At 38.1% G+C, this 144,179-nt stretch overlaps 3 protein-coding genes across 3 annotated transcripts; all 3 read right to left on the bottom strand.

The window, feature by feature from the left end:
- Window positions 1-33,346: 33,346 nt before the first annotated feature.
- Window positions 33,347-43,246, bottom strand: LOC133846911 (sodium- and chloride-dependent GABA transporter 1). Its single transcript, XM_062281624.1, is given in 13 exon segments — window positions 33,347-34,041; window positions 34,354-34,521; window positions 34,599-34,802; window positions 35,605-35,771; window positions 35,774-35,848; window positions 36,950-37,074; window positions 37,138-37,241; window positions 37,296-37,563; window positions 38,199-38,379; window positions 38,440-38,541; window positions 39,518-39,781; window positions 40,410-40,622; window positions 43,127-43,246. Coding segments are annotated over 11 exon segments (1,572 nt in total). The 5' UTR covers window positions 39,600-39,781; window positions 40,410-40,622; window positions 43,127-43,246; the 3' UTR covers window positions 33,347-33,945.
- Window positions 43,247-46,044: 2,798 nt separating this feature from the next.
- Window positions 46,045-115,620, bottom strand: LOC133846915 (glutamate receptor ionotropic, kainate 2). Its single transcript, XM_062281630.1, is given in 15 exon segments — window positions 46,045-46,523; window positions 46,599-46,787; window positions 64,807-64,986; window positions 64,989-65,007; window positions 68,320-68,474; window positions 68,477-68,774; window positions 69,135-69,239; window positions 77,335-77,538; window positions 105,519-105,722; window positions 105,812-105,958; window positions 106,016-106,252; window positions 107,412-107,578; window positions 107,660-107,899; window positions 112,445-112,612; window positions 115,458-115,620. Coding segments are annotated over 15 exon segments (2,694 nt in total). The 5' UTR covers window positions 115,534-115,620; the 3' UTR covers window positions 46,045-46,218.
- Window positions 115,621-120,000: 4,380 nt separating this feature from the next.
- LOC133846883 (protein Gawky) lies at window positions 120,001-130,461 on the bottom strand (the record flags this gene model as incomplete). The annotated part of the gene is given in 13 exon segments (XM_062281593.1): window positions 120,001-121,565; window positions 121,567-122,255; window positions 122,890-123,184; window positions 123,241-123,440; window positions 123,501-123,645; window positions 123,703-123,884; window positions 124,810-125,082; window positions 125,154-125,540; window positions 127,624-127,947; window positions 127,950-128,899; window positions 128,940-129,086; window positions 129,895-130,276; window positions 130,279-130,461. Coding segments are annotated over 13 exon segments (4,212 nt in total), but the record flags the coding sequence as incomplete, so codon positions are not given.
- Between the last annotated feature and the right edge of the window lie 13,718 nt (window positions 130,462-144,179).

Consider the following 144,179-nt stretch of genomic DNA (forward strand, 5'->3'; position numbering starts at 1 on the left):
AACTATGCAAAGTGCTGTTTTTATACAGAGACTAATTAATGGTGAAATAGACTATTTGGAGCTGTTAAGTCAAATTAGTTTTGCAGTTCCGGTCAGGATCACTAGGAATTTTCTTCCTCTTCTCATTTCACGTAGAACTATTAACTTTGCTTGCCATAATCCCTTTCGTATTCTGTGTGTGAATTATAATAATCTCAAAAACGTAGTTTTCTATATTAAATCTATTCCTCTGCTTAAAACCTTATTATTAGCATATTTATCGAGTATTTAATTGATTTTTTTTATCTTCTTATACATATATCCTAACATATTTTTAATTTAATTTAATTAGCTGTCCAGCGTCTTTTAATATATATTCGCGGTTTTCGATTAATGCATGCTGTTCACAAATTTATTTATTTGTCTGCGCGTCAACAAGCCTGTGCTTGGTATCGCTGGGCCACTTGATGGTACTGCCGTTAGTACGTCAACGTCCAAATAACATATATAGGTTCTGCTTATAAAGTGCTAGATATGATCAATTGAAACCATCTTAATATGAAATGCACCGAGTACAATGAACGTACTCGAACGACCTGAAGAAGGTTATTCCTTTATCCAAAAGGTCTTTATGGCGAGCATTCTGCTTAGGTCTGAATACCCTAAAAGTCACCTTCAGGCTGAGAAAGATACTGTTCAAGTAGGCTTCTAGTCCTAGTCTGCTTAAGACAAGCGAGGCAGCGTGGACCGAGAGCAGAGCTGAAACTCTTGAGGCGCTGCTCAAATCTCATTTCGCGGGATATTGATGAGAATGATGACTAGCAGCGGTTTCCACGTCTTCCAGTTATGACACCATTCTTTAAGACGTTCAGTTTGGTGATGGTTTTTTCTAAAGTAGGCATTGAGATGTCTAGCGTGTTTTCCATGCTGACAATGACCGGTTTGCCATGAGGCAACTGCCACCGCTCTGTCGAAGCCGGGGAGTTTCTGCAATCGTTACTATCGGATTCTGTTTTCGTTTATTCGTCATCGGTAGTAGATGGAGATTTGTTTTTTCTTGGGAATTAAAGTTCATTTTTTATAATTGAAAACAACACGTTACAACGCAGGGTGTGTGAAATGATCTTCTCTGATATACATACATATACATAACTATACCATAAAATACTATATTCCAAAATATATATTGTTTTGTTTATCTGAATTAGTGTCAAATTTTTCAGCATTACCCTGATATGTACTGTGATAAAAATGTTTTAAATTCGTAGCCAAGGAAAATAGTTGCAGCACGTCAGTGCTGATCTGTTGTCAAACTGTGAATGTTCTTTTATTCAAATAATTTGGTTGGCTTAGCCTAAGTACATAATAGTGAAATGCCACTGCGTAGAAGAGCAGCTACATATATATATCTTATATACTATGTTCTGGAGAGAGAGTTTTATGGGCATATACATATATATATTGTAAGTGGTCAGCATGGGGATGCTGACATAGCTTGAATGCTGTCTTAGAGTGCAGCAGAAGTAGGTGATCGTATTTCGCGTCCACTTGAGTTTGTTTGTTTATTTATGCAATACAACTCAGTGTTGCTGCTTAGCTATTGGTACAGTGTACCCTCGATATATGCACATACTACAGTACGCACGCCATTACCTTGCTCTCTATAGTCGCTTTTCATCTCCTAACTCTAAAATTGTGCTTGTTTTAATGGCAAAGTTGTGCGAGAAAGTATCTTTGACACAACAGTCGGCCTAATATGGTCGTTCGTAGTACTGAATTTCATCATCTAGATATACACAAGGCATCTAGGCTGTATTATGATCGTCTGGCTCGAAATAAGATGGATTATGTTGTAATTGATTGAAAGCATGCATCTAGCATTCTTGACATACAATCGTGTCGTGGTCTAACCATCGACTTTGATTACTATATTGTTGCATCTAAGGATCGCACACGGCTAAGTGTGTTGAAGAATTCACGTCGATGTATGCTGAGAAAGCTGGAAATCATAAAACTGCAATCACAACAGCCAAAGAGTACACCCACTAAACTCTCGGGCTCCCTTAGAGCTTCTGCTGAAGAAATGATTGTATTTCACCCGTAAGGAATTCATGGTTTGATCAGGAGTACCGTAAAGCTCTTCCAAGCTGGTGCTACACGAGCTACTGTTAAAGTTTACAAGGCAAGGAAGAAAGAAGAAAAACGTCTCTATAGACGCAAGAATCGAGAGCAAGAAAGGCGGGAGTGTGAAAGCGTGGAAAACAGCAGATGCAGGATTGGCGCTCGCAACTTCTAAGCGTTAAGCGTCTGACCCTACGTTTTAAAACTAGTACAGATGCATGAAGAGTGATGACGGAAACCTGGTCAAAGAGCAGAAATTGCATTTGAGTGCAGAGACTTAAAACAATAAAGAAAGTGGTGCGGATGACCTATCGGATTAATTGTTCAGGGCTGGCTGCGATGAGTTGTTAGGGAGCATGCACCAAGGGCGATGCAACTGTGTGTACTAATTATCATGGCTTAAGCCTGACTCCTGTCGCATATAAGGTTATTACGAGCGTATTAGGGGATAGACTGAAACCACACGCTGAGGCACTTTTGATATACAACTTGCCATTATACGTTCTAGTTCCCCATACTTAAAAACACGTGAAACTTTAAAAATTCTAAAAATTTTAGAGAACTGTAAGGACTATATGAATGAAATTTGGTCAGTAGGTAGATATTTTCATTGCGAAACTTTTGATATACAACTTGCCATTATACGCGCAAATCTCTAGTTTTCCATACCTGAAGAACACGTGGAAATTTGAAAATTCCAAAAACATTTTTTCGATTACCGATTACATCGCATTCTTGTATACTTTTCAGTATGCAGAGCATAATGAATGTGAAGGTGGTGTCAAATAAATAAATAAAAACACTGTTTTTTATATAAAACTTCATTTTTAATGCACTTTATTGTCGCACTTGAAAATATACTTGTCATGCGGTTTAAAAAGTTGAACAGCGCAGGATGCTCAGAGCCTTGTTCTGATCAGGGATATGAGGGACGTTGGGAACGCCCCTCGTGCAAATTTGAGTCATTTCGATGGTGGAAAGGCGAGCGAGAGTGGTTACGTGATCATGCCTGGATAGGGGTCCGAGCTGGGTCCGCCTGTTCGTTGCGTCCTCGATCAGCACTGAGGCAAGTGCTGCGTGCATCTTTGAAATGCGATGGTCCTTATGACACACCCTGCAACTTCCTGGGCTGTAGCAGGATTGCTCAGAGTGCTGGTGGGCTAGACAATTGGAGCAGTACTTATCAAGCTGACAGCTGAGAAATCGCTGGCACTTCCTCAGCGGGTGGATCCCTCGGCACATGCTATGTTGGGCTGCGGCTGCGTTGGATGGCATACTATATAGAAGGAAAATAACGGAAACCAAACAATGATTATTATAGTAGCCTCTTTGTAATTACCAATGAACATGGATGTTAGTACAATAAAACAAAACGAAATAGAAACTTATTCGTTTATCAGTCTTTCTGACGGAGAGGGGTCAGTTTTGCGGTCCTCCATTGGGAGTAGAATCAGCTTGGCGACGTTTCGGCGGATAGTACCCCGCGCCGTGAGCACATCTGCGACCTCGACTTTTGTCTCGGTTCTTGGGCACGTCGTTTAGGGATAGTTATTTTGTCCGTTAATGCAGCTGCTTCAGGTACTCATCCTTCCAACAGAAACAGAATTGTTGGTGAAGAGTCTTTAGTCGCTGCCATCGATATAGGATGGAGGTGGCCGGTTGGTTAATTTTCAGTTCCAGCACCGAAATAAGCGGCCACCTATTAGAAAATGGCTAGTAGGTACGTAGGGTCTTCGGACATCTGGGAGATGTCAGGCTTCAATCTTGCAGAGTAGAGTGGATAATTCTTCGAACGTATATTTGTTCGTGAAGGTCGCCTTGTAAAAGAGTACTCTTTACGCCGGATGACTTTCATTGCAGCAGCTAGACACCCTCAGACGCCCATATAATCCCGTTGCCATCAAGGAATGGATTCAAGTTTCGGATGGATCTTGAAGGAGAAGCCTGTTGTTTTACTGCAAATAGTGGTATTCCTTCGGAAAGGTTTGGCGTTGAGATATGATGATCAATCGCTCTTGGTGACAATTCATCAGCGTGGACCACGGTAGAGCATAGTATTAATAAAACGGAAAATGTAGGCGACAGTGCGAAGTGCTCTAGTAAAGTCAGAGAACCTGCTCAGGAAATAAAGTAGGATGTAACTTGGCGATGTTACACATCTAATGCGCTGCTCCAGCAGAGTCTCTGGAATAGGACTTGAAGAGGGTGGCCATTTATCATGTTGGAGGTTGGTCCATGCCACCACAAAGGGTTATGAATAAGCTCTTAAGCAGGACACCTCGGCTTGAGAGATCCACAGGATTGTGCTCGGATCGCACATCCGACCAACTTTTGGAGAGGACTATTTTTGTCACTCGATTGGCCACAACAGCTGTTCACTTGCACGGCGGCTTGTTCAGCCAAGCCAGAACTATTGTTGAATCAGTCCAAAAAGTCTGGAAACTCTCGGCCGGAAGTTTCAGGAGGAGGGCCGAAGATAGCTCATCCAACACGACTGCGCCACACAGTTCCAGACGCGGCACTGATAGGGACTTGACTGGAGCCACTCTTGTCTTCGCAGTACGGAGATGCGTGGTCACTCTGTTTTCTGTCTCAACGCGGACGTAGATAGCCGCTCCATACGATCTTTCTGAAGCATCACAGAACCCGTGGTACTGGAGTTTGGATCTTACTCAGAGCAGGATAGCTGACGAGATACTCCGTTCAATGGAGCAAAAGATCCGCGGGTAGGGGTTTGTCCTATTCGACAAAAATTTGCTTCCCGTCCTCAATAGCCTCGAGTGTACGATAACGCTCGTTGAGGAACGTGCTTATGTCTTGCCATGCGGGAATCTTGAACATGTCCACCAAAGATTGCTCCCATAATAAGAGTATAATCTTGGGGAGCTTGGAGGAGCAAAGAAACACCAGGATGCAGTCTGCGAATCGACTAGAAACGGAAATGTCTGAGTGCTCAAGAGCGGTCAAGCACCGCTGAATCGTGCTCTGCAGCTCCTTAATCGCTGCCCCCGACTCTTGTGAAACCGTGGACACGTTGAAGAGCATTTTGAGTTGGCTCGTAATCGATAAGCGTTTGTTTTCAAAGCGCTCACAGAAAATACTCCAAGCAAACTCAAAACCATCGTTCGTGAGCGGAAACTTGACAATGATTTTGTTGGCCTCATCTACAGTTTTAGAATCAAGATGGAACAATTTCTGGAGGGAGTCGGCAGCCACTGGAGTACACAGGAGGAGCGGATGCTTCACTCCTGGTTGACCCGGAAACTTGGGCCTTGACATTGTCCAAGAGGACTTGCAGCTGGTCACGACGGATCTCGTACGTATGAATGTACGTTGTCGTCCTCTGCTTGTAGTGTATCAAAACCTTATGAGGCCTTAAAAGGCACTGATTGTCCGTGATCGAGCTTGGTAGGTTGCATATTCTTGCTATGCGCGGTTCTAGCTCGTCGGATTGGTCGGGGTCCTTCTTCACTCGAACACTTGCGGCTACGCTAACACATCCAAATAGTAATACGCAAACGGAATGTACAATAATATACACAAAAAGCTTTATAGAAAATAAAAATGAAGAATTAAAAGAGATTCCGCGCCGACACACGCTTCAGTGGAGTTTCCTTCTAAGAAATTACCTAGTAGAGGAATCTAGATTTTTATTCCTCGTCTCTACCCTCCCGACCATGGTAACTGTCGATTTTTTATGAGTTACCTCTACTTTAGTTCATATTTAATTCTTTTTATATATTCGACATCTTTTCGTTTACTCGACAAACCATACTAAGAAAATTTAGCAAAACATTAATTCATTCAATACTTCTTGTGATTTGTTTAATTATAAAAAGAATTCAAGATACTGCAATTGATACATATTTATAATTAGATATGATTATATATCTATAAGAATATTTATAAAATGACTTAGGGTCTGAGGCGTACTCGGGACAAATTCATTTAACACATTGGAACATTTAAATAATCACTTGTATCATAAAAGATACCATTTGTAACTTGTAGTTTTATACCCGCTACCCATAGGGTAGAAGGGTATTATAACTTTGTGCCGGCAGGAAATGTATGTAACAGGTAGAAGGAGGCATCTCCGACCCTATAAAGTATATACATATGTTCTTGAGAGACTATAAGAGATAGGCTATAATTTTTTCGACATCATTTGCTGTTTGAACGCAGATCAAGTTTGTTTCAAATTTTTGCCACGCCCACTTCCGCCCCCGCAAATCAAAAAATCGAATAACAAGCGTAATTTTAAAGCTATAGTTGCGAATTTTGGTATATACAATAATTACTATGGTAGTTAGGATTCCTGAAAATTTGAGATCAGATAGAAATTGTCGAAGTTATTAAAGAAATACTTTTGTATGGGCAAGAACGCCTATTACTAGGGGTCTTAGTTGCTTTGGCTGACAATCTCGTATATTGTACCGTTTATGGTATTTTGAATGTGGTACTATATCGATATACCACATATACCATTTGGTATATTTTTAGTATTTTTCAGTATATTTGGTATATTTTGAGAATAATACCGCAAAATATATTGCTTTTATTCAAAATGGGTAGCGGGTATCTCTTACTTGTTTTAAGTTAACTTACTCAGATGTTGTTCTTCCGGTCATGGTACCATGACGAAGATGAGTGACGAATGAATGAATTTTGTTAGTGATGATAATGTACTATATCGAAAAATATACAGATGATTAATATAAATGTACCAAAATCAGAATTTTTTTCTTGTAGTATCCACGAGTATGCCCCAACAATTTCAATTAGAATTATTAATTTCTATTTACTTATTTAATACAAAATAACTAGAAGATACCGACGATGAAATTCGTGTCGTCGGCATTTTGCCTCTCAGTATCGATCTACGTTTGTTCAAAGCGGTCACCCCCAATAACCTCCTCTCTGTGCGTTTTTGTAACTAACAACCCGACAAGTTTCAAATATATGTATAAAATAGAAAATTCGAGTGTTTTATTTAATTTCGGGAAAGGGAAATTTGGAACTATCTACGCCACCACAACATTTGGTCCTGCGAGCCGGATATGCTCATCACTGTTTCTCCAGCATTCCACAGATAAGTACCACAAAGGTTTTTCCTTTTCATATCACTTCTTCCACGGTCGTTCGCCCCTTGGTTTTCCGCCATATTGTGCAAAAATTTCAATATCTTTTGTCGAGTTCCTTCCTTTTTGCTTCAGACGACCTTTTCTGTGCTATATACATATATATATAATAATATCAAATACAAATGTAATAATATATTATTATATTTGTTTTTCCGCCAATGGCGTTCGCATGTATGCATGTGTGTTTTTGTAGAGTATATATATACTACAAAGTATATATATTCTACACATATATCAACATACATAATAATTCAAATTCAAGCTGTGTGTACCAGCAGCTGCGCTTGCTCTCCCTCTCTTTTACTTACACACATACGTGCACTTCGCCTGCTCAGTAGTGCTGCAAAAACATCGGCACACTATCGATACTATCGATGTTTTTATTTTTAAAGAAAACATCGATGTTTTTTGCGCTATCGATGTTTTGTTTGAATGGATTACCATCACAAAATTTACTAAAAGCGCGCGAAGCAGGTTTGGGATTTTCAGCAAAGCTGGAATTATAATTTCAAATAAAAGGGCATCCCTTAAGCCCTCAAATGTGGATAAAATAGTGTTTCTTAGCAAAAATCAATGGATAAACGAATAATTATTATAACTATTAACATTTATTATAAGTCCAACGATCTCAACAGATCTCAAAGCAGAGCTTTTGGCCTTGAAGGCTGTTATTATTATTTTGTTTATTTGTTATTTTTGATTTGCTTACTATTCGTTGAATTAAATTTATTATTTGTTTTGGTTTAGAAAAAAAAACTCGCTTTTATTTAAGATTTTAAACTTGTATATCAAATAATTACAAAAAAATTGTTCTAAACATCGATACAATCGATGTTTTTTTTTTAAAACATCGGAAACCTCGATGGTGCCAAACCTCGATGTTTTTGCAGCACTACTGCTCAGACGTTTGCATGGTCTGGTATGGTCCAGCCGACCACTTTTCTTGATGGAAAACCAATTTTTGAAAGTTAACAGAAGTCCGCGATTTTGGCGTCGATGGATCAAAAAAAGAATAGATTTTAATTCGCTCGCTCTCGCAGTCGCAGACGGACGTGTTTTTTTTTCTTCCCTCTTAAACTTTGTGATTTTTCATTGAATTTCATATTTATTTACAATTAATATAACATTAATTTTACTCTCTCACTTGTGTTTAACTATAGATCGTTAAATCGCTGTGTGCTTTCTTGTATTTATTATATTATTATCATTTTTCTGAAAATATTATATAATATATATATTATATAACAACAAATTGTGTGGTCAAACTTTGCTTTGCTTTGTTGGCAAAACAATTTCTGTTTTCGTTGCCGCTGCACTTTGTTTTTGTATTTTTGTTTACTTTCGCGCTCTTCTTTTTTCACTTGCTATTCTTTGCGCTCAACGCTTTTACAATAGTTAACTCTCCCTCTCTTGGTGTTGTTGTTGGCTATTGTCTATCTTGCGTTATAGTGAGCGAAAAATATATTGTAATAAAAGAAGTTCCAAATTTCCCAACTTTTTTTTTGGTATTCTAATTACCCGGAAATACCCTAACTTAGTCGTCTCACTATCTGCATTTGCTTATCACTGTCCATGATACAATAATTGTATCATGTCACTGTCTTCGCAAAGCTCTTGCAAAAGCTCGGCTTACCATGCGGTGCAGTGGAGTACAGTCGAAGACCAGCGAGCTTAACAGAAGAGAAGAAGCAATTAGACAAAGCAGACTTACTATTTATTGTCTCGACAACCGAATTTTATAATCACACGTGATTCTGCAAATTATATAATCTGGCAGAGGAAAATACCAGATCAACCCCAAGCGAGAATATATGTGAAGATAGACGTGTATATACAAATATATATATACATACATAGTGCAGTGCAAAATTCGTTAATTAATACAGGTATGAAGTGGAAATAATTGTGAGTGTAGTTTATAACCATACATATCTCTCAGTACAGGCGTAGAATCCCCAGAAATTCGGCTCATCGAGCTCGGCACTGGCGGATGGTAGCCTCTGTGGGCCACTAATGGTTCATTTAACCTCTATTACAACTATAGAGCGCCGTGTGACCCTAGTGAACAACTATATATTGGGTGCACAAATTTGGTCTGAGATCACAACAAGGTTGGCTGCTCACCGGAGCACCAAAAATTCTGATTCTGACCGTCCACGATACACCCATACCTATACACCCAAGATCACGGTTAGTTGACTTTGAATATTAACGGAGCACATACGTATGTGACTGTATGTGCTCCGTTAATATTCAAAGTCAAAGTGGGCCTGAAGACCAAGAATACACTGGATGAGTAGTGCATAGTGCGACACAAGTACCAAATCCACAATGCAACAACAATAAGTTCATTTATATTGTATCAATCATTCCTCATTGCTGCTTTGATTTGCTGAGATGTGACACGAATTACATCGTCTGTGTCTTCTAGTTATTTGTATTAAACTTGTAAATACGTCTCAGACTTGAATTAATTTTGTAAATATTGATAATCATATCACATATGTATGTAACAAACGGAGTATCGTGAATTCTTTTATAATTAAAAATTCACATGAAGTGATTAATGAAATAATGTTTTGCTAATTTTGCTTAATATGGTCTGTCGAGTAAACGAAGGGAAGATGTCGAATATATAGAAAACTTAAATACGAATTAAAGTAGGGGTAACTTAAAAAAATCGAAAGTTACCATGGTCGGGAGGGTAGAGATGAGGAACTTAACACCTAGATTCCTCTACTAGGTAATTCTTAGAAGGAAACTCCACTGAAGCGTGTGTCGGCGCGAAATCTCTTTTGTTCTGCATTTTATTTTCTATTAAGCTTCTTTTTGTGTATATTATTGTACATTCCGTTTGCGTATTAACTATTTGCATGTGTTAGCGTAGCCGCAAGTGAGTGAGGAAGAACCCCGACCAATCCGACGAGCTAGAACCGAGCATAGCAAGAATACACAACCTACCAAGCTCGATCACGGACAATCAGTGCCTTCTAAAGCCTGATAAGGTTTTGGTACACTACACATAGTAAAATTGGCGCCCAAGCGTGGGATCCGAGCAAGAAAAACATAGATATCCCACATTCACTCGTCTATTCCATCCAATATTTCAAATAGCTTAATTATAATAGGACTGGATTTTTGCGGTTCATATGGAAGTGTTTTAGAATCTACTCAGTAATTTATCGACCAAAACAGTTCTAGAGACTTCTGGAGCACATTCTTTAATCTTTCCCTATTATAAAGCTTTGCGTTCACTCATGATAGTATATTCTTGAATGATATTTCAATAGTAGTAATCACACTTTGATTCAACGATGGCACTTAGTTCTTCGGGGTGCACGACCAAGACGATCTAGTGGCGAACTTACTGATTTGGATTTCAAGAAAGACTATAATGTATTTAAATAAAAACGATCGACATGATAAGGATTACATAACTCAGTTTATATCTGATTATGTCCATCAAGATTAATTATATCACAAACTTAAAATAGCCTTTAGATACAATAAGGGATTTCCTTCTTAACGAATTACGCCTAGTTAATTATATTCGTACAGATTCCATTACGTTGAAAGACAGACCTAATGTTTATATGATTTTGATGAATTTGTATTCAAAATGCCACTCGAACGCAGCACCGATAATGTTCAAGCGACTTTGCGAGATCAAAGCCCATTTTGTGGTATTTGCAATGAGGTTTTAGTAGATACAGAACTTGTAGCTAAGACTCCTTGTAATCATAAGTTTCATGCAAATTGTATTCGTGAAGCCATAAGAGAAAAACGGCTTGTCCAACTTGTAGTACAAATTGTACTCTCACTGTTTTGAGTGATTCAAATAACAACTTATCAGTAGAACTAAATGCAGCAGCTTCGTTACCAGCAAGTGCGAGCGAATCTGAAGTAGCTAATGATAGCTTGCAAAGGCAATCTAAGGCTAAGAATTATAGAGGTAGAGGCCGAGCAACTACTACTTATTCAGGTATGACTACCAGATCATCTACGAGACGGTTGATATAGCCAATGTCTCAAGTAGAAATAGCCAACTATATCCAAGCAAGTATGGCAGTTCAACAGGCGCAAATGATGGAAGAATTGACATCTTTTATATCCAAAAACTTGAAGTTAATGAACATTTATCTTCAGCTCAGTCCAGTATACCACCGCAACAAGACTCTTACTCTAGTCAAGTCAGAAACAATAGTCCAGCAGTCAATACAAATCAGGGTAGAAATAGCGTACCCAGATCTGAATCTGAGTTCGATCTCTTACAGATCAAAATCTTAATAGAGATTATAAAGTTTTGTGTGATCATCTACATTTATTGTTTAATGGCAAGGCAAGTGACTGGTATTGGAAGTTCCATCGTAGTATGACAACTTCACTTGGGAAACCTTTTGTAAAGAGTTTCGTGAAATATTCGACGAAGGTGAAACAGATTTAGATTTGATGGATAAGATTAGAAAAATAGATCAAGGGGTAAATGAACCTTTGACGACTTTTAATTTGCAATTGAGGATCTAGCAGATAGACTACAAAGGAGTTTGTCCGAAGACAAGATTGTCGATATATTGATCCGCAATTCTCAAGCCAGTCTACACCATGAGCTATTGCATTTAAAAATTTCTAAGAGATCTCAGTTACGCGAGGCCGTGCGAAAGCATGAACTATTCTATTCTGATGTTCTGTGTTCGTACGTAAATGAGATAGCTTATAATGATGAAAGTGAGTTACAGAGACTCTGAAATATTAGGAGAAGAAATATTAGCATTTCAGAAGAAATCTTCTGCACCAATTTGTTGGAATTGTGACAAATCTGGTCACAGGTTCGACGATTGTTTAGAGCAGCGTAACATATTCTGTTATGGATGTGGTGCTAAAGAGACTTTTAAGCCACGTTGCCAGAAATGTAATCCATCGGGAAACCGAACTGCGGACGTGTCCAAGAATCCCAAGTAAGCACGTCCGATATTGAGAATAAACTTGAATCGGAATCAACACAAGCGAAAAGAAACATTGATTCAAATGACATTACTGTCTCAACTAAAAAAATATTTAGTAATAATTCTTTTGTTCCCTACCATGTAAGATTAGAGAATTATAAGAAAACTCGTGGAAGAATATTCGCAAGCTTAGATTTTATTAAGCTTAATCATAAACCTAAATGGTCAACTAAACGTTTAAGATTATATTGGAAAACCATTCAAGCTAATCGTAAGAAAATAATTTCTTCCATTATTTTGAGTTCGGATGAACGATTATTCTGAAGTAACCATTGAAGGTAAACCATATTTAGCTTTACTAGATTCCGGAGCGACAATAAGTTGCGTAGGTGGAACAGCAGCAACAGAATTAGAATTAGCAAATAACAAATTTAAAAGTGTTCAGGAGCCATTCTAACGGCTAATGGAACTAAAAGTAATGTGGTTGGAAAACTTATAACTGAAGTGAGATATCGTGAGAAATCTGATAGTTTGGAATTGTTTATCATTCCTGATTTAAAACAGAATGTTTATCTGGGAATAGATTTCTGGAAGATATTTGGATTGATTGATAAAATAAGAGCTCCAACTGAGATATGTGAACTTGATGTTGGGTCGTCTGATGCTCAAGATGAACAACCAAAATTTCATAAATTATCAGTAGAAGAAGAAAAACGTCTTAAGGCCATGATTGAAATGTTTCCGTCATTTACAAAAGAGGGTCTGGGGCGCACTAGTCTAATTAAACACTCAATAGAGGTAGAAGGAACTAGGCCCATCAAGCAACGGCATTGGCCGGTCTCACCAGCTGTTGAAAAATTAATGTTTGCAGAAGTTGATAACATGCTAGCTTTAGATGTTATAGAAGTCTCCAACAGTCCGTGGAGCAGTAACTGTGTGTTAGTAAAGACAGGAGAGAAGTGTAGACTATGTATTGATTCGCGGGAGATAAATAAGGTAACAAGGCGAGATGCTTATCCACTACCACATATCGACGGTATACTAAGTAGATTGCCGCCAGCCAGTTTTATTACGGATTGATATGAAGCATGCTTACTGGCAAATTCCACTCGATGAGCCGTCACGGCAATACACCGCCTTTACCATTCCAAATCGTCCTCTCTATCAATATAAAATGATGCCATTCGGGTTGTGTAATGCAGCTCAAACACTCTGTCGACTTATGGATCAAGTTATACCTTCACATCTCCGAACTAGAGTTTTTGTATATCTAGATGACTTACTTATCTTATCGGATGATTTTGATTCGCATCTTATTCTACTACAAGAAATAGCGTTATGTTTACGTAAAGCTAATCTAACTATCAATGTGGGTAAATCAAAATTTTGTATGCGCGAAATTAAGTATCTTGGGTTTATCATAGGACAAGGCCGGATAATGACAGATCCAGATAAAATTAATTCTATCACCGATTTTCCCATTCCATCCTCTATAAAACAGTTGCGTCGATTTTGGGTCTAACTGGATGGTATCGACGATTTGTCGAAAATTATGCCACCATTAGTTTTCCACTGACTGAGTTGTTGAAAGGGAAGAAAACGATTAGTTGGAATAAAGATGACAACAAAGCTTTTATTGCACTCAAGAATTGTCTAACAGGAGCACCAATATTAATAACGCCTGATTTTTCAAAAAGTTTATTTTGTTGTGTGACGCTAGTTCATACGGAATTGGTTGTGTTTTAGCACAAGAACGAGATGGGATTGAACTACCAATAGCATTCATGTCCGTAAAACTATCAAAACCCAGCGTAACTATTCCGTAACCGAACTGGAATGTCTTGCCGTTTTGAAAGGAATAAAGAAGTTTCGTTCTTATATTGAGGGACAAGATTTTCTTGTAATCACAGACCATGCATCTTTGCAGTGTCTGATGAAGCAGAAGGATTTATCCGGAAGACTGGCTCGTTGGTCAATGAAGTTACAAGCTTTTTCTTTCTCCATTATACACAGACGAGGTTCTGAGAACGTGGTTGCCGACGCTCTGTGACGTCGAAATGAACCAGCTGTAGAGGAATTCGATATCGTTAATCCAATAGTCAATTTACAGGCAGATCAGTTTAAATCTGTTGAATACTTGAACTTGATTTAAATATAAATTTATAGACGGATATGTGTATAAACGAACAGATTTTAACAAAGGCAGTGAGTATAAAAACGACATTGTATGGAAATTAAGGGTTCCCGCAGGACTTGTTCAGGAAGTTTTATAAGCACATTGTGGCATGGCAAAGACAGTAGAGAAATTAAAACGATATTTATTTTGGCCACGAATGGTTAGCCAAATACAAAATTATATATCAAATTGTAATGTGTGTCACAGCACAAAAGCTCCTAATATAGTGCTAAAATCGCCTATGGGGAAACCTATGACATCGGACCGGCCATTCCAGAAATTATATCTTGATTTGTTAGGTCCATATCCCCGAACAAAGTCCGGAAACATAGGATTGTTAGACCTAGTAGACCACCACACCAAATTTCATTTTCTTTCTCCACTTAAGAAATTTACGGCTCCTAGAATTTGTAGTTACCTTGAGAATAATATATTTTACACATTTGAGTTCCAGAAGTCATCTTAACAGATAACGGGTCACAATATAAGTCCAGTTTATTCGAAGCATTCCTAACCAAGTTTGGCATAACACATCGTTGTACAGCCATCTATTCGTCTCAGGCTAACGCAAGCGAGCGATTGAATCGGTCAGTTTTAGCAGCCATACGTGCTTATATTGGCAATGATCATACTAATTGGGATGCAAATCTAAGTGCCATTAGCGGGGCGCTAAGAGCAACTATCATCGAAGCACTGGTTACTCACTCAATAAAATAAGTCAAGTTCACGAAGAGAATGCCAATAGATACAACTTAAGAAGCAGAAATGTTCAACTAAATACTGGTGACGAAGTTTTGCCAGAATTTCACTCAAAGTAATGCTGGAAAAGATTTAGTTCCAAGTTGGCACCTTTATTTATTCAGGCAAAAGTTATCAAGAAACGTAGTTCTTATTATTATGAGTTAGCAGACCTAAATGGAAAAAAACTTGGTACATTTAATTTAAAAGATATAAGAAATAAGAAATCACAATAGTAAGCCAATTTCGATAATGTCTCTTCGGATATACCCTGTGCCATTATCTGGGGTGGGGGTGTGTAGTGAGCGAAAAATATATTGTAATAAAAGAAGTTCCAAATTTCCCAACTTTTTTGGTATTCTAAATATTGACGCACCCTAACTTAGTCATCTCACTATCTGCATTTGCTTATCACTGTCTTCGCAAAGCTCTTGCAAAAGCTCGGCTTACCATGCGGTGCAGTGGAGTACAGTCGAAGTGAAGCGAGCTTAACAGAAGAGAAAAGCAATTAGACAAAGCAGACGTACTATTTATTGTCTCGACAACCGAATTTTATAATCACACGTGATTCTGCAAATTATATAATCTGGCAGAGGAAAATACCAGAAAATACCAAGCGAGAATATATGTGAGGATAGATAATATATATATACATATATAGTGCAGTGCAAAATTTGTTAATTAATACAGGTATGAAGTGGAAATAATTGTGAGTGTAGTTTATAACCATACATATCTCTCCAATACAGGCGTAGAATCCCCAGAAATTCGGCTCATCGAGCTCGGCACTGGCGGATGGTAGCCTCTGTGGGCCACTAATGGTTCATTTAACCTCTATTAGAACTATAGAGCGCCGTGTGACCCTAGTGAACAACTATATATTGGGTGCACAAATTTGGTCTGAGATCACAACAAGGTTGGCTGCTCACCGGAGCACCAAAAATTCTGATTCTGACCGTCCACGATACACCCATACCTATACACCCAAGATCACGGCCAGCTTGACTTTGAATATTAACGGAGCACATACAGGCACATACGCCTGAAGACCAAGAATACACTGGATGAGTAGTGCATAGTGCGACACAAGTACCAAATCCACAATGCAACAACAATAAGTTCATTTATATTGTATCAATCATTCCTCATTGCTGCTTTGATTTGCTGAGATGTGACACGAATTACATCGTCTGTGTCTTCTAGTTATTTGTATTAAACTTGTAAACATAATATTAATAATTCTGATGGAAAATTGTTGAGGCATACTCGTGGATACAACAAAAATGAAATAATTCTAATTTTGGTACATTTATATTAATTATCTGTATATTTTCTCATATAGTACATTATCATCACAATATTCTCATCATCACTCATCTTCGTCATGGTACCACGACTGTAAGAAAACGACATCTGAGTAAGTTAACTTAAACAAAGTAGAAGTTACAAAAGGTAACCTTAATGATACAAATGATTTTATAAATGTGCCTAATTGTTAATCGAATGAAATTATCCCGAGTACGTCTCAGACTTGAATTAATTTTGTAAATATTGATAATCATATCACATACGTAGCATAGAAAGAATACGCAACCTACCAAGCTCGATCACGGACAATCAGTGCCTTCTAAAGCCTGATAAGGTTTTGGTACACTACAGCGTCTCGTTCGACCCGCGCTTTACTCTCAGTCACTGTTGCCATTCCAAAAAAATTTGTTGTACCAAAATTTTTAAAAAATGTACCAACTTTAGCAAAAATGTACCACAAATTTTTTCACGAAAGATCTTTTGTATTTCACAAATTGTGATTCACAATATATAACTGTTTACGTAGTGATAGACCTTAGATTGGCGCATACATATTTTCTCAATTGACAATATTTTCCAAAGTTAGTCATGGTTCAATTTCTAATTGATACAAAATTTATGTCTGGTGGAACAGAGCCATTTGTTAAAATAATATGTGTGAACATAAAAGGCAGGCATATTGAAAATGTACCAACATGAAAAAAAGTGATCCAATGTACCAACGCATAAAAAACCAAAAGTGGCAACCGTGCTCTCAGTGCTTGTGCTTTGTGCTCTCAACGCTCTTTAGAATAGTAACTCTCCCTCTCTTGGTGCTGTAGTTGGCTATCGTTCTATGTTGCGTCTCGCTCGACCAGTGCATACTCTCTGTGTTTTGTGCTCTTCGTAAGTACAGATCATATTAGTTTGCAATTAATTTATCTATTTTGATTTATTTCTTTTTTTTTAATTTTTTAATTGGTTTAATAATCTTTGTTTTATCAATATGTTAGTCTGCTATAACAAGAAATGCCGGGTGCCAGTTGGTGCCAAAATGGGTTTTGTTTGTTGCTGGTTATGCGACAACGTTGCACATGAAAAATGTGCTGGCTTTAACGGCCGTATTGTAGATTTGATTTCGGCCAAGTCAGGATTGAAATGGACTTGTGTAGGGACTTTGAACGCGATATTGCTGGGTTTATACGGCAGACGCGTACTGGCTTTAAAGATATATTGGCGGGCTTTAAAACTCTTCGATAGCTTTTCTGCCTTGGATTCTGGGTTTAAGAGTATGAAGCTCTTGACCGAGTCTCCGAAGCGTAAAAAGGCCAATACGCGTCTGTCATTACCCCAATAGAGCTTTCTGTCCCAGTTGATGTTCGAAGTTTATCTATACCACCTGCTGGGGAATTAATGTCATTTAGTTCTCCGTTCCTCAACCTTCGGTAGCTCTGGATGTTCCAGATCATGACATTACGTCATTAAAATTGGAGTGTCCTGCTGAAGAAATTCAACCATCACCATCCTCTGTTGAGATTGTTAGTGCTGTAACGATAGAAGACTCGCCTCCAGCTCCTACCTCAGTTGTCCGCAACACTTTAGTTGCAGTGCCACCTCTTAAGCAGATTTTCGTTTCCCTGATACGACATCTGATGATTTTCGGGCTTATATTAAGTCCAAATCTCAAGCCAGGGTTAACGTAGATAAATTTAATTTCTCGTATGAACGGGAGATTTCGTCTTTTAAAATAAGTGTTCCGGTTGAACAATTTAGCATGATGTGCAGTAAAGAGTTTTGGCCGGAACACCTATTAGTTAAAGAATTTGTTGCGAAAAAGAAAAATCGGTCTCCGGTTTCTCTTCCTAGTAGTGGCAAGAATTCGATTTCAAAGCCCTCTTCTATGTCTGTCAGTTCAAAAAACTAACATCCTCTTTACTTCTTGGCTATCAGAATGTAAGAGGTATTTGTAGTAAACTTACTGACTTATATTTAAATAGTGTATCTTTCCCTTTTAATGTCATTGCCTTTACTGAAACATGGTTAAAAATGACATCCTTGATACGGAAATCTTTTCTAGTAGATTTTCCGTATACAGACGTGACCGCAAGGTATGTCGCGGTGGTGGGGTTTTAATTGCAGTAGATGCTCAATTAAATTCTGAATTGATTGATCACACTTCTGATATTGAGCTAGTGGCTGTTAGATTATCCTTTGGTAGTTTAAACATTTTTATTTCTTGCTCATATATCCCCCTGCTTCAGATGATGCTTTATATTTAGCTCATTTTTCTATTATTAATAACATTTCTAATATGCTTTCTAATCGTGATCACTTTATAGTCCTTGGTGATTTCAATATTGCTGGTGTGTCATGGCATTCCGCCAAGAATCTAAATGGACTTTCCCACTCTGTATCCCATGTTTTTATTGATAGTCTCTTCGGGGTATCATTGTCTCAGATTAATGGTATTCCAAATTGCTTAAACAGGTCTCTAGACCTTATTTTTGTTTTAGACCCAGATTCATGTTCTCTATCGAGAATATCTCCAATATCTTCCCTGAAGACCCTACCATCCCACTTTGGAAATTATGTTGGAGCTTCCATTTATTGCATCACAGTCGAGTGTACGTTGTGGTGAGCTTTCTCGTTGTTTTCGGAAAACCGATTTTGAGAAACTTGCTCTGCTTATATCTCAAACTGACTGGTCCCAACTTTCTTTGTCTACGAACTTGGATATAGCGGTTGAATTTTTTATTCTACTTTGAACTCGCTATTTGATGCTTGTGTTCCATCAAGTATTCCACATTTGTCTGATAAACCCTTATGGTTTACTAAGAAATTATCAAATTTAAAAATCGTAAGTCGAGACTTTACAAAAATTCAAGGGAACTGGCTCTTGTGTCTTTGGAGAATATGACAATATGCCGATTTATTTGCGGACTTTTTCCAAACGACATATTCTGTCCCAAGTTCTCAAAATTCCTTTTCTTATCCTTATCAGTTAAATTCATCTAATTGTATTTTTGGTCCTTTAATTACTGAAAGCTCTATTTTAACGGAACTATTGGCTATAAAACCTGTTTTTCGGCAGGTCCGGATGAAGTATCTAGTTGTGTGCTAAGGTATTGCGCTGGTAGTATCGGTAAACCGCTTTTAAATTGTTTGAATAATCCGTTAACTCATGTTCTTTTCCTAAAATCTGGAAAAATCATACATTATACCTATCCTAAAAAAGGGAGCAAATCTAAAGTTCAAAATTATCGCGGTATATTTAAATTGTCCGCGATTCCGAAAGCATTTGATAAAATTATAACTTCTCAACTGCAACATCTGTGTAAATCTATAATGTCACCTTACCAACATGGGATTGTGAAGTCTAGATCCACTTCTTGGAGTTCTCTTCTATTGTTATTAAAGGATTCGAGAATAAAATGCAAACGGATGTCATTTACACCGATTATAGTAAGGCTTTTGACTCTGTTAATCATCACCTCTTACTGTATAAGCTTAATGTTTTAGGGTTTCCTCATAGCCTAATTGAGTGGATATCCTCATACCTTCTCAACAGAATTCAGAATGTTTATTATAATGGTTTTGTATCTAAATGTGTCCAAGGGCAGTCATTTGTCCTCTATTGTTCACTTTGTTCATAAATGATCTTCCTTCTGTTATTGAGCATTCCCGTATACTTATGTACGCCGATGACGTTAAGCTTTGTCTGACATTTAATGATAGTCTTGCGAGCTCACTGTTACAATGTGACCTTAATCGTCTAGAATCTTGGTGCAAAGTAAATATGTTACATCTCAACTGCAATAAGTGTAAGTTTATGACCTTTTGTAGGGGTTCTTCTCAGTTAAATAACTATGTGTTATATGATACTCCTCTTGAGCAAATTGATGGTGTGAATGATTTAAGGGTTCTGCTTGATGCAAAACTAAAATTCGATAAACATATTCTGTCTGCTGTAAATAGGGCCATGGGTGTTCTGGGATTTATAAAACGCTGGTCGAAAGACTTTGTACGTCTCACTGGTTCGTCCTATCCTTGAGTACGGATCTCTTGTCTGGAATCCCAGTATAGGGTTTATCAAGATAGGATTGAATCGGTGCAGAAACAATTCTTATTATTTGCTCTTCGTAGTTTAAATTGGAATCCTAATATTAGATTACCACCGTATCGCAGTAGACTTTTATTACTATACCTTCCTTCTCTTTCTGACCGTAGAACTATGCAAGGTGCTGTTTTCATACAGAGACTAATTAATGGTGAAATAGACTCTTTGGATCTGTTAAGTCAAATTAGTTTTGCAGTTCCGGTCAGGATCACTGGATTTTCACAGGAATTTTCTTTCTCTTCTCATTTCACGTAGATCTACTAACTTTGCTTGCCATAATCCTTTCCGTATTCTGTGTGTGAACTATAATAATCTCAATAACGTAGTTTGCTTTAGTAAATCTATTCCTTTGCTTAAAATCTTATTATTAGCTTATTTATCGAGTATTTAATTGTTATTTATCTTATTATAAAATATTCTAACATATTTTAATCTAACTTAATTAGCTGTCCAGCGTCTTTCAATATTTTTTCGCGGTTTTCGTGTAATGCATGCTGTTCACAAATTTATTTTGTTTTGTCCGCGCGTCAACAAGCCCGTGCTTGGTATCGCTGGGCCACTTGATGGTACTGCCGTTAGTACGTCAACGTCCAAATAAGAAATAAGAAAAAATAAAATAATGTTGCGTACCAGGAATTTCAATAGAGGGCGCCACTTTCGCAAAATAAATTGCAACAAAAGTGAGATATTTTGAATCTGCTTCAATAAGCAATATATGGCTCTACTGACTCGTCGACACTACGACCGGACCCGGCGAAATTTTCAGTACTCGGGGATAAAATTGGAATTCTGAACGAGATGCGTGAAGGTCGGAGATCTATTCATCAACCAATGAGGAATCTGATCGAGGAGATCACAAACCTTTATAAGGAGATTAAGGTTGATAGCCTCGGCACCTCCTCGCCCGTGCTGAAGGCGAGTCACCTAGCGACAAACCATCCCAGAAGAACAACGTTGGAAAGAAGTCGACAAGGAGCCCCGGAGGCGGAAGGTGACGGCCCCACAGACACAGCGGCAGCAATTGCGTCCCGCGCAAGGGAGCCAATGATCCGGGCTGGTAAACCTAGGAAGGAAACCAAGGCAAGGGAAGGTACAAGCACAGGCGGCGATAAGCAGCAGCGTGAGAGTTGGACGAAGGTGGAGCCGAAGAAGACGCGAGTTAGGCAGTCAAGGCCGGATGCGATCGTCATCCAAGGAGCGACGGGAGTGAGTTACGTGGATAAACTGCGATCGGTGAAGACGGAACCTCGACTCAAGGATCTAGCTCAACTAGTGAAGGGAATCAGGAAGACCGCGAAAGGCGAACTACTCTTCGAACTGGTGCGCGCTTCCGATCCTAACAAGAAGGTCATGCAAGAGGCTGTGAGCACACTCTTAGGTGACAAGGCGGAAGTCCGGATGCTATCAGAAACCGTGTCGTTAGAGGTCAAAGACATTGATGAGCTGACGACAGAAACAGAAATCCTGGAGGCTCTGGTCACCCAGTTCGGGGTACGGACATCAGCCGATCCTCAATACAATCGCTTCGGCCGGCGTACGGAGGCACCCAAACAGCTACACTGAGAGTATCCGGCGGCTTGGCGGGGAAGCTTCTATCGGCAGGCAAAATCCGGATAGGCTGGGTCATCTGTCGCATTAGACAGAAGTTACAGCCTATTCGCTGCTTCAGATGCATGGAGTTCGGCCATGTAGCAAGTAGATGCACATCCGAGACAGACTGCAAGGATCACTGGCCAGGAACTGCAAGGAGGATAAAGCCTGCATGCTGTGCACAAGAAAAGGAGATAAGGACTGCAAGCACGCAACAAATAGCCCGCTTTGCCCGTTTTTCAAGAAGGCTGTCGCTCGGTCATATACATGATGCGCATACATCAATTAAATTTATTTCACTGCGCAGCGGCCAGGACCTGCTAGAACAGACTCTTAGAAAGGAAAATTGATGTTGCCATTCTATGCAAACCCTACAGACGGAAATCCCCAATACGTGGGTGGGAGACAGAAATGGTAAGGCAGCGGTGTGGAGTTGCGGGGAATCGCGGCGATGGTGTCCGAAGTGAAAAGCGGTAGCTTTTTTGTTCGCGCCAGGATAGGTCCGATTTACTTCTACAGTTATTATCTGCCTCCATCAATGGATCTACAAAGCTTCAGGGCGGCTACGGACGAATTTGCGGATGACGCGAGAACAAAGACGCCCTGCCTTATTGCAGGTGACTTTAACGCTTGGTCCACGGAGTGGAGAGTGAGAGGACCAACGATAAACGTCAAACTCTGCTGGAGGCGTTGGCAACCCTGGACGTAGTGCTGTAGTAGTACGAGGTCATTCGATAGTGAGGTCTTCAATTATATGATCAGAGGAGCAGAGCTCGATGGCACGGCGGAGGTTATGGCCAGCAAGGTAATGGCAAGGATAGCGAGTGCTTGCGATGCCTCAATGTCCAGGATAGTGCAGGGAGGAAGTCGTCTTCCGCAAGTCCACTGGTGGAACGACGGGATAGCGGACGCAAGAGAGAGTGCCTCCGAGCCAGGAGGAACTACTAGCGTGCTGCCCCCGGCACCGCATACGAGAACCTGAGAGGAGTACACAAATCCAAGAGACGGATTCTGGCGAACCTTATCAAGGAAAGCAAGAGGGCGTCCTTGCAGCATTTGGTGAACGAGGCGGACAACGACCTGTGGGGTATGGCCTACAAGCTTACGATGAAGAGGCTGAAAGCGTTTAGGACTCCCAGTCCATCCTGCCCTACCCTCCTTACCAGGATTGTGCGCGAACTATTCCCGGTAATGCAAGGACACCGTATCAGCTTCCCCGCAGTTACTCCGGAAGAGCTCCGGGAGATCGCTAGAGGCGAACAAGTCGCACGGCCCCGATGGTATCCCTGGTCTGGCCATCAAAGCCGCCCTGGAGAATTCCCGGAGGACCTGATGAGGCTGTACAATAGGTGCCTAGAGGAAGGAGTGTTCCCTGCCCGATCAAAAAGCAGTCGCTTGTGCTAATCCCGAAAGGGGGGAAACCTCCGGAGGAGCCTTCTTCGTACCGACCGATCTGCTTACTAGACACGGCGGGCAAAGCGCTAGAAACGCTAGTACGGGAGCGCCTGGGAGCGCCTGGAGGTCACCATGGCAGTTTGGTTTCCGGAAGGGTCGCTCTACGTTTCAGGCTATCAGTCAAATTATGGACAAGGCGGAGAAGGCAATCGCGGGGGAGCGCTGGCTCTGGGGCAGTAAGGAGTACTGCCTCATTACCGCTCTTGACGTAAGAAATGCCTTTAATTCTGCCAGCTGGCATAGGATCCTGCACGCGTTGCAGAACTTCAATATCCCGAATTATCTTACCCGGATAATCGCAAGTTACCTTAGCGACAGGAAGCTCTGGTACACGACCAGTACAGGCACTGAGAGCTATGATGTCACTGGAGGCGTTCCCCAGGGATCAGTGCTCGGCCCCACCTTGTGGAACGCTATGTACGACGGAGTCCTCCGCCTAAGGATGCCGGACGGTGTTAATATTGTCGTATTTGCGGATGACATGGCGATCGTGACGGTCGCGAAGCACCTGACGGACATAGAGGCAAAGACGAATACTGCAGTCAAAGCAGTACGGGATTGGCTGGAAGAAGTAGGGCTCCGACTGGCGAAACATAAAACCGAGGCCGTGCTAGTTACTTCCAGGAAAAGGTGGAGTTTGTTAACATCGTAGTTGGGGATACAACGATACGTTCGCAGGCCACTATGACCTATCTCGGAGTCAAGGTGGACAACAGACTCAACTTTCGAGCACACCTCATGTACGCGGCGAGTAAGGCATTGGTTACTGCTCACGAACGTGGTCAGGTCCATCAGCCTTTACGTGCTGCACATTCCTGACGGTATCGGGAGATGCTGCAATGGTCCTTGCGCCATTCGATCTACAGGCAGCAGAGCCCGCGAAGGCCAGGGATAGATCTACCATCATCCAGGAGTGGCAGACAAGGTGGAACAGCGGCACGAAAGGTCGGTGGACATATAGCCTGATACCGGACGTTTCAAGGTGGTTAGACAGAGGTCACGGAGAGATGAACTTTCATCTATCACAATTATTAAGTGGTCATGGGTGTTTCAAAGGATACCTGCACCGTTTCGGCCCTGCATCAGAACCTTACTGCGCCCACTGCGAGCCGCAGGTGGTGGAAGATGCAGAGCACGTCTTTATGCACTGCGGACGCTTCGCGGGTGCTAGAGAGGAACTAGAAGTCCGTCTTGAGGGGCGTGTCGAGATGGAGTCCGTAGTCGAGCATATGATAAGCTCGTAGGAGAAATGGGTGGCGGTGAACACGATGGCAGTGGCAGTAATGAAGCAGCTAAGAAGAGAAGAGAGAGCACGAGTCACAGCCAACTCAGAAGAGGGCCGATAAAGGCCGAACCCTCCCTCTGAAGTAATACCTCACGGCAGTTCCGGGGAGTGCGTTGAATGCGGGAGAAACGGGCGTTAGCCTGGTTTCGCAGGACCACTTGAACTTACTGCGGTGCGTCAACGTCTCAAAAAAAATACAACCACAAAAATATAAATATATAATATAAATAATATTGTGATAATTTATTTATTGTTTTCCAATCCAGCAGCAAGTGAAACGATTGTCGTTTTTAAAATATACATTCACCTGCATTTTTGTTTTTTCCAGCATCTTGTTTTTTGTATTTCTGTGTGCAATTGTTTCACTCTTTCTTTTTATTTTTGCTTTTTCCACGAACCTTTTTTGCTTGTTGCGGGAAATTTCCCCGCCCGTCCGTTTTGCTTTCATCGTCTGTGTCTGCTACAAGCCGTACCTGTCTGTGTGTAAAATACCGCAGCACTGCCTTTGGTATTTTTCAGTATTTTTAGTACTTTTATTGTTTGTTTGCTACGCTCTTTCCGTATCCTTTTCACTATCTGGGTCGATTTCAGGCAAAAACAAGTAAGAAAGCTACAGTTGAGTGTACTCGACTGTGAGATACCCGCTACTCATTTTGAATAATATAATTATATTTTGTGGTATTTTTCTCAAAATATTCCAAATGTACTGCAAAAATACTAAAAATATACCACATGGTATATTTGGTATATCGGTAGTGTACCGCATTCAAAATATACTATAGACGGCACAATACTCCAGATTATCAGCCAAAGCAACTAAGACCCTAGTATGTGGGCGTTTTTGCCCATACAAAAGTATTTCTTTAATAACTTCGACCATTTATCTGATCGCAACCAAATTTTCAGGAATCATAACTACTATAGTAATTATTGTATATACTAAAATTCGCAACTCTAGCTTTAAAATTACGGTTGTTATTCAATTTTTATACCCGCTACCCATAGGGTAGAAGGGTATTATAACTTTTTGCCGGCAGGAAATGTATGTAACAGGTAGAAGGAGGCATCTCCGACCCTATAAAGTATATATATTCTTGATCAGCGTCAAAAGCCGAGACGATATAGCCATGTCCGTCTGTCCGTCTGTGTGTCTGTCCGTCCGTCCGTATGAAACACTGGATCTCAGAGACTATAAGAGATAGAGCTATAATTTTTTCGACAGCATTTGTTATGTTTGCACGCAGATCAAGTTTGTTTCAAATTTTGCCACTCCCACTTCCGCCTCCGCAAATCAAAAAATCGAATAACAAGATGGAGTTACGAATTTTGGTATATACAATAATTACTATAGTAGTTATGATTCCTGAAAATTTTGTTGCGATCAGATAAAAATTGTGGAAGGTATTAAAGAAATACTTTTGTATGGGCAAAAACGCCTACTTACTATGGGTCTGAGTTGCTTTGGCCGACAATATGGTACATTGTGCTGTCTATAGTATATTTTGAATGGTATACTATATCGATATACCAAACATATCATTTGGTATATTTTTAGTATTTTTAGTATTTTCGGTATATTTAGAAAATGATACCGCAATATTTTGCCTTTATTAAAATGGGTAGCGGGTATCTTACAGTCGAGCACACTCGACTGTAACTTTCTTACTTGTTTTGATATGCGGGGCGGAAGCGGGCGTGGCAAAAATTTGAAACAAACTTGATCTGAACATAAGAAATGCTGTCGAAAAAATTATAGCTGTATCTCTCATAGTCTCTGAGATCCAGTGTTTCATACGGACAGACACACAGACGGACATGGCTAGATAGTTTCAGCTGTTGACGCTGATCAAGAATATATATACTTTATAGGGTCGGAGATGCCTTCTTCTACCTTGTACATACATTTCCTGTCGGTACAAAGTTATAAAACCCTTCTACCCTATGGGTAGCGGGTATAAAACCAATTTCTACTTGGTGTTTTTTTTGGTATATTTTCTTGATTTTTCGCTTCTGAGAAAAATAGTATACAATCCGTATCCTTGTCGGACTCTAAGAGCGCCCAGTTAGTTTTCATCCTCTTTGAGTAGCATGTCATCGGGCAAACCCGATAAAAGTAAAGCTCGAATGTCCGTGCCCTCTACTAGCGCCGCTTGAACCTCTATCAGCCCCCTTTACCTAAATCCAAGAAGGAGTCGGCTTTTCGTGCATCCAGCACTTCGCCGATTCATTTGCAATCGAAAAGGGAGGTCCCCGCACGGTCAGCTAGCGTTTCACCCGCTTCTGGCACCAGACATGCAGTCAAATCCAAGCCGCTGATTTTGGTCACACAGCCTCTGTCCGACCCTAAGACCAAGGATCCTTCCGTCCCGATCCTTCGCCTCCCAATTATCACTCGCTCTCAGGGAAGGATGGCACAAAACATAGTAGACACAGTGTCGAGGAAATTCATCGCCGCGACTGATCGTATCAGTCACTTTGCGGCGAGAGTCAACAATCCTTCGGCTAATAGTCCATCCATAAACACGTGCCAAGTCCGAAGGGACCAGATGCGTTCCTTATGGGAAAAGGTCGAGAAGGAGTATGAGGCATGCTCTTGCGTCATATCTGAGGAGATGACCACAGAGGAGCTCCCTATTGTTCGTCTACTGCTTCGCTGTCTACGAGCAGTGTGCAGCTCAGTTAGGTGAGCAAATAGCCAATGCATCCCAGGCGCAATCTTTCCTGGCAGTTAACTCACAATGTGTTCTGCTGAGTACAGCTGTTGTACACATCTGCCATCACGGCGTTCGGCACACAGCTCGAGCTCTGATCGATTCTGGATCAAAGGCCACCTTCATTTCTGAACGATTGCATACGTGCAAGCCCACGTCTCTGGGCTGACTCAAGCTGTAGCAGCGCAGCCTCGAAAGCATTGCCAATTTCTAATTGGCTCCCGTTGCGACCAGATCTTCAGATTGAGGCGTCGACATTCGTCCTTCCTCAATTAGCAAGCAAACTGCCCTCATGCTCTGTCCTACAAACAATCCTCGACAATCCCCAAGACCCCAAGTTCCATAAGAGTTCGCAGATAGACGTGCTTTTAGGCGCAGCTATCCTACCATCCGTTCTTCTCGGCGGCTCTCGTCCGAACGTTTGTGGGACCCTCATTGGTCAAGAGACCATTATCGGTTGGATCCTGACCGGCCCAGTGTCGGGATCCACTTCTAAGTACATCTCGTTCTTTTGACTCGACTGTCCATCGATCGAACTCCTACGATAGGTCCTGTGATAGGACCCCTCCAAATCTATTTCAGTTTTTTCGGCTCGACTGTCCGTCGAACGAACCCCTAAGAATGGTTCTGTTACCCCCACTCGAAACCCTTTTCGGCTTGACTGTCCGACCTGGCGCACCTCTAAGCTCGATCCTTTGTTAGGCCCTCATTCAAAATCTGCTCGACTGTCCGTCGAACGAACCTTTGCTATTGGTCCTGTGACAGGACCCCACTCGGAACCTCTTTCAGCTCAACGATCCCGGAGGGAGACGAATTCTTTCCCTGCACCGATGACACCGGTCACTCCGCGCAGGGTTTCCGTGCCTCCCGGCACAACCTCGCGCCAGTTCAGGGGCCGACGCGACCACCCGGCACCCTCCAGAGAAGAACCACCAAGGACGTCCCATGTCAACGTTTCCCAGGCCGGCATCCACAGGCCCATTCACCCACGCACCAGGCCCGTGCCTAGCCTCGCCACACGGCACTTTCCAGTGTAAAGGAGTGAGCATACTCCCCACAGCGGCGGTCAGCCTAGACATGGGGCTTTCGAAGCGCGAGTGCTCTTGGATCCGTGTTGTCCCGTAAGCCGCATCAGCGAGTCGATTCCAGTGGCCTTGGGCCTCTCCATCACTCGTGGGGGCGCTGAAGGAGTCTGCACGGCATCGTTGCGCTCCAAGACATCACCCACTCTATCTATCCTGATATAGTCCTGCCGGGTATCCTCCCAAGTCAAGGCAGACTCTCCATTGTAAAGAATTCCACCCTCGGGTGGTTTCTGTCGGGCACTTGCACCTGATTTTCTTTGCAATCCTAATATTGCAAGGGGAATGTTCGAATGTTGATACGAGTGCATTGTAGGTGAGTGGCACACTCTCCGTTCCGCCGACCAAAAGGACTCGATGCTTTTCGCTCACCCGCAATGCGCTCACGCGTAAGAAAGCACTCAAGATCCAGTGCGCTCAACTTCTCTCTCCCATAACTTGCCGACGCAGAGCCAAGCTTTGCAAGGGCCCGGCGCTAGTTCTGCAAAATGCCATCGGCATTTTGCCTCTCAGTATCGATCTACAATTGTTCAATAGCGGTCACCCCCCAATAACCCCCTCTCTGTGCGTTTTTGTAACTAACAACCCGACAAATTTCGAATATATGTATAAAATAAAAAACGCGAGTGTTTTTATTCAATTTCGGGAAAGGGAAATTTGGAGCTAACTACAGCTAACAACAGTGGTAAATCAACAAACAGTCGTGACCGCTAAGGGACTCTAACAGTGTCAGGTTAACGCGTATAATGTTGTGAACTTTACAAAACATATCCGCCTAAAAAAGCTACTTGCGTGAGCGTATTATCGAAACGGTTAAACAAACGAACATTGTGAACTCGATATAACAAACCTCAAAAAAACCCGTAGTAAAACCACGTGTGTGTGAACTAACAACCACCAACAATGGCAGTTGAACTTTCGGAAGCACATTGAGCCAGTGCTTAAACCAAATCAAACATGTGCCAGCTTTTGAAAATGGAGCTGAGAATTTATCAGCATTTATAGATTTCATTCTATCACTATACTCAACAAGCTGTGTACGTCAAAACAGCGTAATATTCGGAGCTATTGAAAGGCAGTTGGACGGAGAAGCCTTGAGAACAGCCCAAATTACACAATTCAACAACTGGATATTGCTAAGATCGTCGCTAATCGAGGAATTTAAGACCCAGACACCATATGAAGAATTGCTGCGAAGACTCTACAACACCAACTGGAATGGAAGTCTAGGTAAGTTTGTCGAAAAACTCGATCATAAATCTTATATAATCAGTAATAAGCATTAGATAACGACCCCAGTACCACAATATTGTACACAAACGCGTTAAAAACAACTACTAAGAATGTAATACCTGATAGGATATATGTTCATGACCTTAGCAAGGCATGATATCACCACAATAAGCAAGTGTGTGGAGCAGTTGCTCAAACAGAGGGAATTTATGAATCTTATGAGAATCAAAATATCCCTAAAAGCGAAAACAATAATCGCAGAAATAATAATAGATCCTACGCAAATTATTCACCAAATAATTTCCATTCAAATGATACGTCCAATTCCAAATCACAAAACAACCATTCAAATCAAAATCAAAGTAATTAGAACCTTCACCACGAATTCAATCAAAAATTAAAAGAAGCTCAAAGTCAGAATAATATTTTATTCATGGGACATCTGAACTAGCCGTAGGCCTAACCCACCAGTAAAATGACAAAGACAGAGCCAAAGGGGTAACTTTAAAATGAAACATGGTGAAAATTTTCATCAAAGTGCCTCGGATCCAAGGGCAGAATAAACTCTCCATATATAAAAATTAAAATGAATGAAGTAAACCTAAAATGTATCATTGATACAGGTTCTTCAATAAATCTCATAAAAAAAAATATTTTCGGTTTTCAAACAATAAATGGCATCATTGAGTTATCAGAAAATATATTTTTCGGTCCTAGTAGACTTTGTCCTAAATTCCGAAGAAACTTATATAGAGGACTATACAAATACACCTAAAAGATAGACCCTTCAACTTCCCAATCGAAGATGAACTTAAAGAGTATAATGAATTCAGTTAGAACATCTCAACGCAGAAGAAATGGAAAAATTAAAAAAGGTTTTATACGAATTTCGCGACATTCAGTACAGGGAAAGTGACAATTTGACTTTCACTAGTACAATCAAGCATTCATGAAGATCCAATATACAAGAGGCCACAAGCTTATGATCAAGAGGTCAACAAACAAATCAATGAGATGATAGAGCAGGGTATAATTAGAAAATCTAAATCCCCTGTTGTTCACCAATCTGGATTGTTAAAAAATGAGCGCTTCAGGCAAACAAAAATTCCGATTAGTCATTGACTACAGGAATCTCAATGAAATAACCATTGATGACAAATTCCCCATACCCAATATGGATGAGATTCTAGATAAATTAGGCAAATGCCAATACTTTACTACGATCGATCTTGCAAAGGGCTTTCATAAAATTGAAATGGATCCCGACTCAATTGCAAAACCGCCTTTTCAACTGATGGCGCATTTGATTTATATTAGTTTAAGAGCATGAAGTATCAAATGAAGTTGTTAGAATTAGGGCGAAGCGAGAGCGCAATAAAGCTTTCGCTTTGCTCTCTGAGCGAATTCGCCTCGCCTCGCCACTCTAGTTAAGTTAGGCTTAGTGTAACTTAACTTAGAAAAATAAATGCTTAAAATCAAGAACTCATCAGCGCGTCATCACTCTTGCCGTTTCTTTATCGTTTTGTTTTCGTCGTCTTACAACAACAATTAGGTCTACTCTTTGTTCGCGAATAAAGCGGAAATTTAATAATTGCAAAAACTCTTGTAATTATTCTTTCTAAAGTCTTTTCAAAGCTTCGAGAAGCCAATTCTAAATTTCAACTTGACAAATGTGAGTTTATGAAAAAGGAAACAGAATTCGTTTGTTCATATAATTACCACGCAAGGCATAAAACCAAACCCAAAAAATCAAAGTTATTGTTGATTTTCCAATACCAAAACGTCAAAAGAAATCAAATTATTTCTAGGTTTATGCGGATTTTACCGCAAATTCCCAACTTTGCAAACATTGCAAAGCCAATGACACTTAAATTAAAGAAAAACGCAACTATAAATATTAAAGACTATAAATATTAAATCATATGTGTCAGCATTTGAAAAATTCAAAGTTTTAATCACATGCGATCAAAAACGAAATAGATTTTCTAATTTTTCAAAGAGCTTATTTAGAAATAATAAGTCTCAATAATTTAACTAAAGTAATGAAAACAAGTTTGAAATTAATTGACTTATAATTCAAGGAGTTAATATTGAAAACACATAAAAATTTTTACATCCAGGAATTGAAAAACAATTAATTGGTTTAAAGAAAAACACTATTACTATCACTATGACTATCAGAAATTAATACAAAATTTAATTAATGAATGTGAAGTTTGTAATGTAGCTAAAACTGAACATAGAGACACAAAACTCACTGTCGAAATAACATCTGAAGTTCTTAACGTTAGAGATAAATATGTAATAGATTTCTATATGATCGATAAAAACAATTTATTTCTTGTATAGATGTGAATCCGAAATTCGCAACGTTAATAGAAGTTGAAAACAGAGATTGCTTAGAAGCCAAAAGTGCTTTTTAAAAGTTCTCAATGAAATAGGAAAACCCTTAGAGATAAAAGCAGATAAAGATTCTGCTTTTATAGGTACATCTTTTCAAATTCGGTTACAAGAAGAAAATATTAAAATTAACATTACCACAAGCAAAACTGGAATATCCGGCATAGAAAGGTTCTATAAAACAATAAATGAAGAGTTACGAATAATAAGAATGATGATGATGTAGAAAACAAATTAACAAAATTTAAAACAATTTTATATACCTATTATCATTAAACAAAGCATAAATCTACTAATAGAACCCCATCAGACATTTTTATTTATGCAGGAACTCCTGAGTATAATTCACAAGAAAACAAAGTAAATCAAATAAACCACCTTAATAAAAACATAAGTAATTTTGAAGTATATACAAGATTTAGACAAGCCCCGTTAGTAAAGTCTAAAGCAACGAACCCTTTCAAACAGACGGGTAATATCAAGAAACTTGAAGAAACAAACAGAGGAAGAAAAGTCACCCACAGAAATTGACAGATCATTAGTGAAAATATTGAAGGGAAATTTTATTTACAACTTTGTTTGAAAAACTATTTCAAATAAGATCATAAATGACAATTGCTTTGCAACTATATTAAAACATGAAACACCAGTTTGTACTTTCAATAAATATCGCAAACAAGATCTTAGCCAAATATTATGACATATCCACCACCACACTCATTTCTCGTACGTGACACATTCTCGTAATTATTCCCTATCCTCCAAAAGATCCTATCCTATCCTCATAAGGATCATATTCTAAACACAAAACCCGGCGCGACGGCGACCAATCGTCACAAACAAAAAGTTCCACTTCACGCTACTGTCAAAGTCCAAGGATCATTTAAAATTTTCCATTGCAATTTGGGGACTCAGCATTAAAACACTAACACATACACAAAACATTACACATATGTTAGCTCTAAGTCGCAATATGAAGTTTATTGTTCAAACCCAACATATTGTAAAGTTCGTTTTAAAAACACTTTTCTCAAACAAGACGCGTAACCCGCTAATCCTGCAATACTAATAATAATAATAAAATAAACCTTCGCGTTACGCGAAAACATAATTATATATATATATATATTTTTTTTTTGCATATAAAAAATAAAACTAATTGACACAAACAGTTAACGTCTAAATTTTTACAAATTGACTACGATAAAGTCCTGCGAGCACAATATAGGCATACATTAAAGATTATTAATTTATTATTAATAAGTAGATTCTAGATTTAACAAATATGTTTACTTTCTAATAAGCCATTGACATAACAATAAATCAATAGATAACCAGAAACAGACAATCATAAATTTGATTAAATTAATTAAATTATTAATTTGTTATTTGTGCTAAAATCGTTTACCAGTGATAATAATCGTTAGGTACTTGTTTTCTTCAAGCCAAAATATTTTACAATAGTATACAGTAAAAAGTTTTCTATACTAATTAAAAATATTTCAACTTACAATTCAAAAATTAAAATTATCATAATTATGTATATTCGAAATGCTTATCATTATTTCTCTTCTGGCTTTAAGATAAGAACACAATAGAATCGAAATTTATTTCTATAACTGTAACTGCAGAATCACTTTGCAGGGATGTTAAAATATTTCTAAAATTACTTAAATAATTACATTTAAGCCGCATCAATTTCCTTTGCAATGGCTTCCCTCTGCATTTTCTCACGTAATCGTGGAATATCTTCTTCAATTCGAACAATCGACCGAATTTTCTGTAATATTCGTTAAAATAAATTATATTAAATATTTTAAAATTTTTGTATTCATATAAATAAAAAGATAATAGTTTTTATCCGGCCACTCGATTTGGTTTTCATGCATACCAAAATGGATGTCGTTTGTAGGATGGGCCAGCTAAATAGAGTTTTCGCTAAAGGAAATTGTATAAAGACTTAATTCTTTTGTTAGCACTAATACTACAATATTTAAAACTATTTCTATTCCTATCAGACAATTATGCTATAGAATGAACTCTTTAGTTCCCATACAGGTTGTAGGTACTAGAGGATTAAGTTAAATCTTACATCGCATAGGTCGCCAGGCGTTCGTTTCCACAACCAAATCATATATGCCGGAATATATAGCATCGACGACAATGCTGTGAACCAGCCAAATGCATGTGCCCACCATGGATAATTATAGTCTAGATATTTAATTGGCGTCCATTGCACTATATTAAATAAGAATACTCCCTGGAAAAATTTTAGATTAGACATTATACAATTTAATAATTTATATTTAGATTGTTGTTTTGTAATTACAATCTTACCAAACATATAAGCGGCGTTGTTACACACCAGCAAAACTTCCACCACACAGTCGGATAATATCCAATCATGTCTTTAATACCATCGTAAAAGCGATCAACGCCATAGCACCATGATATTGAAACACATTCGAAAAATATCAGCCATAGCAGACAGAAGCCACTAACAGCATACGAATCCAAAATTTGAAAAATATACATTCCACCCTAAGAAAAAGTGATTAAAAAAGCAAGATAGTTTATTATTTAATAGCGTACGTAGGTAGTAGTTGTGCAGCACAAGTACTTGAACACACTAGCCGCTTGGTACTCCAAAAGAGTACAAATCGTACTCGAAAAATTTTAATACAACATTATTACTTTGTGAGAGGGTATTATAACTTTTGTATAGAGATTTAATTTGTTTCGACAGAACTTGTTATGTTGCGCAGATCAAGGTTTTGCCTTCAGACAATTTTAGTATTTTTTTCGGTTATTAATTTGGTATATTATGAGAAAAATACCGTACTGTTTTAACTTTATTTGAAAAAAATCGAATTGAGCATGTGTAATCTTAAAGCTAGTGTTTCGATTTATGGTACACACAATAATAAACAAGTAAAGAAAGCTACAGTCGAGTGTGTTCGACTGTGAGATGCCCGCTAACCTTAATAATGAATAAAAGTACAACAGCGTTGCATTATAAATATACCAAAGTATACCAGTTTGTTGTTCGCTTGTTATTTGAGTTTTGTCAATTTGCGTGGGCGGAAGTAAGCGTGCAAAAATTTGAAACAAACGTGATCTGCGTGCGCACATAACGAGTTATATCTCTATATCTTTTAATCTTTGAGATCTAGGTGTTCATACGGACAGACGGCTATTACTAGATCGTCTCGTCTGTTGTCGTTGATCAAGAATGTCGGGTCGGAGGTGTCTTCTTCTAGAACCTGTCCATTCAGAGTGTTAGCGAAACGCGCTTAAAATAAGTACATAGGTTTGGTGAATAAAATATAAAGGAAAAACTCACTTGTGTTATACAGGTCAATCCAACTAAATAGCTCAATAAACACACTACAGCTATAAAAATCTCTTTGCGTTTTCTTAATAGCTGTGGCCACTCATCTATGATAGCGGTAATAAAGCCTTCCATAGTGCAGAACTGCGAGTCTAAACCAATTAGAAGAAGCATAAAAAGAAAAGACAAGACCACATTGGAGATCCTGGAAGCTGCAACACTGCTGAGGGGTATACAAGAAAAGCTAATCCAGGTCCTAAAGAAACCAAATAAAACAAAAACAAAAAAAATAACATGTAAATTAAGATTTAATAGAAAAAATATATATTTTACAACACATATATACTTTTGTCATACATACGTCTATTTGAAAGTCGCGGCTCTTATCATGTATGCAAGATGCTATTCTATTATTGTTTTTTTTCATGGAAAACACTCGTACTTCGTATTATATTAAAATAAAACAATAAAACGGACCGGACTAATAGTACTGATCAGAAATTATAACATTTTTATGATCGATCAGAATTCAGTTCAGTTTGACATTTTGAATTATATCAATGTTATGTAGTTCATTCAATTAATAATTAATGTTACTAAATCAATACATTTTATATAAATATTACAAGCAGATCAAAATTTAACTTTTCAGTTATTCAATTAACTATTTGCACAATGTGAACCCGGCGGAATAGCAAAAACTGTTCGCTGATAAATATCAGTAATTTGATTATATGATATTTTATTGTGATACCAATATAATCTTACATTTTTGAGTGTGAAATTTTTGCTGAATGCAAAACTAATGTTCAGGAATGATGGATTATTGAGGAAAATAACCTGATGAATGCTTTATATTAAGGGAAATCAATTTTATGTATATATTTAAAGGAAAATGTATATAATATAAATAAACATTGGTGCATTATGAAGCAAACCATATTATATACATATATCTCTTTTGCATTTAACAAACGCTTTATTTAATTTCACAACTCCAAACGATTAGTGGTAACACTTCAGCCAACTTATGAATCTTCCATGACACTATTAATTAGAAATAAATTCACGATCATATGAAATGCACATAACCATCGGAAAAAAGAACAAGCCATATGCAGTATATGAATGAATTTTTAAAACAACAAAGCAAGCCAATTACATACAAAATGTACAACTTTGACTTGATTCTTCATGTAATTGACTGCTAAGCCCAAATACTATAAGTAAACTACTCACGTAACCGTAATTACTAAAAATAAAAAAATTATAAGAATGGGATTTACAAATTATTTGTAAATTATTTAAATAAATGATCATACCTGGATATTTGTAAACTTAAATTCAATATACGAACCTGATGCTGCCACTTCTGCCACTGGCCTTTCTTGTTCATGCGCCATGAATCCAATAACCGAAAAAATCACAAAACCAGCAAACATGCTTGTACTTGAGTTTACAGTGCAAACAATTAATGCGTCCCTAGATTTAAAAATATCGATTTTAAGAACTAATATTTTAAAATTTAAAACCTGATGTTCTTACTTATATACATTATTAGTAAACTTATTGTAGCTGCCAAGAGCCACTAATGTTCCCAGTCCCAGTCCATAAGAAAAGAAAATTTGTGTAACCGCGTCGATCCAGACCTTTAAATATCTCAATGATTAATTGATTTTATTTATATTTCATATCAAACGCACCTCGGAATGGGAAAGTTTTGAAAAGTTTGGAATAATATAAAACTTAATACCCTCCAACGCACCGGGTAGCGTAATCCCGCGAATTAATAAAATGGTTAGTAGTACATATGGGAATAGTGCGGTAAAATAGACCACTTTTCCTGTCCATTTGACGCCTTTCCAAATACAAAAATAGCATAATATCCAAACAAGTAGAAGAGTACCTGCGAGTTCCCAACGAATGCTGCCTATTTCCTCAATTCCAGAAGATATTTGTAGAGCCCGGCGCCTAAAAATAACAAAGAGTACTCGCTATGAAACTCGTAATTAACGATTATATACAACGGTATTGTAGCACCGCTGTCTAATAAGCAATTTTTAGGTTTTTGTTGTCTATATCTACAAACTTTTACAAATGCTTGAGTCTTGAGATTTAATCAATCTTAGGTGTTGTTCCCAGATAAGCGAAATCGTGTTTTCCGCGCAATTTTATATAAAAACGGCCGAGAAAAAATTTTTCGGCGTCATTTCGCTGTCCCAAGCACAAAAAAAATGTAAAGCGAATCGATTCTCCGATACTGGAATTTATGTATGTATGTGGATGTCAAATTAGTTGTGCCACAGACGAAGAAGTGGACTACCTATTACTCTGCACTTTTACCAGCTAAGTGAACACAAATATAAATAAGGATATTTTAAAAAAAATTTAAGTTGCATTAATATGTTCATGGGATATTGTCTCTATAGAAATAAGCAATAAATGTAATTTCATCTGCTTAAATATAAATTTTTGTTTTTTACCATTTCAGTGACAAGTTCAGGGACAGAAAGGTTGCTAAAAAGGTCACGCTAAAATTAATGGAGCTTGTGAAATATATATTATGATGGGAACAGCTCTTTACCTATAATGTAATTTCTACTTACTGCCAAAATTCCTTAACTGGATCCGTAAGCTCCAAAGATGAAATATTCGTGGCAGCTACATTGCAAACTTTGTTAGTAGTGCCATTAACGATTTTATCCCAACAAAGTAAATTTTTTCGTTCGTACTGATTGACACAATTTATTGTATTCCACCAATTGTTGCATGTACGCCATGGTACATCTGAAATGTTCAAATATTTTTGTTTTTTAATGATTTGAAACTTTGAATAGTAAAACATACCCGCTCGCATCGACATGAAGAAATAAAATACAGCCCAAGCCAATATAACAATGTAATACACATTCATCCAGCAGGACATAACGGCTGCAGCATAACCAATTCCTATGGAAATTTGATGGAATTCTTGTAAATTTACTACATGATAAAATATTAAGAAATATGCTGACTGTTTGCGACAGTTCCCTTTGAATAACTTTTTTAATTTTTATTAAGGTACGCATATATTTTACCCGCTACCCATAGGGTATTTTTATTTTGCGCCGGCAGGAAATGTATGTAACAGGTAGAAAGAGGCATCTCCGACCCTATAAAATATATATATACATATATATTCTTGATCAGCGTCAACAGTCGAGACGATCTAGCCATGTCCGTCTGTCTGTCTGTCCGTATGAACACCTGATCTCAAAGACTATAAGAGATAGAGCTATAATTTTTTCGCTAGCTCGAAGAATACCCTTTGATATAATTCAGTATTTTAGCGGTATTAATTTGGTATATTTTATTCAATATGGGTAGACTGTATTTCACTAACATGTATTCTTTCTTGGAAAATATAGTATATAAGGTACGTATACAAAGATAAACATTTCCTTTTCCTTTCCATAAAAAATGCTTAGCCAAAGGAGCCTTTAGAATTATATATAAACGTGTAGGTTATTGTCGATGCCAATGGCGTATGTCGATCTATCAGAATTAGAAAATATTTGCCAATTTTTTCTTTGTATTTTGCCGATGTGGAGAAGACAAAATTGTTGGTATTTTGGCCAATGTAATGGGCATCATATCTACATACACACAAATATACATATGTATTTTCTTATGTATGTACATATACCTATGCATAAAGAAAAGTAGCATCAAGAGTCATAGATTAAGCACCCCTGGTTTAAAAGAAGTTAAGATTCCTTACAGTGACATGTTAGTTCTAATGAAACCTCATAAATGGATATTTTAAATTCGTGGTTATGCGTGAAACAACGATGTGACGTGAGGGAGACACGCATGTCACAACAATTAGCATTATATTTAAGACAAAACAAAATTTATATATTTCTTAAATTAAAATGTCACATACCTTTGAAAATTGGTGCAATTTTAAATACCCCCAATCCACCGATGGTTAACATTTGGCCAAGTGCTAGTTCCATGAAAAACATTGGAATGCCAGCTAAGAATAATGTAATGATGTAGGGAAGTATAAACGCGCCACCTCCATTTTTGTAGCACAAATATGGGAAACGCCACACATTTCCCAACCCAATCGCTAATCCAACGACAGATAAGATAAAATCAATTTCGAGCTCCAACTTCCGCGGTCTGGAAGTTGAACTGTGGCTATCTGGGAGAAATTTGTATATTAGGCGAGAATGCAAGAAGGAGGGTAATTACTAAAGTTAAAGGTTAAACCGTTCTTTTAAGCGAAAATCCCAGCCTCAATAAATTTTGAAACATATAAATTACTATTTAATTCATCATTATCCGTTTAAACCAAAGTGGTAAACATATTTTGTGGTTACACCGAAACCCAATGTTTTTGTTGTGGCATTCAAATTACAATTACTGGCAATGACAAGGAATAATGATTCTGTTTTTATGATTTTTATTTTTATACTCATTAATAATTATTAGTGCTTAGTTTTTAGACCAGTAATCATTTTTTAATAAATTGATCATATACTCTTTGTTTTAAAATACAATATTTAAAAGAAATATGGGTCTTAAGTTTATTATTTTTCACCTCGTGAGTCGTTTGTTTTTATCTTTAATAATCTTTGATATCGCCAAATTCTGACATTTTCAACACAAAAAGAAGTTTTTATTTCCCCGATATAAATAGATTTGAAAATTTATTTTGTTTTATTTAAGTTGCTGGAAAAACTTTTGATAATGAAATACCAAGTACCAAGTTGATAGTGAATGAAACGATAGATAAATTTCGGTATTTTTGTATTTTTTACATGACTTACTTGTTGATTTGTGTTTGTTTCTGTAATGTTTTTGCAGATAATCCTGGAGTTAAGTTCTTAGGACATACAATTTTACTCATCTCGATTTGACAGTGCACATGTCTATCTCCTCCTCCATCACTATCAATTCCACAATTAATCGACATATTATTTTGTAGAAATTTCGTCTTTTGTATGTTTATATTCGTTGTTTATGTTTATACTGTCGTCTATCTGTGAGTACTCAAAATGTTCTATATAAATACATATTTGCATCAAAAATTATGAAATAAGGCTCTAGTTGAGTGACACAGACCAATTCTAAGGATTTTGGGGTATCTACTGTCAAACTACCAAAAAAAAAACAAGTATGAAAACTACAGTCGAGTGTGTTCGGCTGTGAGATACCCGGTACCTATTTTAATAAAAGCCAAATATTGTGGTATTATTCTTTAAATATACATATAAATAGAAAAATGCAACGTTAAGGCAAATTTGACAACCATGCAGCGTGTTATAGATAATGGTCAACACCTGAAGAGACTAAAAATCAACGTGGCGACGAGTTGTCTTTTCATTTTTATATGGAGGGTTTCGATGGTTACGACTATTAATTTAACGATCTTCGAAGAGAACCACTACATTTTAAAAGTCGCCCAGCAGTGCTGAGAGTATAGTATTATAGTGTGGTCGGCCATTTTATTATTATTATTACACCTGTGCGCTTAAATTTGTTTCAACATTCATTAATACTCTAGCATGACAATACCCCTTCACATACGGGCCGGATATTTTAATGGCGAACCAAAACGTGAAATTATTAAGCTGTCTATTCGCCAGACTTGAATATTATTGAGAATGTGATGGCTAACACGTCAAGTGTATGGTCAGCAATTCTTTGTAAAAATTTTATGCTTGCCTTCCGGTCCAAATGTGTGAAATTTTACAGAAAAAAAGTTTAAATATTTAAAACTCTTGTTTTTTTTAATATAACATATTATTAATTTATAATTTAAGTAATTTAATTTAAAAAATGGAAAAAGATTGGAATATTTTTAAGTGGATTTCAGCTAAAGTGTCCTTTTCAAGTGGTGTAAACAATTTGCTAATTATTGCTTAACAATGTTTTGTATACTTACAACTTTTGAATAATATAATTTTTGAGAAATTACTACATTTAAATAAATTACAGAAAAACATAAAAATAATAATAATAGTCTTTTGCGTATCATCGTTTGGTAGAAAATAAACCTAGTTTTTATACCCGCTACCCATAGGGTAGAAGGGTATTATAACTTTGTGCCGGCAGGAAATGTATGTAACAGGTAGAAGGAGGCCTCTCCGACCCTATAAAGTATATATATTACTATATATCAGCGTCAACAGCCGAGGCGATCTAGCCATGTCCGTCTGTCTGTCTGTCCGCCCGTCCGTATGAAACACTGGATCTCAGAGACTATAAGAGATAAAGCTATAATTTGTTATGTTTGCACGCAGATCAAGTTTGTTTCAAATCTTTGCCACGCCCACTTCCGCTCCCACAAATAAAAAAACTAATAACAAGCGTACTTTTAAAGCTTGAGTTGCGAATTTTGGTATATACAATAATTTCAATAGTAGTTATGATTCCTGAAAAATTGTCGAAGTTATTAAAGAAATACTTTTGTATGGGCAAATACACCTACTTCAATATCGATATACCAAATATACCATTTGGTATTTTTGAGTATTTTTGCAGTACAATCGGTATATTTTGGGAAAAATACCACAAAATATATTTCTTTTATTCAAAATGGGTAGCAGGTATCTCACAGTCGAGTACACTCGACTGTAACTTTCTTACTTGTTTGTTGTATCATTGTAACTAGCGTTTATTTTTAACATTACTTATTTGTTGTATCATTGTAACTAGCGTTTATTTTTAACATTAAGCGATTCTTAATCTCTCTTTGACTTCTTTTTCTGTCTGACTTTGTAAGGTCAGTCATAAACACGGTCGCTAAATGAATAGTTTCCTAACGAAGAAGAATCTGATTTATTTTAAATTAATTACATTTCTTTTCGTTTAATTTTAAATTAATAAATCTCCAAGTGGCATGCGATTTTTTATACTTTGTGACTACAGGAAATGTATGTAACAGGATGAGAGAGGCTTCTCCCTCACCATAAACTACATATTCATTATCAGAATTTTTCTTGTAAATATGGTTGAAAACGGGTAACTTTGGCTGGCAAATTTTGCACGGTATAATATATCTTGAATGTAGTCCCATATCAATATACCATTTGACATAATTTTTAGTATTTTTGCTGTTTTTATTTTGGTATATTTTAAAATTAATGCCGCAATATTTTGCTTCTACTTAAAATGGGTTGGGCGCACACTCGACTGTAACTTTCTTACTTGTTTTAATGATGTTTAAAATATATTGCAAAGTTTTAAGGATGAATAATTTTAACGTATCAATAGATAACTATATAAATATAGTAGGTGAGTAAAAATCACAAACTCTTTTTTAAGCAGAGAAGCGCACATTAGTGGTGCTTTATGAACTGATAAGCATATTTAAAATGAACGTATTATTAGGTTTCAAATAATTCCATGTTTAGCAGCAAATCATCTGCATTTTATAAAAATAAAAGAATACAACACCGGACCTCGATTATAGAAGCACAGGGAACTTTGGTTACTCTAGATTTTAAATTTTAATTATTCCAACAAATTTTTAAAAACGCACCCACGACATCCACACAGTCCACTAGCTTACATCAAACTGAATGTTTATGTGTGTTTTAGACTCTGGAAATAAATGCTCGTTATATATGAACCAAATCAAAAGAGATGTTAGTAATTTAAGTGAAGCATCGGCTCAACAACACTGACAGTCATTTCTAATACAATTTAATTTAATAATGATTTACTGCGGGTGTTCTAGTTCGCAGACAGATGCATATAATCTCTGAAAATATACGCAAACGCAGGCAGCTTATAAATGTCGCAAATCCGAACCCGTTTTACATTATAGTCACCCCAGTTGGTGTTTATGTACATACATACATACATACATACATCGGCAAGCGAGGGTTGCGCATAGAGTAGGTCTTCTGTTGCACATGCTCAGAGTTTTCCTTTTGTGACATTGAAAGATTATTTATTATGTAATAGTTATATAATGATATTTCAAACAAATTACAAAAATAACTTTTGCTTAAATTCAGATTTTAAAAATAGAGCAATTTTCTTGTATTCTGTTAAGCATTTTACATTACACAGTTGACAAGTTTTACAAACTACTAACATTAATAAAAATTGAAAAGGTCATAATGACAAAATTCGTTTGTCTTCCTTATACACTTATTGCATGAAATTGATCAAACTTCATATTCTCAGCATACAAGCATCTTTATTCTTTGCGACTATTGTCGCTAAAAATATTGATTCCAAATGGAGCTAATTAAATTGAAATTAAATAAATTACAGTGTCAAAATTTTTAAGCATATCAACAACTCCAAATATAAGGAATGATTGTACCCGTGTGCAAATTTTTGAACACTACCGTCCTCACAACTTAACAAACCTAGATAACAAGCGTAATTTTAAAGATAGAGTCCAATTTTATGACATTCAATAATATCTACAGTCTTTGTCATCCCAAAAGTTTGTGATCAGATAAAAATTGTCGAAGTTATTAAAGCAATACTTTTGTATGGGCAAAAACGCCTACTTACTAGGGGTCTAATTTGCTTTGGCCGACAATATGGTATATTGTGCCGTCTATGGTATATTTTGAATGCGGTACTATATCGAGATAGCAAATATACCATTTGGTATTTTTTTTAGTATTTTAGTATATTTTAATAATAATACCCCAAAATATATTTTTAGTATTTTTGTAGTAAAATTGGTATGTTTTGAGAATAATACCGCAAAATATATTGCTTTTATTCAAAATGGGTAGTGGGTATCTCACAGTCGAGCACACTCGACTGTAGCTTTCTTACTTGTTTTATTTATGATCGCAAGCAAATTTTCAGCTTTCAAATTATGCGTACTCGGTTCTATTATTTTTTCATTTGTATATACTTTATGGGGTCGGAGATGCCTCCTTCCGTCTGTTGCACACAGTACTTGTAAACGGTATAAGAATATCGTGCACACCTGAAATATTGCAACAAATTATAGAAAATTATATTGTTTGAATGTTTGCCCGGATTAATTGAAAAAGTTCAACTTGTTATCGGAAACATTTTATACACATCTCGGTGCTGCCAATTTGAAGGATTTACTAGATGATTTCCACCGTAATTAGATAAGTGCATACCACCCCTATGCATAGGGTATTATAACTTTGTGCCGGCAGGAAATTTACATAACAGGCATAAGAAGGCATCACCGGCCCTATAAAATATATATATTCTTGACCAGCGTCAACAACCGAGACGATATAACCATGTTCGTCTGTCCGTATGAACACTTAGATCTCAGAGACTATAAGAGATAGAGATATTATTTTTTTTCGACCACACTTGTTATGTTTGCAAGCAGATCAAGTTCAGCCTCTGCAAATCGACAAAAACTGAATAACTAATTGAATGTTATAGCCAGAGTCACGAACATACCATAATATCTATTGTCTATGATTCCTGAAAATTTGGTTGCGATCAGATAAAAAATTTAAAAGATATTAAAGAAAAACTTTTGTATGGGGAAGACGGCTTTTTTGGTTGCTTTGGCTGACAATCTGGTATATTTTGCACTCTATGATATATTTTCAATGTAGTACTGTATCAACATACTTTTCCTATCGAAAAAGTTCACTGGGAAATATTTACATACATATGTCAGTTGTTATATAGACACTTCATTGTTACATGTCAATGTACAGGTACATATATGCAATGTGATTAACTATTAAATATATAGCATATACTTGGTAATCAAACTAAAATAAAATTTACTTGCAAGGGTAGAGTATTTATTATGTGGGATAGAATTGAACAAATTTGATTTGCCGTCATTTATGTATATATTGTACTCATAGGGGATTTTTGTGACGAACGGAAACACGTGTTACAAACAGAAGACCCATCTTTAACGCTTTAAACGATATGAGGATTATATGATAGTCTATATTATATTATTACTATAACCACCATGTTAAACCTTAAGCGACTGCAATTCTTGCAATGTATGTAACATGCAGAAGGAGGCATCTTTGACACATAAAGTAGATGCGTTATTAGTCAACCGCTGAGATGATATATTGATATAGCTATGTAAAATTGCAGTCTGATAGCTATCTGCTGCCTACGATAAAAATACTTAATACCGAGTTATTAACCAATAAATTACTATGGACTTGCGTTTGCTTCAACACTCAAGATTAAAAATTATATTATATTTTGTCCGCGGCAAGTGAGACTCCTCTTAGCGCTTTGGCAACTGTAGCTCCTGAACCAATTTCATTTTCAAATATCATAAGTTTTTGTGCATGGCTGAACTTGTATAGTTGCTAGTAGAATATTACGATATTACTATACAGGACATGTATATAACAAGAGATATAGTTACTTCCACCTGGTTTTATGTCCGTATGAACAGCAAGATTATCGACTTTAAGAAATAGAGCTGCAATTTTTCATTGTTGTTCTTATTTATTTTATAAAATTCCACAAGTTACAGCTTTGATATCATATAGGTAATTTTTATATTTTACAGTTTGAACAATTATATATCAAATAAAGTTACGCTAATGTGAAATAATTAATTGATGCTCCAATTGGTTGCATAAACAAATATAAGTTCGAATACTTATTTTTACATCTTAATTATTTATTTATTTGACATTTCTCGCAGCATGCTCTAAGCTGTGGTTTTTGTCGTTTATTAGTGCACCACAAAGCAAAGCGTAATTCCTCAAAAACTTCAGCCCATAACGATAGTGGTGGTTGCCTATAATCGTCCTGCTCATCTCCAACAATTGATGCGGTGCTTGTATTGTAATTATTTTTATTACAGATGCATTGGTGATTTCTTTTTGTATTTTCTTGATTACGAAAGTTTATTAAAAACTCGGATAATGCGACTATGAAGGCGATCAGTATTCCAGCAATAAGCACAACAAAGACTCCACCTAATATTAAGGCATACAAGAGATACAGATACAGATAAATACAGAGGTAACAAAAATATTAGAATATATTTATACCTATACTTTCAAGCCCTAAGGCATTTGCTTTTGAATGTTTATTACTGCTTTTGCGTTTGCACGTCTCATCTGTATTTTTCCACCATTTGTCGTATAACATTTGAATATCTCCCTTTTCCTGCAGCTCCAAAATCGCCAATGATATCTTGTCCCGCCAAGGAGAACCCTTTGGTGTAGCAATTCCATATCCTTAATAGACAATTACATTAATACTACTTAAAATATATTATAACTATGTGTGAATTGTTATTTGGAATCAGCGAACAGAGACGAAAAAACATAAGACACTTGGTCGAACAAAATGCAGTACATTTGGAATTCTCTGAAGGTACACAATTGAAGAGCCAGATGTTTGGACTGGACACTTCCTCCTGTGTGGGGAGCGGGCCCATCTAAAGGCTCCTCCGTTTTATAATTAACCACAACCACCACGACACTCCCCGAGGGCCGCAACCTAATACCAGGACGGAAGGCCGAAACATTCATCTCCGACCTTATAAAGAATATATATTCTTGATCAGCGTCAACATTTGGTATATATAATAATAGCTGTAGTTATTGTAATTCCTGAAATTTTGGTTGCGATCAGATAAAAATTGTGGAAGTTATTAAAGCAATACTTTTGTATGGGCAAAAACGCCTACTTACTAGGGGTCTTAGTTGCTTTTGCCGACAATCTGGTATATTGTGGCGTCTATGGTATATTTTGAATGCGATACTATATCGATATGCCAAATATACCATTTGGTATATTTTAAATATTTTTGTAGTATTTTCGGTATATTTTGAAAATAATACCGGAATATTTTGCTTTTATTCAAAACGGGTAGCGGGTATCGCACAGTCGAGCACACTTAACTGTAGCTTTCTTACTTGTTTATAGTATTTTTGTGGTATATTATTTTGGTATATTTTGAAAATATTATTAAATGGGCGTGGGAAAAATTTGAAACAAACTTGATCTGCATGCAAACTAAAAAGCATAACATTTTCTGTCGGTACCAATTATAATAGCTTTTTAACCTATGGGTAGCGGATATAAAAACAAATGTGTTTAATTTATTGTACATAAGTATTTTGATCGATAATGTGTCGAATTTAAGATAAGCGTCGAATATCCGCCTCACTTAGCGTGACATTGACTGACTGATTTGCCGGAAGGTTGAAGGTCCGCCACCTCCATATATTTGAAGAAAGGTTCATTTCGCTTCATAGGAGTTCTTTCGACGGACAGTCGAGCCGATGGTATCGAAATAGAATTTAATTAGCGTCCTAACACAGGACCGATCTTAGAGGTTCGTTGGACGGACAAGAAATAGGTTCAGAATGGGGTCCCGTCACAGGAACATTCGTAGGGGTTCATTCGACGGACTGTCGAGACGAAAAGGGTTCAGAGTGGGGTCCCGTCACAGAACCATTAGTAGGGGTTCGTTCGACGGACAGTATAGCCGAGAAATCTGAAATAGATGTATAGGAGTCGTGTCACAGTTACTATCGTAGAAGTAAGATCAACGTACAGTCGAGTCGAAAAGGACGAGATGGACTTAGAAACGGATTCCAACACAGGGTCAGTCAGGATCCAACCTAAAATGTCTCTTCGGACTAGAGTCGAACGGATGGGAGGATATCTACGCCTAAAAGCACGTCTATCTGCGAACTCTCAATGAACTTGGGTCGGCCAGATTGTCTGTGAGATAGAGCAGGACGGCAAATTTCCTGCTTATTCGGGAAGGACGTACGCCGACGCCTCAATCTACAGATCTGATCGCATCGGGGAGCCAATTAGGAATTGGCAATACTTTCGGGGCTGGGCTGCTATAGCTTGAGTCAGGCCAGAGACGTGGGCTTGAACGGATGTATATGGAATCAAGCGCTTGTACAATTTTTCAGACATAAAGGTGGCCTCTGACCAGTATCGATCAGAGCCCGAGCTGTATACCAAACGCCGTAATGGCAGGCGTGTATAACAGCTGTACTCAGCAGAACACCTTGTGTGTTAACTGCCAGCAGTGTTGCCAGGTTTTGAGCACCCGTATAAGCTAAATTTTTGAAAAAAGCTAGAATAAACCAAAATTTAAAAAAATAAGCTACACGCAAATGAGAGAAAGCATGTAACCTTTTTATGTTTTTGATGTGGGTGGCAATTTTATTAGGTATTTAAATTTTCATTGCGACAGTTTTCAAAAGAAAAACATCAATCCAAATGTGATAGACTCATAACAGTTTTTTATGTGTGAAGAATAATCTTATTAAATATCTTATTATTTCCGATTGCTAACATGTGCTCTTCGATGTTGCGAAAAATTTGTTTATATATACACACACATATTAATTTCAGCAATTTACCAAACGCTTTATTTAATTTCACAACTCCAACAACCTTCGGCAAAAAAGAACAAGCTCCGAAATTTCATGCCATAAAGCATATTTTTTCTAGTTTCAAATATGCTAATACTAGCTTATAATAAGCTAAACTGGCAACACCGAACGATTGCACATTAGCTGATGGGGAAAGAGTGGACTGCATGATTTGGAGTGGGATTATTGACTGTCGGCGTCGGGTCGATGCAAGAGTGTATGATGACGACCTTTGCACGTAAAGCAGCTGTGCGCACTTGTGCCTCGTGCGAAACAGTTAAAGCACAGCTTCTGTTGCTTAATGTGGTTGACCCTTTCGTTGACACTCATTTTAAATCGAGGGCACAATCGGATGGTTCTCCAGGGAACACAATTTGCAGAACTGGGTCTTTGTGGCCACTCTACTCTCAAATGAGTTGACCTGCTTAGAGACGGGGCCTCCTTGCGAGAGGCTTTTGAAATCATATGAGCGTTCGTGCTTGATGACACTTCCGCTATTGCTTCTAGGGTGCGATACCGCTCCACTATGGGCAAAATGTCCCGAATTGCGGCATTTTTACCATTTTTTAAAAAATAAAGATTGAATTTCAGATTTTTCTTTTTTCAATTGGACCACGCCTTTCTTCCCCACCATACCATGAGGTTATAATTTTCGATTTTTTTCTAAAAATTTGTTTTAAAATATTTTAATGTAATATATTTAATAAAATTAAACTAAATTTATTAAATTAATATATTTTTAGCAAATTCGCATTTTAAATTTGATTTGGATCCATGCAAAATTAAATCAAAAATTAATTAGAGCCCAATATTATGTTTTGTGACTCCATACCTTGGTGCCCAGTTATTAATTTATTCTTCACAAAGCTCTTCCTCCAACTCCAGGAACTTTGCCCGAAAATTTCGAGTTTATTATCTCCGCCTTCTTCTAACTGATTATCATTATTGTCTACACATGCCCATGTTATTGGAGGCTCAATATCAGGAGATTCCAAAAGAGCTATAACATCTCTTGGTAGGCTTTTTATAGTTTAATCTTTGGCCTTCCTTTAGATTTATAGTTGAAAGCAGTGGGTCAGAGGAATCCAATGCTCTATTAAACACATCTGATATAGTATGCAGGCGGCTGTTTTTCCTTGTATGAGAAAACATATCGAGTTTGTACAATTTTTGCGCTCTTCTGACACATTTTCACGGAGAGTCCCTAGAAGAAGTACGGAGGTTTCCCTAATTTGGTGCCAATGTACTAGTACTTTATGCAAAATTTGAGACATTGGATACCACTTATAAGTATTAACGTATAAGTACATCAAGTACCTACTTTTGATGGGCATACCTCAAACTCACATTATGTAGCAATTAAAATTATATAAAACTTTTCAAAACGTCATGCAACAATAGCATTGACTTTTCTGTTTCATAGACTAGTTCAAATGCTAATTTTCACTATAACCTTGGTCCTGCCTAAGTATACGTCAAGTGTTTACGACCAGGCTTTTCGGGTGGAACATCATCTTAAGAAACTCAATTATGACTGCTTCACAGCAGTTTGTTGCCGGTTGTTGTTGCCCCAAAAATCAAACAACGTTGCAAAACAAGACGTAAATACAACTGCAACATTGAGTTTTGCCGTAAATCGGGCAAAAATGTTAACCACTATTTGATTGTTAACAGTTTGGTTAATAACATTCAGCTTTAATATTGCCTCGACCGGCCTAGACGCACTAGTTACACTCCACAGAAACACAAATACATTTGTTACCAGGGACCTTAAAATATACCAACAACACATTGCATGATTGGACAATATATCACATGTACTAAATATTTAGTGCCAATAATTAAAATTACATACCTTGACAATTAAATTCCATATTCAAGCTTTTTGTTTGATTTAATATTTGAATATAAAATTGACAGAAAAAATCACAAATTTTCTCGCCAATTTTTTTAGGGGTCCAGACCATAGTCTTTAAATATGGGCAAATAACAAATTACCAACGAAGTCTAAAATTTTTAAAAATATGTTTCAGTATTCTTGAAGTATTCTAAACAAAATTCCCAGCTGACTGTTCAAGAGCAACCGTTTGTTCTCGAAACGCTCAGTCGAACTGGGCCGAGTAGACTGAAATCCTTCATTGGTCAAAGGGGACTTTGACACAATGGCATGGGCTTCATCGCTGGTCTTGGAGTTGAAATATAGCATCTTCGCAACTTCCGACAGTCTCGGATTTCAGATATAAATTGCCGTGAAAAAGTCACTGAAATTGGGCCAGCGAGTGTAATCGTCTCCGAAAACTTCGGTGTCGCACGCAGGCAAACGCCACCCAGTCGGCAAAAATTCCACGGAGGTTGTACGGGTGTACGGGAAGTGAGCGCCTGTAACGCATTTGCTAGTTGCTCACTCAACTGAACTGCACACTGCTCATAGACGACGTAGCAGTAGTCGTACTTGACCTGGAACGTAGGGATCTCTTCTGTCGCCATTTCTTCGGACATGTCTCGTACTCCTTTTCTAGCTTTCCCGACTTGGCACATGTAAAGAGACGGGCTGTCGACAGAGAGATTGTTATATCGCCGTAAATTGACTGATAAGATCAGTTGCGACGATGAGTTTCGTCAACGCTGTCTCCAATAAATTGTGCCATTCTCCCGTGCGAGTGTGTGACAATCGAGTCGAAGGATCGGAACTTAAAACTTTAGTCTTTGGATTGGACGGAGGCTGTGTGACCAAGGTCAGCGGCTTGGACTTTGCTGAAAGCAAAACAGGGGACGGGATTATTTTTCCCGTGTCGAACAAGAATATGTTCACTGAAAATCGAAAACAAAAAACAACGAATAATATACTGCAAATTGAGATACTGGAAAAAATGTATATGTACCGTATAGAAATAAAACGACAAGGTTATTGTGTTTTTATTGCTGTTAGATAAGAAAACAAAAAAAAATATATAAAAAGCAAGTTGTTTAGTGCGCAACTAAAACGTACATAGGTGGTCGCAGTTTAACACTACTCACTGTGAAAATATATGCATGCATATACATACAATAAATCAATGCCAAAACGCTTGATTGGCACAATAAACCTTCCTATTTATCCTACCTCGTACTAATTTTTGTAATGTTTTATCAATAAATGGTTTTTTTTAAACTAATTTAAGTTTGTACGCAGACTTTTTCTGATTCGAAAACAGGTGTATTTTTTGTTTTTGATTTTAATTAAAAAGTTGCTTATGGAAATAATTGAAGACTGGTTATATTTTTTCATAATAGATATGTTGTTAATTTAAAAAAAAATGAAGCCAATATCTTCAATACAACTATTTTTATTTAACATCAAAGTTGCGTGTTAAGTTTGTACGCAGACTTTTTCTGCTTAGTGTATGTCTACAAGTGAGCTTGCCGGCTTGACTTAGAGGAAAACAAAGCAACAATGTACATACATGTGTCACTGCCGAAACTTGCTTGACACAGAGTACAAGCCGACCACCACCCCAGCAAGCAAAGTTAGGAGAGCTCTAAATTATGTGTCCGAAAAGAGCCAAACTTAAGAACGTTTTCTGAGCATGTACATAAATAAGATCGTTTTCGAAGCGCGATCAGTGCATTCTAAACATCGACTCATAAAATTCTCGCTTGTCTGAGCATATTCGAAGTTAAGGTAAATAACGGAATGCAGATTTTACGATAATCGAGATTATAAAAATTGATAAATTTATTTAGTTTCTGCAATACGCACTTGCAAGTCGGACTTGATTAGTGGCCAATTAAAATATAAAATATACGATAAGTTAATTTACAAATTAATGTTAAGTTTTTCATAAAACTGTAAATTTGAAATCCATCCTAATTTTATATTTCAATAATTTTCAATTAAATAAAATTATATAAAGTTCAATTTATTCAAACAATTGTACAAACCAAAACGAGTCCGATAAAAATTTGTTCGGGGTGATTTAAGTACCTAAAAATGTACTTTTATGTGCATTTTCTGAGGATTTTCAATGCTTTGTTGGGAGGGTGAAAGTACTTATATCTGCGTCAGAAAAGACTCAGAAATCGACCTCCTAATGTACGACCGTTGTCACGAAAAACCGCTCTTTTCGGACTCTTTTATGGGCATTATCATAAAATGCTCATAAAAACTATCAGAAAACTGTCATAAAACGCTCAAATTGCTTGCTGGGACGCGATATTTGCATGCACACAACTTAAATTTATGTAGGTATCCAGCAAGCAATTTGAGCGTTTTCTAACAGTTTTCTGATAGTTTTATTAGAAAATTTTTAGGTACATATAGTGGTGTGCCGGTTCGAGTCCCGGTCAGGTCTCGTTCATTTTTTTAATGGTATATACAATAATTACTATAGTATTTGTGGTGTGCGAGTTCGAGTTCCGGTCGGGAATAAATACACATTTTGTTTCTTTTTGAATGCGATTTATATTTTCACTACTTTTAATATTTTCTGGTATATCGATTTAGTAAATTTTGAGGATATAACCGCAATATTTTGATTTTACTCAAAATGGATAGCGGGTATCTCACAGTCGAGCACACTCGTCTGTAGCTTTCTTACTTGTTTTCATTCTTTTCTCGTTTTATTTTTTGTTAATTCTTTATACCAATTCAGTTCACCATGGCGTCATCATTTAGTTGATCGTGTTTGCTCTCAGACGAGGCGTGCCTGAGACGGCTGTTCTCGCCACCCCGATCCACTTTCCCACTTTCACCCCCATGGAGATCCCATACCTGCGGCTACTGCTTAACCAAACATACGCCCCCATTAAAAGACACGGGCTTTCAACATCTAATTTTACAGCAGACGCAGCCTTCTATTCGCTGCTTTTGTACAGATGCACCAGACGTTTAATCTGTGCCTTTAAATCGGCTTTCTTAACTTTATAAGTCAGCAAAGCGGGCGGGGCATAAATGACGCTAGTGGCAGAGAGCTTCCTAGCTAAGGGGTTATTCTTTGACTCATCAGCGTCAACGAAACCAAGCTTAACGTGAAGTTCACGCTTGTGCCACAGGAGGAGAAGCACACTTCAACCCTCCGATAATAGTGAGAATGGCTCCCACAAGCGTGGCCACCCAAATGGCCCTGAAGTCTAAAAGAATCGAACGGATCACTAGCATAGTTGAGCAGCTCCCCTTGCTCATGGCAGTGAATTTCGGTTTGACTTCGTTGAGATTGCCGAAGTCAATCTTACCGTCGCCATTTTGATGGTCGCCCTTAATGAATTTGAACTCGTCTTGATCCCCAGCGGCTTCTCGTAGCCGCCGCTATGGTCAAGCATTTCCTCATTAACACTGTCGGGTACAAACTTATCCTCCTTTATCATGTCGACAAATGAAGTTTCCGTGCTACTCGTGTTTGCTTGTATCTCTCTGAGGAGATCTTTTCGTTCTCCTCGCAATCGAGCTCTTCGTTAGTGCGCACAATGAATACGTTGTTGCTAGATTCGACTGCCCAAAAGCAACGAAATTTATCAATCTTATGCTCCAACACGGCAGGATACAAAGACGTCTGTACGATTCTTGACAAATATTACCGCTGTAGACAAAAGAGCCAGGATTTTCAGCTGATCTATTGAAACGCATTGCGTCTGTGATACCCAATTGTTTAAATAAAGCAAGGTGTGATCCTTAGCTCCGCAAGACTTAAGGTCCTAAGCTACAAAAACGAAGCATAAGCATAGGCAGCTGAGACATAAGCCAGCTTTTCTCTTCTTTAAGACGCAGAGCCGATAAAATTAAAAAGATGGAACAATTATAAATTAAATGGTTCGGGCTATCACAAAACCACAGCACTAGGCTTGGTAACAACCAATGACGTGTTTCAATGGTGCTTTCGCGTAAGAGGCTATGGTATGCTCTATGTTCTCCATGACAGCACTTTATTAAAAACTCCCTAAACTGCTTGCAAGTCGGAAAAGGTGCCAAAAGACACTCTCCTCCCAGCTACTCTGTGTTCCAGTGTCCACTTTTTGCAGCAGCATGTAAATTAGCAGCTACCTTTTCCAGTGGCTGTTCTAGCTGTGGAAATCTGAATGTAGAGCTCGCCGGCATATGGGGTTCATTCTGCAGACAGACTTCCATAGATAAAAAATTTCATCAATCTTGTCTCTCCTTGCTTCCAATTTGGTTAAAATCAAGCTCTTCAAGCTCATTATGCACCACATTAAAGACGACTGTTCAACTACGTTGAAATGACACGAAGGAAACTATTTAATATCTACGATGTTTTCGTAAATAAGACTCATAGTGCATATATGTCGGAACAAGACGCCTATGGCTTATAGCCATGTATTGCAGTTGAAGAAACGAAATTCTTCATATATGTCAGTTACGAACAATAAAACTTATGCAAAGATTGAAAAATTTAAGCTATATGTTTAATTACTAATTGATTTTTAATAGGTTTAATTAAAAGAAAAATTTTGGTTATTATTAAATTCAGATAAAAGTTGTAACGTACAACGAAGTAAATTCGCTGAAGGAAGCTGGTGTAAATGTAGCGCCATGAAAGGCGTACGCGATCGCTACGGCTGTTGTCTGGTCGGATGGGTGTGGGCAAGAAAAATATCCTTTCCGCTACGTGCTTCCATGGATTAACTATACTATTAGACAATTCGCGTACTTAAGGAAGGGGAAAAATGGGAAAGAGACATACAAGGACAGTAAACAAAAGAGAGGAAAGTAAACTAGACAATACAAAGACAAGTTAGGGATCTACCTTCGACCTGGAGCACTTCTCCTTTATGGTGCACTCATTGGTGCAGACGCCCACCCTACCATGATCCTGCAAAGCCAATGTAAAATCAATTTAGATGACAGGATCCCTTAGAGAAGCTCCTCGTCACTCAACCCTCCCCATACAAACGCTGCATGGTTCCAAATTTGAAAAATTACTCGCACATACTTAATTTATTAACAGATAACAGAAATAATTTGAATATTAAATACATTATGAAATGACAAAAAATATGACAAGAAAAAAAAAATAAATAAATAAATTAACGGACAAACATAGTAAGTGTGTATGAGACAGAAATTATTTAAATAAGGCAAAAAGGAAAGAATAAATAAATATATACTAAAAATAATTAACCTATAAATATAAAATATGTTCTAGCATAAATATAAAATATATAAATATAAATATAAATAATTATTTTTGCATTTAAATGTTGAATAAATTAAGAGAAGAAAAAAAAAATTAGCTAAAATGAACTAGTTTTGGTTCATTTAGAAATGCAATGTTAGACCATCACGCCGAATATAGGCAAACACTAGATGCAAGTAAGAAAAATGAGGATCAGCTGATGGCTGTCACTCAATGATATGTTTTGCTATTGCCAGTCTCGCAAGGTCATTGACCGCTGGGACTGCAGACAGCTGTAGCAGCGCTATGGTCAGATGGACCACCAACAAAAGGGAAGCTTTAGCTTTAGCTCATGTATTATTAATTAGTTAGAGTGAAACGGACTTACATACATTAGAGACTCCCACGCAGAAAGATCTTTCCTTGTGTTGGTGCCTGTCTGTGGTGTATCTGTGGGGAATAATAATATTTGCGAGCTTTTGCGCCTGCATGAAAGCTGCTTGCTATGACCGGTAGCGTCGCCTTACATGCATTCTCAAATGATTGCCAATTCTATTTTATACAATAGTACAGTGGTACTTGTATTATGAGGACCCCAGAAAAGTTGTTGGTTCAACTTTCTGGCCACATCATATTACACTTACAACATTGATGGACTATCACTTATAGATGCATAGTTGAACAACATAACGTAAATTAACAATAATAAACAAAAAAAAATAAGCTGCTAGTCAGCCGTTCGCCTTCCTTCTGGGTGACGCAGATATTCGGCCTCGATGCCACCACAAGTGCGGAGCAAATAGCCAACGGAGATCGCAACGCTGCCGGACGCAGGTGTTTTGCAGTAGAAACACAGCCTGCTGGGAAGCAATTCTCCTGTGCTCAATGAGCGTCTGCAGCTAGCAACAGCTCATCTGTTTGCGTTACCCAGACAGCTGATGTGGCCAGCACAGCTGCGACTTGAAGCTTTTGGTGGTTGGCCGTTAATCAGTCATTTGTGTGTGATGAAGTTCCAATTGAAATGGATTTAAAATTCGACCACTGGGTTATTATAATGGCGTTTTATAAATGATGACTGCGTTTGGGTTTTATATAAATTATAACTGGGTCATTAGATTAAGTTTAATACCGGGTGCCGAATCCTATTCTGGAAAACGGCACTTGGTTAAGTTACGCCAGTTGGCAAATTCCTGTAGTGGACATACAGCTACAAGTGGACGGCAAGGTGCAAAGTACGTTTTATGCATCTGACTACACCAACCACTTCACTGATGTATTTTTTTTTTATTAAAGCACATGCACTTTTTCACTATTTTTTAATCAGGTTCTGCACATAACCTGCTGACAATTTCTTCTAACCAAAACCAACAACTAAAACCTTTTTTCGGAATTTTGACAAATAATCCTACTCAAAAAGGTAATCGCTTGTCTATTTTGGTCTGGACTTAACACGATCAGCTGATCTAGCAATTCATGCTTGCATGTATCGTAGTCCACCAATAGATGGCGCTATTATTGGAGCTTTCAGACTCATGGATACTAAAGCTCCACCACTCAATACAAAACATGACAATACATTTAGTACCATTTTCTCAGACTTCAAAATTAATTTTCTACAACTAAAATTAAATAATACAAATTAACTACTTTTTCTACAAATAGAGCCGTGGCGCTGACGTTTTCAATAGCAAAAAACTTTGCCTACTTTTAGGCCCAACAAATAAATGTTGGCTGTCCAAGCGACCACTACAATCCCCCTGCCAAAATCACACTTTGGGGCCATCACTCCAAAGAGTGATACTCGCTTGGACGAATTTCCTGGCTACCCGATTTATTGTTTTATATCTTTAGCGTGATATTTTCCAATGAATCGCCCTTGGGTATCTTCTAACTCGTAATAACTATTGCCAAGCTTACGCTTAATACGAGATTTTACAAAAGTTGGGGCCAGTTTTGCATTAAAGCCTTTTGCAAAATTACTTTGCTGAAAATTACGCCTATAAACTTCTTGACCAACTCTAAAATCTACTTCTCGACTTCTAAGATTGTATTGTTTTTCGTTCTGTTCGTGCTGCCGTTGTATACTCTGTTGTGCAGTTTTCCTTATTATATCAAAGGAATCTTCTCGACCAAAACTAACTGTACGGTCTTCTAGAAGTTCTAAATTTCGTAGGAGAGGATAGGTATTACCATTAACTATCATGTGTTGTCCAAAAGCAACACGATAGGGACTGTCATTAATTGCTGAATGTCTACTGGACCGTAATGCGCAACTGATATGGCTAAGTTGCTCATCCCAATTTGTTTGATCGGGTCTAACGTAAGCCTTGATTGCAGCAATTACTGATCGATTTACGCGCTCTGACGCATTAGCTTGCGGAGCGTGTACAGCCGTATAAAAATGTTGCACATTACATTTGGTGAGCAAAGCCTTGAATTTATGTGACTTAAATTGGACACCGTTATCTGATACAATGGTTTCAGGTACACCAAAACAATGAAATATATCCTCTTCCATGAAGCGAAGAATAGCATCAGTGGTGAATTTTTTACAGGTTTAAAAATGGGTATTTGGACAAATGGTCTAACACTACAAATATACCAACATTTCCGGACTTACTTCGAGGATAGGGTCCCAAGAAATCAATAAAAATCTTTTAAAATATTCGTTGCGTGTCCTTTACTGGAGCTAATGGTGGACGTAACGAACGATTGGGATGTTTGGTACATTTGCACACCACACAACCGTTTACAAATGCCTTGACATCACACACTAAATTTGGCCAATAATAATATCGCCGAATTTTTTCAACATTTTATTGATTCCACAATGAGACACAAGGAGGCTCATGACTTTGTTTTAATACCTCTATCACAAGATCTTTTGGAACCCACAAATTCCAGTGCAAATTATCAGCGACTTGATCGCCGGAAGCGTGCTCTGCACGACGATAAATATATTTATCGATGACTTTAACCTCAGGTAGCTGAGTCGGGTTTGTTTTATTTTGTCCTTAAGCTCTTGGTACTCTTTTGAACTGTTCAGACTGTAAATCTATCAAGGTATCCACACCTAAGGATGACAAATCTTCAGTGTGCACACGTGATAAAGCGTCGGGAACAATGTTCTGGCTGCCTTTGCGATGAACGATCTTAAAAGCAAAACCTTGCAGCTTGAGTGCCCAGCGAGCCAATCTGGAGCTTAAGTCTGTTTGAGACATGAGCCACTTCAATGAAGCATGATCGGTATGAATGGCAAATTCATGCCCTTCAACATATGCTCGAAATTTTTTACGCACATGATCGCTGCCAAACACTCCTTCTCAGTGACTGAATAATTTCTCTGACATCAATTCAATTTACGAGACATAAATGCGATTGGAACGTCATTATCATCCTTATCTTTCTGCATCAATACTCCACCAACACCTGAGTGATTGGCATCACAATGTATCTCAAATGGTGTAGAAAAATCAGGACTATGGAGTACGGGTGCCATACATAGTTGCTCTTTCAAATTCTCAAAAGCCTTTTGCGCTTCGTCGGACCAAGTAAATGATTTTCGCTGCTTAAGGGTATCTGAAATTGGAGCAGCAATTTATGCATAATTTTTATGAACTTGTGGTACCACCCAGTGGTTCCTAAAACCTTCGCACCTGCTTGCACGATCGCGGAACAGGAAACTCACGAATGGCTGCCACTTTATCGGGATCCGTTTGGATTGTACCATGACCAATAACATGTCCTAAATATTTAACCTCTTTCAGGCAGAATTTGCTTTTCTCCACATTTATGGCTTGAGTTAACCTATCGGCTAAAGCTCTCAACACTGAGACGTGTTTGTCAAATGACTCGAAATTACCAGCAAATCGTCTAGATAAATGAAAATTTCATTTCTCAGATCTGGTGGAATAACTTTGTTCTTCAATTTCGACATCGTCTGTGGAGCATTGGATAGCCCAAACGGCATAACCGTAAAATGATACAGTGGTCTTCCCGGCACTGTAAATGCGGTTTTCTCGCGCGCTCTTGGAGTTAGCGGAATCTGCCAATACGCATCCTTCAAGTCGATACTTGAGATAAATTTCGCCTTTGGCAACCTACTCAAGATGCCGTCAATGAGAGGCATGGGATACGCATTTTTGACTGTTATGTCATTCACCTTGCGACTATCTAAACAAAGGCGAACCTTGCCTGGCTTGCGTACAATAACAACTGGAGAGGACCAAGGACTTTCGGATTCCTCAATCACACCAAGTGCTAACATTCTGTCAAGCTCATCATACATTAGTTTTCGATGGCCGGTGACACTGCATAATGGCGTTGTTTAATTGGTTTCGACTCGGTCACCTCTATGTCGTGCATAAGCCAGTTTATCTTGCCTAAACCTTTTTCAGCAAATGACGGAAATACCTTAATAGTGGATACTAATTCCTTTTGCTGCAAGTCAGTCAAAGGTATTTGTAATAGGTCATCGAAATTTAACGCTGCTAACCTGTGTGCACTTGCTTTATTCATTAAAACAATGGCAAGAGATTAAAACTTCGCCAAAATCGATGCCTAAATATAACTCTTGAGTTAATGACGGTACGATATACACACAAATTCTCTTTGATTCACCACGAAAACAGATTGACGTATTAATTCGACCTACTATATTTTGACTTTGGCCATCTGCAGTTCGTACAGCTGCACGTATTGTTTTAAAACCACTGTGCGTTTCTGCCAATTCTTGCTCAAATCTGCCACCAATGCAGCTTATAGAGGCACCAGTGTCCATCAAACCACTCATGGTTCTATCAAATATGATGACATCAGCATATGGCCGCAAATCATTACAACTATTTACCACAGATGCCAATAGTGCTCTGCGAGTATCTTTATCTAGCTTACTAAAGGTCTTTCTACGTTTTTGTCGCGTGGCTGTGCTTTTACACGTTCGTGAACTTTCGGCAAAGTTTGCTGCTCACGTTTGTGTAAGGGAATCGTCGGGATGTGGGGAAAGTCTGGGATATTTTCAGAATTCGTTACACGATGAACTACTTCGTATTGGTCGCTTTCGATATTAGTTTGCGTGCACCTGTCAATGGTGCACGAGACCACCGTTTTTGACGCAGAACTTATACATTTTCTGCAAGATGGCCTGTACGTATCAGCATCACCACACCCATAGCAAAACACCGTGCGCTCGGCTTTGCAGTCTTGGTAGTGGTGACCTGGCTTTCGACAATTCCAGCAGGATATAATCACGGCCTCAACAGCAAATGATTCATCCTCTTCCCTGGCTCGCAGCACCTCTAACAATGACTGTTCAGACATGGGCTGTTCGAGCCTATCAGCCAGATTAACAATCGCCTCATAAAAATTGTCAAATGTTTCATTTGGCCTTTGTTTGCGATGTGAGATAGCAGTTCTAATTTCCAGGTCCGTTCGTCCGTCTGAGAACTGCGTTCTGAGCGCTATACTCAAATCAATCCACCGCACACGCGTTACACTACGGTGATACCTCCAAAACCACTCGCTTGCACTACCTTCAAAAGATTGCTTGCATACCGAGCTAGCATTTCAAAATCACCACCTAGTGTCTGATTTGTTAGCGCTTCGACGCGATAAAGAAAATCTTCTACAGTCATGGACGAATGACCAGAAAAGCGTACCTTCCAATTATAAATGGTCTGACTAATTCTATCAGGCCGTAAGTTGTGCATCTCTCGAAACTCTGCATGAGGCGCCACCATCTCGGGCACTGGATTTCGTCTATCCACCCCATCTCTGTTAGAGATTCCAAACAGCTGCTCAAATGATTGATGCTGCTGTTGTCTGGCTGGAGACGACTGCCTAGGAGCAGAGTGAACTCGATCATTTCCACCTTGAGCCACTGAATAAAATGACAACCTGTGGAAGCCATCTTCGATCGCTTTCGACAACACATGCGTCTGCTGCGTCAGAGCGGCTGCCACCGCCTCAGCAATACTTTGCTGCAAGCTAAACATTGGTTGCACAACTGGTGCTGGCCCGGCAACCAATGCTGGGTTATCGTTCGAATTCTGCTGTACTGGTTCTGGTATACCTGTCTGTATACTATTGCTAGAACCTGCGACTAACAGATCTTGCGCTACTGTCCTGTTCTTGGACTTTGATCGTGTTTGTATGCCTGAACTCTGAGCTGCACTTAGTTCTTCTGCCAGACTCAAAGTTGATTTGCTTAACGCCGTCTTACAAATTGGACACACTTTACTATTTCCAGTCGCAGTACTGAAGTACACATGATGGAAATAGTGATTACATCCGGTTGTTAGAAGTTGAGCTGGATACTCCACTTCTTTTGAGCATACACAACAGAAAGTTTCTCCCGTCATTCTTTGATATAGCGGGTTAGAATTTCCACTAACGGGTCTGGCCATATTGAATATTTATAAATTGCTAACTAAACAAAAACTTGTCTGGTCGGATGGGTGTGGGCAAGAAAAATATCCTTTCCGCTACGTGCTTCCATGGATTAACTATACTATTAGAAAATTCGCGTACTTAAGGAAGGGAAAAATGGGAAAGAGACATACAAGGACAGTAAACAAAAGAGTGGAAAGTAAACTAGAGAAAAGACAAGTTAGGGATCTACCTTCGACCTGGAGCACTTCTCCTTTACGGTGCACTCATTGGTGCAGACGCCCACCCTACCATGATCCTGCAAAGCCAATGTAAAATCAATTTAGATGACAGGATCCTTTAGAGAAGCTCCTCGTCACTCAACCCTCCCCATACAAACGCTGCATAGTTCCAAATTTGAAAAATTACTCGCACATACTTAATTTATTAACAGATAACAGAAATAATTTGAATATTAACAACATTATGAAATGACAAAAATATGACAAGAAAAAATAAATAAATAAATAAATTAACGGACAAACATAGTAAGTGTGTATGAGACAGAAATTATTTAAATAAGGCAAAAAGGAAAGAATAAATAAATATATACTAAAAATAATTAACCTATAAATATAAAATATGTTCTAGCATAAATATAAAATATATAAATATAAATATAAATAATTATTTTTGCATTTAAATGTTGAATAAATTAAGAGAAGAAAAAAATTAGCTAAAATGAACTAGTTTTGGTTCATTTAGAAATGCAATGTTAGACCATCACGCCGAATATAGGCAAACACTAGATGCAAGTAAGAAAAATGAGGATCAGCTGATGGCTGTCACTCAATGATATGTTTTGCTATTGCCAGTCTCGCAAGGTCATTGACCGCTGGGACTGCAGACAGCTGTAGCAGCGCTATGGTCAGATGGACCACCAACAAAGGGAAGCTTTAGCTTTAGCTCATGTATTATTAATTAGTTAGAGTGAAACGGACTTACATACATTAGAGACTCCCACGCAGAAAGATCTTTCCTTGTGTTGGTGCCTGTCTGTGGTGTATCTGTGGGGAATAATAATATTTGCGAGCTTTTGCGCCTGCATGAAAGCTGCTTGCTATGACCGGTAGCGTCGCCTTACATGCATTCTCAAATGATTGCCAATTCTATTTTATACAATAGTACAGTGGTACTTGTATTATGAGGACCCCAGAAAAGTTGTTGGTTCAACTTTCTGGCCACATCATATTACACTTACAACATTGATGGACTATCACTTATAGATGCATAGTTGAACAACATAATGTAAATTAACAATAATAAACAAAAAAAAAAATAAGCTGCTAGTCAGCCGTTCGCCTTCCTTCTGGGTGACGCAGATATTCGGCCTCGATGCCACCACAAGTGCAGAGCAAATAGCCAACGGAGATCGCAAGGCTGCCGGACGCAGGTGTTTTGCAGTAGAAACACAGCCTGCTGGGAAGCAATTCTCCTGTGCTCAATGAGCGTCTGCAGCTAGCAACAGCTCATCTGTTTGCGTTACCCAGACAGCTGATGTGGCCAGCACAGCTGCGACTTGAAGCTTTTGGTGGTTGGCCGTTAATCAGTCATTTGTGTGTGGTGAAGTTCCAATTGAAATGGATTTAAAATTCGACCACTGGGTTATTATAATGGCGTTTTATAAATGATGACTGCGTTTGGGTTTTATATAAATTATAACTGGGTCATTAGATTAAGTTTAATACCGGGTGCCGAATCCTATTCTGGAAAACGGCACTTGGTTAAGTTACGCCAGTTGGCAAATTCCTGTAGTGGACATACAGCTACAAGTGGACGGCAAGGTGCAAAGTACGTTTTATGCATCTGACTACACCAACCACTTCACTGATGTATTTTTTTTTATTAAAGCACATGCACTTTTTCACTATTTTTTAATCAGGTTCTGCACATAACCTGCTGACAATTTCTTCTAACCAAAACCAACAACTAAAACCTTTTTCGGAATTTTGACAAATAATCCTACTCAAAAGGTAATCGCTTGTCTATTTTGGTCTGGACTTAACACGATCAGCTGATCTAGCAATTCATGCTTGCATGTATCGTAGTCCACCAATAGATGGCGCTATTATTGGAGCTTTCAGAATCATGGATACTAAAGCTCCACCACTCAATACAAAACATGACAATACATTTAGTACCATTTTCTCAGACTACAAAATTTATTTTTTTACAACTAAACAAATTAAATAATACAAATTAATTACTTTTTCTACAAATAGAGCCGTGGCGCTGACGTTTTCAATAGCAAAAACTTTTGCCTACTTTTAGGCCCAACAAATAAATGAGTACTTCATAAATTAACAAAATTTATTTACCTTTCGTATCTAATAAGCCGCCAATTTGTGTCAAATTACAGTCCCGTTGAACGATATAGTCAAGCATTGTGGATTCCATTAAAAATGCGTAGTTACCTTGGTTCACTCGACGTATGCCATCTTCATAAGTTGTGGTAAATGCCAACTGTCTTTTATTATCCATTATTCGCCACATTTTTTGTACGTCTCAATCATCGAATCCTAATGAAGACAGTCATTTAAGAATTTGTTGGGTATTTCATTTGGATTATATTATATTTAATGTGAAACCAAACCCTAGCCAAGCTGTCCAAAGTTTTTAGTTTAGTCGAGTCTGCTCGACTGCGAGAAATATATACATTACTATATTCAACATATACCAGTTTGTTAGCAACTAAGATTGCAGTTGTCGTTTTTTGCAGTACAAAATTAATTCTTAAATAATTTCTACAGTATTTATCTGATTGTAACCAAATTAGTAACTTGCGATTTCTCGATTTATTTCGAATTTCATTCATGCAGAACCAGCAATTTTAGCGGTACGACACAACAACAGCAACGAAACAACTATGTCAATTACCAGATAGCAACGAAAACAAGAGCAACAATAAAAGTAGCGATGGGAACGATGACAGAACAACAGGCAATGTAGATAGTAACAGAATTAAAGTTTAAATCAGCAAATAATAATAATTATTATTAACTCAAATAAACTTGGGTTTTTATTTGTCGTTCGAGCAGGGACCTGATCGAAGAATATTAGAACTACCAATCCCGTAAAACCTCGAAGAAAGTCGTGAACAGTGCTCGTGATATTTTTAAGTGCCTAAAACTCTCCTAATTAATAAGTGGAAAAAGTGTCGCGTCACTATTTAGGTCAGGGTATCATTCAATATTTGCCGTTAATAGCGTTGTAAGCGTAGATGTTAAGTGAAAAAAGAAAAAGAATAATAAAGTAAAAAGACAAAAAAAAATCTAAAAAGAAACAAGTAATTAATTAAGAATAACTGAAATCAAAAGAAAAATTTGGAAACATCAAAGCTACGTAATTAAAATGTTTAAAGAAAGCTTAAAATTTTGAAAGTAAAGTAATAAATTATTTATTTTGATAAATGTATGTAACCCGTAAACTGTATATTAAATTTTGAAAATTAAGTTATAATTAATTAATATTAAATAATAAACCCACAAAAACACACATCTAATAATATAACTTCATGATCACAAAGTAAAATAGTGAAATTGTCCAACTTATAAAAAAAAGATAAGTCCAATACAATGGCAACAACAAAAACACTAGCAGAACCATTCAGTAGTCTTCAAATAAGTCAACCCACTCAAGCGAAGCCAGGGACTCCAGTTACCAGACCGGAGCTTAGAGATGCTATCACGGGAATAATCAATGAAGTGTTAAGGGATAGTAGGATTAGCAGTTAGTAGGCAAATTGGCAAGCAGTTATCTAGAAGAAAGACCAGAACTTGAAGTAGATCTACCAGTTGTTAGAGCTGGTCTTGGTGAATAAAAGTCAAGGAGCCAGATGTCATTCGATTGATTGGCGACTTCTCTGGAGATTGAAATGAAAACCTCGGACTATTTATATACGAAAAAAGTTCAAATGTTCTTGTCAACAAAATTATTGAGCTTATTGGCAAGAATAATTTCCACATAATACCCCATTCAGGAAAGAAAAGTTCAAATGAAGTCTGAAGAGAATTACAAAGTATTATCGAAATATCTTACCGAGAATAAAAATAACTTTTTCACGTATCAGCTAAAAAGCAGCAAGGGCCTTCAAGTCGTACTTAAGGGCACAGTAACGCCCGCAGAGATAACAAAGGCGCTACAAGAGAAGGGATTTAGCGTCTTCAATATCCTTAACAGGGATAGAAAGCCACAGCCACTCTTTAAGGTTGAGTTCGAATCAGAAAATAAGCCGAAATTCACCCTATATACAATCTTCAGTTCCTGCTGCACCACCGAATTACAGTTGAGGAACCGCACAAACGCAATGGTCCGGTACAATGTGCGAACTGCCAAGACAAGGTCATACTATAAACTGTGCCCGGTTCATGTAGTTTGTGGCGAGCTACATGACTCCACACAATGCCTAGCGAGCAACTACCACACACTGCTAACTATAAAGGTTGCCCAGTTTATAAGGATCTGAAAAGCCGCATCCATCAGAGAGGAATTACTGCCCGCATCCAACATAAGATAAGTCCAACATGAGCTAAGTCCTCATCTCAACAATGAAGCCGACGTAGACAGCTTTGTTAATTCACTGGTGTCTGTACTTGTCTCTGCAGCTCGAGCTTCAACACCTCAAACTATTAATACACAACGCAATAAAAAGAAGACAAATCTACAAATCGAGCAGCTCGTCCTCGAAAAGCGACGCTTACGTCGAGCGTGACAACTCCACAGATCGCGATCTGCTAAGGAAAGTTTAAGACATACCTCACGTGAACTTACTAAAGCTCTACAGCAAGAAGATGCATATGTCCACCTCCACTGCACTCACCGAAAGAAACCGTGATGCCTATTAGAAATCACACAGGTGACTGGGTGCGCAGCGATGTCGATGTCTCTCAAGCATTTGATAGAGTCTGGCTAGAAGGTCTAATGTACAAGATTAAGACAATGCTCCCCAACAACAACCAAAAGTTTTCAGAGTCTTAGCTCTACGACAGAAAATTTGTTGTGAGAAGCAATACTGTTATATCTGATGATTTCACTTTTGGAGATGGAGTTTCTCAAGGTAGTGTGCTAGGGCCAACACTATACGTCCTCTACACAGCAGACATCCCGACAAGCACATGAATAACAACATCTACGTTTGGTGATGATACAGCTATTCGTAGCCGCTCAAAGTGCCCGAGGTAAGCAACTCCGCAGCTAGCTCGATATTGGAAAATGACTATCAGAATGGCGAATTAAAGTGAACGAACAAAATTGCAGACACGTTACATTCACCCTGAACAAGCAAAACTTATTCACCCAGCGACCGACTTGAGGGACGCTTAACTAGAATGCAGTCTTAGCCCACTGTTAGTTAAATTTTAAAGTTAAGATTCGTAAACTTATTGTTAGTCTCAAAACTAAGAAAAGATTCAATAAATAAAAGCAAAGCTCTAAAAAAAAAAAATCGAGAGAAAGGATGATGCTACGGAAGAGGGGCATTGCCTCAATTTAGTGTACTCTGCCCCAAAGAAGTCTGAAGCCTTTCCCTTTAAGACTGTGCACCGAGCTGGAGAAAAGAAAGCTACTTTCAACGCGCAAGAAAGATAGTGATAAGATGTTGTCACTATTGGACAGGTAACACTAAACAGGAATTACGAATAAAGCAAAAATGAGACTACAATTGTAAACGGTAATTTTAGTGAATATCGTTGTGTAAATATAAGAGAAAAACATATTAACAAGCAAATTACCTATCATTTTCTCCATTATTTTTAACTTATAATTTAAAATTATTAACATTTTTACCTTGTATTTGAATATTAAAATTTATCTCAAAAGAATTTACTACTTGCCCGAAAAAAAGTCATTGTTGATCCACTCTCTAAGGTTCCATAAGATATTTCGGTCTGGCTTGCTAAATCATCAGCATTTTCTATAGGATTCATCATTCGTTCGACAGTTAAAAATGCTGCTAAGTTGGCAGTGTACGATGCAACAATAATTAATGAAAAAATCCCCAAATACTGGTAATAATACGAGTAGAGACCGCTTTTGGATGGATATCGGATCCTTGTTGCATCAACGTTCCAATTGTAAACCACAAACTATCCGAAAACGAAAACTGATTGCATTTTGTTATATTCTCTAAGTCACATGGAATAATATATTGCCATTCCATAGGTGAAAGCTTTGCGACAAAATATATGGTCAACGATACAACCAAATATGCTGCTATCACGTAGATCCATATTTCGATAGCCAATGGATTCAAAAATGAAAATAATCGATTTGGTTGCGTTGTTGGGACCTGCAATTAAAATTTTGTTAAATATGATTTTCGAGATAGAATTTTAATACCAGCTATCCAACGGGTAGAAGGGTTTTATAACTTTGTCCCTGCAAAAAGACATATAACAGGCAGAAGCTACCAAAAATAACAGGTCTAGCATTAAAATTATTCTTGCTATTCAATTTCGAAGAGCATTGCTTTATCGTCTTGGCTTTTGACGCTGATCATAGAGCGTCGGATATGAGTTCTTCTGCGTATTACATACTTTTCCGGCAGGCAGAAAGTTACAATACTCTTCGGACATAAAGCTTTGGTAAACAAGTAACAAATCTGGAAAAATCAAGTAACTTTAATTCCGGTGAGTTGTGTATTACATACCTTAAATAATATGCTAATACCTAGATTCATAAATGGCTTAGTGAAATCTATTACACTTTCCCTTGCGTAAGTAATAGTCATAGAGCCAACAGCCAAGTCTGCTTTCTAAAAATACACATTTCAATGTGATTAATACATATTATATTCATTATTATTAATTATTTATCTACCTACCTATTTTTAGCTTATATATATATATATATTATTTTCCTAAATTTATTCACTTACTGATTTAATAATAATAATATAAATTAGTAGTTGGATTATCAAGTTTTCTCACAAATCTAATTCTTATACAAGGAAGTGTTTATTAGGGTCACCTGTCATTAATGTCAAGTGTGGGGTAATAAAGATGCAATTTAATTAGGGTCACCTGTGTCAAGTGTGGGATTTGTGTGACGAATCGTACGTGACCCGAGACGGGGCTATGAAAGGATCGGGATCGGGGTCGGGGGCGTTTCGTCACACAAATCCGCTATCGATAATTCGGAGTCGGGGTCGGGGTCGCTTGCCCCGAGACGCCCTCGGGGTCGGGGTCGCAGTCAAAATCGATTCGTAGATCGTGGACGAAAACGTGTGACACGTGCTACGATACGCTCTTATCATTAACGAACGTAGCGTACATTGCCAATCAGGGGCGCAGCGCTGTACCCAAAACGATCGAACACGTGATCGTTCACCTCGAAAACGTAGTCGGAGTCGGGGTCGAGGTCGCGTGTCCCGAGACGGGACAGTCGCAGTCGAAATACGATTCGTAGAACGTACTCGAAAACGTGAGACGAAGACGTCCTACGAAAACATGATACGCTCTTTAACGAACGCAGCGTACGAACGCGCGAACACCCACCTCGAAAACGTAGGTCGTGGGGCATCATACTAGATCGAAACGTTACGAAACGAAAGGACGGAAACGTGGCGCAACACAACATCAAGACGATCGAATATGGGAACGTCTAACACGAATCAAAGTTACGAAATGTGATGAAATATGCTCGGAAGCCCAACGCTACCTGTAAAACGATCGAAGGCGCCATGCACGTAACACAACGCTACCTGTATAACGATCGTAGGCGTGACGCCCTCTTGTCTCGTCAATTCGAATGCATTCGAAATCGGAGCGGAGGAAGGATCACGTGATGAACGTTAAAAAGGATGGGAACGTGATGGAATTCAGACGAGAGCACAACACCATTTCCAAGACACTTGAAGATAAAATAGAAAGAAAAGCCGAATATTATAACCAAGACGTGACGAATGTGCGAAAAAGGTCGGTAACGCAGTGCAATGAGGGTAGCACACCATGAATACTCATCGACATTCGCCCAATATTCAATTTTCCTCGGTTTTCATCCAGAAACCTAAAGTACTTAAAATCACTTCTAGTTTGTGACTCGAACATACACATCGGCTCCGCAATTCTCCAAAGTTAACAATATTTAAAAATTGTTAAGTGAATAATTGAGCAGTGAAAATTGTTTAAACCTTCAATATTAACAATAAAACCCTCGTCGAAAACAAATTATAATTGTGCATTGAAAATTGTTAATAACTTTCGAAATCAAGTTTGTTTAAACAAATTGTATAATTCAATAATCATTGTTAAACAACATTGCAAAAATCAATTTAACAATATACAATGAAATACTTTAAAAACAATACTACAAACAAAATAAACTTTATTACATTCAACCAACAAAATAAAAACAAACAAAAACTTCAACATGAGTCCCGAGATCACCAACAACTTCAACAACACCACCAACACCATCAATGGGGAGTATTGCTATTCCTGCCAGCAGGTATGCAATGGCATTTCCACGCTTGCATCGAGTTGCATAAATACAACTCTATCCGTCCGGTGGACGGAAGAATCAAGTAGATTGTGAATGGATACAAGGGATGTATTCTCCAATGCATGTTTGAGAACGAGGAGCGGATGTTAGGATGCCTATTGAATTCCTAAATGAGGCTGGATTAGCACTGATACCTCACTTGGAATGCGTGATGACTACCCACCTATCATCCAAATGCAATTTTGAGTTGTTTGCTGAGTACATGCTAATAAAAGAGCAACAACAAGAAATAAAATCGTTCCAGAGCACAATGTCTCTGGTTACGACTAGATCCAACTTCCTTCGCTTCTTTGAATCGCATAAAAATGTGATAGACGAAAAAATGAGTGAGTTTCAGGAAAAGGACAGCGGATGGACCTTGACACGAATCATTAGGCTGGAGCTTAATGTTTACAAATGTGATCCGACAAAAGGTTCTAATCATTTTGAGCTTCCGCTTAAATTAAAAAATAGAAGGGCAGTTGTTAATGTACATATCAAAGATGCCTTCTGTTTTAAGTGGGCAATTATATCAGCCCTCAAATAGATCATACCATTGCAATAGTTATGGTGTTGAGATCACGTCCCCAATAATTGAGGTGAACAACGTAAAGATTGACTTCAATGGATTAATATTCCCGATGGAAATTCGAAAAATAAAAGAGTTTACTCAACGAAACCCTCACATAAGTTTAAGTGTTTTCGGGTATGATGCGGAAACTGACAAAATAATTGGACCGCTTTACTGCGATGGAGTGGAAATGAGAATCTACATTAATTTATTATTCGTCGACGGACCAACTGCGGGTATTCATGGACACTATGTGTGGATAAAAATATTTCATAGTAAGTACATTCAATAGATTTGAAAATATCACAATCACCTTACAATTTCAATTTTCACACACAGTCTACTTGCCAAACAACTGGGTAAACAGCAAGTTAAGCGTTGGTTCTGTAATCAATGCTTACAATACTCAACGAGTGAAGAGAGGGCAGCTCAACATACATTGAGATGCAGTCGGGTGGTTACCGAGGACCAAGGAAGGATCCGAAGATTACCTTTAAAACCATCACCTTCAGTTGGAGGTTCCGTTCGTCGTGTATGCAGACTTTCAATGCATATTGGAACCAGTAACGTTAGATGTAAGTGCAAACACAAAAATTATTAATAAGCATGTGCCAGTAGCATTTGCATACTACATAAAGTGTGCATTTGACTTTGGCTTAGATAAGTTTGTTTCGAAGACAGGAGGTGATGTCGCTCGCACTTTCATTAAAAATTTAACGTCAGACTTGTCCGATTTGTATGAGAACCACATGAAAATAGTGGTTCCAATGCACATGAGTCATAATGAGTTAGATAATTTTAGGAAAGCGACCATTTGTCACATATGTAAGGGCATTGTAAATAATGATAGAGTGAAAGATCACTGTCATTTTACAAGTAGATATAGAGGTGCAGCCCATTATTCTTGTAACCTTAAATACAAGACGAGTGATTTTATCCCCGTATTCTTTCGCAATTTCTCCAAATATGATTCTCATTTGTTTGTTAAAGAACTTGGAGAAATTGAGGGGGAAATAAAAGTCATTCCTTTGACACATTGTCACTGCGCAGCTGTGCGTGCGTCTCGGCAAATTGACGCTGCATAGTTGTAGGTGCACTTTGGCATTTTGGCACTGCGTAGTTGCTTGTGCGTTTCGGCACATTGGCACTGCGTAATTGAGAGTGTGCATGTTAGATTGCATCATTCTTTATTTGCGCTTTGTTGGTTGTCCGCATTTTGTCGCTTTGCCAATTATTGCGGGGCGACAGCGACCAGACGCTGTCGCTGAGTGTGGTTCGATGGCTATAGCGTAGGCAGTAAAAGGATCGAGCGTGCAGTGTGCTCGTGGAATCGCCTGTGAGAGCATCGAAACTCGCTTCGCGATAATGAATAAACGGACTTCGGTAGAACAGACTCCGACATCAGAAGTGGGATTCGGCCCTGACCAAACTACATCTAGGGATGTTTTCGCGTTGATAGAGCAAAATAAAATTGGAATTTTTTGGCACTGATTAAGATGCCGGCGAACGAGTTGAAATAAATAGTGAGATCTGTTTGCCGAAATATAATCCAGACAATGCTGGTGTGGTGTGTAACTTAACGAGAAAACTTATTAAGTGACAGTGCTCTTATAATAGTGTTGAGTAAAGCTTTGGAAGGCTTAGCGGTCCAGTGGTTACAAAATGTGTTACCCTGTTATAACCTGGCAACAGTTCCGGCAATTGTTTGAGCAGCGGTACGAGATATCTGAGACGCCAGCCGCCGTCTTTGTGAATATTTTTAAAAGTCGTCCAAGTTAGTCGTGAAGTCGTGAAAGTTAGCCTGTTGTTGTGAGTTGTTGTGTGACAATACTGTGAACAAAACTGCGAAATTTAAATTTCGATCAAATTGCCATTGCGTTGGTTCTTGGACAGGCTAATTTCGATCGGCGTCTGCAGCATGGTACATACAACGCATGTAACCAATCGACGTGAATTGCAAGCGGAGTTGCAAGTGTTCTCAGCGCTAAGAGAACGTCGTTTTATATCAAACGGGGAACTAGAGGCCAAGCGTGCTAAAATTGTAGAAATCAAATGTTATCAGTGTAGAAAACTTGGTCATAAAAAAGCAAAACTTTAAAACTGAAATGAGTGCACAAGTTCCGGAAACTGGAAAGGAGTGGCGATCAGATCAGTCTCGTCATGGAAAGGAATGGAGTGGAGCTGTGAGCTATGGTGTAGCCTCAGTATGCGGGTGAGAGATTTCCAATTACATTTCATTTGGAGCTGAGCGCTCATTATTTAAAGAAAGCGTTTTTTATAAGTTAGTTGGTAAGAGGCGTTATTCCTTGATAGAGGATGGGTAGCGCCAGTACTTACAGTGCCGCACAGGCTGAATTGGGGTCGTGTTTAATGTTGGTTCTTTGGTTGTTTTGTTTCATATAGTACCAGTATAAAAAGTGAAATGATACTAGTATGAAAAATAATATTGTATTGGTAGAGAAACATTGGATCAAGGATTATTAGTGGAAGTTTCTTATGATAATTTTAAGATTGTTAAAACTAAAGTTGTGAACGTGTGTGAAACCGTTCTACATGCTAATTCTGATTGATTGAAGATTGAAACAGAAATGATCGAAAATTAAAAAAATAAATAAATAAATAAAAGGAAGTCTCAATATTACTAAAGCAATAGTCAATATTTTATATCGAAGGATGACGCATATTAGCGGTTGCAACTTGTATTAGACGTTCTAGTCAAAGCAGATTCTCATTTAACATTCAAAATGTTTTTTCTTGAGATTGCATTGGTTATGGGATGAAGGCAGAGGAGATGCATTCAAGGTTGGAGAAGGTAGAGTGGCTAGTGTCGTTGATCCTAGGAACATGGAAAAGGTCGCTAGATGTGTGAAGAGAGAGTTGCTAAGGGTAAGGCTAAGGTAATTTGGTTCTGTGTGGGTGGCTTTGTGTTACATAGAAGCGGTGAGAGACGGCTAACGGAGTTGGACCCGTGGTTCAGAGGACCTTTTTTTGGTGGTCGAGGTATTGGACGGAGACCGATACACCTTAAAGTCTACACAGAACAATAGACGTTACAAGTACCTACACGAAAGTTTGCGAAAGCTACCGGATGTGCAAATCCCAGAAGAGTTAGATGTAAATCATAAAGAGAAGACTGTTGGAAAAGTCTGTTGGAAAAGTCTTTTGGAAAAGTCTGTTGAAACAAAAGAGAATTCGTGAAGTCATGTGATTGGCGATGGACGAGAGTTGCTTTAGCAATGCGATTGTTGATTTCGTGAAACCAAGTATTGTGCGATGTACGAGTAGTGTAGTTGATGAATTCGTGAAGCCAAGTATTGGGCGATGGACGAGAAATATGGTTGATGAATTCGAGAAGCCAAGAGTTACGCGATGTACTAGAAATATGGTAGACGAGAAATATGGTTGATGAATTCGTGAAGCCAAGTATTGGGCGATGGACGAGAAATATGGTTGACGAATTCGTGAAGCCAAGTGTTGGGCGATGGACGAACAGGGAACTTAATAAAATGAGTGTAGTCAAAGTTTTAGGCGGTGGAAAACTTAATTTGTTTGAAGATGCGTTTGGCATTAGATTGAAGTGTTAGCTAATAAAAGTTTAGCTATGTACATTGAATTAAGAAATGATGTTTTGAGCTGATTAATGTATAATTTGAAAATGTTTAAATGGAATGGAAATTAAAGAAATTGTTTATAAAATAATATAAGCTGAGAATATTAAAATAACCTACGAAATATTAAAAATAGAAATAAAGTTATGTTATGGAAGACTACATGGACTTGAGATTATTTGACTGGGTTAATCTGAGGAATTGAAATTGGAAAGTGAGATTGAAATTGAGATAGTTATTATAGACACGAGGACGTGTATATATCAGAATGGCCGTGTCGGAGAGTAAGTAACGCAGATTCGACACATTGTCACTGCGCAGCTGTGCGTGCGTCTGGCACATTGACGATGCGTAGTTGTAGGTGCACTTTGGCATTTTGGCACTGCGTAGTTGCTTGTGCGTTTCGGCACATTGGCACTGCGTAATTGAGAGTGTGCATGTTAGATTGCATCATTCTTTATTTGCGCTTTGTTGGTTGTCCGCATTTTGTCGCTTTGCCAATTATTGCGGGGCGACAGCGACCAGACGCTGTCGCTGAGTGTGGTTCGATGGCTATGGCGTAGGCAGTAAAGGATCGAGCGTGCAGTGTGCTCGTGGAATCGCCTGTGAGAGCATCGAAACTCGCTTCGCGATAATGAATAAACGGACTTCGGTAGAACAGACTCCGACATACACATATGAAAATTTCGATAACTCTGGGGAAATATGCATCAAAAAAATAAGGGGTAAAGGCATGTTGTTTGATGGGCATTACATTACCAAACTATTCAAATACTTTGTATACAGGAAAGTAAGAACGTTGTAGTATGCAGATGTTGTAATAGCCCGCTTGTCGTAGCTGAAATTGACTAAGCCTAAAAGTATGCAACATTTTTTTCTTTTCTGCACACATACATATTTATACTTATTATTTATTATATTATTTATTTATATGTGTATTGTCATATTTAATTTGTATTATTTAATTTGTTTAGTTGTATAAAATTATTTGTAGTCTGAGAAAATGGTACTAAATGTATTGTCATGTTTTGTTCTGAGAAGCGGAGCTTTATTTAGCAATGAGTCTGAAAGCTCCAAAAATAGCACCATTTATTGGTGGACCACGATACTTACAAGCGTGAATTACTAGATCAGCTGATCGTGTTAATTCCACACCAAAATAGACAACGATTACCTTTTTAGTAGGATTATTTGTCAAAATTCCGAAAAGAGGTTTTGTTGTTGGTTTTGTTTGTAACACAATTGTTAACAAGTTATGTGAAAAAACCTGAGAAAAAAATATGTTTTAGTGCATGTGTCTGAAAAAATATATATCTCAGTGAAGTGGTTGGCGAAGCCTGATGCATATATCTTACTTTGCACCTTTGCCGTCCACCCAACACATGCAATATATGGTTGTCCACTTCAGGAGTTTGTCCTCCCATATCCAGTCCATTTGGACTATACTATCCCCTTACCTGTACTGACCATATTAACACGGTATACGTAGAATCGGGCTGCTGGCGTGAAGGGTTACGCATTCCCGAAGCCCTTAACTTCTTCACCGACGGTCAATTGCAAATCTGTCCAGGAAAGCAAATGAGCAGTAGAGTCGCTGAACGCATCTGCGATCATGTGTATCTACTGGATCCTAAGCCACTAGGGCATCGAGGGCAACGATATCGCAGATACTCCTGCCAAAGAGGGATAGGGTAGCAATATGTGCAATGTGCCGATATCTCTGAGATCTCTAGGCAGGAAATTGAAGTTCGCTCTAGACTTCAGTGGGACGCGAGCTGGCGTAAGTTCTGTCCAATACCAACTCGCGCAAAACTTCAAAATTAACCGAATACGTCATGCAGATTTCAAGGAAAGACTACAGGCTAATGCTCGGCATTTCAACGTGCAAACGATGGATATGGTAAATCGTCTCGACCGTTGAATCTGGGAAAGAATATATTTACTTTATTGTGTCGACATTGATTGACAATCAGCTATATTTTGTGTGTAGTACTGTAAGTTCAAGCTGAATGATTCCTTTGATAACTTCTAATCCGAGGGTAGCCAAGCTTACACAGACTATTAATACTATAAATTTTATAGTGCCACTATATTGTGCTTGCCAAAATGGAATACTATTACCGTATACGTTTAACTTAACTCTATAGAAATTTTTAAACTATCTAAGATCATACAAAATTAATACGAACATATTTCATAAGCTCTGCGACCATGCCGTTCCACTGGCCAGTTTCTGGATCTTTAGCGCCGTATTTCCGATCTGGCACCAAGTCCAATATGTAGTCGAATCCCACCTCACGTGCTACTGTTTCCAAAATATCGACACAAAACCCATAAAAACGTTCATTGCCAGTAAAGTTTTTTCCGTAACGCATCATAACGTAAGGCGTTTCCTGAAAATATCATAGAATCACACACGAATAAATAAAATATTTTATATATTTACATAATGGATTTTTTAACCAGCACGAAATCACTTCGTGATAAATAGGTCAATTATTATTAATTTAGCCATTTGTACACTCACTGTTTATAGGGAGAATACTATAACTATAACTTAGGACCATATATAACAAATAAAGCATCAACGCCCAGCGATTTTGTCTGTTTTCATTTCCCATCTAGGAAGAGAAAATTTTGAACGTGCGGAAAAGTAAAATATTGGATCTATAACTTAATTTGTGCGGTTTGCAAGAGATTGCGCTGCATGACTATTCTACCATCGTTTCAATTTTCATCGTTTCCAAATGCTAAGGTTATTGTGCATCTGTTTCAGTAAATGTCATTCAATTGATGCGTAAACAACATTATTTTTTATGCACTCAAATATGTCGATGTTTGTGCCAGGAAAAGTGTTTTTGAGGCGAATTCTTTTTATAACTTCAATATGAAGAAAACTGCTGCCGAAAGTCATCTTATTTTGGTGGAAGTTTATGGTGCTCTTTGGAAATCACTCTAACAGCCATTGCAAAACGTTTTAAAGAAGCCGGATACATTGGAAAGGATGGAAATTAGGTTCCATATGAACTCAATCCGAGAGAGCCGAGAGAGCAATAGCTTAACAACGGTTGAAATATGCAACCAGGCACGATGCAATTATTTTCCATCATGACAACGCTGGCCCCATGTTGCCATTTCGGCTAAAACTATTTGTAAAACAACGGATGGAAACTGTTATCCCACCCGCCTAATAGCCCAGACCTTGCCCCTTCTGACTATCATTTGTTTCGTTCGATGCAGAACGCCCTCATTGGAATACGGTTCACACAGAACAGGGTATCAGAAATTGACCTGATACGTTCTTGCCGTCAAGCCGGCGCAGTTTTTGGGATGGAATTCACAAATTGCCATCCCAGGCAGACCAGTGACAAGTTTTGTGGAATGTCGAGCCCGATTATGTCACGTGCGCTGATGCGGCGACAATGAAGGCATAGAGGCCATGAAGGCCAAGTACGACCACTGTTATTCAGTGTACAAACGGCGCCTCGCACGTGTGAAGGAGCAAATTATCCGCGCCTCCTGTGTATTCCGGGGCTGTCGGGTCCCTTCGGTTAACACTGAAATTTTCAATGGAGATTACTTGCTGTGGACGAACCTTTGTGATCTTTTCACTGCCATCTATGGCACCAACTCGAAGTTGAAATCTGTTGAAAATCTGTTGATTCCAAGACTGCAGATGAGACCAACGATATTATTGCCAAGTTTCCGCTTACAAACACCGGTTTCGCGACGGCTTACAGTTTGAGCGCTTTGGAACGAATCGTTTAATGGTAAAGAGTCAGCTCAAGATCCTCTTTAACCTGTTTAACATCGCCGTGCACACTCCTTCAGCGCCCACGCGACTGATGGAGACGCTCCCGTGCAGCATTGTGTGGTGTTCCTCGCTACAATGCCTGCACTGTTCACCGCTACGGCAAGTGCCCCCGAGGCACGGAAACCCATAGTAACCGGTGCCACCGGTGCAGGGAATGATCCGTCTTCATAGGGGTGGCTGTTCTCGGAAGGAAAACGATTCTCGGAGGTTATGTAGATCGTGGAACGCCTCATCAGAGAGGGGGCACAATGAACTACGTGATAACGCCATGGTAAACAAAAAGGAGAGAAAAATGGATTGGGTGGGAATAAAAGCGACACTAATTCAGTGTGGCCGGAGGTATCCACTGGATAGTGGATGGAGAGGTCCACACGATCTGGAAAGTAAGATCCGATGGGAGGCTCGGTTCAGGACGATGATGACGTGTAGACTCTTCCCGCATAAGGTTAGAGGCATTAAATACAACGCGAAACTTTATGGTTGTGCTGTAATTCGTGTAAACAGTAAAACGTGGCAAATGGAAACTACCGAATCTAGAACGAGCGACTTGTTTTGTACGTCCCAAGTCCAGATGAATTTGAATAACGTAGCGTGAATCAATACGATCAGGACCCTTTGGTTTACGAAAGCTCGATTTGATAAAATTTGCCTCAAAGGCAACGTTCGATACTGGAAGGTCCTCCACAAATTTGGAGAAAGCTTCATTTCGGTTCATAGGGGTTCGTTCGACGGACAGTCGAGCCGAAAAGGGTTCAGGGTGGGGTCGCGTCACAGAACCATCGTAGGGGTTCGTTCGACTAACGGTCGAGCCGAAAAACTGAAATAGATGTAAAGGGGCTCCAGTCACAGGACCGATCGTAGGAGTTCTATCGACAGACAGTCGAGTCGAAAAGGACGAGATGGACTTAGAAAAGATCCCGACACAGGGCCAGTCAGGATCCACAAACGTTCGGACAAGAGCCGCCGAGAAGAACGGATGGTAGGATATCTGCGCCTAAAAGCACGTCTATATGCGAACTCTCATGGAACTTGGAGTCGGCCAGCGGGATGCTTGGCAGATTGTCGAGGATTGTTTGTGGGAGAGAGCATGAGGGCAGTTTGCCTGCTAATTGAGGAAGGACGAACGCCGACGCCTCAATCTGCAGATCTGGGCGCAACGGGGAACCAATTAGGAATTGGCAATGCTCTCGGGGCTGTGCTGCTACAACTTGAGTCAGCCCAGAGACGTGGGCTTGCACGTATGTATATGGCATCCCCAAGCGCTTGTACAAGTTTTAAGACATAAAGGTGGTCTCTGACCAGAATCGATCAAACCCCGAACTGTATACCGAACGCCGTGATGGCAGACGTATACATCAGCTGTACTTAGCAGAACACCTTGTGTGTTAACTGTCAGGGACGATTGCACATTAAGCACAGCTTCTGTTGCTTAATATGATTGACCCTTTCGTTGACACATCTGGAGAAAACGAGGGCACGAACGAATCGGATGATTTTCCTGGGAACACAACTTGCAGGACTGGGTCTTCGTGGTCACCCTACTCTCATTGTTCCCAGAGAGAAAGGGTCAACTTGGGAAGCCTCGAATAATACAAAAGACCAAGATACAATCCTGATCCTCTAAGTTGATCTTCGAGTGCTCTAAGGCTGCCAGGCACCCTTGAATGGTACCCTGGAACTCCTGGATTGCCGAACCCGACTCTTGCCCAATGGCGGGCAAGTTAAACAAAATTCCCAGCTGACTGTTCACGAGCAATTGTTTGTTCTCGAAACGCTCAGTTAAGCTGGACCAAGCCGACTGAAATCCTTCATTGGCCAAAGGGAACTTTGACACAATGACATGGGCTTCACCGCTGGTCTTGGAGTTAAGATGGAACAACTTCTCAATATCTTCCGACAGTCTTGCACAAGGCTCGCATCTGGCCCGTTTGACTTGGCACGTGTAAGGAGACGGACTGTCGACACAGGGATTGTTGACTCTCGCCGTAAATTGACTGATACAATCAGTCGCAGCGATGAGTTTCGTCAACGCTCTCTCAACTAAATTTTGTGCCATTCTTCCGTGCGAGCGTGTGACAATCGGGAGTCGAGGGATCGGAACGGTAAACACTTTACTCTTTGGATCGGACGAAAGCTGTATGACCAACATCAGCGGCTTGGACTTAGCTGCAAGCTTTGCGGCCGAAGCGGGCGAAACGCAAGCTGACCGTGCGGAAACCTCCCTCTTAGATTGAGAAGGATTTGACGTTGGGTGAAGGAGGGCTAAGTGGAGCTCTAGAGGTACTAGTGGAGGGCACGGACAATTGAGCTTTCATCTTATCGGGTCTGCCCCTTGACATGCTATGCTTCTCGCTATGCATAGCATATATATATATATTAGCAGCGTCAGCCGCTGAGACGATATTGCCACATCCGTTTGTCAGTATGAACACTCAGATATCAGAGACTTTAAGAGATAGAACTGTAATATTTTTGGTCAAAAACTTCTACTCTGGTTGTTGCGATTTAAATAAGTTGAATTTCGATTAGTAGTTTTTCGTATTTTGTATTCGACAGGTGAAAGAATTAATCATCATTGTGACGGTCGCATACTAGAGTATTTAAGCAGATAATTGATAATTGTTTAGATTTAGAGGAAGTCACTACGGTAAGAAGAAAGCCATAGATTTTACGTGTATTGTAACGATTAACTCACAGAATAAAATCCTGTCAAAACGGATTGCAACACATCTTCTAATTCTGTTGGCGACAATTATTTTCTGTTATTCGCATACCACATCCACGCAAATCGGTTATGAGTGCACAAGTCGCAATGGGTCGACCTTGCAAAATCGACGTTGGATTCAGTGCGTTCGCAAAGCCAAGAAAGCGCTAGCGAAGCACTATCATTGAGACTCTGGTTGCGAGTTTTATGAAGAAGATTGCTGATCTGGAAGCGCAGCTCAAGATGGAGCAGACTCAAGTGCTGTTAAGTGATCCATTATTGAGAGGAAAAGTACAGTTAAGTGTAAGTGAGTCAACAGCTATGATACCAATCGACAATGGCGGGTGTTGGCGGGCGAACTAAATTTTCTACTGGGGCTTTGCCAGCGCATTTCTTACTGGGCATTTGTAATCGGTGATTCTCTTTTATGCATTGGAATTTCACCGTTACGTCCGCTAGATGTAGCAATGCAGCTGCAAATTTCGGCAGCGTGATTTACTTTGAATTTGTATTTGAGCCCAAGCAGAGGCAGAAAATAATTGTTAACAATTTTTTTTTTTTTTGAGGACTTTGCTTTTATTTATTGAATCTTCTCTAGATTTTGAGACTAACAATAAGTTTACGAATCTTAACATTAAATTTTAGTTAACAGTGTGTTAAAACTGCATTCTGGTTGCGCGTCCCTCAGGTCGGTCGCTGGGTAGGTAAGTCATTACGACGAAGACGTGATTGGTTGCTCAATCTTGTTAGACCTCTCGCCAGGTGGTTAGGGTGCAACAGTAGCTTGGTAAAGTACTTTTCCTTCTGTTCTGCGATCACTTCTTTGACTGGTAGGATGTTTAAGTCGCGTTGTAAGTTTTCGTTGCGAACGTACCACGGTGCCCCGGTGATGGTTCTCAAGATCTTCGACTGAGCTCGCTGGACTATGTCAATATTACTATTGCTGGCACTCCCCCATAATTGGGAGCCGTACATCCATATAGGTTTTAGTACCGAGTTATACAGCAGGACTTTATATTCAAGGCTAAGGGGAGACCGAGCGTTGATAAGTCAATGAAGGCTGCTGGCTTTTAGCTTTAGGTGTGTTCTTTTGGCTTCAATGTGCCGGCGCCATGTGAGTCTTCTGTCGAGGTGTACTCCTAGATATGTCACTCGTCTGCTTGCGTGAGTAAAGTGTTGTTTAACGTTAGCGGCGGGCAGTTTTGTCTGTTCAGGGTGAATGTAACGTGCTTGCATTTTTGTTCGTTCACTCTAATTCGCCAATCTGATAGCCATTTTTCAACATCGACCATATGAAGAGCTAGCTGCGCAGTTGCTTGCCTCGGGCATTTTGAGCGGCTAAGAATAGCTGTATCATCAGCAAACGTAGATGTTGTTATTCGTGTGCTTGTCGGGATGTCTGCTGTGTAGAGGACGTATAGTGTTGGCCCTAGCACACTACCTTGAGGAACTCCAGCTCCAACGGTGAAAACATCAGATATAGCAGAGTTGCATCTCACAACAAATTTTCTGTCGTAAAGGTAAGACTCTAAAAGCTTATGGGTGTTGCTGGGGAGCATTGTCTTGATCTTGTACATTAGACCTTCTAGCCAGACTCTGTCAAATGCTTGAGAGACATCTAAAAATATGGCAGTACAGTACTCTCGTTTTCGAACGCGTTCCGAATTTCTGATGTTATCCGGTTGACCTGGTCAATTGTTCCGTGCTTTTCACGAAACCCAAATTGATGTGACGGGATTCCTTCCTGGAGTCTTAGGTATGTGTTTATCCGAATCAAAACGCATTTTTCAAAGAGTTTAGATAAGCATGAAAGTAGGCTTATAGGTCTATACGACGTGGGGACTGTGTGGTCTTTTCCCGGCTTTGCTATCATTATTATAATTGACTTCTTCCATCTCACTGGATAGTAGCCAAGTTTTGCGATGGTGTTGAAAAGCTGGGTGATAGTGCAAACGGCGCAATATGGGAGCTCGATGATCATTTTGGGAGTTATGAGGTCGCATCCTGGGGATTTTTCGGATTCAGTTGATTTTTGATGATGCTAACGATTTCATTTGGGCGAAATTCGATTGGCTCACGTTGAAGCTGAGGCTCGTTTGATAAAGTAGAGTAAACGCACTCGTGGCAGGATTTGGTTGGAATACATTTTAAGGTGGTTGGCAAACGTGCTGGCTCTGTCTGCATCGCTACGCGCCCAGCCTCCTGTGGGATTTCTTATAGGCATCACGGTTTCTTTCGGTGAGCTCAGAGTAGGGTGAGCTCTCCATAGTGAGTTTTTCGTACTAGAAGTACACAATTGCTCTATGTAGTGGAGTTGGACATATGCTTCTTCTTGCTGTAGAGCTTTAGTAAGTTCACGTGAGGCATGTCTTAAACGTTGCTTAGAAGATGGCGATCTGTGGAATTGCCACTCTCGACGTAAGCGTCGCTTTTCGAGGACGAGCTGCTCGATTTGTAGATTTGTCTTCTTTCGATTGCTTTGTGTATTTATGGTTTGAGGTGTTGAAGCTTGGGCTGCAGAGACAAGTACAGACTCCAGTGAATTAACAAAGCTGTCTACGTCGGCTTCATTATTGAGACGGGGACTTAGCTCAATGTGTGAGCTTATGTACTTTCTGTACTTAATCCAATTAGTTTTCTGTGAGGTCAATTTTAGTGATTGTTCCAATGTTCCTGGATGCCGGAGTAGAATAAACAGTATAGGCGAGTGGTCAGATGAAAGATCCGAAAGGCATTCGGCGCATATCAGATTTTTGGAATGTTTTTGGTAATCGCAAAGTCTATTAAATCGGGCAGTTTCTTTGGGTCTGCCGGCCAGTGTGTTTGTGTGCCAGGAGAAACATAGTCGAGCTTGTTCTTGGCGTTGATAATGGCATTGTAGAGCTGCTTTCCTTTTGGAGTCACGAGACGAGATCCCCAGTGTGTGTGCTTGGCATTGTAGTCTCCTGCTGCTATGAAGTGGTCTCCTAGTGAGTTGAAAAACTGCATAAACTCATCTTCAGCTATAGTGAAGCGAGGGGGCAGTATACGGCGGCTAGTGTAAGTTCGTTGCCGGTATTTAGTTTTATATTTATAGATGTGGCCTGTAGGTAGTTTTAGCAAATTTGTTATGATAGTAGTGCTTAATGCGGCTTCTGATTAGAATTCCAGTCCCACCATGTGCTTTACCGTCTGGATGATTTGTTCCGTAGAAAGTATATCCTCGTAGATGAAAATTGTATTTGTTTGTAAGGTGTGTTTCTGAAAGTAGCATTACGTCGATTTGATTGTCGAGTAGGAATTGAGCTAACTCAAGTTTATGCTGTGAAACGCCGTTAGCGTTCCACGTAGAGATCCGTAGGGAGTCATTATTTGGATTGTTGTGAAACCAGCATTTCAATCAATAGATTTTGGTTTCGCATTAAATCTTGCATAGTTGTGCGCATAAATGACATAAATTCTGTAAGGCTTTGTTGTAAGCTGCATATCATAGCTTCGAAGTTGCTTTTGACTGCTCCGGCGATTGATGTTGCTGAGCCATGTTCGGTTCTTGGTATGCTGATTGCAGAAATGAACTTTTGAGGCAGGGATAGCCGGTCCTGATTTTAAAGCGCTTGCGTATGTCACACTTTTGTCACAGACTTCAGGGTTTGATCTGGAGACTTTCAACGTTTTATTTTGGGTGCGGGCGGTAATTCCTTTTTGATGAATGCGGCTTTTCAGATCCTTATAAACTGGGCAACCTCTATAGAAAGCAGTGTGATTGCCACCGCAGTTGCCGCACTTTTTGAGTTGCAGTCATCTTTGCTCACTGGGCAGTGTGCGGAGTCATGAAGCTCTCCACAAACTACACACACCGGGCGCAGTTTACAGTATGACCTTGTATGACCATATTCTTGGCAGTTCGCACATTGTACCGGACCATTGCGTTTGTGCGGTTCCTCAACTGTAATTCGGCGAAGCAGCAGGAACTGAAGATTGTATATAGGGTGCACTTCGTATTTCTTCAGGGGCTTATTGTCTGGCTCGAGCTCAACCTTAAAGAGTGGCTGCGGCTTTCTATCCCTGTTAAGGATATTGAAGACTGTCTTTGCGCTAAATCCCTTCTCTTGTAGTGCCTTTGTTATCTCTTCAGGCGTTACTTCAGATTCTATACCCTTGAGTACCACTTGCAAATCCTTGCTGCTTTTAAGCTGATACGTGTAAAAGTTCTTTTATTATCGGTAAGATATTTCGATGATACTCTGTTATTATCTTCAGACTTCATTTGAACTTTTGTTTCGTGAATGTTGCCCTTTACAAGGGGTATTATGTGGAAGTTATCCTTGCCAATAAGCTCAATAATTTTGTTGACGAGAACATTGGAACTTTTTCTCGTATATAAATAGGCGGAGGCTTTGGCTTCCTTTTCTCGACTTCAGTAGATTCGGCCGCCTCAACCTCATAGGCGTCTGCCAAGATTTTGAATCGGGTCGAGTTCATGTCCGTTTCTATTGCAGCTAGGCTAGCATTGCCACGGGTTATTTTGCGTTGAGAATTTAGAGGGCTCATCTTTCTTTTAATTTGAATGTAGCGATCCATACCAGTCTGCACAGCCGGCTTAATAGGTTCATTGTTTTGTTCTTTTTCGGGCAGCGCAGCGAAAGACGTAGTAATGTTTGCGCTGCTAGCTGATGATGTCGTTAAACGCGCTGTCGATACAGTTGCGGTTGTTGTTGTTGTTACGGTTGACGTTGTCAGCGAAATTGCGGTGCTGGTTACTGCGCTCTTAGGCTGCAGAGACATCGATGGTAGCGAGGGAGAGCATGAGCGCGCTCTATTACTCTCTACGTTTAAGAATTCGGTCGAGTTGGGGTAATTGACCGCACTTGATCAGAGCTTGCATTATTTTCGGTCGCTTTAAAAGAGAAGTACGCGTTGTTTCTTTGTTGTGAGAGCCGTCTCTCGTCTTGCTCACGGTGACGTTGTGCACGAATGTCGTTTTGACTCATTGTAATCGAGATTGATTAATTAGAGTTTTAATTGTTATGATTTATATTAATTAATTAATCAATCAATATAAACATTAGCGATTTCATCGCAAAGAGCGTCTTTTCGCGATATTGTAGATTTTTAAACCAGTCACTGCACTTATGTGATCTTATTGAATATTTTTCCCGGAGCACAATAAATACACGTCTGCATGCGACGACGGTTACGATAATTGTTAACAATTAAATAGGGATTTGAAGGTGTGCGCAGAGCACGAATGTAAGTAAAAATATGAAATTATAATGAAATGTAAATAATGTAATGAAAATAATAAAGATTTCAGCAAATTTTGATCCACTACAAGTTGTTGTTTTCGAGTAGTGGGTTGCTCGAAGTACGAGCAACGGCACACCAACCAAGGCACGGATCCGGTGCCAACATTCTGAAATATTCAGTCTCATTCTGAATTAATCAGTCTCATCGGAAACATTCAGTCTGAATCTGGAATAATATCAGTTTTGGATATACACATATTGTGTGGGGAGCACTTTGAAAGTTCGCAATTGGAGTCGTGACACAACCTCAACCACGACTATGGCAAATCGGAAGGAACACGTGCCTGGAAAAGAGATGACGAGTCATGGTCAGCAATTAGATGGAGCTGCTCCGCAAGATCCAATCGGACCTGCCAAGGGTTTACATGAAGCCGTTAATGTGCAGGCAGCTGTCGCGAGTTTTGAGCGCAATGGAGCAGCGAATATAGGCCGCTCATCTTCGTCATAAACCGGCAAACACACAAATGTACTTTGATAGTTCGGGATATGGCACGGTGGTCAACAAGCTCCATATGGAGTCATCTCGTGGAGGATTGACAATGCCGTATCAAGCGAACACTGCAGCAGCGATGGGTGGTATAATCAATGGATTGCCTCAGCCGGGATCAATGGGATTGCCCAGTAATCTTCAACAACCAAATAACATGCACGCTGCCAATTCATTGACTAGAGTGAGCCTTTGACGGCCGCTCAAATCAGTGCACGACATGTCATCAGCCGAGATCTGCCTACTTTCACTGGAAAGCCTGACGAATGGCTGCTGTTTATAAGCAATTATGAGCAGTCGACGGAAAGATGTGGATTCAGTAACGAGGAAAATCTTATACGCTTACAGAAGTGTCTTAAGGGCCAGGCACTGGAAGCGGTACGTGGAAAATTGATGGTGCCAGATACAGTGCCGTATGCGATTGGAACATTAAGAATGCTGTATGGCCGGCCATACAAGGAAAACTGAGAGACGAGCCAGCGATGAAGGCAGATAATTTGGACTCCGTCATTCGACTTGCCCTTGCTGTCCAAAATTACTGCGCAACCATGTCTGCATTGGGTCTTCATGACTTTTGCATGATCCTGTCTTGTTGAACGAATTGGTCGCAAAGATGCCGAGCAGTATGAAGTTGGACTGGGGTCGACACCGATTGGCAAATCAAAGCGTCAACATGGCCACATTCGACAATTGGCTTTTCAATGTGGGAATGTGTGCCAGTATGGTGGCTCCGTATGATGTCGGACGAACGACCTCAGCCAAAGCTCCAAAAGAAAGACTGTTTGTGCACAGTGTTAGCGACAACAATGACGAGACTCAACAGCGACAGCATCATGGAGAATCAGAGAAGACTATATGCCCAAAATGTGGAGGCACGCACCGATTGTCGGAATGTGTCGACTTTCGAGCATTGAACGTTAAACAGCGCTGGGAGTTTGTGAAATCGAAACGGCTATGTTTCTGTTGTTTCTGGCGGCATCTCGTACGAAACTGCAAAGCTAAAGAAACCTGTGGCGTCGATGGATGCAAATCAATTCACCACGTACTGCTGCATACCGCCGCAGGCAATGATGGCAGAAAGCTGACTGGGCAAACAGTGCCTCGATCTGTCAACAAAGAGGAGTCTTCAATCATGTTTTATGGAAAGACGGCGAGTAGCCCTCTCTTTCGTTATATCCCGATAACGAACCACGGCAAAACCAAATCTGTGAAAACATTTGCTTTGGCCGATGAAGCAGCTGCTTGTTGAAAGATCCTTGTCTGACGAGCTCGAGCTAGAAGGACCGGCAACTCAATTGTGCCTGAAATGGACAGGTGATGTTTCTAAGGTCGAAAACAATTCGCAATCGTTGGACATTACTGTACAGCTTCGAGTATGGAATCGCAGCGATACACTCTGAAAAATGTGCGAACAGTGTCTGATCTCGACCTACCAGAGCAAAGCCTCGACCAGCAATTATTGAGTCTCGGAGTCACCTCTGTACGTTGCCTATAGATCCCTATTCCAACGTACGAGCACGAATCATCATTGACTCGACAACATTAAGTGGACTATTCCGCTGAAGTTGCATGAAAGTGAAGACGACGATGTTATTGCAGCACGTTGCAGGCTTGGCTGGGCTGTTTACGGCCGCTCAGCAAAGGAATACTCATCGATTCCACGCCTGCTACATATTTGCCAATGTAGTGAGACTGGCAGTTTAGATGTTGCATTGAAAGATTACTTTTATTTGAAATCTCTGGGAATTGTCGCTACGATCAATCCATTACGATCCAAAGACGATGAGCGATCGATGCAAATCATGGAAGCAACGACAACGTTCTTGGCAGACGAGAAAGGTGGCAAACATGACTACTGTGGAGATTCGATAAAGTGGTCTTGCCTGACTCCTATGAAATGTGTCTTAAGCGACTAAAATGTCTCGAATCAAAAATGTCGAAAGATCCGCAGTTACGCAACTTCATGCTAACGACGATGAAAAACTATAAGGAAAATCGTTACATCAGACGCCTGGATGATAGTGAGTTGGCGCGTAAAGATATAACATGGTTTCTTCCTATCTTTAAAGTCACCAACCCAAACAAGAAGAAAACACGTTTACTGTGGGACGCTGCAGCGAAACTCCAAGGAGTTTCTCTAAACGACTGCCTGCTAAAGGGTCCTGACACACTTGCATCATTGAAGGTCATTCTAATACGCTTCCAGAGAATGCCCAATTGCTATTTCAGGTGACATACGCGAAATGTTCCACCAAGTGAGGGTGCGACCAGAGGATCAGGCAGCTCAGAGATTTCTCTGGCGTGATGGAAACTCGCAACGGCCACCGGAGGTATACGTCATGCAAGTTATGACTTTTGGAGCATCGTGTTCACCTTCCTTGGCTAGTTACGTTTTGACACGCAATGCTCAACGATATGAAGCTGAATATCCTGAGGCCGTAAAAGCCATTTGCGGCAACACTTTCGTCGATGACTGGCTTCAGTCTGTGGACTCAGTAGCTGAGATGACAAAGCTGGCCCAGGCTGTAAAACTAATTCATGCTGATGGAGGATTTGACATGCGACACTGGACATCCAATTCTCAAACAGTGGTCTGTGCTCTCGAAAATAGACATGACATGTTGGACAAGCCAATTTGTTACCCAGATGTTGGTCCGGAAAAGGTTCTGGGCATGTGGTGGCAACCTGGAGAAGATTGTCTAACGTTTATGGTGAAGCCATGATTATGACTATATTCGACCCCTTGGAATTGTTTGATTTTTCAAGATACGCGCAAAAATCATTCTGCAAAATATATGGAGGAGTGGAGTCGGATGGGATGAGCCGCTTAATGAAGAAGACAAGGCAGACTGGCGTCGTTGGTTGGATTTGGCGCCAACGTTAAACAATCTGCGTATAGCCCGATGATTGAAAGGAGTTAGTGCAGCTAGATGTCTGGAAATGCATACATTTGTAGACGCAAGTGTTAATGCATACGCTGCCGTCGTATACATCCGAGCTGAAGTAGACGATCAAGTTCATTGCAGCCTTGTAGCGTCAAAATCAAGGGTTCCTCCATTGAAACCAATTTCGATACCTCGCATGGAACTCATGGCTGCTGTTTTGGGGCTGAGGTTGGCCAGATGTATCGAGTCTGAAATGTCGGTACACGTTGACAAGAAAGTGTTCTGGACAGACTCTAGAGACGTTCTATTCTGGATACGATCGGATGTTCGTAAATTTCACCAATTTGTTGCCCTCCGCATTAGCGAAATCTTAGAAGGATCAGATGTGAGTAACTGGAGATGAGTCCCGTCAGCGCAAAATGTGGCCGACGATGGTACCTAATGGACAAGAACGCCTGTCATTAACGAAGCGAATAGGTGGTTCAGAGGGCCTTAATTTCTATATTCGGATGACTCTCAGTGGCCGCAGATGAGCATTGATGCGAGCCAACATAGCCATACTATTCTGCAACACGTCGAAGAGCAATTGGAAGCCATGTCACCTTTGAGCTGTATCTCACCAGACCCAGAAAGATTCAGCAAGCTGGAGAGGTTGAGAGCCGCACAGTTGCGAGTATTGGATTTCTTGCGATATATTGTCAAGAAGAGCATCGGAATTAAAGAAGTTATTATTACTTGAGCGGCCAATCGAGATGGATATTATTCTAATACGAGTGTGCCAGGAAACCGAGTATTTCAGCGAGATGAAATGCTTGAAAACAGGAGGTAGTATTATGGATCGAAAGAGCAAGCTATTCAAATGCTCTCCGCACTTGGACGAGCTGAGCATACTGCGCATCAAGGGAAGAATCGACCTAATAGAAGGAGTCGAAGTAAACCTAAAGCGACCCATAATCCTACCAAGAAAACATCGATTTACATTTCTGCTGGTTGAGTCGTATCATCGCCGGTACCATCATCTGTACGACGAGATCGTGGTCAATGAACTACGGCAAAAGTTCCTGATATTTGGTCTGAGAGCCTTGGTGAGAGAGGTTCTCAAACTTGTCCAGCATGCCGGATGAGGCGCGCGCGACCTAAACCTCCAGAAATAAGAAGTCTACCGCGTGAGCGTTTGGCGCACCACATGGCGCCGTTCACCTATACAGGAGTGGATTACTTTGGGCCCATCGACATCATCGTTGGACGACGGCATGAGAAGCGCTGTTCACATGCCTCACAATTCGTGCCGTACACCTGGATATTGCAACGTCATTGTCAACCGATTCTTTTCTTTGTATTTTAAAGGCATTTATAGCGAGACGTGGTTGCCCGCGACGAATGATGTCCGATAATGGGACTAACTTCCGAGGTGCGAGTAGAGTGTTAAAAGATGAAGTGGAGCGTATATCGACCAGGGATGTGGAGACCAAATACCCAGAAATGGAGTTCACGTTCATTCCGCCAGGCTCACCGCACATGGGCGGTGCATGGGAAAGATTGGTACGCTCAACAAAGTCCATTCTAACGGAAATCTTGCCGCCTGGTGGATTGCGAGAAGAAGTGCTTCGTGCTGCGTTGGCTGATGTGGAGGGTAATCTCAACTCACGCCCACTCACATATGTACCACTGGAATCGGCAGACTCAGAAGCGCTTACACCGAACCATTTCCTCTTGGGCCACTCTAGTGGAATTCGTGAACGAGACAGCGAAATTCAAAACGGTGACAAGCTTGCCAAAGGATTCAGAATTTCGAGCCAGTTAGCCGATCAGTTCTGGAAAAGATGGATTCGAGAATATCTGTCAACGCTTACGCGCCGTACCAAATGGTTCAATCCGCCGCCAGACTCGATCGCCGTGGATGACATCGTTGTTATCGCAGATGAGAATGGCAAACGAAACAGCTGGCCCAAGGGAGTTGTGGTAGATGTTCACCGATCGATTTTGATCCACTACAAGTTGTTGTTTTCGAGTAGTGGATTGCTCGAAGTACGAGCAACGGCACACCAACCAAGGCACGGATCCGGTGGCAACAGCGGGTCAGCGTCGACAAACTTGAGTGGAAATCTGCCGCTAAATACGAGTGAGAATCAAACGGTTCTCATGAGAGAAAACCGCCCAGTGCTTATGAGTGAATTGTTGCCGCCTAATTTTCCGCCAGTAATTCGAGGCCTCATTACACACAAGTCGCTGGATTTGCACCATACTACAGCCCAAGATCTCTGTATCGACGCCGTCGACTATGGTTATCGGATCTGCAGTATCAAGTGTTTGGAGGCAAACCAGAAGATTAGCCGATATTTGTTGCACAAACCTGGAGAACAATCTGCGTCTGCTAAAGGCCCTGAAAGGTGATACGCGTGTCACTATCAAGTCATTGCTGCCACCCGAGCAACGTATACGCAGTGATAGAGCAGCTACGGTTCAGGTATAAACGACCTGAACAGCTCTTACGAAGGCAGTTGCAAAGAGTGCTAGATCTGCAGGCTATTCACGAACAGCACTTGGCAAAGATCGTACCAAGATCGTGAGTAATCTGGCATCATTTCTTTAATGGCTACCTAATGGAGAAATCTTTTGAGCAACCTGTCGCCACATGATCACGAGTTTCCGGACCACAAGTATCAGGTGGATGGATGTCAAGGACGACATCAAAGATTGCTGCACTAAACGTGGTATTCCTCCAAGAGAACGCCGCCACCAGTGGACGAAAACAAAAGTGAGAATGAGCAGCAGTCAGCGAGCTCAAGCAGGAACCCGCCAAGAGCAGTCTAAGAGTCCACAGAGCGGAATTTGAGCTGCGTTGAACCCCGACGATATTCGGATTTGGCAATGGAGGGATGAATACGTATGCTCTTTTCGTCGAAGGTTCATCTGACTCGATAACTGATGACGAATTAAGGAGAAACCTGGCGGAGCAGGAAAACGCCAGCATTACGATTTGCAGAATGTACATGCTGTGCGGAATCTAAGCCTCAGAGTTTATATCGAAGAGATATGCATGAAGATGATCCTAATGAGCGTCTTCCAATTATGGCATTCGATGATGCAGTGCCGAAGCTATCGATTACACTGGATGCACTTTAGGATGACCAATAGAGAGTAGAAAACTCGCCACAAATGCCACGGAACTACGATATGATGCTAAAGAGACTGGTTAATATTGAAAGGAAAATGAAACTTCAGAGACGGAGCTGTCGGAGTCTGCGGCGATATCAAGCAGATGTTTCACCAAAACGTTATTTGAGCACAGGATAGATGTGCACAACGATTTGTATGGCGTGATGGAGATGACCAACGAGATACGGATGTGTTTGAAATGACTGTGACGACGTTTGGCGTACAATTGTGTGAAACTGAGGAGAAGCATGTTTATGTCAACGTTCGATCCCTTGGCTTGCATTTTTATGATTACCGCCAAATTGCTGCTGCGAGAGATTGGTGAATGGATGGAATCAGCTATGCTTTTGAGAAGTGACGTCAAGATATCGTAGAGCAATTCACGATGCTCCTTTGAACCAGGAAAGATGTTGGACACTCACTTGCGCATATTTGTGGATGCGAGCCAATCTCGCTTTGCTGCTGTGGCATACAGGAGAGTCGTAAGAAAAGACGATGTACAAAAACAAAATGTGCTCCGATGCGTACTATGTTCATACCCTGTCTGGAGTTGGAAGTAGCTGTTCTTGGCACGAGACTGATAAACACTGTCAAGCAGAAGCACAGTACCGCCATAAGTCAGACTATACTCTGGTCCGATTCAAATACACTGCTGCATTGATAAGCAGTGCACACCGACAATACAAGCAAGCTATTTGTCGGTAACCGCATGGTAAAGATTTTGGAGTCGACCGACATCTCTCAATGGCGCTGGGTACCAACGGCTGATAATGCTGTTGGCGCAATCAAACATCAAGAGATCACATTGGATGTCGGCCACAAGCAGAAGCACTGAGTGATATGAGTAACGATGATGAGGAGGTACCCAGTGAGTTTTTTCATATGTCTGACAACAAAAGCGATTCATCTGGAGATGGCATACGACCTGTCGACGGATGCCAGCATAATTACAATGCGCAATTTTATGTGTCGTCCTGGAGCGACAATGGAAAAAATTTCATTGAGGCCAACCCACAGGCGAGAAATTCGACTGTATTCGATCAAAAAATGTGATAGCGTATTATTTAAACAAAATATAATGAAATTATCTCTAATATGTCTAAACTTCTCTTTGACATACCGGATTTTACTGAAAATCGAACGGTACTTTCTAAAAATAACTTCGCAATCGCGCAGCTGCGCTCAGGAAGTTATTTTTCTAGTTTAAAGAGATCACACGTTAGCTGGAGTGCTTCGAATTGAAATATTACTCATGCATTGAAGCAATTTTTCTTACATCGAGATTTTAATAGTTAACTTTCCTGTCAAAGTTTTTCGTAAAAATAATTTGATCCCTTTTTGTGTATTTTGTGAAAGTCTATTTTATGTTTAGTTAAATTTTTAGTTGTGTTCCAAGAAAATCCATTGTGTTTGTCTTACTTTTAAGGTGTCAAATGTTTTAAAAGTAGCTGCAGAAACTTGCAGATGTGTGCTTACTAGTGAAAATATCAAAGCAGTTAAAAGTGAGTCTGTGCCTTTTGTGCTGTTGCTTTGTCTTCGTCTTTCGTGGTTTATGTTTTTGCAAAACTATTAATTTGTAAATTCTTATTTAAATTTTGTTTATTTTTCCCTTTTGAATCATATTTGATTTTGGTAGGTACTTGGCAAAAGTGTGTGTTTCCACGTCTATATATATAGAAGGGTATTATAACTTTGTGCCGACAGGAAATGTATGTAACAAGTAGAAGAAGGCATCTCCGACCCTATAAAGCAGGGATGCTCAACGCCTATACACTGAGTGCACTTTTGTTTTGTAGATGCTCTGTGCTTATGGCTAGTGCGCCCATACGCACCGTGCATATGGGCTTCGATTTGCATGCGAAACAAAACAATTTTGCTTGTTTCTCCATTCCATCTCTTTCCGTCGTCACGCTTCGCTGACCGCAATGTATTTTGTTTTTGTTTTTTCTCGAGCACATGCACTGGAACTTATTCTTCTGTCTGGGTTGGGTTTTGATTTATTTCGTGGTCGACCATCGTAAGCGTTATGTTAAATTTTTGGTGGGTTAGAAAAATGAGTGATGAATTGGAGAGCACTTTTTTACCAAAACTTTAAATGTGAATATAATGCGAAATATGCTTCGTAGTTCTGGATGTAAACACAAAATAGAATCGTAATTTCTCTCAGTGCACAGCTGCGCCCCAACACAAAAGCGCCGCTACATATGTACACGTTTTCTTGTGTCTGTGTTAGTAAACGCACTGCCATAAGACGAATTTGAGCACCCTGCTATAAAGTATATTCTTGATCAGCGTCAACAGCCGAGACGATCTAGTCATGTACGTCTGTCTGTCTGTCAGTCTGTCCATAAGAACACCTAGATCTCAGAGACTTAAGAGATATAATTTTTTCGACAGCATTTGTTATGTTTGCACGCAGATCAAGTTTGTTTCAAATTTTTGCCACACCCCTTCCGTCCCTACAAATCAAAAATCGAATAACAAGCTAGAGTTACGAATTTTGGTATATACAGTAATAACTATAGTAGTTATGATTCCTGAAAATTTGTTTGCAGCATCTTCCAGGCGGAAGTTTTGCCATTGTCAAGGCTGTCGAATTGGCTCGGGGTTTACAGCGTAATCACACCTCTATTAACATCTTTGTTGACAGCCAGGCTGCAATAAGATCAATGCACTCTGATGTGGTCAAGTCCAAAGTTGTCCTGGACAGCAGAAGAGCAATAGAGTCGCTGAACGCATCTGCGGTCGTGCGTATCTATTGGATCCCAAGCCACCAGGGCATCGATGGCAACGAGATCGCAGACACTATCGCCAAAGAGGGAGTGGGGCTCGATGTCGGTAACATGTGCAATGTTCCGATATCCCTGCGAACTCTAGGCAGGAAATTGAGGTGCGCTCTAGACTTAAGTGGGACGCGAGCTGGCGTAATGCCAACTCGTGCAAAACTGCAAGGCTGATGTGTGCCTCTACTAACAAAAACTTAACCAAATTCGTCATGCAGCTTTCAAGGAAAGACTGCAGGCTAATGCTAGGCATTTTAACTGGTCACTGTCTGTCAGCTGTCCATGCTGTAAGGCTGGGCATCACGAACAGTGATCAGTGCAGGAAATGCAACGAACCCGGGGTTAAGGAAACACTTGAGCATCTTCTCTGTAGATGCCCAGCGTTATCCCGACTCCGGTTGAAATACCTTAATTCGCCGTGCCACAACGATCTTCGGGACGTCTCACGGCTACCTCCTAGGATGCTGCTGGCTTTTGCCAAAAATGCATCCATACTGCGCGATTTCTGAGACGTAGATAAGCTACCGGTACAGCTACGGACCTCCACTGGTCTATGCTTTGCCCCGTACAGGGGCAGCCGGTCCTACCTAAACCTAAACATCCTCATCGACACCGGATGCAAGACATTCGAGATGCAAGTGCTAATCGTGCACTGCGACCATCCGTATTAGTGCATCTCTGGCAACAGCCTATTGGCGTTGGTAAGGAGGTAAGTAGGGCTTGTGCATTGAGACCAGTCGATGGCGAGAGCGTAGAACAATTCCACAGCATTACGCTTGCCGACGAGCTCTGGTTCCAGGCATCGATGGCGTCCCTGGTGCTCGGCACTGATGTGTATCCTCACATAATTGAACCTGACATACTACCGAGCACCAACGGTTTGCCATTGCAATGGCCAAGAACTCTACGTTGAGTTGGATTCTGCAACTCGTTGCAAGGGGTGAGGATGTTGATGGCAGATGTGACCGCACAAACCAGTGAGGTCGCGATCCATATATCGAAATGTTATCGATAGCGACAAAATTGGTATATTGTGCACACCTTCAGTGTTTTTTTTTCCATATGTTCACGACAAGTATCTTTTTACATGAAAGTAAAAATAAAAGTGAATTTCAAAGTAAAGTTTTTCCTCCAAATAAAATGTGTTTTATTATTCTTCGACGCCACCACAAACAATTGCCTATTTGAATGTCTACAACTTGAGTGCAATATATTTTTATATCCGCTACCCATAGTGTAGAAGGGTATTATAAATTTGTGCCGGCAGGAAATTTATTTACAAGGTAGAATAATTTTTTGACATTATTTGTTATGTTTGCACACAGATCAAGTTTTCAAATTTAACTGACAATCTGGTATGTTTTGCACTCTATAGTATATACTGTGTGTAGTACCATATAAATATACCAAATATACATTTCAGTATAATTTTTTGCTTTTATTCAGAATGGGTAGAGGGTATCTCACAGTCGAGCACACTCGAATGCAGCTTTCTTACTTGTTTTATACCAAAAAGAGTGCAATACTCGGCAATTTACGATGTGTGTTTTTATGCACTCGGGTAAAGCCGGTGGTTACGGGTGTCTTTATTCGGCAACGCACAAGCACTCGGTAAAAGATTATTATGCGTGGAAAATAAAGTAATAGCAAATATCTCTGTTTTATGAATTAGTTTCAAGAATTACCATTTATTCTTTATTTGTCCATTTGTCAAAGTATCAACTCGCCAAAATCATTTTATAAGCATAAAATCTAACTGCGAGCCGCATCGACTCACAAGCATCAAGAGAAGGTGGGGAAAAACACTCTAGTGTCTGAGAAAATACTCGGATGATTTTCAGAATTTGATCAGATATTCATAAGACTCAAGCCATAGTGTCATGAGTGCAAAATGATCGGGTGCACGAAGCACAACCATCCGAAAGGCACATGCCGAGTATCTGAAATGATCCGGTGCTGAAAAGGTAAAGACAAGAATGGCATGAGTATGGCAAGTTTTATTAAACCACCAATTTAAACTTTTTTTTTAAGCTTGGTTTGTTTTATTGGACCTTCTCTTTAAGAGTCTAACAATAAGGTTGCAAATCTTAAAATTATACAATATCTAACAGTTTGATTTGAACTTAATAGAGACTACGTGATCCTAATAATTAGCGCTGGAATGGAAGGTCGTTGCGGCGAAGACGAGAACTGCTGGAAACTCTTCTCTGACGAGTGGTATGTGAAGGTCCTTGTGAATGTTTTCATTCTGAAAGTAACACGGTGCCCCGGTGATGGTTTTGAGAATTTTTGATTGAGTTCGTTGCATTATATCCACACTGCTGTTACTGGCATTCCCCACAACTGAGAACCGTACATCCAGATTGGTTTCAAAACGGTGTTATATAGAAGTACCTTGTAGTCCAAGCTAAGGGGCGAGCGGGTATTGATAAGCCAGTGGAGGCTGTTGGCTGTGAGCTTTAAATGTGTTGTTTTGGCTTCAATGTGGCTGCGCCAAGTAAGCGGTCTATCGAGGTGTACGCCAAGATATGTTACTACATTTGCTATCGGAACCACTGTGTTGTTTAGATTAAGTGGAGGGCAGTCTTGCCTGTTAAGAGTGAACGTTACGTATTTGCATTTTTGTTCGTTAACTTTGATTCGCCAGTCGGATAGCCAAGTTGCGCCGTTGCTTGCTTGGGGCATCTCGAGCGGCTTAGGATCGCTGTGTTATCAGCAAAAGTGGATGTGGTTAGTTTCCTGCTCGTTGGGATGTCCGCAGTGTAGATAAGGTAAAGGGTTGGTCCAATCACGCTGCCTTGAGGAGCTCCGGCTCTAATGATGTAGTCAACGGACATGGCTGAATTACATCTTACTGAGAATTTCCTGTTGTAAAGGTATGACTTCAGAAGTTTGTGAGTGTTGGTTGGGAGCTTTTCTGTAATTTTGTGCATTAAACCTTCTTACCATACTCTGATGAAAGCTTGTGATACGTCCAGAAATATGGCAGTGCAGTAGTCCCTTTATTCGAATGCATTTCGGATTTCTGATTTTATGCGGTTGACTTGCTCAATGGTTCCGTGTTTTTCTCGAAAACCGAATTGATGAGTCGGGATTTTATTGTGTGTTCTGAGCTATGTGATAATGTGTGCCAAGAAGCATTTTTCAAAAGTTTTGATAGACACGTTAGTAAACTAATTGGTCTATATGATGAAGCAATTGTGCGGTCTTTGCCAGGTCTTGGTATCATTATAACGATCGACTTTTTCCATCTCTCTGGGAAGTGTCCATGTCTCGTTATTGCATTGAAGAGTTTGCAAATAACTCGAACAGCACAGAAAGGAAGTTCAATAATCATTTTTGGTGATAATAGGTCGCATCCTGGAGATTTTTTGGGTTGAGTTGTTCGTTTATGATTTTGAGTAACTTATGTGGCCTAAATACAATAGGTTCATACGTTGATGTGTCGATATCCGATGTTGCTGGCAGTGAGATCCCGTTTGATGATGTATTGGGCTGAAATACATTTTGAAGATGCTCTGCAAATCTGTCGGCTCTTCTTCGTCGCTGCGAGCCCAGTTGCCTGTGGATGTCCTTATTGGCATTGCAGATTCGATTGGTGCACAGAGAGATGAGTGTACTCTCAAAGTGGGAACTTGGAGCTCATTGGGGATAACTGCTCTATGTAATGTTTTGGGACCTTTCTTCTTCATAACGTAGTGCAGCTGAGAGCCTTCGTGTAGCGTCTTTTAACCTTTGTTTTGCGGATGGTGATCTGTTGGATTGCCATTCTCGCCGTGAGCGTCGCTTTGCTAGAACGAGCTGCTCTATTTCAACGTTCGTGTATCTAATATTGTATTATTTTTTGCGTTTGTTGAGTTGACATGCGAGCTGCTGCGACCAAGACGGATTCAAGAGTGTTTGTGGATAAGTTGATATCAGCTTCGTCAGTCAAACGTGGATTCTACTCAATATGCGAACTTATATATTTTTGTACTTAAGCCAATTGGTTTTAATCGTTGTTAGTCTGAATGGTTTATCTACCGCAACTGGATGTAGATTTAGTTGAAGAAGTACGGGCGAGTGATCAGACGATAGACCTGATAAGGAGTTGGTACTTATCAGGTTCCGAGGAATGTTTTTGTGACTGCAAAATCTACCAAGTCTGGCAGTTTTCTAGGATCTGTTGGCCAATATGTAGGTGTCTCAGGTGACACACAGTCTAGCTTGTTGCTTGCTTTTATTATTGCACAATTGTACAACTGCTTCCTTTTGAAGTCACAAGTCTTGGCATTGACGTCTCCTGCTGCTATAAATTGTTCGCTCAGAGAGTTGAAATAGTCCATGAATTGGGATTCGGATATTGTAAACCGAGGAGGACAGTATACGGCGGCAAGCTTTAAAGATCGGGAATTCATTTGTACATCTATAGAAGTAGCTTGCATGAAGTAAGTGGCGAAGCTTTTGTGGAAGCAGTGCTTGATGCTATTTCTAATCAGAATCCCAGTGCCTCCATGTGCTTTCCCGTCTGGGTGATTCGTGTTGTAGAAGAGGTAGCCTCGTATTTGGAAATTATATTTATTTGTAAGATGAGTTTCTGCGAGTAGCATTACATCGATATGGTTATTATTAAGGAATTGAGTTAGCTCGAGTTTGCGCTGTGAGAATGGAGCCATTGATTACTTAGTCTGTTTTTAGCAACAAGCATCTCAATCAAAACGTTCCGGTTTCGCATAAGATCTTGCATAGTTGTCTGCATGAATGACATGAACTCCATCATACTTTGTTGAAGATTGCATATCATTGTTTCAATTTTGATCGTAGACTGTTCTTCTGCTTGATGAGGGAAACTGATGATCGAGGCTTGGTGGGAGCGGTACTTTTAAGACCCAATTTTAGAGCAGTTGCAAAGCTTGCGGATTTGTCGGTGAACTCATTATTGGCTAAAGATTTAACAGCTGTAGGGGAAGACATCATGTGTAGATTTCATAGGTGGTGTATGTGACCGAGCAGTGGTCACTCTTTGGTGTGTACGACTTTTCAGTTCCTTGTAGACTGGACAGCCCCTATAGTTAGCCGTATGGTTGCCTCCACAGTTTCCACACTTTTGCTGATGGGATCCTCTTTATTTTTGGGCATTTGTGGGAGTCTTCAAGGTCTCCACAAGCAACGCATACTGGACGAAGCGTGCAATAAGACCTTGTGTGGCCATATTCCTGACAATTATTACACTGCACAGGTCCATTTCTTTTATGCGGCTTCTACCGTAATTCTGCTGTGTAGTAGGAACTGGAGAGTAAAAATTGGATGCACTTCATTTTTTCAGAGGCTTGGATTTTGTTTCGGGTTCAAGTTTTACCTTGAAAAGAGGTTGAGGCTTTCTTTCTCTATTCAAAATGCTAATAACATTTTTACGTTAAAACCTTTCTCCTTAAGTGCGCTTGTAACTTCAGCTGGTGTTACTTCCGACTCAATACCTTTTAGTACTACTTGCTGGCCTTTACTGCTTTTTAATTGGTACGTGTAGAAGTTTTTATTATTGTCGTTTAAATACTTCGGCAAAATTCTGTAGTTTACTTCCGTATTAGTCTGAACTTTTGTTTCGTGAATATTTCCCTTTGTTAATGGAATTATGTGGAAATTGTCTGGTCCTTAGATTCAGTATCGAGTTTACGAGAGCATTCGAACATTTCGCTTTTGTTGTCCCCTACGATGTCTTCTGGAGGTATATCATCGGATTTATCTGCCAAAATAGCAAATCTTTTTGCTTCTATGGGCTTCTCTATTGTAGATTGTTTTGAGGTGCCTCGAGTTATTTTAGCAGAATTATCAAGTCTATAGTTCAGCGGGCTAAGCTTACGTTTAATTTGTATGTAGCGATCCATACCAATCTGTACGGCCGAACGTTGTTTTGAAGAGAGCACGCTGGTGTAAGGTGCTGCATTATTTGCTTGAACAGCAGATTCCGTTGTTACAGTAGATCAGGGATGCTCAACGCCTATACACTGAGTGCACTTTTGTTTTTGTAGATGCTCTGTGCTTATGGCTAGTGCGCCCATACGCACCGTGCATATGGGCTTCGATTTGCATGCGAAACAAAAACAATTTTTGCTTGTTTCTCCATTCCATCTCTTTCCGTCGTCACGCTTCGCTGACCGCAATGTATTTTGTTTTTGTTTTTCTCGAGCACATGCACTGGAACTTATTCTTCTGTCTGGGTTGGGTTTTGATTTATTTCATGGTCGACCATCGTAAGCGTTATGTTAAATTTTTGGTGGGTTAGAAAAGCAGGTTGGCATGAGGGAGGGTATGGGGTTTTATCCAACAAGAGCGCTGCAGAGCAACTTTAAACTTATATGTTAATCCTTAAAAGCTAGGAAATCAAATATTGATAAGCTCAGTACCCTGTATCCAATAAATTCTTCAAAATATAATTTAATGGTGATATTAATATTGCTGGGGTGTCATGGCATTCCGCCAAGTATCTAAATGGACTTTGCTTCTCCGTATCCCATGTTTTTATTGATAGTCTCTTCGGGGTATCATTGTCTCAGATTAATGGTATTCCAAATTTTTAGACCTTATTTTTGTTTTAGACCCAGATTCCTGTTCTCTATCGAGAATATCTCCTATATCTTCCCCTGAAGACCCTTACCATCCCACTTTGGAAATTATGTTGGAGTTCCCATTTATTGCGTCAGAGTCGAGTGTACGTTGTGGTGAGCTTTCTCGTTGTTTTCGGAAAACCGATTCCCAACTTTCTTTGTCTACGAACTTGGATATAGCGGTTGAATTTTTTATTCTACTTTGAACTCGCTATTTGATGCTTGTGTTCCATCAAGAATTCCACATTTGTCTGATAAACCGTTATGGCTTACTAAGAAATTATCGAATTTAAAAAATCATAAGTCGAGACTTTACAAAAATTCAAGGAAACTGGCTATTCTCTTGATTTTCTCCGCTATTCTGTTGCTTAAGCTGCTTTTCGCACTCATAACAATGAGTGTTATAATAATTATTTGAGTAGGTGCTGAATAAGATTTCAGCGTGATCCAAAGCGATTTTACGACTTCGTTAACTTGAAGCGTAGATCTGCGTCATCACCAGCATTTGTGTCTTTGGAGAATATGACGGTATCTTATGGTCCTGATGTTGCCGATTTATTTGCGGACTTTTTCCAAACGACATATTCTGTCCCAAGTTCTCAAAATTCCTTTTCTTATCCTTATCAGTTAAATTCATCTTATTGTATTTTTGGTCCTTTAATTACTGAAAGCTCTATTTTAACGGAGCTATTGGCTATAAAACCGTTTTTTTCGGCTGGTCCGGATGGAGTACCTAGTTGTGTGCTAAGGTAATTATCCGTTAACTCATGTTCTTTTCCCAAAATCTGGAAAAAATCATACATTATACCTATCCTAAAAAAGGGAGCAAATCTAAAGTTCTATCGCGGTATATCTAAATTGTCTGCGACTCCGAAAGCATTTGAAAAATTATAACTTCTCAACTGCAACATCTGTGTAAATCTATAATTTCACCTTACCAACATGGGTTTGTGAAGTCTAGATCCACTTCTACTAACTTTTTGGAGTTCTCTTCTATTGTAATTAAAGGATTCGAGAATAAAATGCAAACGGATGTCATTTACACCGATTTTAGTAAGGCTTTTGACTCTGTTAATTATCACCTCTTACTGTATAAGCTTAATGTTTTAGGGTTTCCTCATAGCCTAATTGAGTGGATATCCTCATACCTTTCCAACAGAATTCAGAATGTTTATTATAATGGTTTTGTATCTAAATGTGTCCAAGTCACTTCTGGTGTGCCCCAGGGCAGTCATTTGGGTCCTCTATTTTTCACTTTGTTCATAAATGATCTTCCTTCTGTTATTGAGCATTACCGTGTACTTATGTACGGACGTTAAGCTTTGTCTGACATTTAATGATAGTCTTGCGAGCTCACTGTTACAATGTAACCTTAATCGTCTAGAATCTTGGTGCAGAGTAAATATGTTACATCTCAATTGCAATAAGTGTAAGTTTATCACCTTTTGTAGGGGTTCTTCCCAGTTAAATAACTATATGTTATATGATACTCCTCTTGAGCGAATTGAAGGTGGGAATGACTTAGGGATTCTGCTTGATGCAAAACTAAAATTCGATAAACATATTCTGTCTGCTGTAAATAGGGCCATGGGTGTTCTGGGATTTATAAAATGCTGGTCGAAAGAGTTCAATGACATCACTAAGACTTTGTACGTCTCACTGGTTCGTCCTATCCTTGAGTACGGATCTCTTGTTTGGAATCCCCAGTATAGGGTTTATCAAGATAGGATTGAATCGGTGCAGAAACAATTCTTATTATTTGCTCTTCGTAGTTTAAATTGGAATCCTAATATTAGATTACTACCGTATCGCAGTAGACTTTTATTACTAAACCTTCCTTCTCTTTCTGACCGTAGTTCTACGGTGCAAGGTGTTGTTTTTATACAGAGACTAATTAATGGTGAAATAGACTCTTTGGAGCTGTTAAGTCAAATTAGTTTTGCAGTTCCTGTCAGGATCACGAGGAATTTTCTTCCACTTCTCATTTCACGTAGATCTACTAACTTTGCTTGCCATAATAACTTCCGTATTCTGTGTGTGAACTATAATAATCTCAATAACGTATTTTGCTCTAGTAAATCTATTCCTTTGCTTAAAACCTTATTATTGGCTTATTTATCGAGTATATGATTGTTATTTATCTATGTATATAATATTCTAACATATTTTTAATCTAATTTAATTAACTGTCCAGCGTCTTTTAATATTTATTCGCGGTTTTCGTTTAATGCATGCTGTTCACAAATTTATTTTGTTTTGTCTGCGCGTCAACAAGCCCGTGCTTGGTATCGCTGGGCCACTTGGTACTGCCGTTAGTACGTCAACGTCCAAATAAATTTAATAAATATAGCAAGAAGTCCGATTAGATATTAAATATTGCAGTGGATATTCAGTGTTTATACAATATTGAATGCATATGATAAACGAAAAACAGAAATCAAAACAAACAAATTTCAACCTAAAACCAAATTTATGATACACAAAGATCTTATACTATACACTTAATTTTTTAATTTTCATGATTTCATTTAACTTCTAAATGATGGGTATAAACACTTTACCCATCTAAATTTATATTGAAATATATTGAGCTCAAATTTGTCGAGTTTCAGATGCAAATCTCAAAAAACTCTCAGTATTTTTTATAGACATAATATTTTAATGATACATACCAGTATTGTGATAACAACTAATGTCACATTCATTGACCCAGTGTCGAAGAATAATGATGGTTCCGTAATATTTAAATGGTTTTGGGGCGTCCATTCACCAACCTTAACTATGGAGTGTTGCTTTAATTTGATCAAATCCAATTTGAATTGAACTCGTTGTCCTTCCTTAAATTGTATGGGACCTGTTAATCCTTTCCACTCAACCTAATACATACATGTAGAAATTATCGTAATTAATAAAATCCGAAAAAAATACTAAGTACTTATATATGTATGTGTACTTATTAATATACCGCATTAATATAATTTATTAAGCTTAGACCCCCATTCCACGGTACTTCATCGTCGCAAGTTGAGTTTGATAGGTTTATCAAAGGATATATTGATTGTAGGCCGATGGCAAACACATAAACTGAGTCAAACATTAATGCTGCATTTGTCTAAAATAATTTAATGTATTGAGAGCTGTCATCAATATAAATTCTATAAATATTTACCTCAATGACAGCAGATTTTTGTCGTTTAAAAACGGTTTGATTTTGCTTAAATATTCTTCGATTATATAAATCAATGTCCTTAAGAATTTCCTTGACCGCTACATCACCCATATCGACTAGTCGAAATGATGTGATATTTACAAAGTTATATTTAAAATCTTCTAGGTCAAACGTTTCCAAATCGAAGCTTGTAAACAAATATTGATATTTGTACTCATTCATTTGTTGCTGAAGAATCTGTAAATATTAATGTATTATCAAATACATTAACCAGTAAGAAAGCTACAGTCGAGTGTGCTCGACTCTGAGATACCCACTAAACATTTTTAATTAAAGACAAAAGAAAGCTACAGTCGAGTGTACTCTACTGTGAGATACCCGCTACCCATTTTGAATAAAAGATATATATTTTGCGGTATTTTTTTTTTCAAAATATATCCAATATACTGTAAAATACTAAAAATATACCGAATGGTATATTTGGTATATCGATATAGTGCCGCAATCGAAATATACCATAGACGGCACAATATACCAGATTGCCAGCCAAAGCAACTAAAACCCCTAGTAAGTAGGCGTTTTTGCCCATACAAAAGTATTTCTTTAATAACTTCGACGATTTTTATCTGAATCATAAATACTATAGTAATTATTGTATATACCAAAATTCGCAAATCTTCTTATTCAATTTTTGGATTGAGGGGCGGAAGTGGGCGTGGCAAAAATTTTAAACAAGCTTGATCTGCGTGCAAACATAATAAATGATGTCGAAAAAATATAGCTCTATCTCTTATAGTCTCTGAGATCCAGTGTTTCATACGGACGGACGGACAGTCACACAGACGGACAGATGAACATGGCTAGATCGTCTCGCCTGTTGACGCTGATCAAGAATATATATACTTTATAGGGTCGGAGATGCCTCCTTCTACCTGTTAAATACATTTCCTGCCGGCACAAAGTTATAAAAACGGTGAGCTATTAATTCAAAAGTCGAAAAATATACTATTGTATATTAATATTGTACTACGTTCAAAATATACCATGGAGTGCAAAATATACGTGGAAAGTAAACGTTTTTGCCCAAACTGGAAAAGCGTGGTAGATGTTCGAGATGTTCATATGGACAGATAGGCATTGCTATATCATCCCGGCTGTTGACGCTGATGATGAATATATGTATATATATATACTTTATAAGCACAAAGTTACCCTGTGGGAAGCGGGTATAAAAACTTCTCATGCAAAAACAGGTGCAGACCAAACCTGCCAAAATTACGAGTTGATAATTCGCCTTGGAATGTTGGTTATTTCATTAAAACAACAAGTACACTATTTTTCTTAACATTGATGTTGTGCAAATTGCCATTTTGCCGGTATATTATTGTTGACTTACATTTTTCAATAATATAGCAATATCAGCTGAATTAGTGTCAATAATTATATTGTGTATTTCCTTATGTTTAAATTCCTTTAGAACTGAAAAATACGATGTCGGCGATACTTGTCGAATGTGCAGTTCAGATTGAACTGAACGCGAAAGTTGATTTAATGCTAATATACCTGTATAAATTGTAAATATTTGTATTTTTCTGTGAAATATTTTGTATATTTTTCAGAAGAATACATTAAATAAGTGCTTACCGTAATTCTTTTCATATAAAATTCCAAACCTTGTCCAATTTAAATATTGTATAACATCGATGAAAGCGTAATTTACATATTGCTTTGATGGATGAACATTGATGGAAAATTCTTGGGATGACCGACCTGTTCCTATGTCTGGTATATCAAGCTCCGCACATATAGAATTGATATGGGCTGCTAAGGCCGAGTTGGACGGACTAAAGATCGCCTGAACGCCAATATGGATGAGATTGCACACTATATAAATTAAAAAAGAGATTAATAATAATTAAATTTTTTTTTGTATTTTTAAAGACCGTGAATTTCCTTTACAGTTCATTCCATGTCTACCCAATGAAACAGAAAACAAGTAAGAAAGCTACAGTCGACTGTGCTCAACTGTAAGATACATTTTTAATAAAAGCAAATAGCGCGCCATTAATCTTAAAATATACCACAAAAATACTTTAAAATGGTGAGTTACATATTTGGTATATTGATATTACCACATTTAAAATATAACACAGATTGCAAATTATACCAAATTGTCAGCCAAGGCAACTAAAACCTCTAGTAAGTGAGCGAATTTTCCCAAACAAAAGTATTTCTTTAATAACTGATATTTTTCTGATCGAATCCAAATTTTTTAATCAAAAATACTGTAGTTATTATTGTACCAAATTCGAGACTGTTTTCGATTAGCGGTGGAAAATGAGACTGGTCTTATAGTCTCTAAGATCTATGTGTTTATACGGACGGTCGGACATAGCTATATCGTCTCGGCTGTTGACTCTGATCAAAAATATATATATGTATACCTTATGAGGTCGAAGAAGCCTCCTTCTGCCTGTTACATACATTTCCTGCCGGCACAAAGTTAGTATACTTTTACCCTAGGGGTAGCGGGAATAAAAAGTAAATTTTTGAATAACACATGAGGCAGTGCTGATATTAATTTATCATAAGCTGTTTTCTTTGTGAGATACTGTATGGACTCAACTACAGCGGATTAATTCTTTAAAAGACTTGTCGTTTATTTCTTAAAATTTTAGGGGTTATATAGCCAATAATAGCTTCTTATTTGTAACAGTCTTCTCTAGTTTAGGAGAACCATTGTATTATGTGTGATGCAACACACGAACACTTAGCCGATGAAGCACGACCACTTGACCTTCTTACTCAAGTACACTTTTAATTCTTTGATATAGCAGTACACTGCCGTCTGCATGTTATTAACTTGATTAAACGTTTGACATTATGTGCATTAGGCGGGTCAATTTTTTCGCAAAAATCGTCCTCCATAATCGGAATCTACGAAGAATTCTAAGAAAATTTCACCATGAAACCATGTGTCTAAAATGAATTCCTAGTCCGCGCCGTGAAGCTTAAAGATTGCACTATGAGATACATAAGGTATTTCGAGGTATTTAAGACATTTTAATGTATTTAAAAAAAAATACGCATTTTCCAATTATGTTGGAGTCAATTCTGATTCATTTTTACAACAAATTTTATAATTTTTTTTAAATTTATTTAACTTATAATTTTTTTAATTCAACAAAAAACCAACTAGCCATGTACTGAGCCTCATATAAGAAAGTTGGAGCAATGCGTACGTAACTTTTAACGAAGTAAGGTATCGGTCTGAAAATTGAAATATATATTCAAAGGCATTTTAAGCAACTAAATAAAAGTGGGCGTGGCATGATAAAAGGCGAAATTTAATTTTATTTATTATTATAAAGTTTATTTGCTTGCAAAGAAATATAAGAAGAAGAATATAAGAAGCTTTCTAAAGTTAAGCTTTAGAAATATAGTAATATTAAAGCTTTTGTGAAGCTTTTTGCATTCCTCTTATAACAAATTATTTAAATGATAATTAATTTTGCGGTAAAACTTGTCAACCAACAGCAGTGGCGTAGGTGTGGGGGCAAGAGCATAAGTCCCTATTGGTAAATTATCCCAGGGCACCGAACGATGTGTGCAGTTGTTAACACATGTCTCACGACGAGTTATGCCACAGAATCGAGATGCTGTTATGTCATTGACCTTAGAAAGTCGTTCCAAAGTTCCTCAAATTGAGTCAAGGAAAGACTTGACATTCTAATAAGATGACGTTATATTCCAAGTCAACAAAATTGCAAAAATTACCTACTTGTTGGAAAGCAAATAAACTTTATAATAAAAATAAAATTAAATTCCGCCTTTTATCATGCCACGCCCACTTTTATTTAGTTGCTTAAAATGCCTTTGAATATATATTTCAATTTTCAGACCGATACCTTACTTCGTTAAAAGTTACGTACGCATTGCTCCAACTTTCTTATATGAGGCTCAGTACATGGCTAGTTGGTTTTTTTGTTGAATTAAAAAAATTATAAGTTAAATAAATTTAAAAAAAATTATAAAATTTGTTGTAAAAAATGAATCAGAATTGACTCCAACATAATTGAAAATGCGTATTTTTTTAAATACATTAAAATGTCTTAAATACCTCGAAATACCTTATGTACCTCATAGTGCAATCTTTAAGCTTCACGGCGCGGACTAGAATTCATTTTAGACACATGGTTTCATGGTGAAATTTTCTTAGAATTCTTCGTAGATTCCGATTATGGGGACGATTTTCACGATTTTTGACAGGAACAAATTGACCCGCCCTAATGTGCATGTTTGGAATTGTAGATGCTTGCTTTTTTCTTGTAGATGCTTGCTTCTGCAACCTGAGATGATTGCTTGCCAGCCTTCTTTTTATATGGCGAACAGTTTTAGCTTTAGTTACTGTGACGGGATTTTAACTTTTGCACCATTGGCGGTCTCTGCCTTGCTAATTTTGTTTTTGGTTGACCGTCTTAACTGGCTGCTGGTACCTGGCTGATGACAATTTCACTTTGCTTTCCAATGTTAAGTATTGGTTACAGTTCCAGTTTACATAAAGCTAAAAAGACGTTTACACCAAGAAGTGAATGGATATTCTCTTAAGTAACACCAGCTTCTAAAACTACTCTCGATGCATTTTTATCCAGATCGGTCTGGATCTCTTAGTGCAGATTTTACTAAGGAATTCGTAAACTGTGCAAACGCTTTATAATCGGGTCTGGAAAGAACTGGCCTCCTAATAATACTTCAACAACAGAAGCCGTCTAAAATCTAGGAGCACAATCAACTACCACAATAAAAAATTATTAGGCAGCTTGCAGTAAAGTATGATGTAATTTGTATCATTTGTGCGAAAAACTATGCAAGATCATATGGGAACTTGAAATATCTTGATAGAGCTGCTCGTCGCGCAAATACATTCACTAAAAATCCAGAGAACTATGGACTTCGTATAGAACTATAGAATGCCAACGGCATCCACGTCACAAAGATGAGTTATCTCAATTCCTAAACAATAATCACATTGATATTATGCTTCCTGAAGAAAATCATCTCACAAACAAATTCAGTTTTCAATTTCGCGGCTAATTGTTCTACAAAATATATCACTTGGATTGGGAAGCTCATTCAAGTTAAAATTATAAATTTACAAAGGGGTGAAAATATTAAAGTTTTCACATTCAGCTGAACAAAACTGTGAGATACCCATTACCCATTTTCAATAAAAGTAAAACAGTGCGGTATTATTCTTCAAATATATCAGTATTCCGAAAATATGCTCAAATACCAATATATTATACTAAAATAAATTATTTTATATAGTACTATTGCATACAAAATATTCCATAGAGTATAAAATGAGACAGATTGCCAACCAAAGCAGCTAAACTATAAACTACATAAACATTTTTTTTATAACTTATACAATTTTATCTGATTGTAACAAAATTAAAAGAAATCCTAAAGGCAATTTTTTGTATTTACTATGGCAGAAGTAGACGTGGCAAAACATGCAAAAGTTACAAATGCTGTCGAAAACAAGTAAGAAAGCTACGGTCGAGTGTACTCAACTGTCAGATACCCGCTACCCATTTTAAATAAAAGCAAAATATTTTGCGGTATTATTCTCAAAATACAACAAATATACTGCAAAATACTAAAAATATACAAAATGGTATATTTGGTATATCGATATAGTACCGCATTCAAAATATACCATAGACGGCACAATATACCAGATTGTTAGCCAAAGCAACTAGGACGCCTAGTAAGTAGTGTTTTATAAAAAGTATTTCTTTAATAACTTCCAAAATTGTTATGTGATCGCAACCAAATTCTCAGGAATCATTGCTACTATAGTTATTATTGTATATACCAAAATTCGCAATTAGCTTTTAAACTACGCTTGTTATTCGATTTTTTTGATTTGCGGGGGCGGATGTGGGCGTGGCAAAATTTGAAACAAACTTGATCTGCGTGCAAACATAACAAATGCTGTCGAAAATTATAGCTCTATCTCTTATAGACTCTGAGATCTAGGTGTTCAAACGGACAGACGGACAGACACACAGACTGACATGACTGGATCGACTCGGCTGTTGACGATGATCAAGAATATATATACTTTATAGGGTCGGAGATGCCTCCTTCTACCTGTTACATACATTTCCTGTCGGCACAAAGTTATAATACTCTTCTACCCTATGGGTAGCGGGTATAAAAAATATAGCTCCTTATAGTCTCTAAAGCTCAGTATTTCAAACGGACGGATAGACAAACAGACGGCCACGGCTATATTGTCTCGGTAGTTGACGCTAACCAAGAATATAAATACTTTATGGGGCCTTCTGCATGTACTATCTTACATATATTTTCTGCCCGATTATAAAAACATTACTAAATAACATTACATTCACAGCAAACACACCTTTTGTACTGCCTGAAAACTGTCATTCGTGATATATTGTGTGTGATGCTCGACTTGAGTATCAGGCAAAAGACTTTTATCAAGATTTAACTTATGCACAGCATATTGGAATACCATTTCCGGATAGTTGAAGTTTTGCTCCGCCTCTTGTGGAAATATTGCACCTGAAACGGAAATTATACAATTATACATATATGTAAATCGGGGCTATTCAATCGCGTTTTTACCACGCAACTCCATATACAAAAAAGGTCGATCGATAGCTTAAAAACGAAATGTTTGGTATTTTAAGGACCATTGTGATGGTCACTTCGTATTTAAGAAACTGACTGGAAAATACGCCTTCTTGTTCGCATTCTATATGGTGTATTGGCGCAGGGCAGTTTGGTTTTCACCGATGAATTAAAACACATATGCGTTTTATTTTATGTATAATAAAATCACGGTTTATTGTGAAAAATCGCACAGTGTTTTGGTTAGAATTAACCTCTCGTAAAAAGAATATGATCGCAACTAATGCTACTGACATTTCGGTCAGCTACCGCCGATCCCTTTGATAAAAAAAATTTAAATAGGCTGTGAGTGCGAGAATTAGCCATGGCCAGCGAGCTAAAGCAGGAGAACTGCTCGATGGACATCGCCAGCACTACGATTTGCAGAACCTAAGTCCGCCGATGCAGAGTTTGCATCGAAGAGTTTTGCAATGAGGTCCTAGTGAGTGTATTCCCATTAAAATATGATGCAGCGCCGAAGCTTTTGATTGGACTGGATCATATGCATTTCGGATGGTCAATAGAGAGTATACAACTCGCTGCAAATGAACCCCATGCATCGGGTTACAAACAGAGCTACGATATGGCGTTTAAGAGACTGGTTAATCTAGAGAGTAACAATAAAACGAGATCCAGAATTTTGTATAGCGCTTGGAGCAGAAAGAGAATAATTTACCACACTTTGGTAAGCCATGGAAACTGCGACTAGTCTTCAAGGTAGCGGCGAAAGTTGGCGATATATCGTTGAATTCGAAGTTGGATAAGGGTCCACAGCATTACAATGCGTTACCAGCCGATCTCCTCCACTTCAGAGAAGAATAGATAGCACATTTTCGGATGTATTTGAGATGACAGTGATGACGTTTGGCGCAGCCTGTTTACCGAGTGCAGCATACTGCATGAAGACAATGAATGCGCTGGAACACCAACTCGCGGATCATCGTGCGAGCAAAGATATCACTGCATACCACTAGGTGGACTATTATGTAGAGTTTCTAAGCTTGCTCATTTCAATCCTTCGATCCCTTGGGTTTCCTGTGCTGTTTCATGATTACTACCGGATGGAATCAGCGACGCATTCTTACGCCAGTCATACTCTCTTATCGGCACATAATGTCAGAGATGATGGTACACAATCACTACACGAAGCTGAAGCATCAGAACCTGGATACAATTATTAGGATTTTCGCAATAAGTATTGGGTGACGAATCTGCGCCGCTTGCATGCAGTTTCAGAAGGAAAGCTTCAGAAGGCACAACCCGTACAACCTATGGTGGCGCCTCGGCTCGAGGATAACCTCAAAGGTAAAGGTTAACCTTTTAAATATACATATATGAACTACATTAGACTGCTTCTTATGCTAGCCGGTCGCCGGAAAAAGAAGAGATGGGCCGCCGTTTTGCCGTCGGCAATAACAATTTTCGTTTTGGTGAGCGAGCGATAAATCTGTCGCCCTGAGTTACGCAAAAGCTGTTGTACTCTTTTTATAAATTAATCCGATTAATTTTATTACTTGAATGCTAATAAATCACCGGAATAAAATCGGTTGAAAACGTGGCATCCCTTTGTTGTGGAAAACAGCTTATTGCTTATAGAAGTCACGCATCACAGACTGTATATGGGTAATTCCATGGCGAAATTTGTCCCTGTGCACTGCTGTGAAAATAACATAAACTGAAACAATTTTAAAAATAAGTGAATGTTATTCTTAAAGCTCTAGATAAGCACTATTTTTAGAGTTAAGATTGATTTTGGGAACTTGTTCTGTTTTATGATAAAATATAAAATTTCGTTAATTTTTGGTTTTGTGTACGAATTGGTTAATTTTTGCAGTTATCAGAACAGAAAACAAAACAGAAAAAAATCCAAAACCATTCTTAGCTCTAAAGAAAGTACTTATCTAGAGCTATAAAAATAAACTTTTCTTATTTTCAAAATTGTTTCAGTTTATGTTATTTTCAATGTAAAGTCTCGCACGGGACAAATTCCGTCATGGAATTACCCATATGTATGTATATTTTAAAAACGTTCGTTGCTACTTATTCATCAACTCATTGGAAGCAATTTTACAACTTTATTTAAATTTTTAACTGTTAAGAAATACAATTTTTTTACATAACTTTTTTTTTTAGTTCAGACACAGTTTCTGCTCACAGCTTTCTACGTAGTCCACGTGTTAAATGGATTATACTACATTAGCCGTTCCTCTCTTACACTCATCCACTATTGGAATGGTGGGACGGAAGGTTCTATCTAACAAAAATTTCTATGATCCAGTCCAGTCTAAACATGATATAACACCAAGTCCAATTTTATTTCGTGTAATTCTATAACAGTGACTGCTAGACAGTCCAGTAGTTGATAGGTCTCCCTCTTACACATAGTCACTTATAAATGAAGATGAATATTCTACTAAACGGAAATTTAAATTGTCGGGAATCATAAACTATAGTTAATTTTGTATGTTCTACTCTAGTTTCAAAACTACGCTTGCTATACGATTTTTGTACTCGCTACCCATTGGTTAGAACGGTTTTATAATTTTGTGCCTTCAGACAGATGGAGACATCCTTCCCTTTATGTATAATCTTGATCAGCGTCAACAGCCTTTTTTGCCTTTTTTCGTCAGTCTATAATACCACAAATAGGAGGTACATACATGTATACATATTTTTTTCTCTTCATTCATGTTTTCCAAGAATGTTAAAACACAATATTATTGTAATGCACACTTACCGACTTTAATGACTGGTTCTGTTATTATAAAACTAAACATATTAAGGTATGTTAATAAAAATATAACTAGTTCCATTTTCTAAGTTTTATGATCCCGAATTTATAAACAATTTTTGGGCTAGTATTCTACTTTTACTTGAATGCTGTTCGCGAAGCAATGATGAATACTTACAAATGCAATGCACCACCGCAGTAGAAAATGGTACAACATATGTATGTACATATGTATAACATATACAAATATATATCTATACACTAGTCTGCATATTTATTTTGACCAAACCTTTCTGATACGTTTTAATCTTACTGTACATTGCGAATGTGATGTCCAAAACAAAAAATTTAATTTTAGCTCTTTGCATGAGAAAATTTGCATACATAGATTACGCTTTACAATTTTTAAACTGATAAGATGCATGCAAGTACAATAGAAAATGTGATTGAATGATCGATTATAAAACCTTACGAACAAACTACAAATTTAATAAAACTAATTTAGAGTCATGGTTAAAAAAGCGTGGATACTAATAAAAGACATTGCATAAAGTGTGCCGTCAATGTGTGGACTACATTTAAAAAGCATAATGATGCTTAAAATTTGAAGAGAACTGGACTTCAACGTAAAACAACGCCAAGCGAAGATATAATTATTACAGAAAGATCGAATTATTATTATACTTTTCTTAAGCCTCAAGCAGCTGAAGATCGATCAGTGGAATCTAACGGAAAATAATCCCAACAGAGAGCATAATGTATCAGTGCGTGTTCGTCATTTCTTAAACGAATATGATATATAGTAAAGCCAATTGTGGCAAACAATCTGTCTTACATATCAAAGCCAATTAAAAGGCTGTCATTTACAAAGAATTCTAGAGAAGCTTGTTAAGGACAAATGAGAGTTTCTTTCAACACAACTGCTCAAAAACAATGTTTATGTAATGTTGCAAAAGGTCCAACGACAAATAAAAAAAATGAGATATCTCCAGAAATCCTTCGAAATTTGATAGTCACTGTTCCTAATCGCCTTTAAAATTACAGATTCGAGAAGAGGATTTGCTTTTCTTTATAATTTTTCGGTTGCAATTTAATTATAGGAGCGAAATATTATTTTTATTCGAAGAACAATATGTTGTCACTATACTTATGCCACCGATTGAAATAAGTTTTTATTAATTTATAAAATAATGAAAACATTCTTCTTATTACAATTAAGATATTATAAATAAGAGAAAAATCAATAGCACTTCGTCAAAATAAATATGCCGACTAGTGTAGGTACATTATATTTTTATACCCGCTACCCATAGGGAGAAGGGTATTATTTTTCCGGCAGGAAATGTATCTCCGACACTATAAGGTATATACAAATATTCTTGGTCAGCGTCAACAGAGACGATCTAGCCATGTTCGTCTGTCCGTATAGATTATAGTTTGCGATCAGATAAAAATTGTTGAAGTTATTAAAAAAATGCTTTTGTATGGGAAAAACGCCTTCTTACTAGGGATCTTATATTTTTCGAATTATTTGATTTGCCTCCAGGTAGAACCTGTTACATACATTTCCTGCCGACACAAAGTTATAATACCCTTCTAATCTATGGGTAGCGGGTATAAAAATCGAATAACAATCGTAATTTTAAAGCTAGAGATTCGAATTTTGGTGTGTACCATAAAAATAATAGTATTTATGATTCTTGAATTGAATTTGGTTGCGATCAGATAAATTGTGGAAGTTATTAAAGAAATACTTTTGTATGGGAAAAACGATTAATTACTAGTGTTAGTTGCTTTGGCCGACAATCTGGTATATTGTGCTGTCTATGGTATTTTTCGATGTGGTACTATATCAATATACCAAATACGCCATTTGACATATTTTTAGTATTTTGTAGTATTTTCTGTATATGCTGAAAATAATACCGCAATATTTTAAAATAAATATTGTACTTTGAATTTTCCATATTGCTGGAAAATATTTGCAACATTAAAGTGTTAATTGTTAGGTCCTAATTTATTAACAAAAATAAGAAAGCGTTTACACAGAATTTTAAATATTTATTTTAAAGACTTATTTCAAATAAGTATATATGTATGTATATTTGTATTAGGTAAGTGATTTGTATCTTAAATAAATATCGGATTTTTAATTTAATTTGACACTAATTTATATATGTATGTATATAAGTTATACGCCAATACATGCATGTAATATTTTATGTACTTTAAAATACCATCTGACGTAATTTAAATACAGCTATGAAATTTTTATATATGTATGTAATTTGTTTTGTAGGAGTTTTTAAATCTATAGTAACTAACTTTAATATATTTATTATTAAAATTTATTTTTTCATAACACAATTATGCTTAAAATAGTTAGTTTTTCCATTTCTGATGTGAGAGATTTACATTTAGTAATTATTAATACAAAAACGCAAAGTCTACCATTCAGTTAACATTTTCAACTTACGATTAATAATAAAAGAAATATCTCACTACTTACTACTTACTGCAGATAAACATTATTAACATTTATTCGATAACACACACTCACCACATATATACATAATATAAATAATATATGTTGGTATATATTTACGGTTGTAACTTTTAACACAAAACTAGTTTATTTTTAATTTGTCGGCGGTGCACGATTTACTTTGAAAATTGTTTCAGACCTTTTTTGTTAGAAGTTAACTGCAAAGCTGGCTCCAACATTATTTTGCAATATAATATTAATTTTCTTCGGCCCATCCTACAAAATTAAAAAAAAAAATGTAAAAAAAATGGGCGTTTTTCTCCATTACTAAAATTTTGATAACCGATTGTATGAAAAGAATCTTTGATACCATAAGGTATTAATATTTATGATCAACGCACACAACCAAAACGAGGTGAAAAGGAGAAAATATTGACTAAAAAATCAAATAAAGGAAGGATGAAGGCAAAGATCGTGGCATATTGTTTGTTTTAAAATTATTTTACACACACTTTCGACCGTCAATTCAACGATTTATTTTCAAAATACAGTTTAGAATTTTGTTATGCATAAAAATTAATAAAATAGAATATCGTATCATCTGAATGTAAAAAATATTTCTATACCGATTTTTGGGTATATATATTCGGAAAAAATTTCAAAGCTTTAATTTCGATTTCGAAGACGTGTCGTACGTGAAATAACTCGAAAATTAAAATTTTGGTGTTAATTATATAGGAATGACCATTACCTTAAGTTATATGTATATTGTTTCAAAGTTTCACGTCTTGCTCCCTCCTAATATTTTGTGAGTGAGAAATGTCAAGTTTTTATTGCTTTAATAAAGTGAACGTAACTTGAAAATTGTAATAGTCTTTTTAACTATTAAAAATTTATAGTGCATATAAATCTACACACAATATAAAGAAAGCATATATATTTAAAATGGTTCTGCTCATTCTTAAACTTTTACACTTAAAATATATTATATGCGCCACCGTATATTGTATATTTGCAATTTCATTATTATGCGTTACAAATGACAAACCTTCAAATTATATAAATTCATTCCGAAAATTTGTAGAAGTATCGAGACATCAAACGTTGAACACAACGTTTCAACGCAAAAATTAAATTTAATTTCAATACCACAAGCGGAAATTCAATTGTGTTCATACTCATTTAGAGGTTCAATTTGTAGGAGTCAAAAAACAGGGCTCGCGTCCTCTAGGATCAACGACGAATTCTTTTTTACATTTTTACTATTACCCTTACCCTAAAAACAATTCTAGAATTTGTTTAAAAGTGCAATATAGAATTCATCGTAAATTCCATATTTTTAACTAACATTTCTTACACACACACGTGTACATAATTGGTTACAAACATTTTGTGCGAAACATTATACCAAAATGTACATAAATAAAATTGCTACCCATTTGGAATTAATAAGCATGTTTTAGTTGTATGTATACTTATTGAAAATACAATTCTTGCAACTGATCATTGCATACGACAAATGTATATGAATAATTGCTTATTGACATTAGTTGCTATTGTTAAAGATACCTAATTATTTGATATTTAAGATGTATATAGATGTTTGATTCATGTTGTATAGACTACGTTAATATTTTACTGTGTTACTGAAATACATAAAATTCGTACTAACTGTAATTGTAAGCGAAGCAAATAATCGACAAATGTATTGGCATTTATGGCATACATAGATATATACGTCATTTCGGTTTCGTCACTGGAAACATGCAAAACATTCTAATAAATTAGTACGTACATACTATTTACGAAGTTAAATAAGTAAAATGGATTTAAGAGGCATATTATGGAAAATACATATGTAATATGTATGTATACCAAAACTGTAAACTTGAAGAGGAACAATTGTTAAGGACTTATGGTTACTAAAATATAGTTTACGATATGGAAAATGAAGAAAAATTTCGAACTAATAAAAATAAATTAAAGGTTTCAAAATATCTATAGGTATGTTGAAGTCAATTTGAGTCTTTGTCTTTGTTTTTGGGGTTTTTCGTTCTATTGGAATTTTTATTGAATGATGAGTATTTTGTTGTCCACATTTTTGCATTTGTGTTTTAAAAATGAATACGAACGATAATTTGACAATTTTAACCTAACTTGAATTATTTCCCGATACTTATGCTCCAAGAGTAAAAATATATGTTGTGTACGTATATTTATTTAAAGGCAATTGATTTTCTAATTAACTTCATTGGTATTTTTATTGTGAGCTAACTTTGTGTATGTTTAACCGAATTTTTCGGTGGGAATGCTTTAGGGAAAGCAAAACCATAATAGATTATAACTTCCTATTATTATTTATATAACACAGGTATTATTTTTTTGCCGTTTCTCATCCCTTTTTTAAATGAAAAAAAAAAAAATTAATTAAATTTTTTATAAACTCATTGTGTTAGACATTCATTCATTTCGTCATAGTCTCTACGTACAGTAGCGAGCAGAGGTAGTTTCATGTTTGACATTGTGGGGTAACTTTTAAAATACGTGTCAATACCTCCGATATTTATTCTTTTTAAATAAAATGTGTTATATTTTAATGGGAACCTATTTGAAGAAACAAATTGTACAATTTTTAACAACAAAAAAAACGATGTATACACGTTTTTGGTGTTTTGAAGTTTTTTCAATAGTTTTTTTAAATACCAAAGATAATCACATCCGTGAATCTCGCGACAACGGAAGCATTTATATATATAAGCATATATTGGTTAATTACCATGAACTCCAAGTCTAAAAAAAAAGACGATAAAAATGACGAAGTCCGTGCAGTCGACAAATTTTGTTGCCCTACCTGAAAGATCCCATTTCAACAAAATTGTGAACATTCGAAAAGTGGACTAAAATCCAAAAATTTTCAAAAATGTTAGTTATAGTATGTCTAAGAATATTGACAGTAAAATGGTAAAAAAAACTTAAAAAATTTGTAATTAACTTTTTGCGATTTCTTATACATTTTTAAATTAATTTGCTATTTTTGTCCTTCTATTTAAAAAGAACAGTCAGTAGAATTAATGTATACTTGGAGTCTTTGGAGGCACTCACACAGTTAACCACTGCTTGCTTGTACATAGTTAATAATGTGTGCATAACTGAGACTGACGTTTCTTATACTCCACTTCCGATATTTTCCATTTTGACTATTTTATTAAAGTTTAATAATAATGGGCAAATATTAATATTGAGCGAACCTCTTCATTTTGTATGCAATATATGGTAAATTGGATGTCTACAAATTGTTATTAAGGTATGTATATTAAGCTGAAATTATTTTCGGTGTATTTGTATATTTTTCTTACATATACAGGCCCTAAAGTCTATTAACATTAAACGAAAAATAATAAATCTAGAGGCATACAAAATTCTATGTTTTTCTTTTATCAGTCGATCTACTTTATAGACTTCCATACTGAATCAATCTTTTTTAAATCAAGATTTGTTAGGTGAGTGTGTGTGATTTTTCTTTTTTTTTTTTCGTTAAAATCTATGGTTTTGAGTCTCGATTTTCTGCACATAATTAATCATCAACAATGGAACAAACAAATTGAGATATATAATCGTAGTCAGCTTCCTACCGGGGGTCTATTTACACCCTGTTGTAGAGCTTGATTTTGAGTCGGAGGTGCCTGTCGCCAAGTTGAATTGTTGCCAGCTGCAGAAACAGTAGAAACATTTGCGTGTCCTGATGTCATTGTTGGATTGTTGCCTCCACTAGAAGAATTTTTGGTCGCAGAATTGCTGCCGTTGTTAACTGTCCCATTAACAGAAGTAGAATTTACATTATTAATGTTACTGCTGTTACTGTTGCTAATAGATGCTGCTGACGATGCAACCGCTCCGACGACTGCAGGTGGACTTGCAATAGAAACCACAGTGCCGTTAGCAGAATTGGTATTGCTTGCGGTGTTGGATGCATTGCTGCTGCTGCTGGTACTACTTGTGGCGGAGTTTGAGTTTGTACCGGAACCAACGCTGCTGTTACTGGCAGAAATTCCGCTACCGTTTGATGTAATTGTCGAATTTGTCGAGGACGGAGCCTGTGGCGGCAAATGCTGTAATATATTCTGAACTTCATTATCGCCTGGTGACTCCGCATATATTGTCGTGTTGCCGAGCACACAGTTATTCAATGCCATTTGCGCTTTATTGGCCTCTTCCCGTGTCGTATATTTACATAAGGCAACTCCTTGGTTCAAATATTGATGAAAACTGATAAGAGGGCCATGTTGCATGCACAAGGTACGTAGGGTAGAGCCATCAATCTGAAATCAGAGCAAAATAAATCAGCATTATTATCATTCATTATAGTAAGCAAACGCAAAAGTGAATGTCAGAAATCGCAACCATTCGATTTCCATTCGGTGGTGCCACAGCTCATTCCGCCAACAAATTTTAAGCTGAATGATTCGGTTATTAATCAACTTTCATTCCGCTGGCTTTAAGTGCTGCAACCTATTCAATTGAAATTTTCGAAGTCAAGGTTTGCGGTGCGACATATTATAATTTGATTTTGATGTATTATTCAGGGGTGTCTTGCAATAACTGGTGGTTTGGGAAATCACAAATTTCTAATCATTGAAAAATTGGAACTACACAAAAATCTTTGTAGTATAAGTTGTAAACACTGAAGTAGATTGCCGACAAAAATTATAGTTTTAAAATTTAAGTCCACAGAATATTATTATTTTAACACATTTTAATCACTTTTAGCATTTTTGTGCACTTTTAGCATTTACGTAATTAAATTAAACATATTTTACTTCAACTAAATTTATAAAATTTACATTCCACCAACAAGATATGATATAGTGAAAGTGAACTCGGAAGCACCAATTTGTGAATGTGAGAACAAGAGCACCGCTGATAAGGCAATTGAGAATAAATCGATTTCTCAACTTGTCAGTATTTTTTACATTACCTGCGCATTAAGATTTTTAAAAGTAGCCAGCTAGAATTCCAAGAAGTATTGGCTGCAGTCCAAGTTGTGTTAGTGTTGGGAATACCACGATTAGGTAGCCAGCCATTGGAGCTGCCAGCAATTGCGGATGATGAAACTGTAGTTGCTGTAGTGACACCTACTCCACCAGATTTATTTGTGCTCAACCCAGGCGGAGGTCCTCGAGACGCGCTTTTGCTTAAAGAACTAGTCCAGAGCTCTGAGGTGGCACACTGTTGAGCGTTGTCTGACCAACTACACATATAAATATGATAAATATGTGAATATTTTTAATTAATATAATTAATTACCTAGGAAAATTTTGGTTTGGATTAAAACTCCAAGTCGACGACGACAAACTAAGAGGTGGAAGTTCAGTCGGTGAGCTTTTGCCAGCAGTGTTGGCAAAAATATCAGCATCTTTTGGCGTCGGATTAATAGACAATGGAGATCGAGCTACGCTGCCAGGAGTTATGCTGGGATCATCTTCAATGCTTTTGATCTGAGAACCCTTAAAAATAAACTTCTGCTTGGGAATGTTATTGATAACAGGCTGCAGTTCTACAGTTACCTTCCATGGCTTTCCTGGTTCAAACTCCTGCACTAGATCGGTATAAGCAGCTGCCGCTGTTGAAGCGACTGTCCAGTCTTTGTTCTCATTATCATTTGATGTATCTGGCCAACCATCACCAATGCAACGTCCAGTTGACCAAGTGCTACATTAAAAGAAAAATGTATTATAAATGCAAATATTCTCCCTCGTACACCCTTACCCATCATTTTGTAAACCCAACGCTCCCATGTTGTTGGAATTGCTTGAAAGAGTTTGCTTTGTTGTACCGGGAGCTCTTGAGAAATCGGTGTTATCTGGAGCAATGCTATCCTTTTCTAATACTGGAAGCTTCCATTGGTTTAATCGAGATTGCTGATTGGGTGCACCTTGATATCCACTTTGCTATAAATATTATGAATACAAGTAAGACAAATTGAAATTAATATATAATCTTTTCATTCCTTCACGATATATTAAAGTAAGAGCCTTCAGATGATGGGAGATGCCACCTTTTGCTTGTTCCATATGTCTCCTGTAAACTTCAAGTTCTAATACGGTCTTAAGTAAGTGTGTTCCGTTCTCTTAAGAAATTTGTTGTGCTCCTTGATTTTTAAACCCAAATGGCATTTCTAAAACGCTTTAATTGGAGCATCCCGTTCATATAGAATTTGGTAACTTGATCTTATGTATTTGGATTTGTAGCGGCCGAGTGCAAACAAAAGTATTAATTATTACCGTTAGTTTTAAGAATTTGTCTAGATACCGCTGATACGGAACCTAACATACACAGATATAAAGATATTTGGAAGAAATATAAATAGCGATAATACAGGCATTTAAGGAGAGCAAGGCAATGGCCAGAACACCAAAAGAGATGGAACATCAACATATCGTGACTAGGTTGACGAATCGGGATTAAACAGCGTTTTGAATTATTGGTTTAAATTGAAAACCTTAAAACCTTCCTCTTTTCTAATGCCACAGAATATGCAGAAGACAATCATCAATTATAATTTTCGAAGTCAGGGCCAGCATTGGCACTATTTTTACTTTCACTGGTAGCCAACAAGTTAAATGCCCTGAGCAGTCTAGTCAAACAAATATTGGGGAAACTGTAAAAATAAATAAACTGAACGGGTGAAATACCGCTGAAATACTTAACCCAATGTCGAACGAACGTAAGTTATGCAACTAAAGCTGGCCGCTCATGGTAGTTTTCACTCTATATATAGCTTACAGATTGTCTAATAGTCTAACTATTGTTTATAGATTACTCAATGTTATAAAATTAATAAAATTGACAAATAGTCTCATTAATAGATCATACCTTGTTAAGATTCAGCTCAGAAAAATTACCCTGAAGAGTTGCGATTGCATCGTGATTTCTTAAATAATCATTTGACACGTTATTTAAATGTCCAGATGAGTGCTGTGGCTGTTGTTGTTGTGAATTTTGTTGCTTTAAGTAGACAGCCTGTTGTGCGTTGATTTGGTTTTGTAATGTTTGAATTTGTTGTTTATATTTAGCTATGGCCACATTAACAGCCATTGGATTAGCATTGCTTCCACGAGAAAGAGATTGCTGCGCTGCTTGAAGATGCTAAAAATAAATAAGTTTATTAATATAAAATTAATAAATTACCAATATTTTTTAAAAAGGATCAAACAAACCTTTATATTACTAAGTAACTGATTTAATAGATTTAAAGTTGTTTGCGTTAAGGGCTGTGTTAATATTTGACTCGATATAAATCCGCTATGTATTGCCAATTGTATTTGCTGTCCCAACATACGAATATGCTGACCGGATGGTTGATTGTTCGCATTCGAAGTGATATTTACTGTTGCTGGTGCTGACATCGCATTTGATGCGTTTTGTTGGCAAAATGCGACTGATGCATTTGGTGCATTCACATTAACTGACTGAGGTCCTCCACCGACGGAGACATTATGTGGCCCAACACCTTGATTCAAATATTTTTGCACTTGTAAGGCAGCCATATTCGGATTATTGGTTCCTGCAACGCCAGTGCCGCTCATATTAGCCAATAAGTTATTCTAAAGATAAAAGACAAAATTAATAATAAATTTAATGTGGCCAGAGCAACAACGTAAGAATAGATGAATATGGACAAGAGAAACAAACCCAGCCACATAATTTTAAGATAGCAGTTTTAACTCCTTATTTTAGACCCTTCACAGACTGGCACATATACTATAAGGGTGTGTGAACACGTCGTTTTTCAATACAACTATTACTCTGGGTCAGATGTGTCGCACGTATGAATGTAGAAGTTCCAGTGAAAAAGGCATTCCATGAGAGACCCAATAAAGTACGACGAAAGTGGTATAAAGAGCTTATCGCTACTGAGTGTAGAAAAATGCGTATTTGATTCACAACATAACGCCACAAAAACAATGATGACAATTTAATAAGTATTACTGTATTTCTGATTGATGTATAAAAATAAAAATAATAAAACCAGAAAGAAAACTACAGTCGAATTTTTGCCATATAACATTATATCTTGATTAACATTTTCAACTATCATATGATACCATACTTTCAGGAATCAAAAATACAGTAGTTTTGATTGTTTGTATCAAAATTCGCCCAAGTTAGTTCTTCGCCAAGTGCACTTGCAAAATGAATACATTGACCATAACAAAACTATTGAAGGAAAACGTTGATCTTTTCAAAAAAAAAAAAAACAAGTAAGAAAGCTACAGTCGAGTGTACTCGACTGTGAAATATATTTTGCGGTATTTTTCTCAAAATATACCGAATATGATGCAAAAATACTAAAAATACATATATACCGGATGGTATATTTGGTATATCGGTATAGTACCGCATTCAAAATATACCATAGACGGCACAATATACCAGATTGTCAGCCAAAGCAACTAAGACCCTAGTAAGTAGGCGTTTTTGCCCATACACAAGTATTTCTTTAATAACTTCGACGATTTTATCTGAATCATAAATACTATAGTAATTATTGTATATACCAAAATTCGCAAATCTTCTTATTCAATTTTTTGGATTGAGGGGGCGGAAGTGGGCGTGGCAAAAATTTTAAACAAGCTTGATCTGCGTGCAAACATAATAAATGATGTCGAAAAAATATAGCTCTATCTCTTATAGTCTCTGAGATCCAGTGTTTCATACGGACGGACGGACAGTCACACAGACGGACAGATGAACATGGCTAGATCGTCTCGCCTGTTGACGCTGATCAAGAATATATATACTTTATAGGGTCGGAGATGCCTCCTTCTACCTGTTACATACATTTCCTGCCGGCACAAAGTTATAATACCCTTCTACCCTATGGGTAGCGGGTATAAAAGTGCTAACGATCGTTGATCGTGTTCATCTGCCGATAAGAGAAGAAATAGAAGTGACAGTGAGAGCTCTGTATTGAAATTATAATTAATATTCCGAAATGTATATTTGGAACCAATTTTTTAATTACAGCTCTATCTATATTATACAAGATCTCGATGCACATATGGACGGTGATGAGTGTAATATCTCAACTGTTGACACAGCAATATTATTCTGAAGGAATCAACAATAGGGGTACCTATTATGTATGATTATTTTAATCGTTACACATTTGTTACATTTTTAGTCCATCTTATCAAAAATAAATTACATTTAATACTATAACTTTATATAGATCTTATTCTACAATTTTTGAAAATTAGATTTAGCCAGACGCTCAAACAATTTGTGATTTTTGCTTTTTATAAATTGTGTTCCCATCGGTTAGAATGATAAGTTTTAAATGTGGTTACTACTGTAAAATCATTATTTTTATGTAATAACTTTTCCGGTAACAGATACACATACTCAGAATGAAAATGAAGAAATGAGCAGATAATGATAAATGGAAATTTTATCTTGTCTTAAAGATGATTGTAGTCATAAAGTAGTCCTCCCAACTACATAATTATTATTTTTCATGAAAGGCTTAAGTTCTTTTTACTCCATTCTTCGTTTAATTCAACCTTCTACTATTTTGAGATAACTCAAACAAACACAGTCGTCTTCACAGAAAAGCAATTACAAAAACCAAAGAACATGCTGACCGACTGAGCTCGACTCGATTATATTTAGTATATTAGTACTTACCGGAGGAAATGACATCGAAGGTTGAGCTCCGCCACCAACAGGATAGCGTTGTGGTGGAAATCCTCCACTGCTTGTTGCATTCGAGTGGTCAGCATACGAAGCAAGCGTTTCATCGTGTCGTCGCCAACCCGTCTCCATAGCTAAGGATGATGAATTCGCATTGGCACGTAGCATTTCAGCTGCTTCCTCAATGTTCATGTTGGAACTCAGTAAGGCGCGTTCTACGTCATCTTTTTTAAACCCATTTTCCACCAAAATGCGAAATTGCTTGCTTTGCTTAACCATTTCTGTACTAAGCACATTGACATTAATACCACCAAGTTGTTTTGTTGCTGCTGCTGTTGCTGTGTTTTATTAACAAGACCAGTGCCATGAGGCCAATCGGATGTTAGATCAGCACCATCAACATTCCCAGCAGTTGCATTTGCATTGTTCCATCCAGTAGTTGCATTTGTTGACAATTTCGTTTGTTGTTTACCCCAACCACCAGGTGAATCATTCCAGCTTGAGGAGTTAGCAGCAATTTGTGAAATAGCTGTACTTGATTTATCATCGATCCAATTATTACCGGAATTACCAACGTGTCCATCTTCACCCCACGAGTTCGCGGCAGAACTATTTCTGTTTGCAACATTACCACTTGGATGCACCCACATGGCAGTCGCGTCAGGCTTACCATGCTGTCCACTTGGTCCACCGATAGCGCTAGCTAGACGCGTTTGCGGGCCTACCACGTTTGTCATTGGATTATTAGGATTGCCACCTACCGGCACATTGTTAGCATTAACAGTGCCACTGGAACTTTGCGTTCGCATTAAATGTGATCGTCCCATGGTTTCGTTCATATCTTTCCAGTGTGCACTGCTGCCACCTCCTCCAGGTACGCGAGCTTGTTGTTGTCCCCATAGAGATGTGCCGTCATCATAATTGGGTAGATTTCGTCGCTGTGGTGGTGGTGATGGCTCTTCCCAACCAGATATCTGTTTCGTCATATCTTTGGGACCACCAACTACAGCTTGAGCTGATCCCCACTGACCGCCAAGATTACTAGATACCGCGCCAGCTATAAGATTTGAGCTTGTCACATTACCACCAGCCGCTCCAACACCTGATCCCACCATTTTGTTAATCTGCGACTGCAGTTGCTGATTGTGAGCCATTGGCTGATGGTGTCCCCACATTTCGGATGTACCATTAAGACGTCCTGATATGCCGCGTGGATCACCTCGAATCGGATCACGTGGATCAATCATGCGTAAATCGCGTGGATCACCCCAGATGGACCGGCGCCAACACCCGCATTGTGATGGTATCCGCACGCGGATCCACATTTCGTATATCCATGGGACCACCTCCTCCACCCAGTGGACGAATTTCGCGGGGATCTCCCCATCCATTACCACCATTACCAACATTGCCTCCAACTGTTCCCGGTGCCGTAATATTGTTTCCGCCACTTCCACCTAGAAATGAATGTAAGCAAAAGATATTAGGATATATGGAAAACAGCTGGTAAAATATACAATCGAGTGTGCTCGACCCGTTATACCATTACGTTGTGCTGGAATGTTCTTAAAATATACCGAATTAACGTACCAAAGAATACTAAAATATACCAAAGGCTATGCTTTGTAGATCGATATACTATTACATTTAAAATACAATATAGAGATTCAGATATACCAGATTGTCAACCATTGCAACTATAACCTGATAGCTGCAGCTGCGCTTTTGATATTAATATTTATAACAGGTATAAGGGAGAAGACTACTATCACTTATTGGAAATATAATTGTATTTTATTCTATTTTGAAGTTTTTCTTTAACTACAGTTAATGCAATTAAAGAAATACAACAATATGGGAATATTACTAAAAAAAGCAACTAATAAAATCACTCTTAAATCCGAGGAATTTTTAGTATAATTATGTAAGTGAATCAAGTGGATAATGAGAATTTTTAGATGAATAGTAACGATATTCAACATTTTGCTGCGAAAAAATCCTCCGTCTTCTCTAAGCGAACCAAAACGCATAGGTCAAAGGGTAAGTTAACATGTTGCAAGTTATGCAACGGTTTCAAATTGCCATTCTTCATTAGATGTGAACTGCAAAACAAAAATCTATACCACGTAAATATACATGGAAGCGAGGAACGTGAGCCTGCCTGACTACCTATTATGCAGCCATTTAAAAAAAATATATATATATATATACCTAGTACCCCTAGTAATTGAAACATTTCAGAATACTTAATAGATTTGTACTTACATCCTGCACTCACTGCAGGCAATGTTCCAGATGTGGCGCTACTATTATTACCAGATGATCCCAATCCGACATTGACGCCAACCCCGACAACGTTCTGTCCCCATTGCGGGCCAGAAGCTGATGGTCCAACGCTTGCAGCACTTACTCCAACCACAGTTGTTCCAGCTGATGCTGTTGTGTTACCTGTCGATTGACCCGTCCACACGCTTGATGTATCCGCACCATCATCGTCCTCACCCCAAGTCCCACCCAAATTTGATGATGGAGTGTGACCCCACGATGGCTTTGGTACTTGTTGTGCGGGCGGTTGGCCTCCGTTTCGTAAATTCGATTCCCATAAATCGGTGCCATTATTGATGTTGGGTTTCCAGATTGGAGGCCCCCTGATTGATCCTTATTGGTCGGTTCGGGTGAGCTAGGCACCTCCCAGTTAGTATCTTGGTTAACATGTTGGCATCCCCAGCCGTCCTGAGAAAAAGCGCTTCGCGCATTATGTTCAATTTGACCAATTGATGTTTCGCAGTAATTGTAGTAGTAATAGTGGGTTGTAATGATGTACCATTCCCATTACCGAATGCAATCGCGACTATTCCAGAATCGACTTGGCGACCGCTATCATCGTTGTCATAAAAGAACTCACACGGCCTTTGGTAAAATTTTGTTATCAATGGTTAAATCGTTTTCCTGCTTGTTTATTGTTGATATTTCGGTTAGTTCCAAAATACGATTCGTTGCTCAGTGTATTGAAGCCTTTAAATAAACAAATAAACATTATTTAAATTAATAATGTCCGAAGTAAATAATTTAAAATACGTGCAGTTATACTCGATATTTATATAGAAGTTCATATACACGATACGATACTTATAGAAAGAAGTGTGGTGATGGATGAAAGTCTCGTGTATATTCTATGGATTTATTCACTCACATTTAAGAGTGTATGTATGTACATATATAACAAACTTGACAACTCTGGTCAGTCAGTCATTGACGCAATCACGCTAAGTCTGTACTTCTCTTCACACTTATGCATAGATACACACACATATGCTTTGCATTAGAAATACATATCCGCGCACATATGTATGTATGTAATATGTAATTATACAATACAATCTAAACTACATACATATTTATAGCTGCTGAAAATCAGTTGAGCAAACCTCAACTATTTTTTTCAAACACACACATATACAATATGTATATGTATACATATATAGCAGGTAACTAGCTTTTTATTTTTGTATAATTTTAATTGAGTAATTTATTAAAGCCCTTTCATTTTAATGATTTTACAAGTATCGATTAAATCCAATTTTTTCAGTATATATATATATATATACATATCCATATATATTTATGCACATATTCTAAAACACTCATATAAAAATATAGATACACACATGTACATATGCCTTTCTGTAGGGATAAATACACATACACAATATGTTTGTGTGAAGCCAAGCCATTTGAACGTTTTCACATATGTACATATATGTATGTATGTGCACAAATTTATGTATGTCTGCATGCATGTGTATGCTGAAGAGTATGATTATATGTTATATTTAATTCGTGTTTCCCGAATAGCTCCAAAGTGCACATATCAATCACTACTTTATATTGATCTCTCGTATGTACTCACTAAAATGTATAAGTCTTAATTGCCTTTTTGTAACCTCTTTTTAACGAAAATGCTCGAAACTACACGTTCAACGGGACGGTACAATTACTACAATATAAATGGCTGATTTTCCAATGTTGCCACCTACTGTAAATAACATTCAAATTGCATCATTTTCATATTTGATAATGAAAATTTAATTTAGTCGACAAGTAAAATGCAATTTTTACAATTTAAAATAATAAACACTCTTGAATTATTTTGTAAAACATCGGCAACAGTAGCTTATATAAAATACACAGAACGTGGCAACTCTTCTTTTATACTTCTAACTATTTCATTCCAACTAATGAAACGAATAGGACAGATACATTGTACACTTTTGATGTGTGTACATGTTTGAATAAATTTTTTATGCATTTAAAAAGAATATATGTAGTTCAAATAAGTTTACTTTATAAATGTAGATATACAGTATATACATATATATACGAACATATCACAAAGAAAATAAATGTTACTATTATTTTTTTATATTCATATTTACTTTTCACATACTTAAAGAAACACTTGAACTCTCGCTCACTCTCTTTTATAATGATTGTGTGACCACATTATAAATATTGAAAAATACTAAAACAATTGAAGGTTATAAATTCTTCGATAAAAATATCCACAACAAAGTCACGTCATCAATACGTTATAAGGCCTTTTTTATTTTAAAAGAAGTTTGGGTACGATTGAAATGTTAATATATTTACATGATCTTTAAAAATTATAATTTTTAATTGAGGCGCTCTTAGATGATCGTAATAAATGACCTGAAAAAAACTACATTTTGCAAGCTCCACAAATTAAAGAACAGACTTTTTTCTTATGGGTTTTCATTGGGCGAACGTAACATTCGACTTTAACGGAAAAAACGAGGTTTTTGGTGCAGTGGAAATAGGCTAATACGCTACATTGTAACCTTTATGTGCCTAATTTTGGCACGGAAGTTGTAAAATGTCAAAATTCGTGACCACACATTCATGCATGCTCCGGTATTCACTTTTCGTTTTCAAAAAATTGGAAAATTGGTGCTCCTGTTTTCACTTTCACAACATTTTTGGGAATTGCAAAACGAGCAATTTTGTCTTGCTGAAATGAAAAGTAAATGCCTTTTTACATTAAATCGGATCTTATTTGCAAAAGGAATACAAATAGTTGACTCATTGGTTTATTATCGTTCTTTTAAGACCGCCACAAGATCAATTAGGCTTGTAATTATTTTTAAAACGACTAATTTCTGACCCCACCTCAAATTTGGAAATAAAATTTTGCCGTCGGCAACAACAAATTTCGTTTTGGTGAGCGACCGATAAATCCGACACCATGAGTTATCGCCTAAGCTGCCATACTTATGGTGAAACGGATGGCATTGAATTTGCTGAAGTTGGCTAAAATATGTTTTTAAAATTTAATTTATTTAATTACATTATTTAAGTGCTAAAATTGTATACAAACATTTTTGAAATCACCAGAATGAAATCAACTAACACACACATATGTATATCATTCAGGGGAAGCAGAAATCATCTATGCAGGATAAAGTTATCCTTATGTGAGTTCTATCCACGCAGGAAATTGGACATACGAAAGACATTTTTCGCTTTGTTTACTTCTGACCAAAACACAAGTCAGCTGTTTCAGAAGTAAGAATTGAAACGTTTCGATATTAAAAGGATGACCAAAAATTTGTGAAAACCAGAGCACCTAAAAACGAAAATCTCGGTTTTAGTCCCTAAACGAAAAGTGAATACCGGAGCATGCCTGATTATTATACCCATAGGGTAGAAGGGTATGATTACTTTGTGCCAGCAGGAAATAAATGTAACAGGTGGAAGAAGGCATTTCTGACCATATAAAGTATTTTATACCGAGACGATCTAGCCATGTCCGTCTGTGTGTCTGTCCGTCCGTCCGTCCGTATGAAACACTGAATCTCAGAGACTATAAGAGATAGAGCTATTATTTTTTCGACAGCATTTATTATGTTTGCACGCTGATCAAATTTGTTTCAAATTTTTTCCACGCCCCCTTCCGTCACCACAAACTAAAAATAATTTTAAAGCTAGACTGCGTATTTTTGTATATAGAATATAGCGATTGTGATTCCTGAAAATTTGGTTGCGATCCTACTTACTAGGGGTCTTATAGTCTATTGTCACTGCACCCAAAACCTTCGTTTTCTTTGGTTTTTCCGTTCAGGCCGAATGTTATATTCGCCCCATGTAAAACCCATAAGAAAAAGTCGGTTTTCTACGTTCGCGAGCTACTTTGAAATAACGAACGCACTTTTTGGGTAATTACGCGATATTTTGATCGATATGACAAGTGACATTTAAGTGCGCCAAGGTATGAAAATAGAAAAATAAAAATTGTATTTTGCTTTTTAAAGCAAATTTTTCATATTTTAGATGAGCCAAAAACTCGAAAGCCGTCAATATCGTGGAGTGGCATCCACGAGGCTATGTTGTTCGAGTTATGGGAGGAGAAATGTGCCTTTTGGCCAATCCACCAAAGCGCTCCACAAGGGTGCCAAACTCCTCCCTATTAATTCGAAAATTATCTTCAAAAATTATTCGTTGTTTCCAGGAACATCGCACTCCCAAAAACACCCATGCCGTTGCTAAAAAGTAAATGTATTTATATAAATATTACATTGCTGCTAGAGGTGGAGAACTATCGATAGTCGGCGCCATCGATAGCGAGCGATTTTTTCTCTCAAACCATCGATAGTGTCGATAGTGCTATCGATAGTGTGACGCTATTTAATTGTTAAATGTAAAAAAGCTATAATATGAAATTTAAACAAAACTTTATTATATTCTTAACTCTTCAAAATCAAAAAATACATTTTATTTGTTGCTTTTATGTTATACGAATTAATAAATCATTTCATTTAATTAATAAACATTTTCATTTAGCTTCTTCGTAGAGCCATTTGTTCTTATTGAGGAACAATAACATGTTAATGTTTTCCTCCTTCAGTCGAGTTCGGCGATCGGAGACTATTTGTCCGGCCTTGCTAAACATGCGCTCGGACTCCACTGATGTGGCGGGTACGCACAAAAATTTAAACATTACGGTTTTTATAAGTTCCAGATCCGTTTCGTTCATCTGAAATTAGAAACAAAAAACTGAATTTACTGAATTTCACTTAATACAAATACATTGCACTTACCCTTTTCGACAATTGTTAGGAACTTCTTCATGCTATAACTTATTTTTACTCTTCACTTTCAACAATATTTTTGCTTTCCAATATATTTTTGCTTTGCGCTGTATTTTTGATGTCCACTTTCAGCTATATTTTTTCTTTGTGATGTGAGACGCCAAGTGCAAAACTATCGATAGTGCAGGGCTGCCATCGATGGCGGTGCTATAGCTCCAAACCATCGATAGCGTCGATAGTGCCATCGATAGTTCTCCACCTCTAATTGCTGCCAGCAAATCTACTTATGTACATAGCCCCAGACTGATGGCGATTTCTTTACTATTGGCAATGGCCTATACTCTATACTCCGTTAATTTTTCCTCCACTTCGTCAAAATCCTCATAAAAATCCTGCAATTTAAGAAAATTTTCCATTTTAAAATGCGCGTGCTTTTTTAATTGTTCGCTAACTCGTGTTTACATTTGAATAGCTGAAATTTCAGAGCGGCCATATTGAGAAATTTACCATTGCCCATATTTCTCGGTTCGTGCCAATGGAAACCCCGAAACGGGACTTTAAAAACTGAGTGAAGTGGACATAGGGTATTAGTTGCTTTGGCTGACAATCTGGTATATTGTGCCGTTTATGGTTTATTTAGAATGTGGCGCTATATCGATATACCAAATATACAATTCGGCATATTTTTGTATTTTTAGTATATTTTGAGAAAAATACTGCAATATTTTGCTTTTATTCTAAATATCTAGCGGGTATCTCACAGTCGACTGTAACTTTCTTACTTGTTCTTAAAAATATTTTTTAGATTTTTGGGTAAAATTTCATAGCGATATCTCTACGGGAAATATTTATGGTCGTGGCTCCATATAAGCCCAACCACTGTGAAGTATAAACAAAAACTTTCACGCTGCTGTTTATGTTTTATTTATTTCTTTTAGATTTCTCCAATCAATATCGATATTTCCGTCTGCTTCCTGGCGGCCTTGTTCACTATCCTGTGCCATTGCCGAATTTTCCCTTTTGTTTGTCCTTTTCTCGTTGGGTGTTTGTCTCTATGCAATTCATCAGCGCATGTGGCATAAGCGGCCTCTACATTGTCACAGAGGATTTGCAGCCGGTCACGACGGATCTCGTACATATGTACGTTGTCGTCCTCGGCTGCAGGCCCTCTGACCCGACTCTCGAATTGAACCAGTCTGTCAGAAACGGTGACAAAGTTGTTGAGAGCCATTGTACGGGTTTTACTAATTTTCGCCTGGACAGATCGTGTGGTTACCTGACGATGCACTGCACCTAGGGGTGTTGGAGCGTCGGCAAGTCGTCTCGGCAATAAAGGAGTTTTGGCAGACGAAGTAGCAGAAGGAGACGGACGATCAATTTTAACATGAAATTGAGCTACAGGAGTTGCCTTTTCCTTGTCGCCTTTGGACGAAATACGACGAGCTGGAGCTGCTTTGAGCTTGAGTGAGTGTTTAGAATCTTTCTCCCCATACTATACTATGCTTCGACTCGGAGCAGACGGAAATATCGTTATTGATTGGAGAAATCTAAAATTTTTAAATAAAACATAAACTTTGTGACGGCAGGAAATGTATGTAACAGGTAGAACGAGGCATCTTCGACCCTATAAAGTATATATATTCTTGATCCGCATCAATAGCTGAAACGATCTAGCCATGTCCGTCTGTCCGTCTGTGTGTCTGTTCGTGTGAAACACTAGATCTCAGAGACTATAAGAGATAGAGCTAGATTTTTTTCGACAGCATTTGTTATGTTTGCACGCAGATCAAGTTTGTTTCAAATATTATGCCGTCTATAGTATATTTCGAATGTGGTACTATATCTGTATAACAAAAATACAATTTGGCACATTTTCAGTATTTTTAAAAAATACCTCAATATTTTGCTTTTATTCAAAATGGGTGGGTAGTCGAGCACACTCGACTGTAACTTTCTTACTTGCTTAACCTACCTTCCTTTCCTTTCCTTTCCTTTCTCTTTCATCGTTCACATTCCACTCCTCTTACAAAGTCTACCCATTTGTGGGCGATTTCTTAATGTACTATTGTTATATAGTGGTGCACATTATCCATTTTCAAAACCCATATATTATTGAGCAAAGCAGGAGAAGCCAGCTACTATATGAAACCTACAACAGCACCAAACGAATTCGTTATTCGTTATATTAATAATAGACAATGCGGTCTTCTCTATATATGTAGGTTGCAAAGTAGGGGTATAGTGACGTCATCACAGGAGAATTGTATGAGGTCCGAGACGGTGGAATTATTCCATCTTCTAAAAGCTCTATTGATGCCACATGATGACAGGTGTGACCAGGTGTTCTTTGTACAAGTTTTAATAAAGACGTCATTGTGCAAGTTACAAATCAAAATTAGCGAAGTGAAAGTGTTCTTACTTACCTACTCGACGCCACCCTACAAACATTTGGTCCTTCGAGCCGGATATCGCTCGACCCAAGCAACAGCAATTGGTTAAAGATAAGTAATACATTTTTTTCCATACATTTTTTCCCTCGTACCTTATACGAGTATATATGTGACACAGCATACATATATATAAGTACATAAATGATTCCACCGGCAATTTCCGCTATCTTTTCTACTTTGTAGCCACCACCACACTCATTTCTCGTACGTGACACATTCTCGTAATTATTCCCCTATCTCCAAAATATCCTATTGCATTCACATAAAGATCATATAATATTCAAAACATAAATATGTTACGACAGCGACCAATCGTAACAAACAAAAAGGTCCAATTGCATTCAAATAAAGATCACATTCTAAACATAAATTGTTCGCGACGGCGACTAACGTCAAACAAAAAGATTCACTTCACGCCACTTAAAATTTTCTGGTGCAATTTGAGGTCTCAGCATTAAAACACTAACACATACACAAAACATTAGAGCTATGTTAGCTCTTAGTCGCAATAAGAAGTTTCTTGTTCAAACTCAACATATTGTAAAGTTAGTTTTAAAGACACTTTCCTCAGACAAGACGCGTAGCCCGCTAATCTTGCAATACCAATTAAGTTCGTCTACAAGTTATTTAAAAATAAAATCCTTGTTTTATGTTTTTAACCTTCGCGTTACGCGAAAACATAATTGGCGCAGCCGGTAGGATATGTCGCAATAGTGATTAATCAACAAACAGTCGTGACTGCTAAAGGACTCTAACATTGTCCAGGTTAAACGCGTATAACGTTGTGAACTATACAAAACATATCCGCCAAAAACATCTACGTGCGTGAGCGTATTATCAAAACGGTTAAACAAACGAACATTGTGAACCCGATATAATAAACCTCAAAAACCCCGTAGTAAAAACCACGTGTGTGTGAACTAATAACCACCAACAATGGCAATTGAACTTACAGAAGCACACCTAAACCAGAGCTTAAATCAAATCAAACATGTGCCAGGGTTTGACAATGGTGCAGAAAATTTGTCAGCCTTTATAAAAAGGATAAACTTCATCCTATTTCTATATACAACAAGATGTTGCATAATTTTCAGAGCCATCGAAAGGCAGTTAGACGGAGAAGCCTTGAGAACAGCCCAAGTGACGCAGTCCAATAACTGGATATCACTAAGATCATCGCTAATCGAGGAGTTTAAAACACAGACACCTTATGAAGAATTGCTGCGAAGACTCTACATCACCAACTGGAACGGAAGTCTACGTAAGTTTGTAGAAGAACTCGAACGCAAATCTTATATAATCAGTAATAAGTTAGCATTAGATAATGAACCCCGTACTACAATATTATACACAAATGCATTAAAAACAACTACTAAGAATGTAATAACTAGGAAACTACCTGACAGAATATACATGACCTTGGCAAGGCATGATATCACCACAATAAGCAAATTAAAAGCTATTGCTCAAGCAGAAGGGATTTATGAATCTTATGAGAGTCAAAATCACCCTAAAAGCGAAAACAATAATCGCAGAAATTAAAATAGATCATATGCAAATTATTCATCAAATAATTTTCATTCAAATGATACGTCCAATTCTAAATCACAAAATAACCATTCAAATCAAAATCAAAATAATCAGAATCTTCACCAAGAATTTAATAAAAATTAAAGGAAGCTCAAAGTCAAAACCCTTATAATTATTCGAGGGACACCTCAATAAAAAAAGACAGAGAAAAAGCCCATTATTCTCTAAAAATTACGGTGTTATTAGAAAGGGAGTATAAAAGCCAGTAAATCTCAAATCGACTACAACAACGAAACAGTCGCATTAGGAGACTACAAATTCACATTTCAAAATAGTGAAGAAAATTCCGAAGAAACTTATATAGAAAACCATTTAAACCCACCCTTAACTGAAGATATACCCTTCAACTTCGCAATCGAAGACGAGTTAAAAGAGTGTAATGAGTTCAGATTAGAACATCTTAACACAGAAGAAGTGGAAAAATTAAAAAGGTCTTGTACGAATTTAGCGACATCCTGTACAGGAAAGTGACAATTTGACTTTCACTAGTACGATTAAGCATTCGATTCAAACAAAACACGAAGACACAATGTACAAAAGACCTTACAAGTATCCACAGGCTTATTGATCAAGAGGTCAACAAATAAATCAATGAAATGATAGAGCAGGGCATAATTAGAAATCTAAATCCCCTTACTATTCACCCATATGGATTGTTCCGAAGAAAATGGATGCTTCAGGAAAACAAAAATTCCGGTTAGTCATTGACTACAGGAATCCCAATGAAATAACCATTGATGACAAATTTCCCATACCAAATATGGATGAGATCTTAGATAAACTAGGCAAATGCCAATACTTTACTACGATCGATCTCGCAAAGGGTTTCCATCAAATCCAAATGGATCCCGACTCAATCAGAAAACCGCCTTTTCAACCAAGCATGGTCACTACGAATTTACTAGTATGCCCTTTGGGCTTAAAATGCTCCAGCGACTTTCCAGCGCTGCATGAATAACCTACTTGAAGATCTGATCTTCAAAGAATGTCTAGTTTACTTAGATGATATCATCATTTACTCCACTTCATTGGAGGAGCACATATCATTCATTTCGAAAGTCTTCTTAAAACTTCGGGAAGCAAATTTGAAATTGCAATTGGACAAATGTGAATTCATGAAGAAGGAAACTGATTTCCTTGGGCATGTAATCAAAACCAAACCCGAACAAAATTAAGGCTATTTTCGAATTTCCAATACCTAAAACACCAAGGAAATCAAATCATTTCTAGGTCTATGCGGATTTTCCCGCAAATTTATCCCCAATTTTGCAACTATTGCAAAACCAATGACAATTAAATTAAAGAAACTGCATTCGAAAAATTCAAAGTTTTAATCACGTCCGATCCGATATTAGTTTATCCAAATTTCGAGAAGCCATTCTCATAGATTCATTCCGATTAAATGAGTACGATTATCAAATCAAATATTTACCAAGAAAAGAAAATAATGTAACAGATGCACTTTCGTGTATCAAAATAGAAGAGATTTTCCTAGGAGAAGATGCAGTTAGCACAGGAGCAACTATACATAGCGCTCAAGAGGATAGTCAACAACACATACTTATAACCGAAAGACCTTTAAATTTTTTTTAACAAATAGAATTTCTAACAACTCGTTATTTCCTTAAACTAAACAATAAAATTTCTTATAAGGAAATGACCAATCAATACGCTAAAGATATGATAAAAGAACAAGCTGGAAATTAATCGACTTACAAACTTTTGCAGAGTTTAAAGAGTTAATATTAAAACACATAAAAGCTGTTACGTCCAGGAATTAAAAAACAATTAATTGGTTTAAGGAAAAGTACTATTACCATGACTATCAGAAATTAATACAAAATTTAATTAATGAATGTGAAGTTTGTAATGTAGCTAAAACGGAACATAGAGACACAAAATTATATGATCGATAAAAAAATTTCTTTCTTGTATAGATGTATATTCAAAATTCGCAAAATTAATAGAAGTTCAAAGCAGAGATTGGTTAGAAGCAGAGCTTGCAAATAACTGTCGACCGTTTCTCGTTGTCCGCAAATAAGTGTCTCTCTCTGACTCTTTGCGAAAAACTCAGAGAGCAACCGTTTTATGGGCGCTCAGACCGAAACCCTTTTTTCTATTCTGTTTTGTTTCGGTTCATTCACACGCATAGGCAAGCAAATCGTGAAGCGTTCGTTTCGCAGACGAAATACAGTAGAATCCGGTTATAACGAAACCGTCCGGTTATTATGACGAAAACATTAAACATTAACATTAAAACATTAATTAATTGTATTTCAAAACCTATGACAACTATAAAATAAACAACATTTTATTTTTCTCCTTTTGGTTAGTGGGTCTTCCTGATATAACGACGGTCCCTTGAAAGTCGCTATAACCGGATTCTACTGTATTTCGTCTGCAAAACGAACGCAACAACAACGAAAGTAAGTGTGAAGACCGTTTGCGTTGAGTTTTTCGGTCAATCGGTCTTTTGCTGACTCTTTGTGCGAGCGTTTCTCGTTCCGCTCCTTACGCACTGCTCATTGAACGACCGAAATACAAGGAGCTCAACGAAAAGCGCTCAACAGAAAACAGAAATGAAGACAGCAAAAGTCTCTTGCTCAGAGCGAGAGCGAGATAGTATGAACTTTTTCGGTTGTGCTCGCAACGAGAGCACAACAAAAAAAAACGGTCGACATTTATTTGCAAGCTATGGTTAGAAGCCAAAAGAGCTTTATTAAAAGTTCTCAATGAAATGGGGAAACCCTTAGAGATAAAAGCAGATAAAGATTCAGCATTTATTAGTGCAGTATTGCAAATTCGGTTAAAAGAAGAAAATATAAAAATTAACATTACCACAAGCAAAATTGAAATATCCGACATAAAAAGGTTCCATAAAACAATAAATGAAAAGTTACGAATAATAAGAAGTGACGATGATGTAGAAAACAAATTAACAAAATTTGAAATAATTTTATATGTGTACCTATTGTTGATTCCAGATGACTGCAGGTGTGACCACTCAGGCCAGCTAACAGTGTGGTCGATCGAGTGTTATCGATAGCGACAAAAGCCTTGTCACACGCGCAGTCACACTGATCTGATTTCTCTTGATGCAGGTCACCCTGCCCTCTTTTAGTGCTTTTCTGCATTCCGACATATGTTTTCAAATTCTTGTGCACATGATAAGTATATTTTCAAGTTTCTGAATAAAACGTAACTAAATAAGTTACAAGTCGAATATTATAGAAGTGAAAGTGTTTTTATTTACCAAGAAGACATCCCCTACACATTTTGGTCCTTCGAGCAGGATCATTGGATATCGCTCGACCCCAGCAAGAAATTGGTTGTCAAGATAAGTAATACACTTTTTCTCCATACATTTTGTGCAAGTGTCGTGTTCGCGCCATATTTTTCTTCCTTGTACCTTATATCTATATATGTAAAGTAGTATGTAGACGCAGCAGTTACCAGACCGCAGCAGCAAAGTGGTATTAAAGGCTACGAGGAGGAGAGGACAGTCGAGGAAGAACGCGAAAGAAGAAAGTCGCAAGCAGAACGGTCGTCAGATATTTAAGTTGATAGAATTCGAAACATTTAATCTGAAACGTGTATTTTATATTACAAAACTCCCACCCGCGTACTTATATTAAATAAAACTATTAACAATCTTATAACAATCTTACATTTGTGGGCTCAACCGGTCCGGTGTGCGTGAGTGTAATTAAAAATCGGTGACTTGAAAACAGATTGGAAAAGTCGTCTACGTTGAAAAAGCTGATTATTGGTAATTTGGAGTCAAAAGTTGTAAAGTTGTGCAGTTGTGAGACTAAGAAATTACAATAATCAGCCCAAAGTTGAAATAAAACAGTAAAGAAACAATTTAGTGTTCAAGGTCAAACGATCGCGTCGGTGTATATGCAGAACATTAAAGTCTCGATTGCGTGCAGTGGTGAAATAGCGACAGAAACGGCGTACCAAAGCGTATAGAGAGAAGATAAAGCCGTTACAATTGTGTGTATTCGTCAGTGAGTTGGTGCTTGGTGTGTATTGCAGAAGAATACGAAACACAAGCATACACAAGATAAAGAAAGGGAAAACACAATTTTAGGTATTAAAGAAGAAAAGATGGAAGGGGATCACGAAATAACAACAAATTCACAAGGAAGTTTGATTTTCATATGGCGTTGCAAGGTGACACAAACGTATCTTCCAAGTTGGAACAGCTAATCCAACTAATGGCGCTGAAAGTGGAAGTAGATGAGCAAAGGGAGAATCGCGTCAAGATTGCGGCCAATGGTTTTGAGAAAATTATTAACGAATTTGACGGTACAACGGTGCCAGTGCTGAAATGGTTTGAAAATTTCGAATGCAATGCCGATGCATATGAACTGTCGGAAAAACAAAAATATGTCCAAGCTAGGGCTAAGATGACTGGTGCGGCTAAATTGTATTTGGAATCGGAATCGGTGTGTGACTTTAAAAACTTGAAAGAGAAGCTAATTGAAGAGTTCAAGTGCACTTGGAACAGTGCCGATATTCATCAATTGTTGCGCGATCGTAAAAAGAAAAAGTCTGAATCGTTCCATGAATATATTATCCAAATGAAAAAGCTGGCAAGTACAGGCGATGTCGAGGAGGCAGCAGTGATACGTCACATTGTCAATGGCCTACAGATAAAAAGCGAGTACAAATGTGCTATGTACCGGTGCATGACATATAAGGCACTTAAGGCAGAGTACGAAATCTATGAACTGACACAAGAACCTGAAAGTAAGAGTAACGAGAAGAAGAACAGTGACTCAAGTACAGTGGGCTATACTAGCAAAGATGCAGCAAACAAATCACGTAAAGAGCATTGTTATAATTGCGGTTCACTAGATCACAAACGAAACGAATGCAAAGCCGAAGTTAAGTGTTTCCGTTGCAATGAGAATGGGCATATATCCCGCAATTGTACTCAAGGTAACAACAAAGTACACATTGTTGCAGATCATCGTCGTCTAAAACAATCCTTATAAATGATGTGCGTGTTGACTGTCTTTTCGACACTGGCTCTGAAGTCACTTTTGTAAATGAAAACGTGATGGAAAAGATGAACAATGTTGACATGTTGAAAAGTGCATCTACATTGCGTGGCTTAGGCAATAAATGCACGAAGCCAATAGGCTTTTTCAATGCGCGTGTAAAGATTGACCAGTTGCACACAGAGCACAAATTCTTGGTGGTGCCAAATAATGCGATGGAGTATAGTGCGCTATTGGGATATGACTTTATCAAGAAATTCAAGTTCTCAGCTGATGCCAATGGATTCATATTCGAAAGCCTTGATTCTGAGCAGAAGTGCTTAATGGAATATTCAGGTGATGTTCTCAGCGTATTCGAGGAGCACAATGACATTGCAGTGGCGCCTCAATACAAA

Source organism: Drosophila sulfurigaster, chromosome 4 (genome assembly GCF_023558435.1).
Source record: "Drosophila sulfurigaster albostrigata strain 15112-1811.04 chromosome 4, ASM2355843v2, whole genome shotgun sequence".
NCBI lineage: Eukaryota > Metazoa > Arthropoda > Insecta > Diptera > Drosophilidae > Drosophila > Drosophila sulfurigaster.